The following is a 121,722-nucleotide window of genomic DNA, read 5'->3' as shown; positions in this document are numbered from 1 at the left end:
GCCACCTCAGGCTTCTCATCCCTCAAAAGATCCCTGGGACTAAGGCACTTTGGAGGCGAGTCCCTGATGCGAGCGAGGGCTTTCCCGTTGTGCAGACTGCACTCCTGCCTGCCAGGTCTGACATCCTTCCCCCTTTGCAGGGTTTCTCCTGCTCCCTTTCCTAACCGAGGGAGGAAATCCCAGGCAGAAGTCCCCCACGGCGTCACCTGGGCTGGCTGTCTCTTGGAAGATGCCTGCAGTCTGGAGGCGCGTCATCAGGTGGATCTGGGGCTGGGAGTTCCCGTGGTTTGTCAGGCAGCACCAGTCCCACTGTGTCACCACATTTCCTTCTCAACCTGCACTTTGGACAGAGACCAGTCCTGCAGACACCTCGGCAAGGACGAGCCCTTGATGAGGACGACGACGAGCCGCTTTTGGGTGAGCTCAGAGCTGACTGAAACACAGGCGAAAAGCCCCAGCACAAACCAGGCCGCTTTGCTTTTCTCAAAAGTCACAAAGCTTCGCTCCGGTGGATCTCTTTGCATCGGAAACCCTTGTGCTCCCAGCGCGGTGACCCGCACGGGCGCCAGGTCAGAGCAGTCCGTCACCGCCTGCCTTTGAATTCAAGGTTTGAACCGCGCAGCGTGGCCAGAGAGGGCACATGCTGCGTGAGGTCATGGACCACCATTTCCCTGGCCCTGCGGCTGAGCCAGCGCAGCCTGCTGCTGTGCCGGGAGCGGCGGGGACAGTGCCGCTTCTGTCTCGCAGAAGCATCTGACCCGCTAGTAAGTGCGTATGAGAGAAACGAAGGTAGTTCTAAATTCAACTATGCCAACAAAAAGCCGTTTTTATAGAATCCCTCAGGCTGAAAGGGAACTCAAGGCACTTCACAACAAGAACACTGACCCTCTAGAACGAGTGAACCTTTAACTCTTGTTTCCTGCACCGCGAGTTTACAAGAGTGGATTAGGACGATTTCTCCAGAAAAGTGTGTCTATTTTATCGCTATTTCGCTTCAGAATTAGCCTTTATAAGTACTGCTCTGCAACTGCAAGCACGAAGAATTTAACCCAGTTTTTGTGCCTAAAACAGGTCGTTTTAGCCTAACTTTCACTAGAGGTTTTCACTTTTGTATTTAATGGTTACAGGGGAAACGGGTTCTGAGCTTGGCAATTTGACCAGTAGCCTCCAAAAGACTGACTGAATTTTGCTTTTTACAGTTTAGAAAATTAAGAGCAGGAACCAGATTGTTCTCACCCCACCCACCCACCCACCCACCCACCGCCCTTTCATCCCGTGATACACTGACACGTTGCAGCACTGGACCAACAATTTTGGGAGACCTTTAGTGTTAATCCATCGGGGACAGTGTTGGGCTGCCGGGCAACCCATGCAAATATTAATACACCAAGAGAAATCCTTAGATGGGATTTATTGAGGGTCATTTGTACATACGAGCTACATCTCCAAAACCTACTCTACCAGACAGCTTCCCTACAGTTAGTGAAACCCTTGCCTAGAATGGTTGCTTTACATAACTGATATATTAAAACATGGAATGCTTGTAGAGTTGTGGCACTGTATGACATCTACACGGGACTTACTTCAACAGCTACGACCAGGGAGCCTCCTAGCTTCTCAGCAGTGCAAGCTCGGTTGAGGTCCTCTGGCCCATTTGCTTGGCCTTTATGCCTAAAAAAAGAGGCAAAACACTCAATAATGCGGCATTCCAACATGCTAGTAATCAATCAAACGTACCTGGTAGTAACATTAGAAGAGGCAATCGGGTCACTCAAGCAGGTAAGCCCTGCCTTAGCTTAGGCATTTGGATGGTTTTCCCCGACGGGTGTCAGAGGAGACATCTGGCTACACGCCAAGTAGCAATGTAGAAACACCAGGGAGAACGTTTTCACTACATGCGTGCTCAGACCGTCCCCTTGTCACCGCAGGCTCTCTCAGGAGCGGATCTCTCCTTTCTAGGGCTACCCTGGATACGGCGGGTGAGGAGGCTACACGCAAGCAGGCTCCAATGGCTGACTCTGCTCCCGCTGGCTCTGGAGAGGTGGGTGAAAGAATCAGAGTGAGAATCTGGGCTGTAGAGACCAGAAAGGCTTTGCTGCTCCAAGGCACCAACAATGGATTCTTTTCTTGGAGGGCGGGGAGCCCAACCCAAGCCTGTCTGATGCGGAGAGAAGCTGCATTTTGTCAGGAGTTCTTTCTTTAACTTCCGCATGTGCAGCACAGCCTCCCTGGGTAGTTCCAGTCCACTGGCCAGCTGTCCTGTGAAGGCTGGCACTGCTGCACAACGATGCTGTCTGTCTTGCAGGCTGCAAGATTGTGGCCCAGTGCAGCAGGAGGAAGCGAGGGGGGGGCAGCGCTCTCTGGCTACAAGCCAGGCCGGCTTAGCGTGACATTTCTGAATGCTGCAGCAAGGTGTTGACTCCTTGGTTAGCGGTGTCTGACAGGCTGACTAGAACTTTGCTTCTCCACGTGGAGACGCAGTGCCTTTTCAAATGAGAAATCACAACCACACCTCTAAATCAAGCGCATTGCTAATTACTACCATTGCACAGTATGTTTGAGATCGTGTCTTTCAACAGACACGGGGCTGAACGTCCTCTGCCACAGCAGCAGCTCTGGAAGGAATCTAACGGTTTCCAGCCTGTGTGGTGCAGATGTGCTGCTCTGCATGGCACAGCTATGGTGTCACAGACATTGCAAAACCTGCTCTTGTCCTGAGCACAGTTCTACTGCCTCCAAAATTCAGTCACACCTTGTAAGTTTTAGCCAGAGCTCATCTGAGCTCCGTCACAGGGCATTTCACTTGCGAAGTTCTCATCTCTCACTAGTATCCCAAAAGAAACCCCAACCAAAACCCAAAGCCCAAACCAGCATCCAGCTGCTTTGGGAGGTGGCGGGAGCAGCTGGTGGGGTTGGAGGGCGTTTGCCATCAGTCAGCGATGCCCTTGCCCTAAGCTGGAGCTGCAAATTTTGGCCTAAGTCTGCCACGGTGGCATTGGGAGGTCAGGAGTTCTACTGGTGGTGGCAGTGTGAGGTCAGCAGCTCTGTTGGCGGTGGCAGCAGCAGGTCAGCAGCTCTGTTGGCGATGGCATTGTGAGGTCAGCAGCTCTGTTGGTACCGGCACATTGGGGTTGCCAGGTGAGGAATGCAGGGCGCTCAGTTCCGCCCCGGAACAGCTCCGGGGAGCATTGGTCTGGCCCTAAAGCCAGCAGAAGGACGTGGGTACATGTTCTCTGGACCCTCGCTTCTATTTCCTGCCAGGAAGAGGAAACGCAGCCCTTTTCACCCTGCAGGTTAGGAATAATCCCTCTGCCCGATGGGGACCATCCCAAAGTGATGCTGCGTTGTCAGGAGGGAGGGAGCTGGCACCAGCTGTGCTGGGATGGAGCCGGCTGAGGCCGTTGAAATCGAAACGGCCTGGGCGGACCTGGGGTAGCGATGCCTGTAGTATCAGCTGGGATCCCGAGCGGTGCCCTGGGGTAGGAAGGTGGCCCTGCCGGGGGAGGCTGGTTCCAGCTGGCGTTGGCAGCGTGCCCGCCTGCCAGCTCTCTGCTGCTTCGGCTGGGGTGCTTGGAGAGGCGGGCAGGGAGAGCTGGGCTGCTGGTTGAAACATCCCTCAACAACCCCCCTGGGGGCTGCAGGTGACACTTTCCTTGCACTGTGTCCCCCTGGCTGCACCGGTGCGGATTCGGCTGGGAGTGAGTTTGCCGCTGTCGGCTGTTAGAAAGGGAAAGGCTCTGAGGTCTCTCCCTGCGAGCACCGAGGTTTTGAAAAGGTGCTGATCTCCTTAGTTATAGCCTTAATTTTGCCTCCTCCCTTTGCAGCCCCTCCCTCCCTCCTCAACCTGCAGCCTCTTCAAGAGGAAATTTGAAAATGTTTTCAGTTAGGTGCGGGGTGGGAACTTCTGATAGCCGAGGGCTTGATGCGTTGATCACGAGAAAGCGCAGCCGGGCACCTCCTGGGAAGTGCCCCTGCGCCGATGAACTGCCTGACTGCAGCATCTGGGGGGTTGTGAGCCACGTGGAGGTGATGCCCCCACGGGGGAAACGCGCGAGTGGGACAGCGCGGAAGAGACTGGCTTCCAGACTCGGGACGGGCTTCGGTTAGCGGTTAAGAAGAGTGGAGGCAGCAGCATCTTCCTCCGCGTGGGGCTGCACCCCGCCTGCCAGGTCTCAGACCAGGCAGTACGGTCTCCGCTGCTGCTCCGTGTGTCATGGGTGGAGAACCTGAGCGTGGAGAGGAGGGTGGGAAAGGACCCTGTGCCCGGTTTGCCCGCCAGTTAATGGCAGAGGTGGAAAGAGAAGTGCCACATCCAGCACTCCCTTTGCAAGTCTCGTTTCTTCCTGCGGGCATCTGCCGGGGAGATGAGACGGTTAATGGCCATGCTCTGCTTTTCTTTGGCTTGAACTTAGGCCTTTTCTTGGTGTTTGCATCTCAAGGAGGTGGTAGCATCTTGGTTCTCTGTGTGCTGTCTGTAGCATCATTGCTGGGCTGGTTCTCATCACTGGCCGCTGGGAGCAGCTACCCAGTGGGATGCGGTCACCGCGCATCCTCCCTGCCAGGCTGGGCAGAGGCCAGCAGTGCCGCAGGGCGCGGGTGGCAAAGGGAGGCGGCCAGGGCTGTTGCAAAGCTGGGGAAAGCTCTCCCGTGCATGCTTTCCCCTGCCAGGGGGGTGTTTTATTCCAAAGCTGAGACCCTGGATGCACTTCCACCTGCGCCTGGGTGCAGAGAAAAGGCCAGGTGCCCCAGGGAGAGCCCAGGTCTTGGCCAGACTGCACCAGGCAGTCTGAAAACGGGCTCTCTTACTGCCGCAGGGCTGCAGGTATCGCCCAGGGTCGTGCAAAAGCGTCCCATTGGACATGTCATGGGCACTGTGCTCATGGCTCTCTCTGGTTGCACCCCTGCTTTTTTCTTCCCCCTCTTTGGTTCTTCTGGAGATTGCTGCAGCCAGCACAGGCGGTCCCTGCGGTGCGGATGGAGCACTGTGCGCTGGCTGTGCTGCGCAGGAGCACAAACCTGGGGTGGGGGGATGGGGTGTCGTCAGGTTGCCCTCATTAGAGGTGTGTGAATCCTGAGCACTTTTTGGAGCGTGGTGCCATTTGAAAACACAGATGGACATAGGAGACTCCCTGCTCCCAGAGAGGCCGTTGCACCTCCTTGTTGTCCCCACTAACTGTTGTTCTGGTGTCTTGCAGGCACAGAAGAGTAAGGCATGATGGATGCCTATGACCCTCAGACGCTGGGTGTTATGGTCTTTGGAGGTCTGATGGTGGTATTGGCCATTGGGATCTTCCTGTTCTCCTTCCTGGAGAAGGTCCTCCTTCCTTCTGTGGAAGCCTTGGCCAAGCAAGGCAAATACAATGAAACCGCCCAGCTGAAGAAAAAAGAGAAAAAGCAGAAAGAGGAAGCTGTAGAGAAAAAAGCAAAAGGAAAGAAAATGGAAGAGAAACCTAACGGAAATATCCCAGAGCAGCACCAAAGTGCTCCGGTCGACAGCTCCGTCACTATCAAGAAAACCAGTGCTCTTCCAGCCCATGAGGGGCAGAAGCCTAATGGACCTGTCAAGAAGGCAGGTGCATCCGAGAAGAAACGCGAGCCAGGTAAGGCCAAGTTCCTCTGCGTATATCCCCGTTGAGTAAGCCAGCAGAGGGATAGGAGAAGGGCTGGAGTCATCTCGTTCCCTTAGCAAAGAAAGAGCTGGAACGAACCTGCCTAGTGAAAGGCAGGAGACGACCTTGCTGCTCTGCGCCACCGGCACCGCTGCGTGGAGCGATGTCCCCTAGGGAGGCTGTGTCACGATGGAGTCCAGCTTCTGATGCCCACCATGTCTCTGCTCCCTGGCATTAGCAAAGCGTGCCCAGCTCTGGCTGGAAACGCTCAGTGTGATGGAGGGCGGTGGCAGGGCGGCAGGAGCAGGAGCAGAGCCAGGCAGAGGTGGCAGCTGGCTCAGGGAACGCTTGTCTGTGGTGAGCGCCGTCCCCAGCGCTCGTCACATTGCTTTCGGTTAGAGAGGTATCAAACTTGGCTGTGGACATCTGGGCGGTTGCTGGCGTGAAATGGCACTTACGGGGTTGAAGTCAACTGAGGTGATGCTACTCAGCCCTGCCGTTGGCTCGAGCGCTCCCAACCCCTCCTCTCTCCTCCCCAGCACCTGCGGACTCGGATGGGCCCCTCTACCTGCCCTACAAGACGCTTGTGTCCACGGTCAGCAGCACGGCGTTCAGCGAGGGGGAGGCCCAGCGGCTCATCGAGATCCTGAGGGAGAAAGCGGGCATCGTCCAGGACACCTGGCACACGGTAGGGCTGCCAGCACCGCCGTGGCCGCCAGGGCCGGGCCGAGCCTCGGGGGGTGCGGAGGGGTGAAGGCAGCCCGTTTTCGGGCAGGCTGTCCCCCGAGGGTCAGCCTTAGAGACGGGAGCTGAATTTTCCCTGGGGCAGAGGGCATGATCCTGTGCGTGTGGGGGGGAGGGGTTGGATCGGTCGGTGGCGGTCCCCGCTGATGTGCCACCCTGTGCCGGCAGGCCAAGCAGAAGGGTGGCCCGGTCGCTGTCCTGAAACGCCGGCTGGAGGAGAAGGAGAAGCAGCTCGCCACTGAGCAGGAGGCTGCAGCCGCTGCCAGAAACAAGAGGCGGGAGCTGAGCAAGGTAAGTGCCGCGCAGCCCTCCCGGCACCCCTGGCACGGGCCCTGCCCCTCACGGCATGGGGGCACCTCCGAAAGGGTTACACTTTTTAAAGCCTTCTGAGCTCGGAGGCCACTTGTTTCAAGTCCCCTTAGAGCAGGGAAATTCCTACGCTCAGGACTGACCGGGTGGCTTCTCTTCCTCGAAGGAGCTGGTGGCCGAGCGGGCTAAGGTGACGGCTCTGGAGGGCAAGCTGAAGGAGCAGCTGCTGGCCCGCGAGCAGGAGATGGCAGCGGTGCAGGCACGCACGCAGGCCATCAACCAGGACCATGCCCAGAAAACGCAGCAGCTCCAGGACAAGGTGAGCCCCACGCGGTGCTCTGCAGCTTCCTCCGCTGGCTGCCGGCTGGCCTTCGGTGGCAGGTGCTGGTCTTTTGGAGAAGACCGAGGTGGACGACGGGACCAGAGCCTCAGGGAGGGGCGAGTGCCCCGCAGTGCTCCTGCCCCGTGGTGCTCAAGCTAGAAGAGGGAGGTGGGAGCATCCTCATGGGATGCGGCAGCCCCGGGGCTCTCAGCATCAGCAGACACCTCGCTGTGGCTTCCTTGCCAGTCCCTCTTGCTCATGGGGTGGGCTTCTCAGGAGGGAGCAGAGGGACCGGCGGTGGCGGCATTAACCCCTGTTGGGCTCTCCCTAGATCCGGACCCTGCAGGAGCAGCTGGAGAACAGACCCAACACGCAGCTGGCTCGCCTGCAGCAGGAGAACTCCATGCTGAGGGATGCCCTCTACCAGACCAGCAGCTGGATGGAGAGCAAGTAAGACTGGGGCGGGGGGCAGAGCCTGGGGCCGCCCTCTGGCAAGCCCTGGGGGTGGCTGTCCATCAGGCTTGGCCACCCGCTTTCTGGAGGGTGCTTCTACAGGCACCCAGCTAGCTGGAGGTAGAGGAGGGAGTGAGGAAGAGATTGCCAAATGGCTTTTGGGGGCCTGGCAGGGGAAACAAGGATGTTTTTCCCAAGTGGAAGGGCAGGGGAAACCCTCTCTGCTTTGGGGTCACCTGTGCTGATGCCAGCGGAGGGGGGCAGAGGGGACCAGAAGGCGCTGCAGCATTGATCCCCACTTCGGGGAGCTTGTGCTCACCAACTTCAGAAGAAACGTAGCTGGCTCCTTGATGGGAGCGGTGCTGCAGAGAACCGAGACCTGCCTGGTGCATACAGAACAAACAGGAGCTAGGGGGAAGAATTTGGCGCTCCTTTTGTAGAAAGTCTGAAATGGCTGGTGATTAACAGTGGTCAATTAATTACAGAGCAGACTCCAGCTGCTTAGAGTGCTTTCTCCTGTGTCTGGGAACACAGATCCTTGCGTCTTCTACTTCATGAGAAAGAAATGTCTCCTGTGATGGAAACGGAGCTTTTGAAATTGATGTGTCAGCTCCTTCCACCCCATCCCTGAAGGACCAGGCGTGTCCGAGAAACAGGCCAACACAACCGTTGAGATGTTTCAAGCCCTGTTACCAGGCCCACCAGGAGGATGTGTTCCCCCTGGGTAACGCCAGGGATGCTTGACTGGCCTGCGGGCTGGAATAACGCTGCTTCTGTTGGTGCAGGCAAAACGCTGAGGTGGCCAGGTTACAGGAGTGGTGCGGCAAGCTGATGAACGAGCTGTCTGAGAAGTCAGAGGTGCTGCGGCAAGAGGAGCAGCTGAGGAAGAGCTGGAAGATGAAAGTGGCGGCCTTGGAGAGGCAGATGGAGCAGCTGCAGGTCAGGCAAGCGCCTGCAAACCTGCTCCCCTCAGGGAGATGGGGCGGGTGGCTGAATTGTGTGGGATCCATGGGGTTGGCCATGGGGAGAGCTCGGGGGGGAGATGAACGTCTGCATTTGGAAAGCGAGCTGCCTGGCGGACCTCTTCATCGCCTCCTGCCCCCTGTCAGTTTGTCACATGCAATGAACTCTTCTTGCACATCCCCGGCAAAGCCCAGGGGGCACGCTGCCCTGGTGGGAGCCGTTCTCGCTCACCTGTGAAGCTCACCAGCCGGCTGTGAGGGTGGGGGGAAGCCTAGATGCTGCACCCTGATGAGTGGTAGCCTCAGGTGAGAGAGGAAACCCAGTGGCCCCTGCCAGCGGGTGCTCACGAGGACGTGGGTGCTCCCTCTCGACTCTGAAGCCCTTGGTGCACGAGGTAGAGCTTGTGGCTTGTTTGTTGTCACCGGGGGGTGCCTGGATTTGGGGGTTTAGGGGTGTTTAAAGGACACCTCCCAGGTAGGGCCTCTGAGCACGCCGCTGGAGCAGTGGCGCATCGCTGGCTTGTGGCCACCGCGGCGGCTCAGTGCAGACCTGAGGTGACCCGAGATGTTCTGGAGGGGGGAAGGTCACCAGAGGGCCAAGGGAGGCTCAGGCAGATGCCTTCTTTTGACTCCTATGTAGGAAAAACTGGTAAAAAATATAACAAGGGACCTGGACCAGGAAACAACCAAACTCCAGGAGCTACTGAAGGTTACCAGGACCAACTGGCCAGAGGGGCAGAAACAATAAAGAAGTGAATGAACAGCTTCAGGAAACGGTACTGGTGGTGGCCACAGCCATCCCTCCCCTTGGTGCTGGCGGAGGGCAGGGGGAAGCGCGTGTCAGGCAGTGGTTGAAAACCAGAGACAAGGTGGCACTTGCTGCCAGAAGCCATCTGGGTGGCTTTGGGGAAGCTCGGGGAGCATAGGAGATGGTGGTCATGGTTCTCCCTGCTCAAAAGGCAGGACCTGGCCCACCTGTGAAATGCTTTGATGCTTGAGCTGCCACGAGGATAAGGTTGAGCCCCAGCTGAGTAACCCACCTCTGTTTTCCTTCTCCAGGGGGAAGAGGAAGGTTTGAAGAAAGGGACTTCAGCCTGACCAGTCTATGAGCTAGACCTTACCGCTCCTAAAAATAAAAACATATACTGACTTTACTGTAGATAAAAGTTACAAGCCAGTAGGGACCTAAACCCTAGGTTTGAAACTAGGTTTAGTAACATTTTATTATTACATATTATATAATATATTTATTATTGGAAAATAAAATTGCAGAAAACCCCAACCAGTAAACACTGCAGGCATGTGTTTGTAAGAAAATCTTCATAGTGTTTTGTACAACCAACAGTTTGTTCCCCAGGGAGACGCTCCGGCCACGTCGGGGCAGGCAGAACCCACGCATGTGTGAAAAGGGAAGACTGTGCTTGTACATCAACTGCTGCAATTATTTTTTCCCTTTCTATTGTTTCTATTTTTTTCTTTTTATTTTCCTTTTTTTTTGTTGGTTGGAGTGAAAGAAGTGTGAAAGTGAGAGCCACCACGGAAGGAAGCCTCTCTTTGATGGGTGGCTCTTGGCACGTATCCTTTTGTGTACTTCTGGGTGTCGGTGCAATTATAATGACGTAGTGAAAAGAGCTTATCCTTGCTTCATTTTCCCGGTTATTGTTTGTTAATTTTTATTAAGTTTGCAAGCCAGCCAGGTGTTTGGGGTCACTGAAGAAGGACCCTGCTGTGGCCGGGAGCAGATCCTTTATTCCCCGCCTTGCTCGCTGTGCTGCAAACAGCCATACCTTCTGTTTTTCCTCCAAGACACGCAAAGGAGAGAACCCTTCCCTTCCAGCCACGTGTGTTTTCACGCTGGCGGTGCACCCCGAGGTCCCCTGCCATGGGGTCAGGCTGAGCGTGGGGACAGGGCAGAGCAGCGTGAGCGTGGGGACAGGGCACAGCAGCACAGCCATGCCAGCCCGGCGCAGGCTGCTCCTGCTCGCTTAAGCCTCAGCGCACCCCTGTAATTCTGACCCTGCGGGTGCTGCGTGGTGGTGGTCCTTGGGCACTGCCGGGCTCTCCAGCCTTCTCTCTCCCCTTCTTGTGGCTTTTTTTTTTTTTTTAATTTTTCCTTTTTGTTTTATTTCAAGTTGGTTTCTTAGGGAATGGCAGAGACCATGTCACAACTCGGTGCCTGTCTCCTCACAATAAAGCTGCTGAGCGCAGCGCTGACATCAGCGGCATTTGAGGAGCTGGTGGGGGGAAAAGGCCCCCAAAGTACTTGGTACCTGCTGGGTGTGTGAAGAACCAAGGCCAGGACGGGGATGAAAGCCAGACGCGCCTCCGTTTTGCTCCCAGAGAAGTCAGCATGTGCTCAGCCTCTATATCAGACACAGCAGAGACTCCACGCAGGCAGGACTGGGTAGACACGTGTCCTGTCCCCCCAGCACTGCAGCTTTCTGGGTCATGATGGAGAAGGGATGTGCAAGTCACACTTGGGCTGTGGGGTCTTTGATCAGGCAAGAAGATGGGGTCCTGCTGAATTCAGGCTGAGGGAATGGCAAGCTGAGAGCCCCCACGCAGCCCCCCACTGCCCCCCAGACCTGCCTCCCACCCTTGTCCAGAGGCACCGAGCTAGCTGGGGCTTCGCTGACTGAGCAAGGGCTGCCGCCCCCAGAAGCCGGGGCACCCATCAGTGCTGAGCTCGTCAATGCTCATTGCAGAAATGGGCTGAGCACCTTTGGGGGGTCACGCTGAGCCGCGAGAAGGACCACCCCCGCCTCCCCAGATCCGGTGGGTGGCTCGGTGACACCCCTCCATCACTGCCTGCAGTGCCTCTCAGGATGGGAGGTGATGGAGCGCCGCACCTGGCCAGAGGGCTGTGTGTCCCGGGGAGGTGGTGGCCCCAGCCCCTTGCGCGGCAGCTGAGACCCCACACACTCACTACAAGCCCTGCTGCCGCTGCAACCCCCAGCCCTGTTGTACGTGCATAGGCTGCATACCCGACAAGTACCCCGGGCTCTGGCAGGTCCATCTCCCCGCACCGGAGGGACAAACCCGGTGAGCAGAGCTTTTCCCCGCAGCCACCATTAGCCTTCAGTTTCTCTACCTGGGCTTTGCGGCGCATGGGAAGGACCTCATGAACCAAGGACGGCCAGTGACAGCACTGTCATGTCTGCAGCATGCCTGGCCTGATACCTTTTGCCTTTGAGATCCTCAAAAAGTCAGGGAACGCCTGGATTTTACCAGCATTGCAAACTGGGCTGGAGCAAGCTGTTGAGCGTAGCGGGGTGGCCATCACCCTCGGAGAGCCCCCAGTAGCGAGAGCCCCCCAGCAGCAGGTGCAGCAAAGTGATGCGATCTTTCCGCTTTTCAGCTTTTTCTTTTTTGCTTTTGCAGCAGCGATTCCCTTGATTGTGAGCTCTTGTGCAAAACAGGGCAGATGGTACCCAGGCGTTAACACAGAAGCAGCAACAAAGCCCCCAAACCAGCCAATGCAAGGAGGGCAGCCGGTGTCCCAAGCACACTAAGGGCTCTGATGATGCTCCAGAAACTGTGTGAGAGCAGATTTGGTGTCCCCAGCATGGGGGGACATTGATGCCCTTCCAGGACACGTCGCCGAGCTGGCTCTTTTAGGAGGAAAGATGGGCAGATTCTTGCTAAGCAAAGCTGAAAAACCTCCCATCTCTTTGGGGAAAGAGGTTGAGCTTAATTTCCACACCTGAAGTGGTACTGCTGGGATTTTTTTCTTCCCGCGGCACCTTGGTGGAAGGGGAAGTCCACGCTGAGGGGGTAGGGAAAGCCAAGCCTTGCCCACCAGCACAGGGCTGAGCACTGGCCAGCCCCTGCTCTCCTGGGAGCCCGTGGCGTTTTGCAACATGCCTGCTTTGCTGGGGGCACTCGCGCTGTCGGCTGGGCACCTGTCAGCCTGTGACTCAGGGCAGGCCGATCGGCTGCTGGGATCCGCAGGTAGATGGGCTGCTGGGATCCGCAGGCAGGCACCTAATTGGTAAAGATGAAGCAGCTGCCCAGCCGGGGGGATTTTGGATGGGAATGCTGGATCCTTCTGCCCGATTCCGGCCACGGCGGGAGTTACCTTTCAGCCTGGCTATGTGACGGGCTTATCAAGCCACAGCTTAGACACCCAAGGTCACCTTTGCTGGAGCCGCTAAATTGTGTTTGCAGCACCTGCTGCTCACGCTCAGGCCTCAATTACCAGTCTCCATCTCCCATCCCAATCCTCTCCCCAGGGTCATGGACAAAAATGGCTGTTGGGAAACCCTTGCCCGCACGTGGACTTGAAAGGGTTTCTACCCGCTGTGCTCTTGCTGCAGCCAAGCTGCCCTACCTGGGCTGCAGTCCTGCTGAGCTGGCGTGGCTCTGAGCTGGGTCCGTCACCTGAACCCCTTCGCCTTTTTCTTCTTCGTGTAGTCCTGCCGGGAAGCCGTTTCCTCCTCAGCAAGTGGCCAGGCTACAGCAAGCGTTCCTCATGTTCTCTCTCCCTGCTCGCCTTGCCTTTTCAAAAGGTCTGGGTGACCTGGGAGAAACCGTAACGGAAAGGATTTCAACAGCCACAGGAAGAAACATTTTGCTTGCCACAGAGTCTCCAGCGGCAGCAGGATAAACAGCCTTGGGAGATAATAAAATTGGGCCCACTGACTCCATGGCGGGGACAAGCCTGAAGCATTATAGCTCTGAAGGTTGCCAGCTACTGCCAGCCGTGGCACGCAGGAGTATTCCAGAGGCCAGTACAACACCTGGGCACTTCCTGCGAGTGCCCCAAAGCCCCTTAGCCCAGACTAAGCTGCGGGAGCGCACCTAGCCAAGGCCTGAAGTGCCACCTCAGGCTTCTCATCCCTCAAAAGATCCCTGGGACTAAGGCACTTTGGAGGCGAGTCCCTGATGCGAGCGAGGGCTTTCCCGTTGTGCAGACTGCACTCCTGCCTGCCAGGTCTGACATCCTTCCCCCTTTGCAGGGTTTCTCCTGCTCCCTTTCCTAACCGAGGGAGGAAATCCCAGGCAGAAGTCCCCCACGGCGTCACCTGGGCTGGCTGTCTCTTGGAAGATGCCTGCAGTCTGGAGGCGCGTCATCAGGTGGATCTGGGGCTGGGAGTTCCCGTGGTTTGTCAGGCAGCACCAGTCCCGCTGTGTCACCACATTTCCTTCTCAACCTGGACTTGGGACAGAGACCAGTCCTGCAGACACCTCGGCAAGGAGGAGCCCTTGATGAGGACGACGACGAGCCGCTTTTGGGTGAGCTCAGAGCTGACTGAAACACAAGCGAAAAGCCCCAGCTCAAACCAGGCCGCTTTGCTTTTCTTGGAAGTCACAAAGCTTCGCTCTGGTGGGTCTCTTTGCATCGGAAACCCTTGTGCTCCCAACGCTGTGACCTGTGTGGGTGCCAAGTCAGAGCAGTCCGTCGCCGCCTGCCTTTGAATTCAAGGTTTGAACCGCGCAGCGTGGCCAGAGAGGGCACATGCTGCGTGAGGTCATGGACCACCATTTCCCTGGCCCTGCGGCTGAGCCAGCGCAGCCTGCTGCTGTGCCGGGAGCGGCGGGGACAGTGCCGCTTCTGTCTCGCAGAAGCATCTGACCCGCTAGTAAGTGCGTATGAGAGAAACGAAGGTAGTTCTAAATTCAACTATGCCAACAAAAAGCCGTTTTTATAGAATCCCTCAGGCTGAAAGGGAACTCAAGGCACTTCACAACAAGAACACTGACCCTCTAGAACGAGTGAACCTTTAACTCTTGTTTCCTGCACCGCGAGTTTACAAGAGTGGATTAGGACGATTTCTCCAGAAAAGTGTGTCTATTTTATCGCTATTTCGCTTCAGAATTAGCCTTTATAAGTACTGCTCTGCAACTGCAAGCACGAAGAATTTAACCCAGTTTTTGTGCCAACAGGTCGTTTTAGCCTAACTTTCACTACAGGTTTACAGTTTTGTATTAAATGCTTATAGGGGAAACTGATTTCTGAGTTTGGCAATTTGACCAGTAGCCTCAAAAAGACTGACTGAATTTTGCTTTTTGCAATTTAGAAAATTAAGAATAGGAACCAGATTGTTCTCACCCCCACCCCCCTTTTCATCCCATGATACATTGACACATTGCAGCATTGGACCAACATTTTGGGAGACCTTTAGTGTTAATCCATCAGGGAAAGTACTGGGCTGGACAACCAATGCAAATATTAATACACCAAGATAAATCCTTAGATTTGATTTATTTAGGGTCATTTGTACATACGAGCTACATCTCCAAAACCTACTCTACCAGACAGCTTCCCTACAGTTAGGGAAACCCTTGCCTAGAATGGTTGCTTTACATGACTGATCTATTGAAACATGGAATGCCTGTAGAGTTGTGGCACTCCATGACATCTACACGGGACTTGCTTCAAGAGCTACGACCAGGGAGCCTCCTGGCTTCTCAGCCATGCAAGCTCGGTCAGGTCCTCTGGCCCGTTTGCTTGGCATTCATGCTTTCTGCCTAAAAAAGAGGCAAAACGCACAATAATGCGGCATTCCAACATGCTAGTAATCAATCAAACACACTTGGTAGTAACATTAGAAGAGGCAATCGGGTCACCCAAGCAGGTAAGTCCTGCCTTAGCTTAGGCATTTGGATGGTTTTCCCCGACGGGTGTCAGAGGAGACATCTGGCTACACGCCAAGTAGCAATGTAGAAACACCAGGGAGAACGTTTTCACTACATGCGTGCTCAGACCGTCCCCTTGTCACCGCAGGCTCTCTCAGGAGCGGATCTCTCCTTTCTAGGGCTACCCTGGATACGGCGGGTGAGGAGGCTACACGCAAGCAGGCTCCAATGGCTGACTCTGCTCCCGCTGGCTCTGGAGAGGTGGGTGAAAGAATCAGAGTGAGAATCTGGGCTGTAGAGACCAGAAAGGCTTTGCTGCTCCAAGGCACCAACAATGGATTCTTTTCTTGGAGGGCGGGGAGCCCAACCCAAGCCTGTCTGATGCGGAGAGAAGCTGCATTTTGTCAGGAGTTCTTTCTTTAACTTCCGCATGTGCAGCACAGCCTCCCTGGGTAGTTCCAGTCCACTGGCCAGCTGTCCTGTGAAGGCTGGCACTGCTGCACAACGATGCTGTCTGTCTTGCAGGCTGCAAGATTGTGGCCCAGTGCAGCAGGAGGAAGCGAGGGGGGGGCAGCGCTCTCTGGCTACAAGCCAGGCCGGCTTAGCGTGACATTTCTGAATGCTGCAGCAAGGTGTTGACTCCTTGGTTAGCGGTGTCTGACAGGCTGACTAGAACTTTGCTTCTCCACGTGGAGACGCAGTGCCTTTTCAAATGAGAAATCACAACCACACCTCTAAATCAAGCGCATTGCTAATTACTACCATTGCACAGTATGTTTGAGATCGTGTCTTTCAACAGACACGGGGCTGAACGTCCTCTGCCACAGCAGCAGCTCTGGAAGGAATCTAACGGTTTCCAGCCTGTGTGGTGCAGATGTGCTGCTCTGCATGGCACAGCTATGGTGTCACAGACATTGCAAAACCTGCTCTTGTCCTGAGCACAGTTCTACTGCCTCTAAAATTCAGTCACACCTGGTAGTTTTAGCCAGGGCTCATCTGAGCTCCGTCACAGGGCATTTCACTTGCAAAGTTCTCATCTCTCACTAGTATCTCCAAATGAAACCCAAAAACCCCAACCAAACCCAAAGCCCAAACCAGCATCCAGCTGCTTTGGGAGGTGGCGGGAGCAGCTGGTGGGGTTGGAGGGCGTTTGCCATCAGTCAGCGATGCCCTTGCCCTAAGCTGGAGCTGCAAATTTTGGCCTAAGTCTGCCACGGTGGCATTGGGAGGTCAGGAGTTCTACTGGTGGTGGCAGTGTGAGGTCAGCAGCTCTGTTGGCGGTGGCAGCAGCAGGTCAGCAGCTCTGTTGGCGATGGCATTGTGAGGTCAGCAGCTCTGTTGGTACCGGCACATTGGGGTTGCCAGGTGAGGAATGCAGGGCGCTCAGTTCCGCCCCGGAACAGCTCCGGGGAGCATTGGTCTGGCCCTAAAGCCAGCAGAAGGACGTGGGTACATGTTCTCTGGACCCTCGCTTCTATTTCCTGCCAGGAAGAGGAAACGCAGCCCTTTTCACCTGCAGGTTAGGAATAATCCCTCTGCCCGATGGGGACCATCCCAAAGTGATGCTGCGTTGTCAGGAGGGAGGGAGCTGGCACCAGCTGTGCTGGGATGGAGCCGGCTGAGGCCGTTGAAATCAAAACGGCCTGGGCGGACCTGGGGTAGCGATGCCTGTAGTATCAGCTGGGATCCCGAGCGGTGCCCTGGGGTAGGAAGGTGGCCCTGCCGGGGGAGGCTGGTTCCAGCTGGCGTTGTCAGCGTGCCCGCCTGCCAGCTCTCTGCTGCTTCGGCTGGGGTGCTTGGAGAGGCGGGCAGGGAGAGCTGGGCTGCTGGTTGAAACATCCCTCAACAACCCCCCTGGGGGCTGCAGGTGACACTTTCCTTGCACTGTGTCCCCCTGGCTGCACCGGTGCGGATTCGGCTGGGAGTGAGTTTGCCGCTGTCGGCTGTTAGAAAGGGAAAGGCTCTGAGGTCTCTCCCTGCGAGCACCGAGGTTTTGAAAAGGTGCTGATCTCCTTAGTTATAGCCTTAATTTTGCCTCCTCCCTTTGCAGCCCCTCCCTCCCTCCTCAACCTGCAGTCTCTTCAAGAGGAAATTTGAAAATGTTTTCAGTATAGGCGCGGGGTGGGAACTTCTGATAGCCGAGGGCTTGATGCGTGGATCACGAGAAAGCGCAGCCGGGCACCTCCTGGGAAGTGCCCCTGCGCAGATGAACTGCCTGACTGCAGCATCTGGGGGGTTGTGAGCCACGTGGAGGTGATGCCCCCACGGGGGAAACGCGCGAGTGGGACAGCGCGGAAGAGACTGGCTTCCAGACTCGGGACGGGCTTCGGTTAGCGGTTAAGAAGAGTGGAGGCAGCAGCATCTTCCTCCGCGTGGGGCTGCACCCCGCCTGCCAGGTCTCAGACCAGGCAGTATGGTCTCCGTTGCTGCTCCGTGTGTAATGGGTGAAGAACCTGAGCGTGGAGAGGAGGGTGGGAAAGGACCCTGTGCCCGGTTTGCCAGCCAGTTAATGGCAGAGGTGGAAAGAGAAGTGCCACATCCAGCACTCCCTTTGCAAGTCTCGTTTCTTCCTGCGGGCATCTGCCGGGGAGATGAGACGGTTAATGGCCATGCTCTGCTTTCTTTGGCTTGAACTTAGGCCTTTTCTTGGTGTTTGCATCTCAAGGAGGTGGTAGCATCTTGGTTCTCTGTGTGCTGTCTGTAGCATCATTGCTGGGCTGGTTCTCATCACTGGCCGCTGGGAGCAGCTACCCAGTGGGATGCGGTCACCGCGCATCCTCCCTGCCAGGCTGGGCAGAGGCCAGCAGTGCCGCAGGGCGCGGGTGGCAAAGGGAGGTGGCCAGGGCTGTTGCAAAGCTGGGGAAAGCTCTCCCGTGCATGCTTTCCCCTGCCAGGGGGGTGTTTTATTCCAAAGCTGAGACCCTGGATGCACTTCCACCTGTGCCTGGGTGCAGAGAAAAGGCCAGGTGCCCCAGGGAGAGACCAGGTCTTGGCCAAACTGCACCAGGCAGTCTGAAAACGGGCTCTCTTACTGCCGCAGGGCTGCAGGTATCGCCCAGGGTCGTGCAAAAGCGTCCCATTGGACATGTCATGGGCACTGTGCTCATGGCTCTCTCTGGTTGCACCCCTGTTTTTTTCTTCCCCCCCTTTGGTTCTTCTGGAGATTGCTGCAGCCAGCACAGGTGGTCCCTGCAGTGCAGCTGGAGCACCGTGCGCTGGCTGCGCTGCGCAGGAGCACAAACCTGGGGGTGGGGGTGGGGGTGAGGGGTGTCGACAGGTTGCCCTCACCCAGGGGTGTGTGAATCCTGAGCACTTTTTTGGAGCGTGGTGCCATTTGAAAACACAGATGGACATTGGAGACTCCCTGCTCCCAGAGAGGCCGTTGCACCTCTTTGTTGTACCCACTAACTGTTGTCCTGGTGTCTTGCAGGCACAGAAGAGTACGGCACAATGGATGTCTATGACCCTCAGATGCTGGATGTTGTAGTCTTTGGAGGTCTGATGGTGGTATTGGCCATTGGGATCTTCCTGCTGTTCTCCTTCATGAAGAAGGTCCTCCTTCCTTCTGAGGAAGCCTTGGCCAAGCAAGGCAAATACAATAAGACCACCCAGCAGCAGAAAAAAGAGGCAAAGAAGAAAAAGAAAGCTGTTTGGAAAAAAGGAAAGGGAAAGAAAACAGGAGAGAAACCAAATGGAAAGATCCCAGAGCAGCACCAAAGTGCTCCAACTCTCAGCTCCGTCACCATCAAGATAACAAATGTTCTTCCAACCCACGAGGAGCAGAAGCCTAATGGACCTGTCATGAAGGCAGCTGCATCCAACAAGAGCGAGCCAGGTAAGGCCAAGTTCCTCTGCGTATATCCCCGTTGAGTAAGCCAGCAGAGGGATAGGAGAAGGGCTGGAGTCATCTCGTTCCCTTAGCAAAGAAAGAGCTGGAACGAACCTGCCTAGTGAAAGGCAGGAGATGACCTTGCTGCTCTGCGCCACCGGCACCGCTGCGTGGAGCGATGTCCCCTAGGGAGGCTGTGTCACGATGGAGTCCTGCTTCTGATGCCCACCATGTCTCTGCTCCCTGGCATTAGCAAAGCGTGCCCAGCTCCGGCTGGAAACGCTCAGTGTGATGGAGGGCGGTGGCAGGGCGGCAGGAGCAGGAGCAGAGCCAGGCAGAGGTGGCAGCTGGCTCAGGGAACGCTTGTCTGTGGTGAGCGCCGTCCCCAGCGCTCATCACATTGCTTTCAGTTAGAGAGGTATCAAACTTGGCTGTGGACATCTGGGCGGTTACTGGCGTGAAATGGCACTTACGGGGTTGAAGTCAACTGAGGTGATGCTACTCAGCCCTGCCGTTGGCTCGAGCGCTCCCAACCCCTCCTCTCTCCTCCCCAGCACCTGCGGACTCGGATGGGCCCCTCTACCTGCCCTACAAGACGCTTGTGTCCACGGTCAGCAGCACGGCGTTCAGCGAGGGGGAGGCCCAGCGGCTCATCGAGATCCTGAGGGAGAAAGCGGGCATCGTCCAGGACACCTGGCACACGGTAGGGCTGCCAGCACCGCCGTGGCCGCCAGGGCCGGGCCGAGCCTCGGGGGGTGCGGAGGGGTGAAGGCAGCCCGTTTTCGGGCAGGCTGTCCCCCGAGGGTCAGCCTTAGAGACGGGAGCTGAATTTTCCCTGGGGCAGAGGGCATGATCCTGTGCGTGTGGGGGGGAGGGGTTGGATCGGTCGGTGGCGGTCCCCGCTGATGTGCCACCCTGTGCCGGCAGGCCATGCAGACGGGTTACCTGGTCGCTGTCCTGGAACGCCAGCTGGAGGAGAAGGAGAAGCAGCTCGCCACTGAGCAGGAGGCTGCAGCCGCTGCCAGAAACAAGAGGCGGGAGCTGAGCAAGGTAAGTGCCGCGCAGCCCTCCCGGCACCCCTGGCACGGGCCCTGCCCCTCACGGCATGGGGGCACCTCCGAAAGGGTTACACTTTTTAAAGCCTTCTGAGCTAGGAGGCCACTTGTTTCAAGTCCCCTTAGAGCAGGGAAATTCCTACGCTCAGGACTGACCGGGTGGCTTCTCTCCTCGAAGGAGCTGGTGGCCGAGCGGGCTAAGGTGACGGCTCTGGAGGGCAAGCTGAAGGTGCAGCTGCTGGCCTGCGAACAGGAGTTGGAGCTGAGGGAGGCACGCATGCAGGCCAGCCACCAGCAGCATGTCCAGAAAACGCAGCAGCTCCAGGACAAGGTGAGCCCCACACGGTGCTCTGCAGCTTCCTCCGCTGGCTGCCGGCTGGCCTTCGGTGGCAGGTGCTGGTCTTTTGGAGAAGACCGAGGTGGACAAGGGGACCAGAGCCTCAGGGAGGGGCGAGTGCCCCGCAGTGCTCCTGACCCGTGGTGCTCAAGCTAGAAGAGGGAGGTGGGAGCATCCTCATGGGATGCGGCAGCCCCGGGGCTCTCAGCATCAGCAGACACCTCGCTGTGGCTTCCTTGCCAGTCCCTCTTGCTCATGGGGTGGGCTTCTCAGGAGAGAGCAGAGGGACCGGCGGTGGCGGCATTAACCCCTGTTGGGCTCTCCCTAGATCCGGACCCTGCAGGACCAGCTGGAGAACGGCCCCAACACGCAGCTGGCTCGCCTGCAGCAGGAGAACTCCATGCTGAGGGATGCCCTCTACCAGACCAGCAGCTGGCTGGAGAGCAAGTAAGACTGGGGCGGGGGGCAGAGCCTGGGGCCGCCCTCTGGCAAGCCCTGGGGGTGGCTGTCCATCAGGCTTGGCCACCCGCTTTCTGGAGGGTGCTTCTACAGGCACCCCAGCTAGCTGGAGGTAGAGGAGGGAGTGAGGAAGAGATTGCCAAATGGCTTTTGGGGGCCTGGCAGGGGAAACAAGGATGTTTTTCCCAAGTGGAAGGGCAGGGGAAACCCTCTCTGCTTTGGGGTCACCCGTGCTGATGCCAGCGGAGGGGGGCAGAGGGGACCAGAAGGCGCTGCAGCATTGCTCCCCACTTCGGGGAGCTTGTGCTCACCAACTTCCAAAGAAACGTAGCTGGCTCCTTGATGGGAGCGGTGCTGCAGAGAACCGAGACCTGCCTGGTGCATACAGAACAAACAGGAGCTAGGGAGAAGAATGTCACGCTCCTTTCTATAGAAGGTCTGAAATGGCTGGTGATTAACAGCGCCCAGCTAATTACAGAGCAGACTCCAGCTGCCTAGAGTGCTTTCTGCTGTGTCTGGGAACACAGATCCTTGCGACTTCTCCTTCATGAGAAAGGAATGCCTCCTGTGATGGAAACGCAGCTTTTGAAAAGTGATGTGTCAGCTCTCTGCACCCCGTCCCTGAAGGACCAGGCGTGTCCCAGAAACAGGCGAACGCCACCGCTGAGATGTTTCAAGCCCTGTTACCAGGCCCACAGGGGGATGTGTTCCCCCTGGGTAACGCCAGGGATGCTTGACTGGCCTGCGGGCTGGAATAACGCTGCTTCTCTTGGTGCAGGTATAACCCTGAGCTGGCCAGGTTGCGGGAGGAGTACGCCAAGCTGATGAACGAGCTGCCTGAACAGTCAAAGGTGCTGCAGCGAAAGGAGCAGCAGAGGAAGAGCCTGGAGCTCAAAGCGTCAGCCTTGCAGATGCAGATGGAGCAGCTGCAGGTCAGGCAAGCGCCTGCAAACCTGCTCCCCTCAGAGAGATGGGGCGGGTGGCTGAATTGTGTGGGATCCGTGGGGTTGGCCATGGGGAGAGCTCGGGGGGAGATGAGCGTCCGCATTTGGAAAGTGAGCTGCCTGGCGGACCCCCTGTCAGTTTGTCACATGCCAGGAGCTCTATTGCGCATCGCCGGCAAAGCCCAGGGGGCACGCTGCCCTGGTGGGAGCCGTTCTCGCTCACCTGTGAAGCTCACCAGCCGGCTGTGAGGGTGGGGGGAAGCCTAGATGCTGCACCCTGATGAGTGGTAGCCTCAGGTGAGAGAGGAAACCCAGTGGCCCCTGCCAGCGGGTGCTCACGAGGACGTGGGTGCTCCCTCTCGACTCTGAAGCCCTTGGTGCACGAGGTAGAGCTTGTGGCTTGTTTGTTGTCACCGGGGGGTGCCTGGATTTGGGGGTTTAGGGGTGTTTAAAGGACACCTCCCAGGTAGGGCCTCTGAGCACGCCGCTGGAGCAGTGGCGCATCGCTGGCTTGTGGCCACCGCGGCGGCTCAGTGCAGACCTGAGGTGACCTGAGATGTTCTGGAGGGGGGAAGGTCACCAGAGGGCCAAGGGAAGCTCAGGCAGATGCCTTCTTTTGACTCCCATGTCGGAAGAACTGGTAAAAAAAATAACAAGCGACCTGGACCAGGAAACAACCAAACTCCAGGAGTACTGAAGGTTACCCAGGATCATCTGGCCAAATGGAGTGAAACAGTGAAGAAGTTGAAAGAACAGCTTCAGGAAATGGTCCTTGTGGTGGCCACAGCCATCCCTCCCCTTGGTGCTGGCGGAGGCAGGGGGAAGCGCGTGTCAGGCAGTGGTTGAAAACCAGAGACAAGGTGGCACTTGCTGCCAGAAACCATCTGGGTGGCTTTTGGGAAGCTCGGGGAGCATAGGAGATGGTGGTCATGGTTCTCCCTGCTCAAAAGGCAGGACCTGGCCCACCTGTGAAACGCTTTGATGCTTGAGCTGCCACGAGGATAAGGTTGAGACCCAGCTGAGTAACCCACCTCTGTTTTCCTTCTCCAGGGGGAAGAGGAAAGTTAGAAAGGACTTCCGTCTCACCAGTCTGTGACCTAGACCTTACCATTCCTAAAAATAAAAATAAAAATATATGCTGAATGTACTGTAGAAAAATGTTACAAGCCATTAGTGACCTAAAACCTAGGTTTACAACTAGTTTTAAAAACACTGTTATTATTATATAATCTATAATATATTTCTTACTGAAAAATAATAATACAAAAACCCCAACCAGTAAACACTGCAGGCATATGTTTGTAACAAAATCTTCATACTGTTTTGTACAACCAACCGTTTGCTGCCCAGGGAGCCGCTCCGGCCACGTCGGGGCAGGCAGAACCCACGCATGTGTGAAAAGGGAAGACTGTGCTTGTACATCAACTGCTGCAATTATTTTTTTCCTTTTTCTTTTTTCTATTTTTTCTTTATAGTTTCTTTTGTTTCTTGGTTGGAGTGAAAGAAGTGTGAAAGTGAGAGCCACCATGGAAGGAAGCCTCTCTTTGATGGGTGGCTTTTGTCTATTTCTGGGTGTCGGTGCAATTACAATGACGTAGTGAAAAGAGCTTATCCTTGCTTCATTTGCCCGGTTAATATTTGATCATTTTTTATTAAGTTTGCAAGCCAGCCAGGTGTTTGGGGTCACTGAAGAAGGACCCAGCTGTGGCCGGGAGCAGATCCCCGCCTTGCTCGCTGTGCTGCAAACAGCCATACCTTCTGTTTTTCCTCCAAGACACGCAAAGGAGAGAACCCTTCCCTTCCAGCTACGTGTGTTTTCACGCTGGCGGTGCACCCCGAGGTCCCCTGCCATGGGGTCAGGCTGAGCGTGGGGCAGCTCTGGGGGTGGCTTGCAGCAAGGAGCAAGCCTTTCTGCTTGCCCTAGGAGCAGAGGCCCTCCGTGCCCAGCTGCTCAGCCACTGCCTTAGCTGTTTGGTATCGGTACGGCTGCAGCCTCCGCTTGGTTATGCTCTGTGAGAATCCTTTGAAGGGGGGTCTTACTTTAATCAGATTCTTGTGAAATACAGCGAGTTCTCACATAGTCCTCTTTGGAAAATTTTTTGTGAAACGTCTCAAAACTCAAAACTCAAAACTCAAAACGAGTTCAAAACTCCTGACACTACCAAAGGAATTGTTTCAAAGCAACATTGTCTGATGGATTCCATCGCCACCATTCAGGTACTCATATTCAGCCCAGCTTGTCTCTGCCAGCACAGTTGTATCATGACCAGTGTTCCCATTGCTGGAGCTACAGATGTAGCAGCAATGGCAAGAAATCTGAGAGAATGCAGGCAAAGATATATTTTTCACTCCCTCACGGGGTAGGGGGAGAGTGTCCTATTTTGATTTCTGTATTAAAAAAAAAATAATAAGGCTTAATTGCTTTCTGTTTCTGAACTTCACTCATGTACTTATGTTAAGCAACATTCCTCCAAATAATCCATTGTCATATTTCTGCAAACTTCGCTGCACAGAAGCACTTAAAATAGTTTATCCTACTAACTTTTTAAGTAAATTAAATAAGTTTGTTTTAAACTCCTTCCCCTTCAGCAGGAGTGGCCATTCCTAAAATAGCCTTTACTGGCATTTATTTTATTTAACTTTGCATTAACATCATTTAATCAAGCCTTAAATTAGATTTTGAACCCACTTAGCTAAACTGGTTCAAGCCAGTTTGATTTTCAATTATTCAGGAACTGAAGAGTTTATTACATTTTAAGTTAAATGAAATAAGAGAGTTCATATAGGGATTTTCTACTTATCAAACAACACAGGTTTAAGACAAAGCTACAGTTAAACCACTGTGGCTTTTCACAAACTTGAGGCTTCATTTTTCCTCTTATAAAATGAAAATGTAAGTAAGTTGAAGAAAGAGACAAAGAATTTATTTAATTTATCATGGTGGTTCAAGCATATATCTCAAGTTAAAGAAATAACAGTAACTGGTACCTCTGTGTTGTCTTCTTTATAACTTCCCTCCTCTCTTCCACATCTGACAAGCATCATTTGCTTCAAGAACTTCAAAGGTTAATTATTTTTAAATATTGCATGGTCTTGCACTTTGCTAATGAATCATACTCCTCAGATTTCATTTTTTGTAAGCACAGTTAAGCACGCCTTTTTTCATTCCATTGCCATATTTCACTCACATCACCTTGGTGTTCCCATACAAGTCACAGATGTTTTCACATAACAGTAATGCGGGTTTCCAGAGCAGCAAAGCTTTGCAGGCATTATGGGTGACACTCATGCTTGGTCAAAAACTGTCTTCATGAAACACAGTCATGTGCAGCTCTCACAGATGGCCAGAGTTGACTGGTGGTGGTGGATAAACTATCCATTTCAGCTTGTCTGCATTTTTCATCAAAAAAACATGTAGAGCCTGGAGATCATTTTGTCCAGGGCTGGGCTGAAGTACAGCTGCTATTTAACAGCTCAGATAATGATATACAATAGCCAAGGAGAGAGAAATGAAAGAGAACAGCACATAGATCTGGCACTGTCACGGTGAGGTTAGCCTGGCAGAAAATTATTACTCAATAGAGAATTACGGAGGGGATATCATTTAAATAAATAAAAATCAGAGACATTCATTTGAATACAATCTGTAGGTTTTCCAAAATGCCTGTGGTTTCTGTGGAGATGCATTTGCTTACTCCTAAATCCACATGAGGAACTGGACTTTTATACAAATTGAAACAGTGCGGTCCTGGAGGGAGCACAGGAGGAGGAGGGGGAAACAGCAGAAAGGACAATGCACTGTGATAAGGGCATGTGTTGCACCAGAATTTGGATCAGTGCTCAGTGATGCAGTCTCGCTTCCCTAACACTGGCCATCTGCAAAGCAGCCCTGTGAAAATCTAGGCCTGGGGCAGGCCCGTCTGCTTGGTTTCTGCTTGGTTCAGTCAAGAGCTTTTTCTTACTTTAAATCCTTGGTAAAAGAATACCACCACTCTGTGGAAACTTTGCCTGACAGTCACCAAACAGTTCAATTCCAGCATCTGTGCTGTCACTGAAGGCATCAGCAAGGCAGAGCGTGGGTGTAGTGCTGTCAGAAGAGCTGCAATATACATATCCAAAGGAAAAATTTACAGTTCTGCGTGACATGTAAGGAAGATGCAGTTTCCTCATCTTCCCCATCAAGTCTGATGAGTTTGCTCATACAAATATCAGGAAAAAACAATGCAGCTCCAAGATACCTCCATGTTATTTGTGGATGACTTACAGCTTGTATTCAAATGTGAGTACAAAAGCTGTGGTAAGTAATATCAGAATCAGATATATTATTTAAAAAGAAGAAAGATGCCTTCACTGTAATTTGGAAAAGGAAATGGTAATGGTAACTTTCTGTATGAGCAAGAGTAGCATATAAGAGAACAACATTTCCTACATACTCATTTCAAATGCTGAATTTGAGACACTTTGAGCCTCATTTTTATACATGCTGAGCAGACAATATCCCACACTTTATGAGAGTCATGAGGTTCATGAAAGTCATGGCTTTTATGAAGGAAACCAAAAGGTTTCTTTTTAGACATGCAGAAATAGAAACACAAAAATCGGTGGCCAATGTTGATCTTTACCTCTCCCTACCTTAGTTTTTCCATCTGCATGGGGAAAATGATAATTACCCTGAGTGAGAAGTGGCTTGAGGCAGCCCCTCCAGGAAGGGGGTAGCAAAGTGCTAGGTTGTTCATGAAGATGAGCAATGCCCACTGTACTGCAGACAATGCCAACACTTAGATCATTTCTCACCCACCTCTGCTTTCCTCACTAAACTACATTTCTGTCTCCTGTGTCTTTCTCAGAGCTTTTCACACTCCTCTTTATTTCAACATTTATACAGGAGGTTCCATAACAACATTGGATTCATTTAATTCTTCCGCCCAGTGCAGCTATCTTAAAAGCAAGTTAAATCATTTCACCTCTTAATTTCTTTACTCAGGTAGCCAGTGTGACACTTTTTATAAACTCAAAGCCTACTCTGCTTATTCAGGGAAGATTCGTTGTGAATGCTGAATCGAGTCTAGCCTTCAGATCCTGCCCTGTAGTTAAAACAATCAATGCCACAGCAGATGCACTTCGAAGGTGATGGCAGATGCGTTTTCCTAGGCCTTGGAAAGATGAACTTGTTCCCATTCCCGCTGTAGAGGTTATATCTGAACACAGAACCTCTGTTTGATTCTAATCTCAGAGCTGAGCTAATGTGTCTAAGAGCTTTTCCCCTTGTGCACACTAAGGGAATAAGGAAGCTAGCTCTTCTGATAGTGAGGAGAGGCTTTAACCATTAGAACCAGTTTTGCTGCAGAAAGGAACTGGGAGATTTGAGCAGCAAGAAGAAAAGAGCTTGTGGCTTGAGTACTGTTTTAGGATATTGGTAGTCCAGGCTGGTTTCCTAGTTCCTGCACAAACTTTCTAAATGTTCATACAACACAAAGGATAGAACCTTTCTGAGGCCTAACTTGTTCCTTAGAGAGTAAACTCTTGGGTAGAAAGACTCCTGCTTGTTATATGCATGTGTTTTTCACTAACGTCACTGAAGTTCTGAGTCTTAAGTTTATTTGAATAAATTTTCAGTTTGGTGACTGAGCCAAATAGATCAGAGCTGGGCTGAAATCAGTTTGAACTGATCCATGGTAGAGATATCTGGCATTTATTTGCATTCACAAGAAGAACTGTAAAATGTTGCTCTGAGTTGTGGAACATAAGTTTATTCAGCCCTAAATGAAATCTTTCCTTCCTAAAATACTTAGAGAAAATAAGTAGAAGACTAACATAAAATTGATCATGGTAGTGGCCACCTCTTCTGCAAACACAGACACCCATGTAGGCAGTATAAAGCCCACATTTGAATAACTTGTCTGAGAGGATCAGACCCACATCTCCTGTTTCTCAAAGACATGTCTTCTCTAAGCTGCTTTACATCCACCAGATTTAGTCAAGTGGAACCTTGCCTAATGTTGGGATCTGTTTTGTCTTGTGCTTTGATCTTGTTGTAAAGCTGATAGATTTCTGAAAAGCTGAAATAGTTCCTTTCAATGTTAACAACATTAATGTCATTTTTGGTTCAGCCAAACTGTCTTCTGCAAAGTTGATGTACATCATTCTAAGCATGTGCTGAAAGAGGCCAGTTGTCAGCATCTCTTGCTGTTCTTTGTTGGTTTATCTGAACTCTCCAGTGGACTCCTATAAATAAGATATAATCTACTGAAATCTAAAAAGAGAGTGGAAAAAGTATACAAATGACACCAGCCTCCTGGGGACTTTTCTAGAAGGATTTCTCTCTTCTTGATTATAAAGAAACATGAAATAAAACTTACACTCAAAAGATATACCAAATACTGTGATCTAAATTTTAGCTTATAGTGTTGGGAGGCTTTTCATTGTAAAATATTTCTTGTGTAGTCTGAAACAAGCGTAAGTTGACTCATGGAAGAAAAATTGAATCATAAAGAATAGCTGCTTGAACATACACAGCAATGAAACTAAACACCTCCATTAGTGTCTGCAAATTGTAAAACTTGACTCTAAACACCACCTAAGCTGGCCAGTCCCCACCAAAGGAGAAAGAAGATGTTAAAAAAAAAAAAAAAAAAAGGCAGATGGGGTGAAGAATGGATAATCAAAAAACCTTTTACCTCTGCCTCCTTCAGAACCAACCCTTTTTTGGAGGTCTGCAATCCAACTTGTGCCAGAAGGCCTGACTAGGTCCCTTCTGGCTTCCTTTATTTGTCTGTAGGTTGTCCAGCTGACCAGTGCTGCTAAAAGAAAACAGAAATTGATTCCCAGTGCATCCCCATTTCTTCTGTGGAATAACCCACACTCTGTGGTTTCAGTAGCACTGCTTGTGTAATGGGCTGTCCATGTACTGAGGTGTTGCTCTCAGCTTTCAGCAGTGTCTCAGTGACTGCTTCATAGGATAAACTAAGTAAAGGGCTACCTAAGTAAGTTTTTCAAAAGAAATAAACAGCAGCTATGCATCCCAGCCCTTTCTCGGGTTGGCTTCCTGTACTATTGTTTGATATTTAGCCTTTAGAAACCAAACCAGCAGAACTAACAATGCTTAATCAGGCTTTTAAATTCAACCTTCTCTGCAGGACCGCATGTTTTTCAGAAAAGGAAGGACTGAGCGCCTGTAGGAGTCAGTGATTCTCTTCCCTTCAGCATCTGGATCCAGCCTAGGGAGTTTTGTGAAACACTAGCAGAAGTGTGAGGACAATAAACATGGAGGACAGTAAGTGCAAGGCCAAGAAGCACTGGAAGAGTATGAGCAGAGCTAATAAAAGCTGGGAGTCTGGGCGAGCCAAGCTGAGCCGAGACAGCTGCAGACAAGCTTGTAACTACTACGACAACAGCTAATACATTAACTGTCAAAAAAACAACTACTTGCAGGAAGTAGTACAAGTAATGTACCTGGTGTGTTGGCTTTACTGAAGTTCATCGTGCAAACATAACCATATGAAAACAAGAATGAGGAAAAAGGCTTTCGCTATTATTAGCTATTTAGCTCTGTTCCTCTCTCTAAAGACAGAGCTGTCAGTGCAGTTCCAAGAGCCAGGGATGGTTCTGGCTTGGGCTGGCAGGTAAGAGCCCTTACTGCTCTCTCTGCTACTGCTTCCCTGCATTGTCTTGGGCATCACACTGTCGCTGCTATTGACCTCTGTTTTCTGACTTGTACTGTGGGGATGCTGCCAAATGCTCAGAGCTCTTCTTTTTGTAGCTGCAAAGAGCTACCCTAGTCAATCATCCTGTTTACATCGCATCAGCTTGCTAAAAAGAAAGGCTGTCCAGTATGCTTACCTTAAATGTGGATGGAAAAAATGTATCTACCCAGTGGAAACTGATCTGAATTCAGCAGATTATTTAGTAGCTTAGATGTAAATCCTTGCTTTCAGTTTTTGAATATTACAAGTGAAAACAGGAAATGTGGAAAAAAAGTACTTCCTTGAAGACAGTGCTTAAAGGGATTTTAAACTGAATTCTGGAAGAGAGAACTTGACCAGTTTCTATCCCAGAGACAGCTGAATTTCTAGTTTAGGTGTACAGTATGAGGCCTGCTCCATAACCCACTCGAATCAGTAGGTATTTTTCTTTGGATATAACTGGGTAACATATGCAGACTGTAATTTGTGTTTCCTGTGGAAGAATGGCTGCAGAAGCATGGCCTTAGAATCTCTGAAGATCTGCACAATCCAGGCCTGGTATTAGAAGAGGCCTGTAATCAGAATTGTAGTGAAGTTGCTGTGATGAAGTTAACAAGAAAGGTAGCCTTGAGCTATTCTTGAATCCTGAGACCAAGTAATTATGTTGTGCCAACAGGCCGTGGCTGTAACAAGCTACAGCTGCTGGGAAAGCAGGTGCAGGGCCAAGAAAGATAGGGACCGGTATGGGAAAATAGGGAGTAACAAACTACGAGGCTGAAGCACAGCAACACAATTAGCTACATGGATAGAATGCTTATTTTAGTCATGATAATTAGGGGTGTGAGAACCGCGTGTGTTTAGAGACTACTAACCAATTATATTTCTGCTTTACGAATATGCATGTGTATTGGTTCTATATAAGTAGTGTTAGAAACTAATAAAGTTGAGCAAGATACATAACTCATATTGAGCGTCTTCTTGACTCCGGCGAACCCTTCTTCCAACAGTTTCCAGCTACAGTTGCTGGCCTTTGGGGGATTTTTCAAATATTATCTAAATGCCAGAGAAAGAGGCAAAACTTATTTCAGGTATGACACAATCCACTTCATGGGAGTCTTCCCTGGGTCTGCTCTGGTTTATTATTCTCAAACTATTATCATTATTTAAATGTAACCAAAATTAATTAAAGGCTTTCAAATCCTGTTGATACTCAGAATTGCTGCAATATTTTTGCATTTACTTATAAAAAAGCTTCCATAATTGAAAATGCTTAAGCATATTAGCAGAGAGTATTAGACTGTAATCTCATCCTTCTGTAACAATCTGGAAAATTGAGTACTGTAAGTTATTCTAAATCCATTTGCCTGCAATATAGCTAACATCTCAATTAAAGAAAATCAACCAAAACTCATCACCTTTATGCTCACAGTATGTTATATACACTTTGAAATGTTTGAAAATTAAAATGGAAAATAAACCATCAGAGTTATTCCAAAACCAGTCCATCAAGACTGCCTTTTCAAAGACAGCATTTATTGAGAACACGTTAGACCAGATGTGGGGGTTTTAAGCTGATACATTGCTGGAGACAGAACCTGACAAAAAAACCATAGTTTTTACAGAATGCAAGGCCCCACCTTCCCCTTTTGCAACTTACTGTACCAGGCAAATGCCTCCAATTCACCCGAAACTTGAGAAAAAAAACTCTGAGAACCATTTATGCATTAAGAATGGGAGAACATAGTTTTGACAGAGAAAAATATGAGTATCATTAATCAGGTTTTTAACAGAAAATGAAGTGCAATATTGACTTCAGGCATTACCCATTTCTGGTAAACCTGGGAGATGACCTCTATTAACAACTACCAGGCAAATTTCATCAGTGGTAAAGCATCACGCACCCTTCCTGCAAAGATTGTCATCCTTTTTCAAAAGTGGCCAAAAGCTGAGACATATTTTGTTTCCATGTAAATGCAATTGTAATGCTTGTTCATATTGACAGCTTGCATTTGAGGGAGGGAAACCTCCTTCCATCCATCTTCTGTCTGAAAAGAGAATCTGTCTGATCACCTTGGGACACTGAAGCTGCCCCACGCACTGCTTTTTCTCTGAGGGAAAAGGGATGAACCCCTGTTTTGCTGGGGCTGTAATGACTCCTCTGGTCCTTGCAGTATGTTTTTCTTGAATACACTGCAGCTGTAGCTGCTACTCAGAGTCTTGCCGTGGAAGTTAATTTTTCCATCAGAAAGCAAACAAGCTGGGGAACATGGGAAAACAGAGGCAAGGAGTGTGCCTCTGCGCAGAGACTCAGCTGGCCATCAGCCAGCAAAGCCATCACTACAGTTGTTTAGTTAAATTTAAAAAGAGAGAGAGAGAAATGTAATATTTGATGAGAATTTAATGACAGTCCACGACATCACCTGCTTCCAGCTGCTGATTAATCATGTGAAAGAAATTAATTTGGACATGGATGAATGTGAAACTAACTACTGGGACAAATAACTGCATTCAGAAAGGAAGTAGAAGGGGAGAATTTATTAAGTGTTTGGTCAAATTAAATGATTTATTTTAGAACAGCCCCAACCCCCAATTCTCTGTGTCCCTGTCAGATCCATTACTAAATCCTCATGGCCTGATTGCACTTCTACACAATTCAGTCTTTTGGCCTCCACAGAATTACTACAGGTTTCCTCATGAGCAAAACTGGCCATCCGCTTGATGGAGAGGAGGTGAGAAAAAAACCCTGACAGTTTCAGTGGGGCTGAGCAGTGAAAGATTCCCTGGTATGGGTCTCAAGAACTTTGGGGGACTTCTTAGGGCACTTACCACGTCCAATAGTATGGGTGTTTTGGTGCTCTCATTCTCCCTATCTCAACTTTCAGAAGTATTCCTAAGAGTTCTCAAAACGTGTGTAGACTTGTCACTTCCCATCCAGATCAATTTCTCTGGGAAAGGAAAGAGGATGGGAATGTGACAGTGCAGGTATTTCAGGGCTTTCAAGTCAGGGGTTTAGAAGTATAAGATGCCACTTAAAAAACTCTGCAGGTGAGATCATTGTTTAGATGGTAAATCTGATGGCTGGTATTTTGCTAGAGTTCATCTCCTAGTCTCCAGTGGTCTCAAGTGTGCAAAGGAAACCCTACTGCAGTAAAATGGAAGCTGATTTGTAGAAGAATAGTGTTTCACCTGTTATTCTGAAGTCTCTTCCAGTGTCTCTCCAGTAACAATAGTGGGATGACAGCCAGGGGAGAACTGGGCCCAGCTTGCTGAGCAGGACAGATCTGATGAACTCCTTCTTTGGTTCATCTCTGATGCACCACTTTCTTGATTGCTAAGGCAGCCTCCAACAGTCTTTCTTGGAGGTTTCAAGTCTGAGTATGCTCATGTGATGTTGCCTCCAAAACCAGGGCCCTGCCTAACTCAACAGCCTCATATAGGGTCTGTTCCTGCAAAGAATCCAAATTTCCATTTGTTTAACTTTGTCTGTTCCACCAACTGTAATAAATGTCAGCCTGCTCCATTCTTCTTCCATATCTCTTTTTGACACTGTAAAAATGGTAGGTGATTCCACGATGACCACTGTTGCTGGTGACACAAATGGCACCTGACTTACTGGATCCTGTAAGTCTTGTTCAGCCCCATCCATGGCCTTCACAGGGAAGAAGGGACGTTAAGCAAACTGTTTCTTAATGATAGATAGGGTTGTAAAAAAGAAAAGCATTTCATTGTTTCAACACTTTGTTCCTTTTAGGAAATGTCAGAAATATAAAACAGAAGGAAACAAAGTGATTGGTGGTTGGTTGGTTGTTTTTTTTACATAAAACACACTCACAATCCAGCCCAAAAATGACCCTGATGAGAGTTAAAGAAATCTGGTTGTGCAGCTAAGGAATGAAGTGAGTATCTCTGCCAAGAAACAATGGGTGTTTCCAGGATACTGTCTCTCCTATCAGAAAGGGTCATTCCAAGGCATTTCTCTGGAAGCTTTTATTGATCTCCCCGTCGCTGAGACAGAAGACGAGATGTCAGATGGCTGAGCTCTTGCACCATTCCTGTTCTATTCAGGACAAGGCCGCTCTCAACCAGCAGCAGAGAATGTCAGGGAACTGGCTAACCTCAAACATCTTGTCAGAGAGAGCCACACTTGTAAAGTTAATCCTTAGCACTGTGTCTGTGTGCCCTCTTCCTGCTCCTTATAAAACAGCCCTGAAGAAAAACAGTTTCTGTCTGTTCTTGGTGGAGAGAAGACCACAATGGCTGCCAGCTTTTCCAGTGCCTTCAGCCGGAGGTGCAGGCTGTGTTCCCTCTGCCAGCCTCAAGAGGCCACGGTCTCTGAGGGCAGAGCAGCCCACCTGGCATTGCAGCCAGCAGAGCCTCACCAGCTCTCCAGGTTCTCCCTCCTCCATGCTCTTTTTGCCTGGGCAGGTGTCTCTCTGTCCTGCTCGCCAGGTGAGTCCTGCTCTTCTCAAACAGCAGAAGCCTGTGGGCAGCATGGCAGGACCATGGGTGACCCCCAACAGGGAGCAGCTGTCCCTCCTTGCCATGCCCCTCTGCGGCACCATCTCTGACAGCTCTGCCTGCCTCAGGCCAGCCTGAAGTTCTACGTAACCCGGTCCAGAACGCTACTGTCAGCTGTTGTCGAAGAATCTGGTTCAGACAGCAAAGGCTGCAGGTCTCTAGAGGCGTGTCCAGAAAGGAGGAGAACAAAGAATGGAAAAGGATTGAGGAATGAGTGGGAAGTAAACAGAGATTCTGCTGAGGACCTGCAAGCCCCACACCTCTCCTTTTCTGTCCTTGCTTTTCCATCTCATTAAGTTACTCAGGCAATTAGGTGAATTCCCCTGGGAAGAAGAGAGCAGCCAGCTGGAACTCTGTGGTGTCCTTCCCCAACCAGCAGGAAGCAGGAGCCCATTAGAGCTGCAGTCTAGCTCGTCAGCTCTTATTCAGCAAGCTTGGAAATGGATGGTTAATGTCTCTTCTCTGGGCCAGACATTCACCTTCCCCAGCTGTAATGGCTTTTTAGATATCTAATTTCAAGCAGCTGTTAGTACCTGGCAGACCATGAAATAACTTTCACTTTTCCAAAGGAAAAGAAGAATAAGGAGCCTCCTTCTTGGAGCACCGAGAGTTGTGAAGAGTGGCAAATTTCGTGGTGAGGTAAGGGACTGTCTCAGCTCTTGAAATCTGTCTTATTCAGGCAGTCAGCAGGTTTAAATGCTTCAATTTAGTTACACAGAGGTGAAAACTCCAGCTGTAGGAACTTGCCCAAGGTTAGAGAGCACATGGTAGTAGAGTGGAAAATGTCAATGATCATAAATTTTGCAGTTTGCAGCAGTGGCTTAAAAATCTCAGACATGTGCCCTCTCAGAGACAAATAACCCAGCTGATCCAGGAGCAACCTGGAAATACTTGGGGGGGGGAGGAGGAGGGACAGCACAAGAGGGAGCCTTGTCCTGGGCATACCAGCCAGAAGAGGTGGGAGCACTGCAAGGAGAACTGCTGCGTTGCTGAATTTTCTGCTTAAATCCAGAACTGGTGAGGCAGCTCAGACAGCAGTTCACAGCTCCAGGAGTGGATGTCTCCAGAGCAGGGGCAGGGGGCAGCAGGGAGACAGGGCTCTGACCAGTGCTAGGTGGGGATGGAGAAGCTGCTCTTGGTACTATTAAAATGCACCTTTATTATGCCTGGGCATGCATGCATGCATGTATGTATGGAAACGTGATAGGGCTGAAAATTTTCCTAGGTGGACAGGAATGCTGTTCTTTTCATAAGGACTTTACTTACTTCTAGTTGTTCAGAGGAAAAGCGTGATGCAGCGTGTGGATCTCAACCGGTCTAGGAAAGATGTTCTTGGCTTGAAACAATTTTATGTTCAAGGACTGGTGTTTTCCAGTGACTGCTGTAATACAGTTGCTTTTCAGGGTGAGGGTCTGGTGACCTTTGCACTTTGTTGCATGGCAATGAACAGTGCTACATACAGAAAATAGCACAGATAACACACTGTTGTCTGGCAACATAATTTAGGAATATTTTCATAGCCCTCTTGCTTTACCTATTCAAAATTATGAAGAATCGACCTAGATCTGCCAGTTTATTAAACTCTGCAGCACTCATTCAAAGCTTTTTTCCTTTCGCAGATGTAGGAACAGACAAAGGTAAACATCTGTCCTTCAATAGAAATATTATTGTAAATCCTTAAAATATATTACTATACTACAGGCAAAAATAGTGTCTTGGAGGGAGCCAAAATGCTTTAAATTAAATGCCCACAGCCTGGTATGGGCTTTAAAACTATTAATCATGTCTTCTTCAGTGCCCTCTCCCAGTTTTTCAAAACACAGAGATCACTCATCGCAGAGTGGAAATTTGGACAGCATTTATTGTGACTCCACATTCGTCTCATCCCTAAAAGGTGCAGTGGAATCTTACAGCCCTGGAAGTTAATACCCCTGTCATATACTACCAAACCCAAAACAGTCTACGTGACACACCGCACACTTAAAAAATAGCTTGTCTTTTTCCTGCTGTGATCATAGCTATCTCAAACAAATGCAAAGCTGCCCAATTATGGTTATGTGGTCACAGTCTAGTGGAATAACTGTGACCTATGAATAAGAAAAACCTCTTCAGACAATGAAGCAGTATTTGAATTCTAATTGTTTTATCCCCTTAACCACAGACCTAGGGTACAACTTTTAGTAGCCTCAGGATCCAATGGGGAAGGATTTCCCTTTATAATTTTATTTTTACTGAACCTCAGGAAAACTCAACAATACATATTTCATGTACTCCTACTGCCTCTACTTCGGTCTGTGCAAAAAAAGGAAACATTAATGCTGAATCATGGGTCACTCCCCAAACACGCACATATGTTTGTATTCTTATTATCAGCAAATAGCAACTGTGGGTCAATGTGTTAATGTAAAGCCCTGCTGCAGCGCAGGCGACCACAGCTGTGGCACACACCAAAGGCAGAGCTGGGGTCTTCTCTGACACCAGGAAAAAACAGGAAGGGTGGCACTGAAACTGCTGAGCATATCCAGACATAAAACCAGTGAGCATTCACATCTTCATCCTGGAGATTTTACTAACTGAGGGAAAAATAAAGGTACCACTAGCATATATGCATTGCATCAAGAGGAAATGTAACATCCTGTGCTTGTTCTAGGGTTCCTAAAGTTTCTTGCCTATCATATGTATATATAATTCCTTGTCACAGTAGTTTGCTATGCATATTTTCCATACATACGGTTTACTCTCTTAAACTGTAACAGTTCTCCAAAGTCCTGCTGCAAAACCTGGAGCCTGTGAGCCAAACTGATGTTCTTAGCCCAGCACTACTGCTCTGCATATGTGCACTGTGCATGGATGTATAGGATGTATGCATCCCTTCCTCCAAGGACCCCAAGTGTATGTGAAACTTCAGGCAGCTCACAGCCACAAATACCCTAGGAGGCACAGGATGTCTTAGTATGTACTGCCTGTTTCACAAGCGGGCGAAACAAGTCAGAGAGGCAATAAGCCACATTGCTAACACCCCACAGCACAGCAGGGGCAGGGCCAGGAACAGACCGCCGAGATCTTTGGCTCACTTTCTTGGCTGCACTGAGCCATATGACTTGGTGCAGCACGGGGTGAGGTGCAGGCAGGAATGTGTGGAGGAGGCTCCCAGAGAACAAAACTGGTTCCTTTGTGCTCTAGGTGGATGTACAAGCTCAGGCAGACGTGCGTGCAGTACACAGGCTACCCTAAATTACACTGACTTGCTACAGGTGTCTCTGCAGAGCCATGTGTTCTTGATCCCTGAACAGGACCTGGCACCAAAAATATTAACCAGTCACTGCTTAATTCTGCCATTATGTGTGTTCCTGTGGGATAGTGGGAGAGGAGCAAATGACCAGATAAGCCAGCTTGGAGTCACTGGGAGCTGGGAAATACAGCATCTTTATTTGACCTGCTTTACCACTGAAGCAATGTGAAATGGCTGGTGCAAGATAAACATCCAGAGCCCTCTTCTCAGGCCTCTGTTTCCCCTGCCAGCCCAGAAGTGTGCCATGCCTATGACAGTCACCTGCCTGAACACAGACAGTTCGCAGCACATAATTCAGTGTTGTGTTTCCTCTTGAGTCTTCAGTGTTCTTTTTCTTGTAAAATATTAGCCAGGTTTATTCTCCGTCATGCTGGCATAAACATGAAGTAAATCTGCTGACTATAGAACTACTCTGTGTTTATCCATTTATTTCTGTATTTTACATGATTGTAAGATTCAACTCACTGGTGAGGAAATGCCATAAAATACTGACTTCCACTGCAATGATGTTGATGGTCCTTCTAATGCTAAGCTAGATGAACGGTGACAGTTTGGACAACTCATCTTTGAAACACAGTGAAGGCTGTCTTGTCCAACCAGTCCAAAACATGACAGAGAATAACAATTTTTAAAATGAATCTTATAATAAAGGAAGAATCGAAGGAGGAGGGTACTTTACGATTGCAGTTGTTTTATGCTTAAATTGTTACGATTTTTTCAGTTTTGTTTTTACAATTGGATTGATATTAAGTAGATTGTGATTCTGTCCTGTTCTAGCTTCATAATGCAGCTCACACCATACTGAGTACCTCTAAGGATTTAAGTCAATAGGATGACCAGTAGCTATCATGCAGCTGTTCTCCCCTCTCCATGAAAGGAGGTATTTCTGCAGTACAGGACCTTGTTTGGTTGTTGGGGGGTTTTTTTGCCTGTTATTGTGGCTTGGATTGGGGATGGCGTACTTTTTCAACCAGTACATGTCTCTGGGTTTTCCCTAAGGAAAGCAGGTCAGGGGAAGGCATAGAGTGGAAAGTGCTGAGACTTGCAACACATCTCAGTTACACACTTGGGGAGTCTATTGCCAAGCCTCAGGCCCTCACAATGATGTGAGCATCACTGTGCCAGAGGCCAGGGTCACCATCTTCATCTTCATGCTCTGGCAATCTTTTCAATACTATCCCAGGGCTCATCATGGTAAGCCTCGAGATGTGGACCATGACCTTGACTCCAGAGGAAGAGGATTTATAAAGTAGCAAAGGACAATTCTGCACGTGCTTGAGAGGGTCACCAGCACCATACTGGTCTGCCAGAGCTCCCCTTGCCCTAGAGGGCTATACATGGGAGCAGGCTTTAGCAGCAAAGCAAAACATTAGCTAGGATCATGGCAGAGGCTGAAAGGAGTAAAACAGCCTCGTCTGTACTGTCCACTTTTCCTCTCCAGGATTTGCTTCCTGTGCAGTTGATCTCCTCTCCTGCCCAAAGAGGCCTCTCATCTGACTCCAGTGGGGCACAAACACTCCTGCTGCAAGAGCCACCGCTCCCACCAGCAGCCCACAGCCAGACGTCCTCTTCCCCACCCCCCCCCCCATTCCTGCACAGCAGGGCCCGTCCTGCTGCCCCTGCAAACTGCCCACCACCACCACCCTGCGGCACTCAGCAGCCCTGGACCCAGGGGTGCAGCAGCCATAGCCCAGCTGAGCCACACACGCTGCTCATGGGGCAGAGTGAGCACATCTGGGACGACTATTTTTAAATGAGACACAATAATTAATGTGTCTCCCTTCAGGTACACAGAGGTGCTGGGAAGCCATTAACTTTGACAGCTGTGATGTTTCTTTCCCCAAAGGCTTAGAGCCAATGTGTCAGTTGGAGATGTTAAAGTTAGGACAGTTCCATGTCCTTCTGTAAGTGTCTGTCCTTGCTTTATTTCAGGACTAAATACATCTTGCAGTGGATATATGCCCTTCCTAAGTGGCAGATCCTGTTTATTTTAATAGCCCCACTCTCTTGAATAAGGAAAAGTTGCCCACACAAAAGTCAGCCACATCAACTGTTTGCCCTAACCCAGCCTGCTTCGGTATCCAATGAAGAACATGACTTAAGCAGGAGCAAAATCTTTTAAGACCCAACATTGGACTTTTACTCAAGGAATGATGTACACTGAGCTTGTAAGCAAGTTGGAGTGGCACCATCTCTTTGTTCTCTTTGTACAGCACCTAATGCAATGGTGCCGAAGCCACAGAGAAGGCTCCTTGGCAGCATCAAGCAGCTACAGCAGTGCTGGTGCCTGGAGACATCCGTCTGTCTCCGAAAGAAATTTTTCTCCTTTCTTGCCTTCATCCTTGTTCCTGGATTAGACTAGCAACCTGTTTCAGTTCGTGCTTTCCATTTAGGCTAACCTCAGACGCTTGGTTTCCACTTCATTGGAAACAAGTGTGCTGAAAGCTGTCTGCTCTTTCTTCACTATACAGTGTGGACTGCTGCCTGGTTCCAGTCTGGAAACAATTATTTCCCTCCTGTACCTACCCATTCTGAAAAGTCACAGATTTATCTCTAGACTTTTTTTTGCTCTTCCCACTTTTATTAGCTACTTCCTTCATAAAGAAAAGCTCGTCATTGTATATAATGCACACGGAACAGCTCGACTTCTAGCTCTGGACATCACATGTTTCTGTTACATGACAAAAATGAGTTTTATATCAGTAAATGTGTGCAGCAGTGAATTTAGTGAATTTGTCCTGCTCTGTTAGGATGAATATCTGATGGTGTTTGAATTCATGGAACTTTAAGACAGGGCTTTAAGCACCCGTTGTGGTTATGCTGGTGTAAATACTCTTAAACACCACCACAGAATGGTCAAAACATCCACACACAGATGTGCAGTAGTGCCTGCGAGTACATGCAGATGCTATTAACATGGCACAGTGCAGCTGTTTTAAAAAAGAAGATAACCTGCTTGTCTGCATGTATTCCTGGATTTATTGTTTTTTTCAAACATTCCTACTTTTTGATGCATGTGCGTAGACGACGTAAGGGAACGGGAACAACAGACAACCAGAATCTGCAGATATTTGCACACCAGGGGAAGGTTATGCCCATGAATAGTGCTGTTATATGCAGGAGGCTCACTTCTCTGAGAAAGATTGATCACAGAGTTTATTTCACGAAAGACCAGTTCCTGGCTGAGCACAGGCACTGAGGAGACAGATTGGAGTGGAAAGAGTCTAAAAATCTCTTTTCCTGCCCAGAATTCAAAATAGCATTTCTCTTACTGGAAAAAAAAAACATAAGCTCATTTTGGGTGTCTCTGCCTGCCTGCGTGTGGGACTGGCAATCCACACCTTCTGCAGATTCAGAGACCTCTCTGCCCCTGTTTATGCTCGAGGTTATGTCTTAATTACAAAAAGCTGATGTGCTGTGACATCAATTTGCTTTTCCAGGGGAAATTTCTAGCTGTGAAATCCTAGCAGAGACAAATCGCTGTTCTTTTTTCTTTTTTTTTTTTTCCCACCCCCTTGGTCAGCCCAGACCAACCCCAAAACTGCTACCTGGGTTTGACCTTGACTACTACTTTGAGAGCAAATCGCAGAGCCTGCTCTCCCGAAGTGCTGACATACGGACAACTATTTCCAATGAGTTATCTTGATACAGAAATCACGCTGTACCACAGCCAAGAGCCTGCTCCCTCTGCCAAGCAGGACCCGTGCCTTGGGGACCGCAGGAGCTGGGGAACTGCTGCCCGTGGCCTACCCTGAAGCAAAAAGGACGGGCAGTGTCCTGGACGTGTTAGCTACAGCCCTGCCTCGACCCGGGGCAACGCTGCAGCCAGGGGCTGTGCTGGTGTTTGGCGTCTGGGGGTGTGGGGGTCATCTGCCCCCCAGGGATGCGCTCACCCGACGCCGCAGGGGGCCGTGCGCCCCTTGCTCAGGCGTGGATGAGCACGGCTGAGGACTGAGCCGTCGCGCCCGGGGGAAAGGGGCCGCCGTGCAAAATGGCCGGGGCGGCCGCTGCCCCCACGCCGGGCGCATGGGGACGCGGGGGGCCTTTAGCTCCGCGCTCCCGGGGTGCAGGCACCCCCCGCCGCGGCCGCCTGGCCCGGGGTGGCAGGCGGAGGGGCGGGGATGCGGGGGGTGTCCCCCCGCCCCGGGCGCCCGCGGCTTTGGCAGCGGTGCCGGGGCTCGGCGCGGAGCTGCTCGGGGGTGGAAAATGGCTCGTGTATCTTTAACCCACAGCGGCCAAAACGCGGCGGTGGTGGGTTTTTTTTTTCTTAGTTAACAATGGAAACTTTTTTTTTTCTTCAGTATTTCCCTCCAGCCGAGCAGCGCCGAGCAAGAAAAAAAAAAAAAAAAAAAAAAAAAGAAACTTGTTCCGCTGAGTTCAACCCCAGACAGGCTCACAACTTCCTTCCTGCTCTCCTACCCCCTCCCTCCGCTCTCCTCCTCCTCGCCGCTCCTCTCCCTCTCCTCCTCCGCCGCCTCCTCCTCCTCCTCTCTCCGCCTTTCCAGCCGCACGGGGAGCGGGCGCCGGGGCCGCGGCGCGGAGCTGCCCGGTGTCCGAAGCGCGGAGCCGCCCGCGCAGCCTCGGCCGCTGAAGCGCGGAGGGGCAGCGCTCGGCGCCCCCCGCTCCACCGCGGGGCGAGGAACCCGCGGGAGCCCGCGCAGCGAGCGGGGCTCCCGGCCGCAGCGCGCCCGCCGAGATGGTTTCTGCAGCGCCCTGCGGCCGCCGGCGCCGGCGGGCACAGCCGGGCAGCGCGCACTGAGGGCGGCGCGGATCCTGCTCCCAGGTAAGCGGCGGCGGGTGGGGGGACGCGGCCGCCCCCTCCGCCGGGGTCCCCCCCGAGCAGCCGCGCCGGGGGCCGCGGCTGGCGGTGCGCGGGGCCGGCGGGGCCCTGCGGCGGGGAAGAGGCGAGGTGGGGGCAGGCAAAGGGGCAGGGTGCTGCCGCGGCGCCCAGCGGGCCGCCCCGCAGCCTGCCCCGGCCCCCAGCCCGCACCTGCCCCGGCCCCCAGCGGGCCGCCCCGCAGCCTGCCCCGGCCCCCAGCCCGCACCTGCCCCGGCCCCCAGCGGGCCGTCCCGCAGCCTGCCCCGGCCCCCACCCCGCGCCTGCCCCGGCCCCAGCGGGCCGTCCCGCACCCAAAATCTGGCCAAGCACCTCGTGCCGGTGCCGTGGTCGGACCCGAGCCAGAGCGCTGGGAGCCGGGGGTCCCTGCAAAGGGTGGGTGCCTGCTACACCCGGGCTCAGCTGAGCCTCATGGTGCCTCCAAGCAGTGCCTGAAGGGATGGGGAGCCTTTTCTTCACGAAGTCGCTGGGGACTGTGCTTAGAGCTGTGGCCATTTGCCAGCCAGGAGTCTCACAGGGAGGGGAGACACATAAGACTATCACTGACAGCATCGCACACAGATGCTTCCAAAGACATGTACACCCGTAGCCAGGGTTAGCACACACGTGCATAAACAACCCTGCACACTCATGTAGGCAGTGTGTTTGCGCAGGTTCCCATGCCCCAGCATGGCATGGGGATTGCAGCTCCAGTGGCACACGGAGCAAACTGACATGAAGGAAAGCACACTGAAGTACAGAGGGGCGCAGCCACCGACAAAAGCAGTCTCTCTCACACACATACACACACACACACACCCCAGGGCAAACACCACCACACATCTCTATGTGGGATCTGGGCAGTGACTTGGAGGCAATTGCAGTGTTCAGTGCCCCAGAAGGCAGATGCTACACGGGGGAGGCACATTTAGGCAGGGCACGTGTGAAGATGTGCAAAGCCTTTGTTGCGCATGGTAAGTTAGGGGAGTGGTGGAGACGTGGTCCCATACCATACAAACCTGCAGGCAGCGAGCCTTCATGTTTATCACGGAACAGAAATCTATGCCTGAGACTAGATCTCAGTCATAGGTGACAAACTGGAAGGTGGCAAATTCAAGCCGTTTAGAGCTTTTTCCTTCCTTCAGAAAATGACAGCTTTTGGGGCCAAAACTTGAAAGCTGCCGACTTTCAGCTCACACTAGTTGACGATAACTCCGCAGTTCTGCTGCAGGAACAGTTGCTGACTGTGTGTCCTCTCGGACACTGCCGTTGTGGCTGCATCAACAGGCAACCCGGAGAGGGGGCAGGGAAGGCAGGAAAGAGGGGAAACGGCCCCAAACCTGATTTCCCCTTGGCTCAGACCCTTCTGACGACTAGGCTTGGCCATGTCCCCAGGGGTGGCATGCTGGGGATGCATGCAGGTGTGTGTAGGGACTGGTGGGGGGGCACACGGGAAGGGGAGAGCCAGCCAGCTGTGTGCACAGCCGCAGGGTGAGCTTAGGCAGGACACAGAGCTACTCTCACCACTTGTCCTTCTCTCTCTCCCCAGCTGTCCCATTTTATGGAGCTGCGGTCCGGGGCCAGCCCAGCTCCCCTGCTGCCTCCTGGCGATGCTGCTGGTCCCAGCCTGGAGAGACTCTCGGCAGCCCCGCGGAGCCTGAGCGCTGAGGCGGCAGCGGTGGCGGCCCCACTGTGCGCCCCGGCTGACTACTATGGCCGTGTACTGCTATGCGCTCAATAGCTTGGTGATGATGAATAGCAACAGCGAGGTGACAAGCGGCAGGAGCAAGACGCCGCCTTCTCCCGGACAAGTGCTGCCCAGGGGCCCAGAGACACCCGGCAGCTGCTGCCCGCTCCCTGTCTTCAGCCCAGCCCCTGTGCCGCCCCGCTCCCCACGCCATGGCTCCGCTTTCCTCTTCCCACCGCTTGAGGAGCCTCTGCGGCCACCGGGCAGCCCTAGGGGACGGCGGGGCAGCCGGGGTGAAGAGGGGCAGCCAGGACTCCCCATGGCACGGCAACTTCAGCGGGAACTGCACAATGTCCAGGTGAACCAAAAAGTGGGGCTCTTCGAGGCACACATCCAGGCGCACAGCTCTGCCATCCAGCCGCCGCGGAGCCCCCGGCCATCCCGGCCCCGTCCTGTGAGCCCCACGGCGCCAGCGGTGGGACTTGGAACTGGACCCTGGCTGCGAGACTACAGGGAAAGTGAGGCCCCTGATGCTGGCGGGGTGCAGGTCTGGCCGAGCACTGCAGAGCCCTCGGGGACACCAGTGGTGATGGTGGTCCCAGCTGTGATGCTGGCAGAGGGCAGCAGCCCCCTGGAGCCATCAGGACCTGCACCACTGCGAGGCGAGGTGGTGGTGGCCCCCGCAGGACTTGAGGGCCAGTGCCCAGCTGTTGGCGGGAGCATCCCCGCTGTCATCGTCACGGACCTGGGGGGCCCAGAGGAGGAGGCGGGTGCCGTGCCCCCCGGCAGCTTGCCTGTCCGGAAGCTGTCTTCATCCTCAGCCTCTTCCACTGGCTTCTCCTCATCCTGGGAGGAGTCCGAGGAGGACATCTCCAGCGACCCCGAGCGCACGCTGGACCAGACACCAGCCTTCCTGCAGACTCTCGACCAGCAGAAGCCCCGAGTGGTAAGTCTTGCACCAGCCCTGGGGAGGTGGGGCGAGGGCTGGCAGCATCCCCACTCCAAGGCACAGCTGCAGCGGAAGGGCAGAGGTCTGTCGCAGCAGAGGTCTGCAGAGAAACTTTCCATTTACTTGGCAGTCCTTGCTTTTCCTTGCATGAAAAACTTATCCCCGTTCCTAGTCTGAAAATGCCCTACTGGCAGGAGAGAGCAGCAGTACCCATCCCGCTGTTCACAGTCCTTGCGGAACTTCCCTGGGGCTGCAAGCTGCCCACCAGCATGCTTAACACGTACCATGGTCTGCAGTCTTCTGCCGACATGTGGTTATGAGCCTCAGCTTTCCCTCAACATAGCTCCCCTGGGTGCTGGAGGTTTCCCATGATTTACATGAGCCTAAGGGAGAATTTATTTCCTCCTTGGGGTCGAAACCACGTGGGCCAACTGTCTTGTTAAAATTTATACTGATGCCCATTACCATAGCGTCTGCGCCTTTCCCATGGAAGCAAAAATCTCTAGAACTTCTGGTAATTCCCCTTTTGAATAAAACTCCTTGCTTGTGGGGTATCCTGTATTTTAAATAAGCATATTTTTATTAGGTATTTATATTAAGTTCATTTGTTTCTGGATCTTTGTTTGTGGCGGGACTGGTTAGGAGGCTTCAGGTGAGAGAAAGCATCAGTGTCGCCTGCCCTTAGAGCAGAAAGATCTCGAAGAGGAGGGCTTTGAGGCACTCTCCAAAATCAGGCACTCACGGGATTTCTTGCGTCACTTGGGGAGTTCGTTACATGTCTGAATGCTCCACACAGAGCATGCTTTGCTCTGAGCTGTCACACCATTTATTCAGAGGGCTTTAAACTACTTTACCCCAGTGCAGCACGCCCATCAGGATGTTCTCTGACCACACAGGCTCTCCCATCCTCTGGCTGTGAAACATTACATTGATTTGAGCCTCACACTGACAAACCCTGAAAAATGCAGGGCAAGCCAGTGGCTCCTTAATTTTAAAGAGTTTGGTAAAGGCCCATCAACTTTCAGTGATGTGGTTCACTGTGTTTAACTTTCCGTAGACACATTAAACTTTTGCTAAGCTCAATGACATGAGGAAGACCAGTGCAGGGAAACATCTAAGTAAAGTGAAGGTATAAAACTTATGAAGAGTGACAGACCGTGGTTTGTAAAACACTCAGCAGGCTGAAATAACTCTCTTTGCTTGCTTTGATACTTGTTTTGTCCTGTTTGAAGAACTCAGGTTCTGTCCTGCTCAGGATGGAGAAGCAGTTGAGCAAAAGCACAATTAATGAAGTTAACGAGTCTGTGGCTCAACATATTTGCAGACAGTTTTGTATTTTGGGGCTCTCGACTGATGAATCAACTTGCTCCCTTTGGGAGCTGCTGCAGTCCCTCTGCTGATTAAATTCTGCTAGTTTTATGTGCATGAGCTGTAGTAATCTCTGCTCTATTCTCTGTACTAATCACTGTTCCTAGTGCCAGATCCCGCTGATTTGCTGCTGAAAAACGGTTCGCTGATGGGCAAAATCATGCCTGATGCCTTTGTGGAAGGCTTCCTGGAGCCTCAAGCTGACTGTGCACAGCCTCCCGTGGCCTCTGGCGAGCTCAGCCAGGCCAGTGGCTCAGCAGCAAACAGGCAAGGCTCGTCTGTATTGCCAAAAAGGCCTGGATCAGAGCGAGCTCAGATCAGGGCTAAGATCAGAGTAACTGCTGGGCTCAGTGGGACTACTTCAAGCTGAACGACATGAAGAGCTGGTCCAAAACGCATCAGGCAGCCTGAGAGGTGCAACTTGATTTTGTGTTTCAGTGCTGGAGTTGCCTCAGCAGGAGCGGCTGGGCTAATTTACAGTGATACTTTCCACTGGGCTCCATGGGTCCCGTGCAGGGCTGATCACTGGCTTTGGCAGGTTATAGTCAACTTCTCAGCAGGATTGTGCGCAAATGCCCAGTAATTCAAAGCTGATTCATACAAAAAACACCCAACTTTGTGTACCAGTTGGCAACATCTTTTAAATCCACAATGACAGCAGAAGGCAGCTACTGAAGCAGTCTCAGGTTGCACACTCATTTGTTTTCATGGACTCACTATTTCCTTTTAACAACGCACACGTTCTGGAAATTAGTTTATGTAATGAGGGAGAATGTGTGAGAAGCTCTCTCCACCACTCGTGCTGTTCCGTCAAAATAAATCCTGGGAGACCTTGGCTGACAGAAACCAACATCATGTCTCTGGGTTGAGCTGGTAAATGCGGGGCAGGCAGAGAGCCCTGCCTGTCTGTGCCGGGTGCTGCTGCTGCAGGGGAGGGCTGTTGTACCTGGAGGAGAGGTAATGATGAGCAACAGGAAAGCAGTTCTTGCCGCAGACGCGGTCTGCACTGTACGTCTCGCATAGCATGTTTACAGATTTGATAAAGAGCAGGCGTGCTTCTGCCCTTCCTTTCTGGAGGCTGTCTGGCTTAGCGAATCTGTTGGGGATGTCCGGCTGTCTATTGTAGTTCCTCCCGGTGTCCCCTGGAATCGGGCAGATCCCTCCAGCTGGCAAGGACTGGTCCTCCCATTTGTACTGCAGGTAGGAAATTTCATTTGTGGTTGGGCCTACAAATTAGCCAGTAAGAAAATGATGTTGCCTAGTGAAAGGGAGGAAGGTATTGTGGCCACATTTTTGGACACCGTGACCTGGAGCAGCTCCGTGGTTGATAAGGGCTCTGCCTTTGTTTATTGAAACAGTTTACTCAGTGCATTGCCTGTCCCTGGAGTGCTCTGGTGCCCAGTGGGCTGTGCAGGACTGGGAAACAGTGACGCTGCCATGATTATAGCAGACTTGTGAAGCGCAGTGACAGTAAAAGCAACCTGACATTTTGCCACTGCAATTGCAAGTCCACTTAAGGTCTGATTAAACCTCCACATAAGGGCTTTTGCAGCTGTGGCTTCCCCGGGCTGTGAGCTGCTGCTGAAGAAACCCCACACTTGTTTATTGATGCTTACAAGGTTTCAAAGACACTTGAGTGATTACCCTTCTTGGGCTGTGTGGGAGGGACAGCCTGTCCAGGCAGCATGTTGGGATGGGGACACTGCAGTCTGACAATGCCGCAGGGCAGTGCTCGCTGCACGCCCTCCGTGACAGTGACACGGGCAGTTTGGGGAAGGAATCTCCGCTCACCCACTGCCCAAGCCAGGGGGATGCAGCGGCGTTGGAAGGCGCCTGTCTCCATCACGGTGTGTCTCATGTTGAGGGAGGATTTCTCCCCTCCTGGCTAATCACACAGGCTGGGTGTGTAGGGGAGTGAGAAGGTGCTCCGTGGCACAGGTAGCCCAAGACAGTGGCCTGGCTCCTAAAAGGGATTTCACACCCAAAATAAGCCCTGTTCTAGCTGTGACTCCCATTGACTTCAGTGGGAAAATACGAGTCTGAATTTTACTGTTCCTGGGGGACTCTGTTTGCTCTTCCCAAGGCAGAGCTGGTAGACCAAGGTGTACTCAGCAGCAGGAGGCTTGGCCTCAGTCTTGGGTGCTGGCTGCGCCCCTTAACAGGACGATATTCCAATGCTGGTCACTACAGTGAGTCATCATCATTGGCCTAAATCCCCTAGTTTGTCAATTCCTCCACAACTAGAGACAAAGCAACAGACAAGTAGGGGGAAAGGCAGAAATTGTGCAAGTAGGTACTACAGAAAATGACTTGTCAAGGGGAAAACCCCCACACTCCTGGAAAAGCAGTGCAAGGCACTGCAGTGTTCCTCTTCCTGGCTTCCCCACAGCCACTGTGGAAACGCAAGGACACAGGGCAGAACGGTCACCAAGCGGCTCTCGGTGCATTGTGAGACCTCGGCTCCTTTCAGCAGGCAGAGCAGCTTGCTCGGAGTAAGAGACTTCCATTAACCTGTGCAAAATGGCAAGAGCCTTTGGAAAAAGCTAAGGACATTGCTGCTGACAGGCGATTTTTAAATTCATTTATTTGTTTGACTCACAATGGCTGTAATGCGTTTCTGAAAGGAGCCAAGTTTAGATAGGGTTAGTGTCAGCCAAGGGCCTGTGGGACCCTTGCTTATTTCTCTTAGAGATGTTCCAAGGCACAAGCTGACAGCAGTGCTCCTGATTTGTTCCTATAAAAATCAATCAAATTAAATACGCTTTCATTCCCTTTTCTAGCTGTCACTGTGATCAGGAAGTCTCCATGTAACACAAACCATGACCGCACGGCTATGGTGATGCATGCAAGCCCCGTGAATGTGTGTCTTTATGCTGACTGTGTTTATGTATTTCACTCCTTCCCCCCACCACGCTTGTCTTAAAAGCTTCTAAGCTTATGAGCTTGTGTGTGGTATCACTGATTTCGTATCAATACGGTGTCTAGCGTGTTGGAGCCCTGCTTGTTTGCTCTGAACAGCGGCTGTTTTCTAGTAACGCATATCACTGACCAGGGAAGGTGCTTAGCACACCGCGTAAGCTGCCAGAGCATGGAGCCTCCTTCAGCCTTGCTGTGGGAAGACTAGGAGGAAGAGGAGAATGAGGTGGACAGCTCTGTGTTTCTGTTCTCAGAACACCATGCACAGCACGCCTGGCAGCACAGTGTGCCTTGTCTGCTGGGGTGAGACCAGGACCCCCAGCTGCCCGGTGGGCTGGGCAGAGCTTCAGGTTCTTTGTGGATGGAAGCTGTGCACTCCAGCACTCCCTATTCTGTAGCTTATCTTCTACCTACTCATGTGGCCTTCTCGAGGAATAAGTAGCTTTTTTATGGTCTCCCACCCACGGAGGCTGAGTGGAGATGCTGCCATAACCTGATGAGAGACAAATGGTGCTATTTCGAGTCCATTTTTATCAGCACTTTTAAGCTCATTGGGAAGGTTTTCTTCTTTGCTCACATTCTACATGATTGACAGCGTAGGAATTACATGGCATGTAGCAGATCCTTTTCATAGAGGGACATAGTTGCTAGCACAGCTGCTGTCTCTTGCATATTTTGCTTCTCAAACAATTTCACACTGAAAGCATTCATAAAACATGGAAAAAACCCCAAAGCATTTCTGAGATGCAGGAAGAACAAACATTAGGCCCATCATACTTAGGCTCCTCAGCTCTGGAAACAGCCAGGTTTCCTCCCCTTCTGATGGGAATCGCGGGATGCCAGGACCCTTGGCTGGTTGGACCCTTGGGCTGTTACGCTGAATGTCTGCAGAGTGAAGTTCCCAGATCGGCGGAAACTTTACGGTTTTGTCTTTACCTTTTTAGAGCCTTGCAATGACAAAACCCAATCAAACCATAGTCAGCACCTGTCTCATGTTTTCCATATTATTTCTATAATGTGTTAGGACAGATTTGCATGTGAAGAAAGTATTAGCACAGTGCTGAGCTCTCGCATGCCGTGCGACGACTGAAAGACAGTGCCGAGCTACTGTTTTCTTTACATGTAAATCTGTTCTAACTCATTAGAGAAATAATGGCATCTGTGTATGATGTGGAATGTCACTTCAGCTAAGATTAGTCTTCTGTAATCGTTAAGAGATTATTTTGTTTATACCAGTAAATAAATTTGTGCAGTAAATTTGACCAATTTTCTTCCAATGAAGCCCAGCCAAGCTTTCCAAGACAGATATGTTAATATTTAACAGACAGCAAAAACTAAATGTTAACACTTTCAAATCACAGAGTAACTTCACAGCCCAATCCCTAGTCTCAAATGTGACTTCTCAGGGAAGGTGGGCTTCCATACTTACTGGGTTGCTTGAGAGGACCCTTCTATGGAATAAAAGGGATAAATCTTCTAAGGTACCTTTCTTCTCTGTTGACTCTGATGGGATCTTGAGGATGAGCCTAGGAGTGTGCTTAAGACAAAGGAATCTGTTTCTAAAGTACTCACAAATGTCTTCTATAAATTTTATTGGAACTTCATTCTTATTCATACACATAAAAAGCCAGACCGTGCATAGCCTGCACAACGGCTGCAAGCAGGTCAGGAAGCTGCTCCAGTCTGAGGTGTACCAGCTTCAAAAGCAAGTGCCTCTGATTTGGCTTTTAAATCAGTGTTCAGGCAGCAAAATGTGTGATGTGCTCTGTAACAGGGGTCATCACCGAGCAGTGCCTCTCAGCGTGTGATTTGGCATGGGTATGTTCAGGAGCTCAGGGTCTGCAGCTGCAGGTTTCAGTCTGGGTGTATGTGGCACAAATGTGCTCAGAATTGGTGAAAGCTTTTTGGAAAACATAGATAGCAGCTTCTTCTTTCCCAGCCACGGTGGGAGTTCACCACCACGGAGCTGCTGTCACGGCTGTGTGCCTGTGGAGATCCTCACTGCTGTAGTCAGCCGCGGGTTGCATGGACTGAGTGTTGGCGGTTTCTGAGCTTAGTTTCTCAAAGACAGGTAATATTGGAGTCTGAAACTGCTTCAAGCTGCTAAGACCCATATTAGCCTTTTCCCTCTCACAATATTTATTTCAGTGTTATCATACATTTCACTATAAGAAGAAAGAAGTGAGTTTTTTATAGTAAAGAACATTCTTTTCATTAACGATGTGGAAAAAGAGACAGCCTAGTAGAAGGAATTCAGTTCTTCCTTTCAGATCTAAGATTTATTGCTAGCCAAAGCACAAGGATTGCTTTTGGAGGGAGAACTAGGGGGTAAAACAACAAGGGCTTAGCATTTACAAGTTCTTGTAAGCAGTACAGTGTATTATCTGATCAGCAGTACACAACAGGAACTGCATTAGCATTCAGCACTGTTGCGGTTTTAAGTAATAGTAAAGCATCCCTCTTTCTCCCTGAAAGACGTATATGGGCTCTGGAGCGACATTCTGGCAGACATTTTAATGAGTTTGAGTCAAAGGACAGGATTCGGTTGTCTCATCGCTCTTTGCTTCACACATTTGATTTGCGGAGAGGTCGGCACCTGGGGTTGCTGTCATGTGGACTTTGCCAAATTGATGAGAGTTTTGCCTAGGGTTTCATCCTTGGCTTCTGGGCTGTCATCCTTGACTTTAAGTCTTGTAGTTGGAGATTCTGGAAAATAGGTTTGGACTGTGTGAAGCAAAGGGAGGTCTCAGCCTGCAGCCTTCACTGTTACAAAACTCCCTTCAACCTGAATGCTTTGGGCTTTGCCTGAATTAAGACCAATATATCAACACCAGGAACAGCCAGCACAGAGTCCTGGTGGGATGGCTATGCCAGGGAGCAGGTCCAGCCCTCTCCCACCATCAGCGTTTGCAGAAGGGGTGTCAGAAACCTGGCACGGAGTGGAAGTTAGCAGAGGGCTAAACAAGGCAGCACCTACCTTCAGCATCACCTCCTTCTCCTCCCCCTTCGCTTCCTGTCCCTTTGCCCTTGCTTGGGCAATTGTCTGCAGCAAGATAGAATCAAAGAACCCTCTTCCTTTGCTAAACAATTCGCTCCTTTTGTTAGGGTCAGATAAAATGCTGATAAAAGCTGTTGTATCTCCGCTGAAGCCAGCAGGAGCATGCTGCAGTTTTGGTCCTTGATCGTTTTTTGCCTTGCTCTCCCCTACATGTATCCAGTTACATCTTGTAAATCCAACCGTTAAACTGAATTAATGAACCAGAGATGCGGTCGCCACAGGGGTTTTGCCTGTTGATAGGTACAGTGCTTCAGAGCCTTTGGGGACAGGAATTTTATAAATGGAAGCATCTGCAGGGTGACTTTTCGGAAAGTGCATTTTAGGGTTGGGTGTTTTTTTCTCGTTCCTCGCTAAACAATCTCCAGACCCTGCTGCTCAGGAAAAGGGCAGGAGCGGAGCCTGGCCGTCAGCTCACCGCTGAGTCTTGTTGGTTGCAGCCCTACTTCGAAGGCATTCTGGGGAGGCGTGGGAATAGCTTTTATCCCATTGAGTTAAACGCATTCAGAACATTTTCGTTAAATGGGTAGTTAAATACAATGGTTGAGTGAGCCCGTGTGCACCCCTCAAAAGAGAGAAGACCAGGGTGCCAAGGAGGGGCAGGGCGAGGGGGGGGTGAGCAGGCTCCTGACCATGCGGACCGTAGGAATTGCTCTGCTGGCAGCCACAAGCCCCGTTAGATATCCAGGGGCATCCTCCCACTGCAAGCGAGGTACAGAGCAGCTGGGGGAGAGTTAGCAGCACGTCCAAATGTAATCTGGTTGCTATTATGGGTAATATATATTTAACACTCTGCAGGGACCATTCAAACCTGCATCTGTAGGAAGGGGAGAAAAGTCAGGTTTGCTTTTTTGGCAGACTGCAGATCAGAGAGTCCAATCTGCAATCTCTCTTGGTATGTTTTATGTGGGTGGGTTTTGTTAAGTTACAGGCAAAGTTATTGCACCCCTAGGCTTCTCACATTAAATGTTTCTCCAGTTTTAGCAGCATTCTTTCCAGGCTCAGCTACATTTGTTTTTATCTTCTCTATGGCAATTGATGATCTAAGTCTAAAATGTATAACCCTGCAGGATCTCCTGTTATATATTTCTTCCACAGCTGTAGCTGAATCAGGACAGTATAATCCAATGACATGTTGTAATACCTAATGCTTTCTTTAATACATTCCAGATTAAAGGAGTCAGCAAAGTTTACACATCCAAATTAATAAATTTAAACAATAATAACGACAAATCCCAATTCGTGATTATATCTTGAAAGTGCTAGGGGTTTTTTTTCCTCCTGTCTTCTCTGTTCTGGCTAAAGTCTGTTTGTAGGAAACTCAGCAAGACAGATAAAAGATGATGAGACAAACAACTTAATCCCTTAATAATGTCAAGTGGAAAATCCAACAACAGATTGGCAAGGAGCTCAAGTAAGGACTGCGAAGTGGCCCTTACTGAGGACTACAGAACTAGTTTAAAAGGCTGAGCCTGAGATATAATTAGCGATGAGCCTGAACCAGTGCCCATAAGTTCAAACATTTCTTTGAACCCTGAAATGGAGCCCAATTCATTTTTTTAATCCATAGCATCAGCGTAGATCCATCAAGGCCAGTTCAACATCACCCAGTACCTGGTGCTGCCCTCAGTACCCACACAAAGTGACCATGAAAGGCCCCAGGGTGGTATTGCCACCTCTGGGTGCTGTTGCAGATGGGAACACGGGGTAGCAGCAGGTGTGTGCTGCTCAGGTAGATGCCTGTCATGGCAGCACAAGGAGGAGAGCTGGACACTGCTTGCTGGCACTGTGCTGGCCTCCCACGTCCCACCGTCTCATCCTGCTCTTGCCAGGGACTGATACACAGCTGCACCTCCATGCAGCAGCCCCCATTCCTGCTGCTTAGGGCAGCCTCCGGCTGCCGTTTATAGATACACCTTGAAAGCAAGGCGTGTGGTCACAGAAGTAGGAGGCATTTAGAAACGTAATTGCCAAGCGGCTTTGGAAAGAGCATGTTAACTATTATTCCCTCAGAGCCATATTTACTTAGAGCTGACAGCCCTTCACCCTGGGGTTTTGTGGTAAGAATGTCTTACTGGGGTGGAGACCAGGGCGTCCAGAAAGGAAACAAAGGAAAGAGATTTTAGAACTCTGTCTTATCTCTATCCACCTGAATTACTGTTGTATTTTAAAAGAATATGTGAAGGCCATTGTTTGAAAAAACCCAGACAAGTGTGCTCTCCCAGCTCCATTGTTGTAACATTCTCCTAGGAATTTGTATATAATATGTTCCCGATCCAGTTTATCTATCTCTGCTTGACAAATCCTGTGTTTCCCTTCCGTACTTGTAGCAGAGTGGGAACTAACCTTGATCTTTCTGCAAAGCAAACAGAATTGCCTTGTCGGATGTCACATTCCCACCTTCACACACAAACAGTGTGTGTCGCAGTATTTGAGCAAGATGTACCACCACTGAAAAAAAAAAAATCTGTGTAAAGCTCATACATTCAAGATAAATTTTTGGAAAAGCAGCTCTGATATGAACCAGACCCATTCTCAGAGGAGGGAGCAGCTAATGTCATCTGGCTCTTGTAGAAGCCCCCTTGCACAGCTGGTTAAAACAAATGGTCTGAAGCCAGGACTGTCGCTCGGCTCCTCCACCATTAGCAGCCCCTGATCTGTGTCTCTTCCTGAGGAGAAAAGACTTGGCCTCTCTTCTCTGTTTTCTCATGTTACCCTTCATGGCTAGAATGGCTTTTTCAAGCCAAGGAAGGCAGCGTGGGAGTCCAGGTGGTCACAAGTGACTGTCACGTTGTGGGCTGGTAGTGAGAGGGATGCAGAGGTAGCACGATTGTCTGTTCTTGTCTGTCCCTGTATTGTACAGCCTGACCAGCTCTGATATTTGGTCTTTGAGCTTTTCGGCAGCTTAAAAGCAGTTCCAGATCTCAGGTTTGTTCATGTGGATGGGAACCCTTCCCAGAAGGGAGAAAGCTCAGAGGAGCCTGTTTAATATAGTCTGATCTCATGCTTGAGCGTACGCAGGAGTTGACCTTTCAGCACTGAAATAAGAAGTGATGGGAACAGAATAAATCACAGCCTTGAAAGAAAAGCCAAGTAGCTTAGACTTGCACCTCAGGAGGAGGAGTCAAGGTGGGGAGGCTGAGAGAGCTGCAGGGGATGGGGGGGGGTGGGCAAACAACAGATGTGAAAAACTATCTTTGAGTAATGGGTTTGGTGGATCTTTGCTGAGGAAGGGCTATTGAGATGTAAATTGAGATATAAGGTGATGAGCCCTGGAGGTGAATTGTAGTCAGGTAGGTAGGTTGGAAAGACTCTGTTAGGGATGTTATTCTGAAAATATCTGCAAGGCTTACAGATAGGTTGGACGTGAAGACTGAGGGAAAGAGATCCAAGTTTTCCACATGCTAAAAGTTTCAGGCTAGGAGCGAAACACTCACAAATGAGAGCAGTAACATTTACACTCGCGTTGCAAAGGCATAAATTGTTCTATAAATTGGCAGGCTGCGAAGAATCAAGCCTCTATATTGCACTGCAAGCCTCAGATCTGTCATGTTCCCATTGAGGCCAAAGCCAAAATTTCTGAAAACTTGATAGGAGGCAGCTCTGAGCCCCCATGGTACGCCCCCCTTAACCTTCCGGGGCCTGGCATTGAATGCAAGATTTTTCCAAGAGAACCAAAACTCGAAGCGTTCCCCTGATAATCTGGAAGCTGCAGCCCAGTGAGGAGCTGTATGTATGGTGGCTTCTGTCAGAGCCCGACTCCCCGTTTGGTCTCGGGAGAGGGTGGCTCGGGCCTTTTTCAGGGCAGCCACAGTGAAGGGTTGGGCTGCTCTGTGCCGCAGAGCCCGTCGCTGCCCAGAGAGATGCTGGGGTTTGCCCTCCTGGTCCGCTCTTCCTCTGGACCGTCTCTGCTTTGTCCCCAAGGCAGTCAGACCCCCAGCCCCATCCAAACAAAGCCTGGCAGGACAGAAGATTGTAGGAGCTTGGCTGGAGCTGGAAGAACAGTTTTTTGGCAGAGAGTAGGTTTTCCAGCAAATGTCAAGGGGGAGGGGGAGTCAAAATGATTCACAAATTCAGACACATTTTCTGAATAGTTTTGGCCTAGAAAAAAATACAGAGGTGGGGGAAGAGGGAGGGATGTTAAAAATAGCAATGCATGTCATTCTGACACTTTGAGAATGAACTGTTTCATTTTGGGAATGGTTTGTTTATGTTTTGCAAGCATTTGAAATGTAGATTTGATTCAGAATGGCGTTTTTCACTTAAAAGTTGACCTCACCGCTAAAACACATTGAAAGAAGAAAAGAGAAAAGGTTTTTTAGAGCTTACATAACCTGAAATGAAACACCTCCTTTTGCTTTGGCTCCAGATGAGACATTTTGAGTTTTCCTTCCACAGCCCCACGATTTTAGCTGTGTCCAGCCCAACCTGAACATCTCCTCTCCCCTAGTTTGTTGGTTGAGCTCTGGTGTAAAAAAAGCCATGCTCCATCCAGCTCCCGTGCTGGCCACCCTTTAAGTCTAATGCCATGGAGCAAGTATTTTAGTTTAATCTGAGGTCAACCACACATTGCTGTGATTCAAACTGAAACCTGTGGTATCAAATGAATAAGAGCTGTAGGTTTTGTAGATAACTGGCAGCTTCTCCGGAAGATGCAACGTCGAACCTCATTTAGAAAAATAACCCAAACTCCTGGGGCCCTGAAATCTGATCTAGAAATCTTCAGAGAAGTCAAGAGTTTGCAGACAGCTGAATGGCAGACTTTCACTCCCCTGACACTCACGCTAGTCTCATTCAACTGATTCATTAAAGGGAAACGAGCAAACAGCTAGTAATTACTTTACTGTAGCCAAAACATGCTGCAGTTTCCCAGGGCAGAGGGGAAGGAATAGGCACATCTATTATACGATGAGCCATCGATGAGTTTACTGTTCCCTGCTGTGTTTCCTGCCTGCTTGGGACGTGATGTGCCATTTCCTCCGCTGAATCCATCCCTTGGCATCTGGAGCAGAGCCTCCTTTGCTGAGATCTACCTTGGCTGGCTGCTGAGCCCCTTCCCTCTGTGCCTTGGGAGGGTTTGGGCACAAAAGAAGGAGAACAAAGATGCTGTGATGTCGGACGGCAAACTTTTTTGCAGCAGCCCCTCTTGGGCAGAGGCCATAGGAAAGACCTTTTCCATTTGTGGGAAGGTCTTGGGTTTTACCTGCAGTAGGAAGGTTTGTAAACGTTCTTCTGGTCCACTGTAATCTTGGTAGCACTGGAGGGTGGATCTTATGCTGTGGACAGGATATGGAATTTTTTATCATCGAGGTGCGTAGAGGCAAGAGGCTGGCAGTGGCTGAGCAATGGAGCTGGCTGTGCCCTGGCAGTGATGGGAGCCGGGACAGCTCTGCCGCTCTCTGCAGTGACTCTGCATCCCCCTGCAGTGGGGGATGTTTAGTGCCTGCAGCGGGACGAGGCACTGAGGCCAGCATGCTCTGCAGCACCCTTGACCATGATTTACTGTTAAAACACTGCCAACTCAAGCTCTCCCCAAAACAGTGAGGATTGCTTTAAGAACCACCAAATGTTTCAGAGGTTTTTTGGAAGTGCGGGGTTGGTTTGCTTGTTTTCCTAGTTGCCTTTAACTCATGCTCAGGACAATTTTTCAGTCTTTTCTCTGCAAGCCCGAAGGCTAGAAATGTACTTTCTTTTTAAAATGAAAGCTCAGAGTCTCAGCCACCTGACTGCAAGATCTGGGGCCTGTGAGAACAAGGCAGAGCTCATGCTAAAGCTTCAGGAGTGAGCAAACAGACTATTGAAATAGCTGGTTCTCTCCGTTGAGAAATGGGCTGAATGGAAAGAAAGGCCAGAAGGGCAGAGCTTGTAAGCTGATTCGGCTTTCCTGTAACAAACAGAGAATGCCAGCCCTCCTTCCCTGCCCCAGCCAAAAAAAAAGCCCGTACACAACTGAAGTGAAATCTCGTGAGGCCTGGGACAGCCAGTGGCATTCGACTCTCCACCGAAATTCAAACCCGTCTCCCAGGCAAAATCTGGAGGTGGGGACGCAGGTAGAGACACAGGCAGTCACCGGAGAACAAGGACCACACGAACTGCAGACAGAGGCTCACGCTGCTTCCCTGTCAATTTTTTTATGTAGAACACAATTTGAGAACTAATCCCTTTTTCGACAGATAGAGGTGATTCAGAGATCTTTGACACAGGCAGCTGCCAGGAGGTGGGAAAACGGCTCTGACTATGGTGACCTTGAAGTGGGGAGGCAGCACAGAGCCTCCTGGCCAGCACTTTAGTGCAGATCGTAAGATTTTAGCAAAAATGTCAACTTCCCAACTGAACAATTGCATTTGGACAATGTCCTGTGGAAGTTCGTACACATCTTTTGAAAAGGAATCTTAGGCTCTGACAGTGCTTGTAAAATGCCAGGCAGGGCTGTTGAACTGTCCTAAACCACCTTGTCATTGAATGGTGCAGAGGTGCTGTGTGAAGTGATGCTAAGTGTTCTCTAGTGGCTCTAAAGGTATTTGGATTTCAGTTTACTCTCATCGGATCCACTGGCATGTTCTCCAGTTTGCCTCTTGAATTAGAGATCCTGCAGTGTTCACTTTTCTCCTTTCCAGCTCATAGGGATGTATCTTTGCTTCCCCAAGGGGAAGGAGGCAAAGATACTCTTTTTTTAGCGTGTCCTTACAGCTATTACATGTTTAAAGCGAATTAATCCCCAAAGCAAAGGCAGGGGTGTTGGGTGTATCCCATTCCCAGTTGGTGGGCTGCATGCTTTCCTCAGGTGCTCCATCTCAGCTGTAATCGCACCCGGAGGGCAGTTTTCCAAATCGTATACAATATGCAGATGGTCTTCTGGAGAGCGGCTGCCTTTGGAAAACTAGCTAAAACTACTGTTGGTGTAACAAACAGAATTACAGTATTTCCAGGGTATAAAATTAAGGGAGGAAAGCAGCTTTACTGGCTATTGTCAGAAAACAGAGGCTTGCATAACACCAACATTTTCCATATACTATGCAATTAAGTTACTTGCTCGGGAATTAAATTGCAAGTCAGTAGAGACAGTGTGGCCAGCTGTAACGTAACACATTACAACACACATACTGAATGTTATTACTTGGTGTCGGAGTTTACTGAATGGAGTGGGGATTTGAGAAACAAGCTTTGGCCCAGGAAGCACTAACAATGTGATGGCACTTAACGTCTGTAAAGCAGCACAGCTAGTGTTAGAATTTTTGAGAATAAATTCTCCAAAGATCAAATACTTCAGAAAATACCTGCTAATCCCTTCAAATCCCTAAGACATAATTTTCATAGTGGGTAATGAAAAACCACAGATTTCACCATTAATCTTGACACTGTCCTGCGGTTTTTGGAAAAGCAGCGGAGACTCCAGGTGTAGGTTCAGTGGCTGATTTTGCAGCAGCAGTTCCAGCTGATCTCACTGGAAAGTGTTTATTTGCTGCTGTCTGCTGGTCCCTTGCTGTCTTCTTTTGCTACTGCAGGAACCAGAGCCAGCAAACAGTGCTCGCTGGCTCCTTGAACTACGCTTCCCTCTCATTTTTATGAAGAATCAGCGCTCTAGAACTTCGCATCATTTCAGTTGTAAGACTGGAATGAGACTGGGCCAAATCAACTCTGTCTGGTGGGCTTGCACGATGGATAAATCTGATCCAGAGTAAGAATAACACAAAACACACATGGGCTGGGTTAGTGCATTGTTTACATAAATGGCTAGACCATGGAGAGCTGCCCGCATTGCAAAATCCCCCTCCCAGCTGGCTCCGTCCGGGATCCTTTGGAAAGCATAGCACCGGCAGACCAGCAATAACGTGGCACAGCGACTGAATTTCCCCTCTCTTCCTACAGCAGGTCTCTTCTGCTCAGAGCTGAGGATCATGCTGGCAGCAGTGCATGGGCTCAGCTCGCCAACCGTGCTGAACCAGCATCTCAGGGAAAGGGACAGGTCAGATTGCCATGCCCTCCAATGGGAGAAAAGTTACAAATACATTTTTGGAACAAGAATAGGAACCATCCACCAGAGCTATTTCTGATGGCCTCAAAATAAAGTCAGAATTTGGGGTTTTTTTCTCTGTTTCTTAGCAGGGCTGCTGAGCTCTCCCACAGAACAGGAAGTAGGCTGAGGAGCTGTTTGAGTAACCAGAGTCGTCAGATCAATGGAAAAAGTGGTTTGAGTACATTTTGTGAAAGTGCAGTCAACAATTTTGAAATTACTGCAGTTTCTCTTCCTAGATCAGGGCTGTTGTTCATGCCAAGGGGACTTAATATCTACCACTGCTGTGTCTGTAAGCAAACAGAACATTTCTTTTTGATGATGTACGTGATGTGCACCAGGGGGTCAGAAGTCTTGCCCTTGGTGACCTTGGATCAGATTCCAGATGAGTTAATCTCTCGACATGATCAGGACCCTATGTAATTTTGAAATGCCTAGCATGCCATTTAGAAGAAAAATAAACTTGCTTTTATGGGGAGGTCGGGGTAGGTGAGGAGGGAGGGAGGGAGGGAGAAGATAAGACACCGTTTTGCTGTTGAGGAGGAAGATGCACAGTTCTCAGTCTCAGAACTAAGGCTGGTCCTACATCTTGGTGACACTTGCAGCTTCTTTCATGTTTTGCAAGCTCATCCGAGAAGTGAATGCATGCCAGATTGATCTTTCAAGGGAAGCGGAGCTGGGTTGAAAATATCTCCAGCAGAGATAATTCAAAGGAAGTGCAACTTTTAAAAAAGCATGCGAAATGCCTCTAAGAATCTACCTGGTTTTTCCTGTTTTCTTTTTTTCCTTTTTCTCTTTCCTCTTCTTAGTCCCACATTTTCCCTCTTTGCTGTCTCATCATGTCACCATTTCCTTTTTTTCCTTTAGCTGTTCTCACAGAGGCATACAAAGGGTTTTCGATCCCGTCACATGTTCCAGCTGGAACTAGAGCACGACTTTTCTGACTGTATTTTCTCCAGGATTTTGTCAAGTTCAGCTGCAGACGCTCCCCAGCTTTTTGCTGATTGTCTTTTCAGCTGTCCTCCGCTTGCGACACTCACGTTGCAGCTGGGCAAAGGCCGGTTCAAACTACAAAGTGGAGATGATGCCGTGAGTGTGGGGAGGGCAAGGGGCTGCATGGGTGCCCGTGGGGAGCGGGATGGGGCGGCTGTGGGGAGGGAGCGGCATGGCGTGGGAGAGCAGGGTCAGGAGAGAGAGATAAGACGGACAGGAAGGGAGCAAAGGGGAAAGGCAGGTGGGAAAAGGAAATGACCCGGAGGCCAGGAAGACTAAAGAGAATACAAGGGAAGCTGCGAAGCCATCTGGGAATCTGCTTTAGCCACGTGTAAATCGCACACGTCCCTGCGGCTTCTCTCTCTGCACAGAGCAAAGCAGCGCCCAGAAGAGGCCAGGCAGAGCCGGGATGGCGGCGTGCAGCTGCATGGGGTGAGCCTGCGTGGGTGTGGGGCTGGGGCGGCACGGGACGGGGGGGACGCGGGGACCTGCCCAGTGCAGGTGTGGGGACAGCCCCGTGCAGGTGTGGGGCAGCCCCACGCAGGTGTGGGGGCACAGTGGTGGTGGGGGTGGAGGTGAGGGGAAGCGAGTGGGTGCCCCGAAGTGGGGCACAGGAGCGGGCAGAGCTGGGGCAGAGCTGGGTCCCGCGAGGACGGATGCGGAGGTTGATGGAGCCGCTGCTGTGTCGGCTTGTGGGTGACAGCAGGGCCTGAGCAGGAGGAGGTGCTGTGGGGTGGAGGCAGAATGGGAAGTCCAGGAGGAACTGTGGGCAAAAGCTGATCAGCGGGTGGAAAAGGAGGAAACTGGAGGGAGGAATTGTGTGAAAAGTTGCAGGTAGTGGAAAAAAGCATCATGGAAGGCTAACATAGAAAGGCAGGGGAAAGTGAGGAGAGCTCGGGTAAGAAGATTTTAAAGGCACTTAGTGATGCCTGGGGTGGGATTTGTGGCAAATAGCTAAATCTGAGCCAGCCTCCCTTTGTGGGGAGAAGCGGGCCCCTGCAGAGCACAGCGTATGTGACCTGCCTGCACAGCACGAGAAGAGCTGTGGCCGAGCAGCGCCGTGACTGTAAATGGAGTGAACTAGTATAGATGCAGTCATCTACACTGAACATGTCTAAAAATAGGTGAGATGAATTGCAGTCCCGAGGACAAAATGTTATAGTAAATGAATACAAACAATCTCATATTATCTAGCTGGGTGCATTCATGCTTCATCCGTGCATGTGCATGCTGGAGGTATGCACCCAGGCACAGGGCTTGTGCACATTAGGTGCACGTGTGGACACCAGCACATACCTGGCTGGGATGTTCATGTCTCATACCTTCTGCACGAAATTCCTCTGCACCTCAAACCCTGAAAAATTGGGCCATGATGCTGGAGCAGGCTGTAGTTCCTTAGATGTCTCCAGTTTGTATCATAAATCATTCTCAAGAGTCTTAAGGAAGAGCAAGGAGATGTGATGCAGTTTCAGGGGGCTGCCCCATTCATGCTGCTGACCCCATCCTCTCTGCTTCACTATGGAAGGGGCTGCAGGGTTAATCCAGACCCTCACCTGATAGTAACTCTGCTCTGCAGGCTGCCTTCACCAGGATGGGACTCCGGGCTGCCTGTGCCAGTGGTGTGGGGCTTACTTTGCTTTAACACGCACTGGGAGGCATCAGCATGGCAGGGAAGAGAGGTCCCCAGTCCCTGATGGTGCCCTTTGTCCCATACCACCTTGCCAGCTGTCCTGAAGGAGAGATGATTTCTCTTCCCCAGTGAGAGAACCAGTTAGGAAAGAATAACACAGCATCTCTGTAAGGACACCCATGGGACATGCCAAGGGAAAGCCAGGCGCACGCAGTTATTTCATGGGATCCCTCACACATGGACTGGGCTGGTGTGGATGGTCTGAGCAGGGCATGGATCTGGAGCGCGTCTGCATTGGGGGTGTCCTTTGGCCGCCCCAGCTGGCTCGCTGCAGCCCTACTCTCCTTCCCTGTCCCAGTCCCCGAGCTCATCCCCGTCTCCAAAATTAGGTCTGCAGGTCCCTTGCCTCATCTTTAAAACTCTCTGTGCAATTAACGTGCACAGCCACGTCCTTGGCAGAAAGCATCCCCAAAGGATGGGCAGCAGGAGCAGGCACACGGTTTGACTGTGGCTGGGTCTTGTGGTTATTTGCAGGAAAAGTTGTGAATGTGTCTCTCTGCAGCAAGAAGTGGCAGTTTGCTCATGGAGGTTGTGAGTCCCTGGTGCTACCTGAGCTTGCTCAGCGGTCTCCACTGTGGAAGAGAACAGTTTTAATCTAGTGAGAGTGACAATGGGCAGACGCTCTCAGTGCTTGCATCTGGTTAGTCGTAACTGAACTCTTTCACTGAGTCCTTTACTGCAGGCTGCTCATTCTCATGCTGCGCATTTCCTCTGCCTGCAAAAGCACTTAGGGAAGCTTGGATCCCCAAGTCACATATTCTCAATATTTATGCTCCCTGGATGATTTTCCAGGGAAGCTCTTAATCTTACAAGTCAAGAAAAGACATGTATTTGTCAAAACTAATACTAGCAAGGTGCAGGGTTCTTCTCAGGTGGCAGATGGGTTAGAAAGCCTTATTTTTGAGCAGTTCATTTTGAAAGAGCTCCCTCCCTTCCTCTATGCTTTCATTTGCTTCTGTGTCCTGAGGTGTCAGAAGACAAGGGTTTCTAAGGGCTGATGTCCATCTTGAGATCACTTGCTGGCCATGCTCACAGGAGCAGCACAGAGGCAGCTGTCCCTGGATTTCCACATTTGTGTTAGCTGTTGAAACATGTTTCTCACAAGACCCACAAGGCACAAGGTATCACCCCACTAAGTTCTTTAAACCCGTTTGGAGGGGATTAGTAGAAACCCCATAAACCCATTTCTGATTACTGTAATAGTTTCAGATTATTTTGTTTAGAAGCCTGTGTGAAACATTACTTCATGCTTTCCTTTGTCAGCCCTCAGGCTGAAAGTGAAAAGGTCCTGGTAAATCAAGACAGAGGTCAGGAGATACATGTTTATACGTGGAGAAAGTTTATACATGGGATTATTTAGCCTGCAAACTAATGGGCTTCAAGTGAAATATTTAAGATCATTGCGAAAACTCTTCCATTCCTTCCTTTCTACTTACTCTGTCTGGTAATAAGATGTATGGTTTGCATAACAAAATTGCAAGGATGTGCACACAGACCTGGAGAAGAAATTACTTGTCGGCTCTTCCCAAAGCCACCCTGGGGAACTCTGCTGTAAGATTCTCCAAGCCCACCCATGCCAGGGGGAGAAGGGGCCAGGGGAGCGCCTGAGCCACCTCCTCGCAGCTTTGCAGGTTGAGATACACAGCCACATGTGGGATTTCAGCAGCAGCCATAAGCTGATCATGTGGAAGGAACAGGACGGGATTTCTGCACTGTGTGGGTGGCATTGCACAACAATCTCCGTGGCTGATGGGCTGGGGCTGTCTTTGCAGCAAAGCTCCTCTCCATGCTCTGCTTGCTGATGGGGAGGGGGCTGCAGAGGCACTGTGTGGCCCGTAGCAAAGGCCTGCAGCTTTCCGCGATGATGAAAGGCTGTGGTCCAAATGAGAAGGCAGCTCCTCATGCTGCTTCATCTGCTTCATCTTCCTGTGGAACAGGGACACAGCTGAGAGCAAACACACCAAATGGCGTTTGCTCCAACCTAGGCCACATAAACCATACTGCTCTCATGGCTGAAACTCTTGACTAAGAGCATTTGCCCAGTTTGCTATTAAGTACAGCACCTGACAAAGTGAAAGCCTTAGGTTTTGTGACTCGTTAGACCTAACATCACAAATGATGAACCCCAGGTGCATCACGCAGACTAGCATTAGCCCCACGCAGCATCAGGTACTTTAGGAGCAGGACCCAAAAGGGTGCGTTTTTCCCCCCAAGTTGGTATGAGCTCCAGCCCTTGCTGTGCAAGGCCTGCAGCAATGCTGGGTGGCTGCTGTCAGGAGGGTGCATCAGCAGTGCACCTCGGAGCATCCTGCACTGATGGGCTTGGGGGGCAAAACCTTCCCTGATGTGAAGTCCCTACGCTTGAGCCCAGCTCCCCCATTTACACCAGCTGAGGATCTGGCTGCCATCTCAAAGGATTACATAAATAACGCACAGCTTGAGCTATGTTAGAAAGCCCCACCCTTTTCCTGCTGCTTTAGTTAAGAGGGGCAGTGCTGCTTGTGATGCTTTTTTGTAACAGAAAATGAAGAGAAATATGGAAAAACAATGTAATAGGAGATTTGTTTTAAGGTATGTAGCTGGGCTTTTTGTCTAGGGGGGGGAAGAAGGTACACTTCCTTCAGTAGGGGTGTTCATGTTGTGTTTGTTTAAGCAAGGAAGAGTGAAGTAGACCCAGAAATTATTATATATAACCTTAACTCTGGCTGTATCTAAGGAAGAATTTAATTGGAAGAGATTGTGTGTGGTATCTGAATATTGCCTCGTTCCTGTATGGCATATTCAAATCAAAATGATTTTGTATGTAGGTGGCAGCTGACTAGCTGGTAGCCTGATGTTTTGGTAGGGCTGGTCCTCGCACAGCCTCCTGGCTGAGGTGCGTTCTTTAGCGTCCAGAGTGGTTCAGCTTCCGGGGAGTGAGGGAGCACAGCTGGACTGATGTGGTGAGGCCAGGTGGTGGGTTGTAAGGCTGGAGCAAGAAGAGCCATGGGGATCATGTGGACCCTATGTGGGTAACCACAGCAGCCATGCTTGGTGCCCTCTCAAGCCAAGAGATCTCAGGACCTCTGTCAGAAGCCGTGCAGCGTGATGGCCAAGGTGGCCTTCCCCTTTGGAACTTCACATTGACTGGCTCTCCATCCACTCCTCTTAAATGTGTTTTTTGTCTTTGAATTTTTTAATCCATCTATTTCTTCTCTCGAGCTTCTGTACTTTTTCCAGTTACGTCAAACACTGCTATGGCAAAGCCTTTAAAAGCGTGTTTAGGACTATAGGTTCCCCAGGTTTCTGCATACGATGTGGGCATACTGAGCAGCGCTAGTCCTGGGTCCTCAGGTGGTTTGTGTATGGCAGCGTGTTGCCCTCTCAGCACAGGGATTTCGGTCCTGCTCTGTATGAGGAGGGAAACTGTGCTGGAACTTCACCAACTGACCCAGAGATTGCTATGAAGTCTTTACAGAAATTCAGTTGAACCTGGCTGCTGGGAACGTCTCAGGACTGAAATGAGAGTTCTGTGGGATAGGTCTGAAGCACATCAGCGGGGCTTTTGAGCAGTAGTTAGTCCGTCATATGCCCTCACACGGGAGCTGTGCCCCAGCTTCCAGTCCACAGGCCTGCATGCTTCATGTGTCTGGCCTGGAAAAAGCAGGATTTGCCAGTGCAGTTGGATGATGGGTAGGTATTGGTGCAGGAGATGTTTTGAAGGGTGAAACTGATGTGCCAGCACCAGAACAAGGAGCTGATGGGCTGGAGATAGCGGGCGGCACAGCCAGTGTGCAGCCCCAGGTGGTCTTGGGGACCAACACGCATCATTATTTATCAGGGAAAGGCTTTACTGGGACCTCACTGCCTGTGTTCTGACACCCGTGTGTTCACTGTTGTTCCTTAACGTTTTTTCTCATGATTAGGGTAGCCCACGCAGCCCTGTTGGATGCTGCTGTGTGTTGTGTACCACTGGGCTTCGTGGCCCTGTGGGAAGGGATGTACTCCCCACCCTCAGCCTCTTCTCTGTCGGAGCTCAGGCAAGCAGTTGTCTTTTGCTTCCTTAGTCCAGCAAAACATGTTCCTCCCAGGTGGGCTCTCTGACCTTGCTGGCTGACCGCCCTGGTGTTTCTGTCTGTGCCAGGAGTTCCACAGGAATTCCCCGCTCTTCCTGTACTGGGATTTTCTCCTCCAACAGGCAGGACTGGCTCTTTTCAGCATCCCATCAGTTCCATTGCCCGCACATAGCCAGCACAGGATGACTGGCTGTTTGCTGCTGGGATAGGCAGCCCCAGGCTCTGCTCTGGAGAGAAGCAGCATTTCTAATCCTGCAAGAGTTTCATCCCTTTCAATCAAGGGTCTGTACAGCTCCTTGCAGTGATTAGCTCTGTGAATGACAATAATGTGTAATTTGGCTAGTGCTGGGTCTTCTCTTTCAAGGATCCCCTCCTGCAGTAGCTGCTGAAGGAGCAAATAGGTGAGGTCAGACATAAAAGCAGATGTTGTAGGAGTGCATGACCACAGAGATGTGCATTGCCTTGCGCTGTGCAAGGGGAGTCCTTAACCTCTCATGCAAGGAGAGAGAAGCAGTAAGTTTCCTTCTTCTGGTGGCAGCTTGCCAAGGTGAGCAGGTTAGTACTGATAAAAACATCTTTCTGTCTGCAACCCACAAACTGGGGCAGATGGGTTTCCTCTTCAGATTTGCATTTCTCTTGCAGCCCCTTTCAGCTGGCCTGGGGTGCAGTAATGTGCAGGGGGAAGAGCCCTTGCAAGGTTAACTGTGAGTGACTTGGGGAGGAGCAGGAGCGTGAGTGCGCACAGCCAGGCGCACACGCAAAACGCAGAAGCCTCACCTTCTGTGACAGAAGGCGAGCAGTGTTTCTTGGCATGGCGTTGCTCTCTCCGCACAGCTGCTAAGTGTGCTGCAGCCACAGGGGGTGGCAGGAATAGGCTCGCCAACATGTATGGCACACGTGTGATGCAGCACACACGGGCAGCACATCTGCACATGCAGTGGCCACTGTTGTAGCTAGTGACTGGACCTTCAGAGCCAAAAATGTGAGCGTTTTGTTTGGGATGAAGAATATGATTTGAGAAGGGGTTTATGTGTCCTTTGTGCTGTGGTGCGAGGTGTGGATGGGGCCAAGAGCTTTTGCATCCAAGTGAGCAGACTCCTCCCCTGTCAGCTCCTGCTCTATGGCACGAGTGCTTCCACACACATGTTGGCAGTGCCAGTGTTGTATTTACACCATGTGGACACAATTAAAAACTTCTTTCAGTTTTCCCTCTTGTCCTTACTGGAAAGCAAAACTCTTACCAAAATTTAAATGAAGTTTTTTTCCAAAAAAGGACTATTTAAAAAAAAAAGAGGTCTTTAGGATTTGGTCCACTATGAAGGTTGCTTTTGCTTTTAGTCTCACAGAAATTACAAACATCCCTAGTTGCTCTAATAGTTGAGGTCAGAATAGAAACAAGCTGTTTATGGGGTGGGGGGAGTGAGAAAGAGCTGGTGAATCTTTAAACCCCGCAGCACCTCTGTGGCTCTCGCCAACAAAACCTGACACAAAAAGCCTGCTCATTAAGATGGCTAGTCATGTACCAGCCTTGCAGAGGCGTGGGTGGCATTCATTACAAACCCTGAAGCTAGGCAGTGTGTCCTGCGTCGTGTCTCATGGCAGCCTGGGTAACGCTGGTGTGCTGGGTACACGGGGATGCTCTGCTGCAGGGACCCGTCTGGGGGGGCTCAGGCCGTTAGGCTGGGAGGTACGGTACCCCCATGGGTGCGGGATGTCCCGCACCGCGAGCATCTGCCCGGTTAGCAGTAAGAAGTCTCCATCTAGGCTTTCCGGATGGTTTGCTCTCAAAGCTGGGATTACAGCCTGATGTTTCAACGGGTCTTGTTTTCTCAGAAGGGCTGGTAGGAGCCGTCAGGTGTCTACAAATGTGCTGTGGCACTGAAGGCAGCCTGGGATGGGAATTGTTTCATCCTTTGGAGGATGCTCAGTGCCAAACCCACAGCCTGCGGCAGGTCTGCATCTCCATAGCCTTCTCCCTTTGCTGTTCTCCCTGTTCCTGTGGCATTTCCAGCACCAGAGTTGCGGCAGCCTGACTGTGACCTCTGCGGCCCCGTGCCCACCCCTGGGGAAGCATCGGACGCAGCCCTGGGTGGTGGGTGGCTGGGGATGGAAGTAGCCAGGCACAGGGGTCCTACAGCAGCTGCACTGGAGGTGGGGCTTTGCTCTGAAGAGCCACAGTGTGAAGCTGGTCTGGCTAGCTTCACCTGCTGCACCGTCACCAGAAGGGATGGCCGTGCCACCCTCCCAGTGCCTCTGTCCCATCCATGATGCCAAAGAGAAGGAAACTGCCCCAGGGGCAGATGTGTTGGGGCTTGGCTGTTGAGTGTGGTTGCTACTACCAGGGGCCTAGCATTGCTTCGCTGGATTTGGATTTTTTTCCTAAATATTGCGCTAGTCCTTATTGTCCTTTTCCCTTCTCTAATCTTCTGTAATTGCTCTCATTGCCCTCTCTCCCCGGCAGGTCAATGCCATTAAATCCAGAGGGGCACTGGCAATGAGGGGCTCCGCAACCTCCTTAGGAAACTCCGGTCCTTTGGTGGAAGCAATTTCACTGCTTTTGTCAGTCGCTTCTGCCTGCAGCCGTCAGAGGTGACTTGCGTCTCAGGGCTCAGTTTCTTTGCCTGCAAAATGCAGACGGCTTTATTAGATGTTGCGCATTTATACTATGTTTTGGTGGTAATAGATCATCTTTTCATCTCTTTTATTGTACAGGATGTACCACAAACAGGCCCCGATTCCTGTTTACTTTAAACGTTATCGCAGCATTACTACACGTGCTTTCCTGATTATTTCTCCTCCTCTGCCACAGGCCTTCCAGGCTTTTAAATATTTCTTATTTATACATCACACAAGTCCAAGATTAGATTATAAAATCAATATGGTAAGGAGAACTGAAATACAAACCTTTCCAACAGAAAAGAGCTTGTTGTAATTTTTTTGTCCAGATAAGTGAGGAGGTGGGTATGGCCCCACCATGACTGCAAGCACTGGAGAAGCTGCCCTCCTCTTTGGGAGCCCCTGGGGGGGGAAAGTAGAGCTTCCCAGCACCTTCTCCTGGCTGATTTGGGCCCCTCCCCTCTGTATTTTTGTTTAAATGAGACCCACCAGGCTCTCAGCACTCCTTTTTGTGCATGTGTTTGTGGCTGTGACAAGTGTCTGGGGCAGGTGTGAGAGTTCTTTTGAGTTGTGGGGTGCAGCCCCCCAGCTGAGGATAGCGAACACTTTCTCACTTCCAGGGCTCACGGCTCTGTGGGAGTAGTCATGCCCAGGCATCCTTGACAGCATCCCTGCTGGGCAATCAAAGCGCACCCCATTTTAGAAATTATGAAGGCTTGGCGGAGAGGTCAGCATTTCCTTAAGCACCCATTTACTTTGGATATCTCTGTTTTGTAACCCCTTTTGAGACTGGCAGGGCTGAAGAGCAGCTATTGATTTGGACAGTGCTTGGTGCTCACAAACACTGCCTGATGGGTCTGAGCCTTCCACACTCCAGTGTAGTGACCCTGAGGGGAAAAATGCTTGCTTCGGTGAGTGTATCCAGTGCCTGCGATCGGTTTGAGTACTGTTCAGAGCTCCCCTTTGCTCACTTCTCAGCCCCCAGACTACGCCACAGTCTCCCAGGCACACATGGCTCTCCGTCAGGCAGCCTTTAACATGACTAACTCATTTTCAGTCTTTGTTTTATTTATGACTGTAAAGTATGTTTCTTCCAGTCCAGCAGAAAACAAGTCGATGTAGAAAACAATATGCGATTCAGTTTGCAGTGGTGCATCTAATTTACAGGAACCGGCTCCTCCGTACAGTACATGCTGTGAAATAGCCTTGGCGCTGGCTGGACAAACAGAGGTGACTAAGCAATCGGATTGATTTATGGCAATAGCCTTCACAGAAGATCCGGGAAACCTCTGGGAAATCTGCGTATAGCTTAAGGAATTGCCACCTGCAAATTATAAAGCCTCCTGGGCACAGCAGAGACCTGCCATCAGAGCCTGAGGAGCGAAACATGAGGCAGGAGAGCACCTAGTTACTCTGGGACTGCTTCTCCTGGAGTTCACCCTGTGTTTGGCTGCCAGCGGGTGAGGGAAGAGCCTTTCCTGGCAGGATTGCGATGCAGGGGCACCTGAGGCGAGCCAGTGACAATGGGCTGTTGTGGGAATTCCTGTCACAGGTAGGGTTGTTGGGGTGGACGGGGAGGAGTGATTGATTGGTGCTTGGAAATCACTTGAAAAGATCACTTTAGGATTTGGTCCACTATGAAATCACACAAAAAAAAAAAATTGGTGGTTGAGGCATGGCTGATTCTCTGTGGCAGAGAGATGGGAGAAGAGGGAGGTTTGGATGGATGGAGTGCATGAGTGCCACAGAGCAGGGTGGTGGGGGAGGACAGAGGGCTGGTTTCAGGGGTGCCAAGTGCCTGCGTTCCTTGGAAATGAGTGGGACTTGAAGATGCTCATGCCTGTGGCAGTGCAATATTTTGTGGTAGGCAAACTGTGGGCTGCTGGCTATAGGCAGGTGCAGAGAATAAGGAGGCAAAGTCATTTTGATTTGACTTACTCTCATGATAAAAAGGCCATTGATCAGAAAAGGAAATATTTGTGCAGTCTCTGAACACGAGCTGTGGTGTCTCTGTGGCTGCCATCAGACTTCAGGTTTGGTTTTCCTTTTGCCTAACCCACTTGCGTCCTCAGAAGGGCGTCCCACAGCCCCACCACCCCACAATTACGGTTTTACTGGCTCGAGCTGCAGAGAGATTTCTTGTTCTCAGTGGCAGTCGAGATTCATTGAGCCAATGTTGTGAGAAGCTGTTTTGCCAGTGCAAGGTTTTTTGGGGGTTAAGCGGATGGGGAAGAAGCTCGGTACGAAAGAAGTGGCTGTTTGAGGACATTAACGGGGGGTGGGCTGGATGCACTCAGCTCTGCAGCCCAGCGGGCAAGGGCTGCTCTGCCCTTCCCTCCTCCTCTTCCTCACATCCCACCACTGCTGGTCCTTTTCCCTCATCTCTTGTCAACCTGCATTGGAGCACACAGGCCCTTTGTTGCCCTGCTTTCATGGTTCCTTGCGCTGCCTGTTTGGCATGCCTTGGCCACCCCCAGCGGTACGGGTGGTGGTGAGGGAAACATGCTTGTCTACATCGCCACGCTTGGGGTGTCCATGCCTGCGGGACAGCCCATTGGAAAACACCCTGATATTGCCACTTGCTGTGAAAGACTGTGTTTTCCCTGCCCACCGCTCTGCTCCAGTGGTGGCAGAGCCCGCGGACCTTTGCCCCCTCAATGGATGCATGACTGTCCCACAAGGATGGAGAAGCAGATGTCCCACGTCATCAGGGAGATCCAGGGTTGACAAATACTGAGTGCAGTCATCTTTTCAGAGGTAATGGGAAAGCAAAGGGATCAATGCTTGCCACATTTCCTAGGAAAACAGGAGCGACCTGGTGGGATGGGTGGCTTGTCTCCCAGCTGCCATAGCCTATGAAATGGAGGGGGTCTTTTTGGAGATGCAGCGCTGTGTCCTTTTGCACAAGGGGCCTCAGCTTTAATGAGCATGTCTGGGGAGAAATGGTTCAGAAAGGACAAACAAAGTTACAAATGAAAAGTTCACAGCTTGGACGTGCAAGTCTGAGTGCGTGGGGTGTGAAATACAGGATTTACTGGTGGCGGAGAGTGGAGAGCAGAAGGCAGATGCCCTGCCTGTTGATCCAGGCACAGGTGCTGTGGTATGTAAAGTACCTCTGAATCGCTCATGGAGCAGAGGAGGAAGGAGTTTGGCAGCATACCATGGAAATTAGTGCCTCTCTCTGAAAGGGGTTGATTAATGAGATCAGGTAGGGGCAAGGCTTGCCAGGTTATAATGACTTTACAACACCTTTCCAGTTTCTTTTGGGGCACCACCCAGAAAGACAGATCGAAAATCCGCCTGGGGGTTGCATTGGATGTGTGTCCTTGTTGCACATCTCCACCCCTTAGGTCCAGGGTCTCTGTGCCGGCTGTCACAGCTGTCTCAACCATGAGGGATTCCTACACATGGGCTGCTCTGCCAGAGCAAAATGGGGGCAGAGGGAGGAGGCAGGGGTCAGCAGCCGCCTTGCAAATCAGGATTGCCTCCTTCCATGTGGGCTGCAGCACTCGGGTCTGGCTCACAGTCATACCCATGTGCCCTCCCCTACAACCAGGGGTTGGGATGGAGGTTGGGGTCCCTGTAGGTACCCGCTTGTTTGTGTCCTACAGACCAGAGAAGATCAGTAGAAACCTGATGGCCAAACATAGCAGTGTAAAGGCACTGCATAGGTTTATAAACTTCTGAAACTACTACTAGTGTGTAATAAACTGTGGAAAGAAACACTTGTGTGCCTCTGAAAAACCTGGTACAAAGGCTTTAATGCTTATGTAGTTACTCTTCTCTCGAACGACAATTCCTCAGCATGTAAACCCCCAGTATCTTATAAAAAAATCTAAGATGAACCTCAAGGAAGCTGTGCAATAGGGGAAACTCATCATGTGGGAATGGCATTCACGAGCTTCTTCTCTGGGAAGCTGTAACATTCTTTTCTGTGCATTTATCTGCTGATAGCTCAGCTGTCAACTGAACTGCTTTCCTTGAAAACGTCCTTTGTTGCCAGACCCCAGGTGCTGCAAGCCTGCATTTGTAACTGGCTGGGGGACACTGAGGCACTGGGAACGGGGAGACCAGGGCTTTCCAAGCAAGCCAGTGACTTCCTTCTTGCTCATGACTGATTTGAGGGTGGATGGCTTTGCTTTGCTTTTTTTAAAGTAATGGTAGAGTTGAATCAATCTAGGGGCTTGGCTTTTGGCCTGCTGCATATTTTTTGAAAAAATGTCGCTTGTGTGAAATCCTAATTTCAAACTAGAGCTCTTGAGGTATTGGGGCCTCTGCCTTTCATGCTCTTCTGCAAGTGTGTGTTGAAAGGAGCTTGATTTAATATGGTTGCCCTGTAGTTTAGAAATGTGTTTGCGCTAAATGACTGTGTGCTAGATTGCTCTTGCAAAGTTTCCTCTGGATCCCATAGAAATAGCAGATGTTAATGCTCAACAGTGAAAAGAAAAGCTTAAAGTTCAAAGGAAGCTTTGCATCACACTGGAAGGGTGAAGCCAGATCTTGACATTTCCTTGTCAGAGCTTTGCGTTTGGTAGTAAATCTGGATAATGCATGTGGTGTGGATACGCAGATCATGATGCAGCTGTAGCAAAAAATGCACATTCTCTTGTCTTCCCATTTACCATCTATAGCCAGAGCAAGTGTGTCCCCAGAAAAGAAAACAAACTTACTTTTGATTCAGGCTCAGGCACTTCAAGTATGTGCTTTAGGTGGTGGCAGTCCTGGGATGTGAAAGATGTGGGCTCACTTTCTTCTGCTGCAGCATATTAGTTCCTAGGAAGCAATTTGTAAATGAGTTGGGGCTGTTGACCTCATTTTCAGTAAATTGCAAGGGGAGGTACTTGCTGATTTTTCTGCAAAGACGTCCCGATTAAGCTGCAGAGTAAACAATAGCCACAAATATTTCAGAAGGACCTTTCCCTTGGGGTTTGTTCCCACTGAGTCAGTCCCTGTGACATCAACAAACAGTGCCACTTCAGCAGCTGCAGGAGTCAAGAGGCCCGAGTGGAAACAGCCACACGTTGGGCTGATTCCTCCTTTCCCTTCAGCTGGGTTATCACCGTGGCTTTCGGTTTCCAGCCTGCTGCGGTACCAGTGTGAGTACACATCGCAGCCTGGCCTTGAATTCAGAAAGTGGTGATGGATCGTGGTTGTCCAACCCAGTCCTGCATCAAGGAACTCTTTGTGGACACGTCCTGTGAAAGTTTTTGCTCTACATAATCCTCTTCAAGACGAGCACTGGGGTAAGCGGTGTGCTCCAGTGAGGCTGCCTGCCCACAGCGAGCTTATGCTCAAGTCAGCGCCTTGTGCTGTTGTCAGGGCGCCAGTGTCAGGGCAGCAGGGCTCCTGCCCTCCCCCTGCCTCTCCAGCTCACTTCTGCAATTGAGTTTTTGCTCAGCCCCGAGCAGGGAGATCCTCCCCAGTGCTGAGAGCATGCATCCGCTGCGGGCTCTTTGTGCAAGGATTCATTCATGGGTTTGAAGGGGGTTTTTTGGGTGGCCTGGCTGCCTGAGAACTGCTGCGCCTGCTGCTTAATGGTTATTGAATGTGGGCACTGGTATTAGAAACCAGGACTGCTGTACGCGCGGCCCGTGCAGGGCTGGGATGGTGCCTGGTGTATGTCAGGAGCACGTAGGCATTTGGCTGTTGGCTAGGGCTGGGATGCCCCTGCTTTTGGAAAGCTCTGTGCCAGCTTCCAGTCCTGGAAGGCTCCTCTCTTCCATGGGAAGAGGGACCGTTCCCCTTTGCGTGGTATGAGTACTCCACTGGTCTGGCAGGTCTTCAGCCTGGGACCTCCGTGTCTCTGGGGATGAGCTGGGAGTGCTTGGCATGAAGGAGCAGTTTGATAGCCCTTGAGCTATGCTGACTTGTCTTCCCTGGTCACGCAGAGCAAGGGCTGACCTACTGAGATAGCCGCTCTGTTCACCACTGCCAAAATCGCCCGATGGGATCAGAACAAACAGTTTGCCAGCCAGATCTGGGGGAACTACCTGGTGTGAAGATCCTGCCCGTCCGCCGGGAACGGGCTGCACGCCGGGAGCACAGCACAACTGGAAGCTGTCATCCCAGCCACACAGCCCTGACAGCTGCTTTCCGTAGGGAGCAAGCTGTCAAGTGGGAACGCCGGAGCTGGCTGTCGCTGGCTCCCACCAGGCAGCCGCAGCATGTTGCAACACGTTAAGGGCCTCTAGAGCAGAGGATCCAGCTGAGCCAGCAGCCCCCGGATCCACAGGAAATGGGATTATTAACGGTTTTCCAGCCAAACGCCTCCATGTCTACACTGTTACCGGGAATAAGATAGGGGCAGAACTTTTTGCACGTACATGGGCAGCCCCAGTATAGGGGCTGGAAATGTCCCATTGCTTAGCGAGAAGATCACAAGGTGTTGGGTTCTGTCTGCTGTCAGCAGTCCACGGTGGAGGCACCTTTGCAGCTGACAGCAGGAGCTCTGGTTTAAGAGAAGCAGAGCCACCGCAGATCTGCTCACCTGGACAGTTTATGTCGCATTTTCCCCACACGTAGATCCAAGGTTATTGGGACAATGTGCTCTGTCGGAAAACATCCAGAAAAGCTTACCAAAGAGGGAAGAGAGGGAAGAGAAGGAGCACAAGTGGGGATGCAGTAATAATGGCATCAATGAAAATTATTTTTCAGCAAGCAAAATGCAGGCTCAGGACAGTGCCAGTCCTGCAGACTGCGGAGTCAGCGTCTTGTGCTGTTGTCTTTTTGCCCTTGAACCTCCTACCCTGCCTTCCTCCCTGGAAAGGGGAAAGGGCACAGTCTGCATTTGCTAACTTCTTCAAGTGCTTCGGGTGGATTCCAAGTGTTTCAGAGCTTGCAAAGCTCTGTGCAGGGTGAAGAAGCCCAGGGGAAGCACAATAGCTGCAGGGGCAGCCTGGCACGGGTTCAGGGGCAGCAGGTTTCTGACTGGTTGGTGCTGGGCTCGGAATTGCCTCTAAACATCGCTGGAAAATACTTTGGTCTAATAACACCTTTCCCCCAGCTCCCCGTTTTCCCTAAGCTCACATTCTTTTTCTCTGGCGTTTTGGCTGACTGCCGAATGGATTTATTGCTCTAATAGCAGAAAATGACCATCAGCAAATCCCTGTGGTCTCGCTGCCTCTAAGGCAAACGGCTTGTTGTTTCTCCATCTTCCAGAGCACAGATATCTCGTGTGGTGATTGTGTAGCCTCTGTCCTCAGGCTGGCTGTGGGGGCCAGGCTCCTCCAGTGGCAGAGTTCCTGTACCTGCGTTCCAGTGTCCTGCTGAGGGTGACTTCCACGGCAGCAGTTCAGGGAGAGGCATTTGGGGGCTGTGGGAAGTGGAGGGGAAGAGCCAGGGTAGGCAGCTGGCTCCAATGGTCGTTGTCCCCGATACGTGACATGTACTGGGGAATCCACTTCAGCTAGGGGTCAGATTTGGCCTTCATGTGGAAGGATGGGATGTTTCTGGTGCACTTCCTTCCATGCACTGGTGGAAGTGCGTTTCCAGGGCAGAACTTTTTCCTGTATCAAGTTTCCTACACCCATATGGCTCCAACAGCTTGAGCCGTTTTGGGTATACATGCTGGATGCAGCTGTGCTCATGTGACTTCCTCAGCTAAACTTTGTTACAGGGGAAAAAGCAAAGTCTTTGTTTACCCGTCTCAATGGAAAAGTTTAGTTCTGGCCTGTCCTGCCAAGGAAGGAGTGTGCCAAAGTGATAGTACAGCAAATTCTGGCGGACCGGGGATGGAGCTGGCTGCCGGGCATGCTGTAGGCATCACGCCCCAGCTATGCAGGGCAGCCCTGGGGCACAGGGCTCTGGATTGCAGTGTCTGGCTCTTTCTTGGCACTCTCCTTTGTGAGAGATGGCCACAGCGAGGTGCTGAGTGAGTCCTGGTGTCCAGCAGAAAATGAGGACGGGGGGAAGCAAGCGCTTTGTATGCAGGATAGGAGTGGGTCCGGGAGGGAAATATCTTTGGCCACGTATGCACAGAGCATGTAGCACAGCGCATGGTGCACCCCTGCTTGGGTTTGAAATACCATTTTAATTTGAGTAATCCCAGTTTTAGGATCAACTCAGTGTGTGCAGCTGAGAAAGTGTGCAGCAAATGGATGCAGCAGCTGTTCTCCGCAGCCACGCAAAGGGCAAAGCTCAAACCCAGAGCTTTAGGACATACTTCCAGTTCAGGCTTTTTATTCCATTTGGTTTTGTCCTCCTTCCCCTTATTCAGGTGTTAATGGTTCCTGAGCGTGGGATGCTCGGCTTGCATGGGATGCTCAGCTGTCAGGGCTGAAAGGCACAAGTTGCCTCTGTGTCTTTCATTTACATGGCTTGAAACTATTACAAAGTTAAATTGCAGCTGGGCAACGCACCTCAGCGCAGGCATGTTATGTAGCTCCAGAAAGTGGTTCAAACAGGGCTCTGCAAAGGTGAACTCATCCAGGGGTGACTTCACCCTGTGCTTTCAAAGCGTGAGCTGCTCTCCTGTGCCCAGCTGCAGCAGCATGGTTCCCCCAAACAGCAGCCTTCCCCTCATGGCCCAAGCGCAGCACGGGAGCAGCAAAGGGCCCTCTGTGACCTGAATGGGATCTCTGAGAGAGAGGTGGGTTGTGGGGTTGGGTTTTTTATCCCATATTTTCCAATGGGACCGGGAGACTCAACAAGACCTGGGACTGACTCACTAAATCCAGCTCTCGAGACCTTCCCTCATCATAGGTAACTTTTTATATTGTCCTCTTCTCAGTCTAAGGAAGTGATGGTGCTGTGGAGCGAAGCAGCGTGCCCTGTGTGTGCGTTAGCTGTCCCCCTGCATCTAAAGCTTTCTGCTTGAAGCCAAGAGCTCATGCGGTGAGCTCTGCTGCCAGTCCCAAACCACAGAACTGACTGCTGTGCAGCTGAAACACGGCTGCAGCATCCCTCCTGATTTTGTCCAGATCCTTGGTTCTGCGAGTACTTCTGCTTCTTTCCTTTGAAGCTGCTTGAACTCAAATTAACAACCCTTTAATGGGACTACATCTTTCTAGTGAGACTTAGCTCTTTGCTGTAGCTATTGTTTTCTCATTTTCCAGATGCTTTCAATGACTTTTTTTTTTTTTTAACTACATCTCTCTACAGAAAATGAAAATCTCCCCTTCCCACCCTCCCCTAATCTGGCCACTGCCCAGGATGTGCCAGTCACTGACTTGTGAGTTCTTTGTTGTCTGGCATGTCGGCGGGTGTCACAAATAATCACCTCATCAACATGTTTTTATTAGTACCTCTAACACCCTGACTATTAAAAACACCTTAGTTCATTAGCGAGACACTGTTTCCAGCATATAAACTTTTCCATTCCAGGGTAAGTGACTGTAACACCCTAAAAAGCTTACAGTTTTTTATAAGCTAAATGAAACAAGACACCTTCCATCTGCTTGTGCCATGTCCCCCCCCATGACTACGTGAGGGACAGACCTGTGCTGCTGTTTCCATAGGCCTGTGTTGGCCAAGAAAAACTTATTTATGGATTTGGGGTTCTTACGCTGCATCTGTAGTACCACTGCCTGTGCAACCCCTCGCAGATTAAGGTCTTGTGAGGTTTTATATCTGCCCTAGTGAGCTGGAGCTTCAGCTGATGCTTGTGGCGCTGCTGGGTGCTGAGGTTCCCTGCCTTCCCATTGCCCAGGGGTGAGCGGGCTGCGGCACGGGGCCAGGCGCTCGCTAGCTGGGTGCCCCATCTTTGCATAGACAATTACATTTGCGATTAGGAACAGAGAGGATTTAGCCATGATATTTGCATAGCTCCTGTGCAGAGCCCTGCAAGTGCTGGTGTACAGTTGATAGCTAACCCCGGGGTGGCAGCTGCGCTCCCGGCGCAGGGCCCATGCACAGGAAGAGTGCTGGTCGCAGTTTTGCTTGGCCAGCTTGGAGATGCCAGCTCAGGAGAAATGAATCCTCCTCCCTGGTGGACACGTCCCTAGTCATCTGTGCATCCTAGCAGTGTAGTGCCAGCATAGCACTGGCAAGGAGGTGTGAGCCTCCTCCACTGATGGTGCTGTCGCTGGGACTCTGTCTTGTGGTGGCCAAGAGCTGAAGAGCTTTGCCTGCTGTAAGAGGGAGCACGTGAAGCCTTTTCAGTAATACCCGTAGCTGTAGCGTTGGGAATGCCACTTTCTCACCTGGAGCTTTCTGACTTGTTTGTCATGCAGAGAGCCTTGGTGTTTGTGCAGGTGAAGGAACAGTGAATCCAAAGTGATCTTAAGCAAAAAATGCAAATATTGCTTTTAATAGCAGCTTGCCATGGACAGGGAGAGTACATTTGCAAAGCAGTACAGCTTACTTTCTGCAAATCTCTCCTCCTCATTCCTTGTAAGGCCAGGGAGCCTCTAACGTTACATCCCTGAGAGGCCCTGGCAGCCATATGCTATTGCATAGTTGTCACTTTGCAGTGAAAAATTAGGTCTTACCCTTCACAGGTCAAATAGTAGCTCCAAACTGTGCTAACCAGTCAGCGGATGAGCCTGGCAAAGTCACCAAAAAAACAACTAGCTCCCAGCTGAAGTACTGAAAGGTAACTTGTGATTTCTAGTTGATCATGGTACGGCTCAGAGACTGTGGAGGTCTCGGCACTTTTCTGCGGAGAGCTGGACTGACTTGTTTTTTAGACAGGAAACCTCCAAGGGAGGTACGGGGAGCTTCTAGAGATCATCCTGTAGGTGTAACTGCCTTGTGGGAGCTTCTGTCCATTCCTAACCAACAGCAGGAGCAACTCGAGAGCTCGGAAATGCCTGGTTTGTTGTTTTCTTGGGGTTTTTTTGTTTGTTTTGTTTGGTTGGTTTTTTTCCTTCAGGAAGGGAAGGTTTTATAAGCCATGATTTGGTACCACTGAACTAATACTTTAGTTCTACGCCTGTCTGCCAGTCCCTGACTGAGGACAGGATTGCCGTGCTGCAAGGCAGCGTGCTGTTAAGTGGGGCAGCTTTGCAGTAGCAGCTGCAGCCTCTCGGTACTTGCACGGTACCATGAAATCGTAGCAGGATTAACCCTGCAGGGCAGGAGATGCCTGCATGGGAACAAGATGCTGAGATTTCTACTTCTGCCCACAGCAGGGAGGCACAAATACAGTTGCGGACACAGTGCAATAACTGAACCAAAGAGGAAACATTAACCCTATAAATGTTAATCCTGAATTGTGACGATGAAATTACACCATAAGGAGATGTGTAAAGCAGTCTAACAGTTAGCTGGACTTCTAGGGAGCATCCTCTATCCTCCAAAACGTTCAAGTTGTACTTGGAATGCATATGCCCAAAAACTGTCTTGATGATCCCCAGTTGCCCATCTCTGAGGCTCTGGAGATGTTAAAAACTGCATAAATTGCTGTGTCTGGTGGCTTTTAATAGCTCACAAGTCTGGCCTGCAGCTTTGAGCTGCCATGGGAGACACAGGCTGTGATCAGAGGTGTCACATAGTGCTGGCTTTCTGCAGAAGCTGGGCAGGCTGCTGTCCTGAGCTGCTGCTTGAGGGACCATCCCCATGGCTGCCAGCACCTAGCAGTGGGAGAGGAGCCTCGTTGCTGGGGGTGGATTAAAATCAGTCCATGAACTAAGATGAACATCTGGAGAGACCTGATACTTAGAGCCACCAAAGTGCAGGGCTGGGAGAAGACCTTATGGCAAATGGCTGCTCTTGGGATGGGGGGGTCATACTTCTGCTCAGGCTGGGGCTGGATAGGCGCTGCTTGCTGCTCTCCGTCCACGCTGCGAGCGCAGGTCTGCCCTGAACGTGCGCAGGGCTGGCTAAGCCCCCTTAAACTGCACTGGAAGCCATGGCACAGCAGTGGGGGGGATGGGCATCCCTGCGGGTGGGACCCCAGTAAAGGAACTGGCAGTGCCGGTGCAGTCACATTGCCCTGCTCCCAGCATGTCCGGGTACAGCATGTAACGCTGGAGGGAGGACTGTGCCAGCGCATCCTCCCCCGGGAGTCACTGCTATGCTCCCCTGGGAAAGACACCAGGAATTTTTGGTTTTCCACCCACACCTTGCTCTGCTTGGGACCTCGGCTTTTCTATACTCACGCTCTGAGAAGTGTAGTAGTAGGTGTGCCCTTTTTTTCAAGCCAGGTCTGAAAACATGCACATGTTTACGCTGAACAAGGCAGATTCCTGGCTCTGTCGTACACTCCTTTATTTAAACGTCGTCTAAGTAGCACACAGCATGCCCTGCAGGATCCTGCCGTCTCTCGCAGATCTCTCAATAGCTTGCTCAAGAAAGCTACCTCCTGCTCTGCAAGCTTCAACACCGTGTAATGGAAAAATAGAGAAGTGGGGCCCGGCTGTGCGTCAGCGGGTGTCCTGGCAACCTCCGCCTGCGCTCAGCTCGGTGATAGGCGTGCGGGACTGTCCATCTGCATGGGGTTGAAATGTAGCATAAGCATCTTCCCCTCCCTTATGAGGGAGAAGAGGGAAATACCAGGGTTTGCTGGTGTCGCTGGAGCTTGCGGGTGCTAACAAAGCAGTAATTTATGAGTGTTGCAAAGAATTTCATCGGTCTTCAAAGCGGGACAGAGGCATTTGGCACTCGGCCACTATGTTTGTATCAGTACAGGAAAAACACTGAATTTCTTCAAAGCTGCCACAGCATTTCCTATTTTTAGGTTAACAATGCATGTTTTGCTGTGCGGCACCAAAAGCCAACAAAGAATGAAGACCTATTTATGTTGCTTTGTCGTAAAGCTGAAGTAACAGGAAGCCGTGAGCCATCTGGGTGCCTTCTGGAGCCCTCCAAAAACCCCATCCCGAGTCAATTGTAAAAATGCACTGGGTTACTGCCACACCGGCCGGGTTGCTCTCTGCTGGGGGAAGATGGGTCTGGGGGATTGACACCTTGTCCTCAGACCCTTTGAGATGCTGTGTGGAGGAGAGAAACCAAATGCCTGGCTCTCGTTTGTGCTTGCATTCAGAGGCTCTTTGTTTCTTGCTGTCGTTCGTACTCTCCCTTTTGAGGAAGCATGTTGGCAGCAGCATGCATCTTGGTCCAGGTACATGTGCTGGTGCCTGCATTTCACAGGCAAAGGGGCAGGCACTCCCTGTAGGAAGGGATGATGCCAAGGGCCCTGTGCTCTCCTGAGGGTGACAGGAGTCTGGAAGGGCACCAGCTGTCCTGAGTTTTCCTATGGCACTGTGGGAGCAAGCCAGTTTCAGCAAAAGTTTCTAACCTTGAGGACTCTAATGTGAGAGTGATGGTTGCTGGCTTACTAGAATCGGCCCCGAAGGAATTGCTGAGGATGGAGGACATCCAAGCTGAACATGTGGTTTAGATGGTAAGGTTCCCCTTGCCTTGCTGCAAGGAAACGCTTGGAGTGTGAGCAGTGTGTTATAACACTGCAAATGATGTTACTGCGAGGGCAGGTAACAACTGCCTGTAGGGGAGCATGAAGCAGATCTCAGCTCCGGAGGCAGCAGGGGATGCTTTGCACCTTGCCTTGCTGAAGCAGCTCGTCGAGCTGTCACTGAGTGAGAGGAAGTGGCAGTGCCTGCCCTCTCTCCTCCTGTGCTCTGCAAACGCTCTCCTGGGTGTCTGCAGCAGCCGGCTGAGCTGTGGGGTGAGGTCCTGGCCGGTCACTGCTCACTCCCTGAGCCTCCTCCACTAGGTGCTTAATTTGGGAAGGAACCTCCTTTTTCTCTTTTTATTTTGATTTGGAAAAACAAAATTAGAAAAAGCCTGTCGGAGACCAAGTGACTAAGCGCTTCATGTGCTGCTGAAGTAAATGAACAGCAAAATGTCTGAGGGAAGAAGATGACTAAGTTTTCCTACCTCCTCTTCTGCTTCCCTCACCCTCTAAGAGGAGCTAAACATAGTCGCCTGCAGCAGGAGGACTTCAGCAACCAGCTGCTGCCCACAGACACAGCCTCGGAGATCGTGGGCTCGTGCCTTGCTGAAAACCCCAGTCATTTGGAGAACCAGGCGTCTTCCCTACATTCATTTCTCTTCTCCCTTGCTCTTCCCCCAAGACAAAATATATTTAGAAACGCTGAGACACAATGAGCTAAACTCTGCCTTTGCTACACCCATGTTTATAATGGGTTCATTGTATCCCTTCTGCCAGTGTCCTCGCGATTATATGGCTAGATATAACTACCCTTCATCTTCTTGTCCTTTTTTGGCTTGAGCATCCCCTTCAACCATAACAGCGCAGTTCCAAGAAAGGCTATCTGGATTTTAATACAAAACTCGTGATCTCTGCTTCTTCAAAGGACATTGCAGTCTTTTGCAGCTCATCAGCGAGGAGCTCCTCCTGGCTAAATCAGTACCTGGGGGCTGGCACTGAGGTTATGTCCATAAACATCGTGTCATGCTGCTCACCTTAAAAATAGCCTCTTTCAAGAGAAATAGTTAGTTTAGAAACAATTTCACTTAAAAACCCCAACAACCAAAACCAAAACAGAAATAGAAGCAATCAGATCTCTCCTTATAAATGATGAACCTGAACTGCCTGGGTCACCCTTGTGTGTATGCAGCTGTGTGCGCCCAGTGTGTTACCAGCATTGCTGTGGTACTCGGACCCTCTGTTCCTGCCTTTAGGGAGGGGGATGCCAGCGTTTGGGGAGGTTTCCTTAGGGTGCTCTGTCTCTGCCATTGCCCTGGCTGAGCAGATTCCCCCTGCCCCCAAGCCCGAGCATCCTCCCCTTCGTGCCTGTGCCAGCATCAGCCCCCCCAGGGTTACCTAGGGTCCCAAGTGAGCCTACAGCAAGGCAAGGTGTTTCTCCCCAGGCATCCCTTCCCCCCGCTGCATGCCCAGGGGTTCAACACAGCCATTACAGAGGCGATTTTCCATTATTACTGCTCAAAAGAAAGTTCCATTTTCCTGTTTAAGACGAGCATTTCCCTTTGGGGTTAGAGAAACCTCTTCCTCCCCAGCACCCTGTGGAAGGCTGTAAACATGTGCCGAAGCAGCAGATTGCTTTGCTGGCCTCTACATTCCTTTTTCCACCAAAAACCCATCAGCCCCCCAGCTGGCACCTCTGCAGCATTGCATGCACCAGCTCCTGGGAGACAGGGGCTGTTTATAAAGAAGCAGAGCATGCTTTTTCCTCAATTTCTTAGGAGTTAACAGCTGAAATCCTCTTTTTCTTCTGCTGCCCCACCCCTGCATGTCAGCGCACGGTTGGGTTGGAAAATCCAACCCCGCGTGCCGCACCAGGATATAGGGTTGGGTAATTCTCGCCGAGGATGCCGTCCCTTTCCCTAAGGGCTCAGGGGCGTGCCGGGGTGCAGCGGGGCTCTCAGGCTCTGCGCGCAAGCTTCAAAGGCAGCATAAAAGAAGCTGCATAGGAAACCCCCGTGGGTCACCACTAGCAAGAAACCTCCTTGCCTGATGCTGTGACGGCTTCTTCCCCCACTGCCCCAGTGCAGGGCTGCCCAGCCGGCACCAGCACACTCGTCGGATGCTCTCGAACCAGGCAGGCGTGGCAGGACGTTTGCTTTGGCGGCAGAGGTATGTACCCTGCAGAAGCTGAGCATTGCTAAAGTTGGCATTTTTCGATGACTCATAACTAAAATGGCTAAGGGGCATGCGTAGGGCTTTAACTCTGAAAATGAAGCCGAGGATAAGATTACTGCTGGTGATGTGCTGAGGTCTGCTCGCTGTCAGACCTTACACTGCGGCGGGCTGGGGGGCAGCAGAAGTGTGCTGTTAACGTGAATTCCTCCTCCTGCCCTGTTCTCCAAGGTCACTCATACCTGCAAGGCACAGCAGCCGTGCACAGCCAGTGCTCTTGCTCTGCCGAGCTTGTGCCACCCCATGTCCTCGCCGGGCTGGGTGAGCCCGCTCCTGGGTGCGGCGGTGGCAGGCACCCTGCCTGAGGGAGCCTGGCCGCAGCAGGCTCTGGGTCTGCAGGGACAGGGAGTGGGATAATGTGGTTGGAGTCGATGGGCATACACTCTGTTCACAGCCTGATGCTGCTGTGCAGGGAATCAGGAGTGAGCAGCTGAGCATGAGATGCTCTGTGTTGGAAAGTGTTTGAAACCCTGTAGTTTGCTTGGCCTTGCCATGATCCTGGGAGCCCCTGGCTTCAGCTCAGCCTCTAGTTGGTGTGTACGGCAAGGAAGGAGTCTTTGCGAGCAGCTTCTCCTGAAGTGCAAGGTTTGTGCTTCCTATACCTGTTCGGGGCAGTGAAGTGGAAAGTTACTGAAGGAGAAAGTCTCCGGGGTGCCCGTGAGGTGGTCTCAGCAGCAGTCTGTGGCAAGTGAGCTTATGTCTGTCTCATTTGTGTGGAAAGAAGCACCGTATCTGCCCACAAGCCCTGGTGCCTGTAGTAACCAATGCTGAGAGCTGTAAAAGCTGACCTGCACTGCCCTTGCTGGTGCATCACCTTGCAGCACAAGGGGAGACTGGTCTGCAGGTGACCAGTGGCTGTAACAAGCCTCTCTCCGCATTCAGGTTGAGACTACTGTTGTTTTCAGTAGCACTTGGGGTCAGTGCTGTCTTAAGACCAGAGCCTGTGGGACACAGAGCCAGGCCTCCTGCTCAAGAGAAGCCCCTTGGCTGCTGTGTGAAGTCACCCTGGGCACCGCACAGTGCATATGCAGCAGGTCTGCAGCTGCGGCAAGGGAGGTGTGTGCTGCCCCGGCATGCACCTGCGGCATGCTGGCTGCTTGCAGTGCTGCTCTCTGGGCAAAGAGGTTTCCTAAAGCCGCTGTCCTTCTGATCTGCTCCTTCTGTAAGGATCTGAAACCAGGAGTATCAAACTGCATTTCGTCTCTTGGAGGAATTTCTCCTGATGGCTGATTATATTTAGGAGCTGCCTAGGAAAAGGGGCCCATCCCATGTTGGGGGTGCCGGGAGCTGCGGCTGAGGCAGGCTGGTGCTCCCAGTGGCTGCTGTGCAAACAGAAACTCTTCCAGCCACTTAGCAGAGGATCTGTGGTCCCAGATCCGAAGCAGGAGAGACAATAAAACTCCAGTACTTTAAATCATCAAAGTGCTATCCAAACATGCGGGACTCAAAACACAAATGCAAGCGCTAAACTGATTTAAAGGGGAATTAAAAGGTCACGCCTGTTGAACATTCAGCTTTAGAGTTTAGTCATGTTTATGAAACTTATAACTGCTCTTCTAAATCAGCTTTTTTACACTTGATATACCCAGTAGATGTGGGTATGTTCAGGGCTTATGACTAATTTTAAAAATTTTCTATTCTAAACAAATTACCACAACCATAGCCTGGCCTTTTTTTTCTTCCCTTCCATCTCTGCCTTCCCACTCCAGCCAAAGGCACTTAATACACATCCGAACATTTCACTTGCTCATGGAAGAGATGCATTTCTCACTCACATATTCCACAAAGTGAAGTTCAGTTATGGTCAAATAGCAGAAGAGCGGTAAGCTAACTCCATGAGTGGGCAGAGCAGGGGAACAGCGATGGAAATGTTTTCTGTGTCCAAGACCAGCGTGAGCTGCTGGGGGTTTCAGCTACAGGAAAGCTCAAGTCTGAAAGCCAGACCTTCCTCATTCAGCTTTCTCCTGCAGATTGCTTCACATTGCATGACTTGGCATTGCTTTTGCATAACCTTGCTATTGCATCGTCAGTGCCTTGTAGGCATTTTGTTCCGAGGGTGTTATATTTACAGCATCCGTATCGATGGCCTCTGTGCTAATGCCAGAGAAGACACTTCAGATGGCTACAACAGCACTGGAAGTCAGTGGCTGCGCTGTCTGGCCCATGTCCACCCGGCCTGGTAATAAGTCAGGCTGAACAGATGAGTGATGTAGCATCACACCATAGCAAGTGCCTGCCGTGAGCCTCAAGGGGGGAGGAAATCTGCCTGCATCCAGCCCTTCTTTGGGGGCTGGAGCTCAGGGCATTTCAGCTCACGTCATGGCCCATGTTGGAGAGCAGACTAGTGCAGTCCCAAGATTTCTGGGTTGCCTCCTGAAGCAGAGAGAAAGAAATCAGACTCAAAACCCCAAGTACTAGAAGCTGCTTTGTTTCACTCATTGACATTACTTCTGCGTTTGGTGTCTGTGACCCAAAATGCCTCGAAGCAGACTGTAAACGTAGTGTCCTGGTTTAAATCCCTAAAGATTTGCCTTCAAATTGTAGAAGAGGGTGTGCAGCATCCTGGGTCCTGTGAGCACCTCTATCTACCAGTCTAAATAAGCCACACTGGAAATAACTGGGACTTTACTATCTCCTGCTGGTCTGAGCACCTGTGTTGCTTCCCACCATGCCCTGTGGCAGGGACCCCCCTTCCCAAAGGACCCAGGGGTGCAGAACATCTCTCAGGAGGACCTGGCAAAGCCTACAGCTCCCGTCTCACCTTCCCGGCATGTAAGAGCACGGCTCTTGTGTGAAGGTTGTGTCTTGCAGGAAGGCTGCGCCCTACCAAGCCGCTGCCCAGCGGGGTGCTCTGTCGGGGGTCTTGGCATCTCTGCCCTATCCTAAACTGCATCTCTGGCATTCAGGCTGCTGAGCTGGGCTTCAAATCAAGTGACCAGAGACTGGTGCAGTTGTTTGGTGTCAAGAAGGGCACATCTTCTGGTTTCAGAGGGCATGTAGGAGCTAGCAGCAGTTTGGCATTTGCAGGAGCAGCGTTGGGAAGGCTGGAGGGGGTCCTTCCTCAACAGCAGCACAAGAAGGAGAAGCGCTAGAGCCAGCACAGGCTCGGGAGCCCACATCCCCAACTTGTGCTGGAGGAGCCAAGGAGCAGAAATGACGTGCTGGACCAGAAAGACGGTGGTGAATACTCTGGAACTGGGAAAGGGATCAAACGCAAGTCTCCAGATGGAAATGGAGCAGTTTCCATCAAAGCTGATGACAAGTTCCCTGATATGGGGTCAGATCCTTGGACAGCACATAGCGTTTCTCAGCTGGATGCCTGATCTGGCTGCCTACAGCCCTGTGCACCAGTGTGTTGCACAGATGGGCTGCAGCGCTCCGGCACTCTCCTCACAAATCAGTTCACCGAGGCCCGCTTTTGGCTACCAGCAAGTGTTTTTATAACCTGCTGGCTTTTAAAAGCCAGTTGTTGAGGAAGAAGCACTGTATGGCTTAAGTAGCAGTCCACCAAAAGCGATTAGCTGTTTCTGAATTACTCACTTTACCTTCTCCAAGCTGAAAATTGCTTAACAAACCTTATTTGTATGTACTTAATGAATAACAAATGCAATTCCAGAGATCTGGATCAGTTCCCGCTCAGGAAAGTAGGCTGAACATGTCTAGTGCTGGCAGTTAGTAATTCAACCAGCTTTACGGGAAAGTCGGTTGTGGCTGATCTGCATTAGGAGGTTTTCAGCTTTACTGCAGTAAAGGCTCTGCATCAGGAAGAAGAAATGCCTCATGGAGGCAACCACAGCTTTGAGGCTCGGTTACTCTGAGCTCCAGCGCAGGCATTGCCTTTGCGCTCACTTGGGCTTTTTCAGCTTCTTTCCTTCTTTGCCAGGTTGGACCGGGAGGTGTAACGCTGCCTCTCCCCTCCGCAGCGATTAACCCTGAGCATGGCTCTGACGTGGATCCCACGCCGCTGCTGCGCTCTGCTTGTGCTTTGGGGGTGAGGACATTGCCAATGTCCTTCTCCGCGCTGGGTGACTTCTGTGCAGCTGGCTCCCACAGCCACTCCGTTTCCTTTCATTGTGAGAGGGGAGGTCAAGCCGCAGGACTGCTGCTCGCTCATCTGCCTTCACCACTTCCAGTTCTCCTCGCCTCCATCACAGGCAGGAAGAAGGAGCCTGCAGCAAGCTCCTGGTTTTTTTTCCAATACACTGGAATATTTTTTCGATGATCCCAGCAGATGTTCCTGGCTTTCAGGCGTTTTTACCGAGGCCTCTCTATCGCACATGCTGATCTCTTGCAGACGGCAGAGAAGGCAGTAGCTTTATCTCTGTGACCCTCTACCCCACATCTTTGGTATTGGCGGAGCTGCTCCCTGGTCCCACTGGAGAAAAGGGCATTCCCCACAACACCAGAGGGGAGTGGCTTCTCTCCTGCAAGAGGCAAAATCCTTGCTGGCTAAAATGAGGCTGTTCTGAAAAACAAAGCATCTGAATTAAAAGAAATAATGCACATATTAGTGTATTTTTTTTTCTGTCTGTCTAAATGAGATGGAGACCTTGGAAAATGGCAGAAGCTTCTACACCCCAGCCATCAAAACGATTTATCTAATGGGCCTTGGGGGTTTGGGCTAGAATTGCTAGGCACTCAGAAGCGCCTTTCAGTCATCAGACTATTTCCTTATATTAACTTGAGTAAAGTCAGCTGTTCGGCCTCACTTTATCTTTTCTCAACAACAGCCACGGGAGCCTGAGTGGCATTGCTGCTACCAGGTTTTGGGGAGCTGCTGAAATTTTTATTAAATGCCTTGTGTGACCAAACCAAGTAATGCCCTCTGATCCAAAGCCTTCCTATCACAAGCTGCTCCTCTGGCCAAAACAAGGCTATTTAGCCGTTGTGCAGTACAGAAGCAAATGCGTCGGCAAGGGGACTTTGCATAGGAGGAAGATGATGTAAAATATGGCCTGTCACTAGCTGCCAGCATTAGGGTCAGTGGTCACAGCCTGGTGCACGCTGAGGCAGTCACTGAGCTCTTCTTATTGCCGCCTGGGTGGAGGCAGAGGTTCAAGGGGCTGAGAGATGGCGAAGCTGAGCAGAGCATAACCCCAGCTCTGCAGCACGTTAGTGATTGCGCTCCAGAGCATGTCATGGGGGATTTTTCTGCCGGGATCCTGCATTTTGGTTGCCCACATGCCAGGATGCGGCGGGAGGAGGCATTCCGTGGTACCAGCCAGCTCTGCCGCGCTGCCCTCGGCGCCCAGCACAATGAACAAAGCTGGCCTCCTTGCCGCGGCTGGAGTGACAAGGTTTTTCCCAGTCAAGGGAAACAATCATCACTAGGGAAACCTTAACTACTTTTTAAAGACCAAAAGAAAACACATTCATTCTTTTAAACATGGAAAACTAAATGGCCTCTTTTTCCTTGGCTGCGTGTGCAAGGCCGCGGAGCAGGCTGACATGGAGTGAACTCTGTGGGCCAACGCTCCCCCTGCTTATTTAGTTATTAAAGGAGAGAGCTCTCCGGCGCAACGTCTGCCCTGCTCAACTGCTCGCCACATTGTTTTTTAAACAGCAAGGCTGTGGACATGAGGAGTGACTCCGCGACCCTCCTACTTGTGAGCAAAAATTCCCGGAGCCCTTCTGAGCTGTGCCAAAAGCCCCTTCCCGCGGGGGCCCTGGCAGCACGGCCGCACTTCTCCTTTTGGAAGAGCTGGAAGTGAAAGCACAGAGCGGAGCAGCCCGCTGCACCTCCCACCCACGCTAGCCCCATGGGAGGCGGTCTGGGGAGTCACCCTGGCACCCCAGGAGCGAGCGAGGGTGCTGGGCGCGGGGCAATGCTGGCGCGGTGCTGGTCCTGAGCCGCTGCGCTTGGCGAGGGGTGGGCAGCCGGGGATGTGCCGGTGGGGCTGCCCGGGCAGCCGGGTGTTTCAGTTCTGCAAGGAGCGCCCAGGGTGGTTGGATGTCGGCGTGCTACAGGAGCGGGGCTTTCTCCGAAGTGAGGGGAAAGCCAGGGTGGCACTTACGCAAACCCCTTGGCTGCAGCCACCCTACTGCAGTCAGGAAGCGGGCGGACGTCGGTGACACCTCACAGTTTTCCTCCATCTCTTCTGATCTTAGGCTATTTCGGGATCTTCCTGGGAGAAAGGGGCTCAAGTTCTTTTCAGAACCAGGAAAATTGTTACTTTAATATTGCTCCCACTCTTTCCCATCCCCTGCCCCAACTGTGTAATCTTGCCTCTAACAGTGCGCGCTCTACTTAATAAAAAGCACTGAAATACAGGTCCAGGTCCCACTATTTCCAGGAATTTTTGGTCCCATAAAACCATAGGAAACCATAATTTCAGCAAATTAAATCAGTTACTGCATATCTCTCTGGCTGAATGCATGGAAAGGGAAGAGCACCCCACTGGCTCCCTGCACGGGGAGTAACACCGGTCACATTCCACCAGCGTCCATGCTGGGAAAGGGAGGCAGCAGGCAGTCCCAGAAAGGCACATCTCCAAGGCAGACTTGAAAGGAATGCCATGTGCTGTAGGGAAAATGTACAGTGAGCGCTCATCAGTCACTTTTTGTTTAATCTAATTAAACACAATATATCCTCTGACCTTCTGGGTTGGCACCAAGTTCTCCTATGTTGTTCTTTCCATATGAAGCTCTATTGACAGATGGGGAAACCCTAGAGTTTGCTTTAAGCTTCAGATAAGTTAAGTTAAACATGCAACAGATAAAATTGTTTTCCCAGCACTCCTCTCCCACTAACCAGTTGTGGGTGGTCGCTGGGAGGGCTTAACTCCTCTGGCCCATATCCCACTCCTGGCTGGGGGCACCACGCTCCGTGGTGAGCAAAAGCAGTAAGAGGGCAGAGGCAGAAGCAGAGTGCTGCAGAAATCCTTGAAAGTTCATTTTTAGAGCTGGTTCTGACAGTTGCTCAGCTTCATTTCCAAGTGACCCACAATTAGAGAAAACAGTGCTGCTCCTCACTAAATATATTTTCAGAGTTGCTAAATATTTTGCTACCTAACAGCTAATCAGTTGGCATTTGCTGATGCTGAAACAGGTTTTAAATCAAAAGTGTTGAGTTGCATCAGGCACCTCATGTGTATTCCCTGCTTATTCAGGCTACGTGCTGTTGCTGTGCGTGCAAGGGCACAGTGGGTCAGCACGGCTTCGTGAGTTTTCTGGGGGGGAAAGCAACCACAGAGCTGGGTTGTGGGGGAGAGCAGGGTGCCAGGGTGCCACAAGCAGGCACTGGCTTTGATCATGCAAAAAAGTTGAAAGCATGCTCAGCTTTCATCGTGACAATCTGCGTGCTCACTTCCTTGCAGGCAAATGAGAAGAGCACGTATCTGCCCTTCACCAGCATCACTTGGTAACGCCACCTGAAAAGCTATTTTTTCCAGTATGGTGAAAAATCCTTTAGTCTGAGGCTGGGGAGCAGTTGCAGGTAACTCTTCCATGTGCTTTACAGCTGTGCCTGTGCTCCTGGACTAAATAACTTCTTAAAATACAAAGCCAAAGTTTCAGAGGAGCCTGGAGGCAATGCCCTTACGGTTCCTGACAGGCTGGGTTAAAGATTTCTTTCCTGTAAATAGCTGTAATACTCCCTTTGATATTCCTAGTGCCGGGCAGGGCGGGAGGCAGCAGCCAGCCAAGTGCAGAGGGGCTATTCCCTGCGCGTGGCCGGGGAGTCAGACTGGAGTGGTGTCAGCCTCGTGGCTCTTGTTTTCCGTGGCCAGCTGCAGAAGCCCGACACAGGGGTTGGCACAACTGGGATGCCAAGCCGTCAGCTTTGAAATGTCTGAACGCATGCTGGTGTTTGAATAAATGCAGCTCTCTTGCTGGAAGCTCTCAGCCATCCCCAGTGGCTGTGAAGGACCCTACCGATGGGTCACAGCCACGTAACATCTCTCTTGAAGCTGTAGGGAAAAGTACAAAGGATGACCTTTTGGAGCAATTCCTTTCCTGGGGAGAATTTTATCTTCAGGCAACGGGGGTGGCAGGATCGCTGGGGGCATCGACCAGTGTTGCTCCTCCATGCTCCAGCCTCCCTCTCTCCTCTGCAGCAGGTTGGCAGCCCCAGAGAGCCGGCAGGTGAAGTCTTGCAGCTCCTGGTTTACTAGGGGAGCTGCCCCTTGCAAAACTCACCGCCTTTTGAGCACTCCCACAGCAGAGCAACAGGGTACTTTGTATAGATAGGTACACCACCCAAAAAGTTGGTTCCAGCAGGCTGCTCTGCAAAATGAGCTGGGCAGTAACACCCGATGGGCTGAGGGCATGGGAGAGCTCCCTTTTGATGCAGCAAACTTTTCCTCCTAACGATGGGAGGGGCTCAGGCATAAAACAAAAATCCAACAACTCCTGAAGGAACTGCAGATGGGATGGTCTCTCCTCTCTCCTGCAAGCGCCCCCATGAAGCTGGTGGGGAAGGGGCTGCATGAAACAGAATTGCTGGTGATCCCTGTGGTGGCAGCAACTTGCCTCGCTATTTCCAGTACGTTGAGGGTGACTTGAGATGGATGAAGCCGCCTAAAACCTCTCCATTAAACAAGTCCTTAAAACATGTCCTTAAAATGTGGGTTGGCAATGCCTGGCCAAAGGTGTGCCTGAACCCAGGTGGTGCCTGGATGAAAGAGTTTCCCTAAGGGGATGGGGACGTGCTGCCTGTTCCTCGTGCAGGTGTGCTCAGTGACCAGCTTTCTGTCTTGTGCAGCTCAGCAGAAGGCTTGCTGTGGTGTTTCGTGTCTCTGGAGGACTCAGGGCCGTTACCCTGCGCCGGGGGCAGTGCCAGAGCAGGGGGAAGCCGGGGTGGCTTGCCCTGCTTTGGGGGCCGCTTGCCTTCATTCTGCCTGTGCTTTGAAGTACCTCAAGGTTTTAGCCATAAAGCTCTAACCACCGAAAAACAAAATCTTGGCTTGGGAAGGCGCGTTGCCTTGGCGTGTTTCCTGGGACTGAGTGACTTATGATGCTGTGCCGTAAGTGGGGGGAGGACTTCTCCTACTTGCTTTAGAGGACGTGGGTCACACTCATCTGGAGTCCAAACTCCCTCGGAGACTTTTTCTTCCCCCTTTTTTTCATGACATCAGCTAGGACTTGGATGTTACTATTTTAAAAACAAAAGGAGGGGACACCCACCCCCCCTCTTCCCTCCTGCTCTCTGCCAAAAGGAGAACAAAGAACAGCTAAAGCACACAAGTTCTGGCACTCTGTTTGGAAATAAAAACATTCATCCTCATGTCAGGTAGGGAACTGCCCGACCCCCCTGCCAAAGCAAGCAAGCCGAGCGGCAGAGCAAACCCATGGCACAGAGGAGCCTGGGCGAAGGGGATGCCCGGTGTCACCCCGTGCTTGGGCAGCTGCTTGCCAAACTCCTGCGCTGCTGTACCAGTGCCAGGGCACGCCAGGACACTGCCGGCCATGGGCAGTCATCCAGGGAAGGGCCACCCTGCTGCTCTTCGGAACGACAGGTGGGGAAGGACCTTTCTCCTTCCCCTTCCCACCCACGGTGGGCAACACGTGGGCAGCCCCTGCATCTCCATGCGATGTGTCCCCGCTCCCCAGCGAGGCTGGTGTGTGGCACAGGGGTAACTTGATGTAATTTCCGTGCTTTAGACACTAACATCTTTGTCTGGCTTCTTCCTTGCCATTTAAACATGTCAGCAGTTCCCAGCACGGATTCCTGTGCCGTGAGTTCACCCCCGACAAGCATCCAAACTGCAAGTCGGGGCCGCTGGCTCTTCCCCGCCTGTCTGCAAAGCATTACTGAAACAGGGGCCGGTTCTCCAAGCACGAGGAAGAGATTACTTGGGCTTTCTGGAAGGCTCCCTCCTGTGCCTTTAGAACGGAGCAAATGAGGATAATTTATCTGTGGGCCTGCAGCTGAACCCAGTAGCTCAGAGCAGCCAGGACTACACTGTCTGTTTGTCCCAGCTCCTGCAAGAAGGCATTTTTCCATTGTCGCTGTTGTATATTGTTTGCCTGATTAGTTTGCACCGTTGCCTTCTGGGGCTGAGATAAGAGGTTGTCCTCTGCCTTTTACTAGCGGCATGTTCCCCCAGAACAATCTAGGGGAAAACTCTCTCAGGAAAGAGCCTTCGAACAAGGCTTTCATATGTCCGATGCAGCCCTCATTACAGTCGTGTAAATAGTTTTGCGCAATCTGTCTGGTGAGAAACACAACATGTCAGAAGGGAATTGTTCTCTGAAATGTAGTTATGGATGGGCCAAAGCAGGCGGATCAGCCGCACGTGGGTTGCCAGCTTAATGGACAAAGCAGCTACCCTTCAATGGGAACAAAAGCCAGGCGGCGAGCCAATGTGCGCTTTGCGAGCCTCTCTTGTTCCCTGTGGGAGCTGGAGTTGAGTTTTGTGGCCAGGTAGAAATCCTGGGCTCCCGGCCCCGCTCCATCTGCTGTGGTGCAGTGCAGTACCCAGGGATGGGTTAATGTTCCTGCTGCTTCTGCAGAGGGATGCAGGGAGCAGAGCAAGGCGATGCAGATGGCTGGGCTCTCTGCAGCAGAAGGAACCAACTGGAACAACACTGTGAGGCCATCCACTTTAGGGAAGTTGCTTGTGATTTTTGAATGTAGAGTTGAGGTCCAGCGGCTCCAGCTTGGCACAGGGCAATGGGAAAGGAGCAGATTCTCTGTTCGCTTCCATCCTCTGCTGGCTCCGGTGCCTCGTCCCCTGTCCAAAACAGCTGTGTGCTGCCTGAAGTGGCTTTATGGACAGTAACAGCTTAAAACACTGCATTCACCTTCATGATTTTTTTTTTCCCTTAGAGCAAGTCATGGCGGAAGATCAAGAATATGGTGCACTGGTCCCCATTTGTGATGTCTTTCAAGAAGAAGTACCCTTGGATCCAGCTAGCAGGACACGCAGGTACAGAGCATGGGGAGGGGCAGAGCGGTTGAAAGGCTCTTCGTTATCTCACATTAATGGGCTTTGTTGGCCACGATTGCTTCTGACTGCTGCATGTATGTCACAGATTTCAGCTCCCACATCTCTAGCCCAGGAGAGTAACTTACCTAAATGCTAGGGAGGATGCTGTGAAGGTGCAGTGCTCTGTGCTTTCAGTCTCCCAGGACCAGCAGGTATTGCTGCTGCTTTTTTCTCGAGCAGCAGAAAGCCGAGTCCTTTGTGTGAGACCCATGCCTTCTTGCTTCTTGCTGATCCACAGCAAAGCAGGTGATGCTGCCCAGCTCAAAGATGCCCCATGCATGAGCCTAGAGACAAAAGTGTGAACCTACCATGAAGCACGCAGAGGCTGTGAAGCAAACGTGTTGGGTGCTGCAGGGCAGGTCTCTGCCACGTTTAAGGTGTGACATTGCCTGCCATAAACCTCTGACACTACGTGTGAATCTGGTAGTCTGGGCAATAAGTCCCAGCCTGTGGGGACTCTCTTGGGTATAGGTGTAAATGGAAATGCTTCCAAGGTTCTTGTTTGGGGAAGGCACAGCATCATCCCCTGTCCAAAGCAAGTGTCACATTGTCCCTTGTCACCCTCAGGTAGTTTCAAGGCAGCGGCCAACGGCAGGATACTGAAGAAGCACTGTGAATCAGAGCAGCGCTGCCTCGACCGCCTTATGAATGATGTCCTGAAGCCCTATGTTCCTGCCTACCATGGCGATGTTGTGAAGGACGGGGAGCGATACAACCAGATGGAAGATCTGCTGGCTGAGTTTGACTCCCCCTGCGTTATGGACTGCAAGATGGGGGTCAGGTGAGTGGCCTTGGGGGCATTGTTTGAGTTTTTAAGACGGGATACTCAAAGCAAAGGCATCTCCTGGGTAAAACCCTCTGAAACATGCAAGGAGGAACACCAGACTCACCTGTCTTCAGGAACAGCTAAGCCAACAGCGTGAGGAGCAAGCCGTGGGGGAGCCCAGGTATGGGAAGGACACACCAGGCTCTTCCCCTCTCTGTTTGTTAACTGTTCTGAGTGCTGGGAAAGTGGTTTGGTGCAGCGGAGGGGACAGCACTCTGTTTGGGTTTGGGTACACCAGAACAGCGCAGTAGCTTTTAGGAGGATGGCAACCCGCCCCTGCCTGTGGTAGGAGTACAGAGCCAAGGGGTAGGGAGCAAAACGTGGGAGATCCTGCCCAGCGCGCCAGGGGAGAGAAATCAAGACACTTGAATAGCACAGCTTTGGTGACCGAGAAACTTGCCCTGTGCTCACGCTTTGCTCTTGTGCACACTTCAGAGATAAAATGTGTGTGCTAAGTGGTTTAGTGCCTCTCACGTAAAGTTCTTGAAACATTTCCTAACAGATGAGCAACACTACCCATGTCCTCCTTGAGAACCATCTACAGATACGCCAAGATCCCCGGCTGCAGCCACTTGGCCAGCAGCAGGTTTTGAGCTAGTGATGCCACAGATGACAAGGGCATCCCAGAGCAAACGTGAGCAGGGCTGGTGACTATAGGCATCTGCCAGTTTTGGAGCGGCCTCAGGCCACTGCTTGGCCCTGGGTCTGCTGCAGGCTGGCAGCGGGGCAGGTTGAGACCCCCCTCGCTGGCTAAGGCGCAGCCCAGACGCAGTGGAGACGCTTGCGCTGCTGGAAAAGCTGATGGTTTCTGTGGGAGGAAGGAATCTCTTTTTTTCCCCTCCTGAACTCCCGATGTGAAACTCGAACTGGCGGGTTGGGCTGTCGGCAGGGAAGAGGCGAGGAATACTTTCCACCGGAGGGGTGGAGAGAAGGGCAGGGGGCCCCAGCGCAGCCACGTGGCCCCGGCTGGCACACACTATGCTGCTGCGGGAAGGAGACAGGACCCATTCTGGACCCATATATGACAGCCACCAGAAGAAAACTTGCTGGTCACGCTGTCTGGGTGCTCCTGCAGCTGTCTCTGGGAGGAGGAAAGCCTCCTGCGCAAAAATCACAGGTCTGGTGATTTGTGCAACTTGAGTTTTTGGAGTTAAGACAGGCAGAGCAGGCAAGGGGGCAAATGTGCTGGGTATCATCATCATTAAATAAGATGGTGCTGTGGGAGGAGCTGGTGAGGGAAGGTGATTTGGGCTGATGCTGGGGAGTGGGCCATTCCAGTGGCCAGGAAGGAGAGGCTCTGGCAAATAAACTAAACCTCAGGACTATTAAACCTGACCTCTGAGCCAGCAGCTTGCCGCCAGGCAGATACAGGTTTGGTTTTTTCATGGCAACCTAGCTTTGGGATGCGGCAGCCTCCCCCAGTCATCCCTAAACAGAGCTGTCTTTCTTAAGCCCTGGTGATGATGGTTCAAGCCTGGAGCAACGCAGGGGGACCAAACCACAGACATAGATGATCTGTCATTCTCATCAAAAGGAAATGTAGCTTTCTGAGCGGTGTGAGCAGCACTTCTGAGCACACCGCTGCTTTATTTTGCTATTTTATTCCGTCTGCCCCAAAATCACGGGTTTGGTGATCTCACCTCAAGCCTGTCATTGCTTTTATCTGCAGTGTTTTTCAAAGGGGCTGATGCCCTGGGGATGTCTGCTCAGTGATCATATGCCTGCTCTGAGAAAAGACACCGGTTTGCCTTGCTAAGCCTGTGGGAAACACAGGAACACCATCCCACATAGTCTGCCTAGCATGCTCCTTGTGCGTTGTGCTTGGTTCTGGAGGTGAGCCACATGCACAGTGCTGGGATTTTGGCACAAGGGACACGGCACCTCTGCAGAGCTAGGCATGGCTACTGGGAGGTGTAGAGCAGTTTGGGTTTGGGGGGAAGGAGGTGGTCGATAGGGTCATTCCTGTGTCGTTTCACTGGGACATCTCACCCAGCCTGGTAAGTTGTTTAGAGAGAGCCTGAGCACTTGCCAGGTTGAGCTGCAGCAGGTTTGGGAGCCACAAGAGGAGTTATGTAGTGGCTTATCACTGCTGCAGGAAGTATACTTTGTGGATGATTGTTTTCTGCATGCCAGAGTGCAGAAGTTCTCCATCGGTGTGCTCTGGCAGAGAGTGGTGCTCCCCTGAAGGATGCATAAAACTAAGGTCTTTACACACTCCTCTGTACCTTCCATCCTCCCTTCTTCATTCTGGCCGCACCTTGTGGTCCTGGGGGGATGGTAAACACCTGGTCAAGGCTGCATCCCTTCCTCTGCTCCATCCTGTACAGGAAGCTTTTGCTAGATTAAAGCAGACCTATATAAAGCAAAACCAGCAGCAGAGAAACAGCCCTGTGTAAAACACCCCTGTTCAGCAGCTGGTGAGGCACAGCCCTCGTGGTGCACAGGGTGAGGCGATGGGAAAGCGTAGGAGAGGCACAGGAGCAGCTTTGGCAGCAGCCACCCACGTTGGCCAAACCTCGGAGGGAGCAGCAGCTAACACCGAGGGCTCAGAGGCAGCAGCCTCCCTCTTGCCTTCAGCTCAGCCGGACCCCAGAGCATGCGGGCAGTTTCCTGGGCACATCTGGAAAGCCATCTTCAGCTTGCAAGAGCCACTAAGTCACTGCTCAGCTTTGCCGGGTGCTGGGGGACAGACCCCCAGGACCAAGGAGTGGCCGTAGGAGGCACCTGTGAGAAATAATCTCCCTTGTTACTGCCAAACTGGTTGTGGTTCCTTGATGAACTGAAAAGACATCAGGTGCTAATGGAATCAGGATCAATTCACCTGCAGTGCGGTTTGCTCTATTATTTCCTATGCTGCCCTGCTCCATAGGGATCAGCTGTCTTGGATAGAGCTGATTTCTGTGGCCAGGGCTGTCTGTGGACATGCAGCACCTGGTGTGGTAGCCCTACAGCCCTGCTAACATTCCCTCCCTCACTCCCTGCAGGACATACTTGGAGGAGGAGCTGATAAAAGCCCGAAAGAAGCCGAGCCTGAGGAAGGACATGTACCAGAAGATGATTGAGGTGGACCCTGATGCCCCCACTGAGGAGGAGAACGTGCTGCGGGCAGTAACCAAGCCCCGCTACATGCAGTGGAGGGAGACGATCAGCTCCACAGCCACACTGGGCTTCAGGATCGAGGGGATAAAGGTGAGGCTGCTCCAGGTGTGCAGAGCAGGGGGAACAGCTGCTGGGAGCATTTGGTAATCAGACTCACTCACAGAGGTACGCACACAGCAGGCTGGTGGCAAGACCGTGCCACATCAGGGCATCACCAGTCCCTGCAGCTGAACCACCCTCATCAGGGAGCTGGCCCACAGCAGCACCGCTCTTCTGAGAGCACAGCTGAGCTCAGGGCATCAGTGCAAGAGGACAGTTTTAGCTATAATCTCATTAAATCAGCCACTTGGTTGATTTCCCTGACTGCACAGCGCCATCCTCCAGCTTGAAGACTCAAATTAGTTGCTTGCTTTTGATAACTGCTGTGCGGCTAGGCTGAGCCATTAATCCAAATTCCAGCTTGAACGTGTGCCGATCCGTGGTTGGAGCTGTGAGTTTAGCCACAGTTGGTAAGGAGGCTGTATTTATATCCCTGCCTGGAAAAAATCAGCAACGGAGCCCTATGAAATGGGGCAGCCACAAGCAGCAGCACTTTCTGCCGGCACTTGCGTGCCTGTAACCTGCTGACTGCGCTTGCTTCCAGCACTGCTCGTGTTTTTGGAGATACCTGCTGGGATGCTTTTGTGTCCCCATGAGATCAGCCAGCCCAGGAGCTTTTTTCCTGGCAAGCAGGCTTTGTGGCGAGGGAGATGTCCAGCATGGCACTTGAACAGAGTTAGGTCTGTGAACATTAGCAATGGCATATGCTTTTTGATAGCCAGTCAACATGAATTAAACATAATATCACGCTTGAGCTAAGGATTTCATCACATGCCTGGACATGGTGTTGGCTTGGCAGCCGAGGGGAGCTCAGCCAAGTTGTTCCCGCAGGAATTCAGGTGTGGGGCAGTGCTGGGGGGCCATGCGGTAGCTCAGGGCAGCCACTTGCTCTTAGTGGAAATGATGACTTGATTTCTACATGTCTCTTGGTTGGAGGAGTTTCTTTCTTTTGATCACAGATGTTTTTTCTCCTGAGTTGGGTGGGATTCTCCCCGAATGCCCATTTCAGTCTCCGGCCTTAAACTTCTGCACCTCTGCTGACTGGAGGTAGCAGTGTCAAAATGATACAATTAAAACAAATGAAGCCATTCCCTGAAAAAGCCTTTGCACCAGACTTTGTAGACTTTCCTGGTAGTGTTCCCCTTCACCTCACCAGTCAAACGGCAAACAAATGCAGATGTTAGACCATGGCTTTAAAAGGTGATCAGCACGAGTGGGTCGCTCAGAGCTGCTGCTTCTGATTACCCACATACCAGATCGCTGGTGGGAAGGGACAAAGTGTGTGGGGTGAAGCCCAGCAGAGCGTGTTGCACACAGGGGGGAGGGTACCTTCTTCGTTCAGCTGTTTCATGGCCAGAAGAGGACAGTGCATTTATCTCTAACTCGACTCTCAGAAACCCAAGGAGCAGCCCTTAGGTTGAACCCCTTCAAGGGTTTTCTGGCAGGCAACGCGAGGCACCCCTGCCCATCCCATGCCCCTGCCTGGGATGCTGTGGGTCATGCTGCCCTGCAACAGCTTTTTGTGGTGCCTGCACTGGGTCAGGACACTTGCCTGCTCATGCAGCTCTTCCCTGGTCTCCCCAGCTCTCCCAAAGACCCTTTGCTGCCCTGGGTGCCACACGCACGCTGTGAGCTGCTCCGGCTCGGGACAACCCTTTGCCTAGTTCCCATTGCTGCTGTTTTGCATTCCCATTACTGCTATTTTGCTGGTGCTTATTATAAAACTGAGGCTATATAAAAAAAGGAGTGGGCCAGTTGGGACCAAAGCTCCCATGTGCTGTTTCTTCTCCCTGCTTTCTTGCTATAATCAGGAATGTTTTTCTATTTATAGTCCAACATGATATATCCTTGGCCTCCAGCGGTGCTTCTCAGCCTGTGATCTGCGGATGTTTAGGGGGCTTTATGGCAAAAGCAGGTCGTATGTGACCCACTTAAAATGAAAAATAAATAAATAAAAAAAAACCCCAAACAAAAAAAAAACCCAAAACCAAAAAAAACCAGTCCAAATCGTATTCCCACACAGGCCAGAAAACACTGTGGAGGGAAATGAAATCTGTAAAGGAGTGGTGAGAGTGGCACCTGTTTTAGCCAGCCAGGAGCAAACTGCTGTGTGATGCGAGCAGTGGATTTTTTCAAAGAAGTGAGGCAGCCCTTTAACTGAAAAATGTTGAGAAGTGCTGGCCTCCAGGAGTAATTATGCTGCTGCTGCTAGGGGCTGACTAATTTGATCAAGGCTCTAATTACTGTAATTCTCCTTAAATCCCTCAGCTTCTGGATTATTTTTCCCTAAGCTAAAGCATTAACAGTTCACGCTGGTTCCCACCTGGCTTTTTTCCTAGTAGGGCTGAAGAACTGGTCGTGCTGTGCCGTATCCCTGTATTTGCCCTATTTCTGGGGTTGAGCCTCCACATTAGGGAAAGCACCTTTGGTGCCCTGAGCTGCTACTGAGTCCTCGGAGGAAATTTCAGGAAAATATTATTTAATGACAAATCTCCCCATGCTTTCTTTCCTGCTGCGGATGCTTCCCTGGAAAGAGCAGGGGTGAATCTGCTCTGCCCCTCGCTCGTGGCCAGAGGCTGATACAGGACAGCACCTTGCCACGTGGGGGAAGGGCAGGATTTGGCCCGGGGTGGGTGGGCTGGAAGGGGGCACAGGGAAGGAGAGGAGCAGCACCAGCCTCTGGGGCGGCGTGGGCAGCTGAGGCAAACAGGCCGCTCAGGGTTGCCAGTGAGGATGGGGACCCTTTCCTGGCTGAGCTCTCGCTTTCCCAGGTGGCCTTGAGCATCTGGTTCTTCCTCTTTAAAATGGAAATATTCCCCTGCAAAAGGAGGTAATGACACTCATCTAACTTTCTGCAGTAGCTTGAAACTGTTAGAAAAGTAGCTATTAATAAAACTGGCACGCTGAAAGTAATACAGGTAATCCCTGGTGACCCAGTTGAGGCTTACTAGAGCTCATTGCAAGAAGTGTCGCCCCAGAGCTCCTGCTCTGGTCTGGGTCACTCCCCATTGCCTGCAGCAAGACCATGGTGGGACGGTATTCCAGGGTCCCAGAACCAGCCCTAAAAACCCTCACCTGACTTTCCCGAGATGGGCAGCTGGTGAGCCCCATCCGAGGCCGGACACAGTGCTGGAGGGAGAGCTGGCTGACCTGAACCCTGCCCCAGTGACGCCAGTGCAAACTGGAATGGCTGGTGGGGCGGAGGTTGCGATATGCCTTATCAGCCCCCCTCACATTTCTGCTGTGTGGAAGCCAGCCCCCTCGGGGCTCAGACACCTGTAAATGTCATGGCAGTTGTCAGCCCCACGGCAGCAACGTCTGGCTGGGCAAGGAAACAGCGGGAGGCGGGTAACGGTGGGAGCAGCGCTGCGGGTAGGCTGCTTGGCTTTCCTGAAGCCTAGATTGCCTTATCTGAAAGGCCATCTGTGATTTTCATTTATTTTTAGGAGCACTTAGAAGTCCATCTCCTTTCTTGGATGCTTTGTGGAAAGTTGTGCTCTTTACATGTGGAATCAGTGCTGTGGCACTTCTCCAAATTGATATCTATCATCCCCCGGGGAGAGGGTGGGTTGAATTCTGAACTACCGCGTCAGGGCTCACGTGACAAGATGTATAGCAGCGTAATGCTCTTCCCCTATACATCGCGCGTATGCCACCAGAGCATCCTCAGTAAGGCCTCCTGCCTGCGCTGCTGCAGCCTGCTGCCTCGTGAGACACAGCCACAAGCAGAGAGCCTGGCTCTGCTGGGTCCACCGGCAGGACGGCTGCTACGGCAGGGAGGTCTCCAGCGAGAAGGTAGTCCCTCGCCCCTACCAACACGTGCTCTGCCAGCTGTTAGCCTTCCTCTTGCATCCTGTGGCAGCACGGTCGGTGCTCAGGCTGGGTCCAGGGTGGTTTGAAGCTGGGTGCATTGGTTGAACCCTGTGCAAACAAAGATTTTCCTGGAGACTAAGACCTTTCACACATTGCTTTTGTTATTGCCTTTGTTAACACTTGCACAAAACACAAGCTGGAACTTGGAAGCGCACTGTGTGATTCGTCCTAAACTGTACCTCAGCTGTGGGTTGGATGCTGGGCTCACCTTGCCCAGCTCTCTGTAGTCTAAGCGCTCAGCCTTCCCCCAAGCTGATCTGGCCACCATGCCCACAGCCAGCCCTCTGTCCAGGGGGATGCACATGGCCCCATCCCAGGACACTTCCCTGGATGGGTCCTAAAGTCCCGCCAGGGCACATAAATCTCTGGGGCAGGTGATTTCATTGTGCTGTCTTCTTTCCTCCACTTTTGCGCTGCTGTTTCATCCTTACTTCATCTTCTCCAGCCCACAGGATGTCTTTATGGCCTCTATCCTATTGCTTTGTTGTGTGCAAATGAGCTGTCTGGAGCAGCAGGATGAAGCTCTGCAAGCGGAGCTGTGAGCAGGAGCACATGTGGTTTAAAATAGCCCCTGTATCCAGGAAGCGAGCTCTGCCTGCCCAGCCTGCAGCCGCTCCAGACAATGGACATGCTGATCCGAAAATCAGAGCCCCAGCAGGACCAGGGAAATGGGGAGCGACCTACAAAACTGCCAGAGGTTCAGCCAGGAGCCTCTGGGTCAGGGCTGCATGCTGTCCCTGCAGATGGCCAAGCTGTGGCATCCCAGTGGCAAGCCAAGTACAGATGTGCCTCTGGGAAGAGGTGGAGGAGAGCACAAGGCTGCTCCCTGCATCTCGGTGCCAGGCTGCTGCCTTTGGGGGTTTGCTGTCCAAGGGCTAGCAAAAGGACTAGTGAGGCAAGACAGCTGTGGGGCTTGCTCCTTGCCTTCATCTCCTTGCTGCAGTGGCTCATGGAGAGGGTTTTTTTGTGTGTTCCTGAGATGCTGTCTCCATCTACACTCAGTTTTGTCCTGCTATGGTCAAGTGTGCCACCCAGGCAGGGGTGCAGCCTGTGCTCAGCCCCAGCAGCGATAGGAGGCCGTTTGGGCACAGTGTGGCCAGAAATGGGTCGTCTCCAGCCTCTTGACAGCGAACACCAGGTCCATGACAGGTAGCTTGCCAGTGACCTTGGCGAGCATGTGATGGTGGAGACTTGCCATTTGCACTGGGGGGCAATGCAGCAGAGCTGTGGGATGATTTGGGATGTGCAAGGCAGAGAGCTGCTGCCCCTGCTCACCCCTCCTCCATAGACGAGTCCTTTAGCTGCCAAAAAGGCTGGTCGCATCCTACTCAGGGGCATGCGTGGCTGCTGAAACACCGGTCCTGCCCTGGCTCCCTCCCTCCCCATCCCACTCACTGCTCTCCCTTCTTTTCAAGAAAGAGGACGGCACTGTGAACCGGGACTTCAAGAAGACACGGACAAAGGAACAAGTCATGGAGGCCTTCAGGGAGTTCACCAGAGGAAACCGCAACGTTCTGGTGAGTGGGGGATGCTGGGGGGGCTCCCTGCTCTTGAGGGGCTGCAGCGTGAGCAATCTCTCTTTAAAAAGCATTAAAAATGGCAAAGAGAAGCTTCGTCCTGGCGCAGGGGTAAGGGGAGAGCAGTGGAGGGCTGGGAGAGGACATGGTTGTTGCAGCAGCACTGCTTGAGCCAGGTCCACGTCTGATGAGGATGCTCAGGGGTTGGCCCCAAAACCCACTGCAGAGGCATAGCCATGTTCTGCCCCCTCGTCCCTGGGGCTGACAGCAGCGTCTGAGCTGCTCTTTCCCACAGTATGCAATGTGGGGGGCTCCCGTCCTGGCAGAGCGGGCTGCCCTGCGCTCAGTCTCGCAGGAAGGGTGGCCAGGGCATCCCCCTGCCTGCACCAGGCACCCTTCGCATGGGCAAGCCACAGCTGGCATTTCCCAAGTTTCTCTGTGTTGCCAGGAGAATAAGAGATGTAGCTGTAAACAATTTACACCAGCTGTGTCAAATATCCTATTTGAAAAAACGCTCCCATTGTCCGGCTTTAAGCTTCACTCCATGAAGCCTACAAACGCAGGGCTCCAGCTGGAGTGGCCCTTGGCACTGTCTCCGTTAAACCAGCCATGCTCGCTTGGACAAGAGTTGCCCAGGCATTACTCCTGGATCTGAAAGTGAAGTCGCCTGGCTGCATTTTATCCCCAAAGATCTTTGAGCACACTCACACCATCATGCCCTGGCTCTGGACAGGGCTTCTTGGCCAAACCATTGCAATACAGTGACCCCCCCCTCATCTCCCCACACAGTCAAAGTGTGAAAATTTAGGTGTTGTAGCGGCTAGATACCTGCTGTGTGTGCTCCTGTGCAGATTACCAAAGGGGCCCCTGAGAACCTTTAGTGCCTTCCAGCAGTTTGCAGGGATGCTCGAACTGGCGCGTCGGTCTTGACCTGCATGCTGACTAGTGTGAAAGCCCTTCCACCTACGGTACCGACTTTGCAGAAGTGGTGGTACAGAGTTACAGGAGTGTCTCACAATGCTTAACTAAGTGACGAGATGAAGAGTTGACCTATTAGAAAGAGTGCGGGTGAGAGAAAAAAGCAGCTTGGCTGCACGTGCCCAGCAGCAGCCGCTGAATTAGCTGTTCCCTCCATGGGAGCACCACGGATGCGGTGGGGAAAGTCTGTAGAAAGCACTGCTTCAGCAAAAGCAAATGTTCTTACTAAGTTTTGGAAGCCACAGGAACTCACAGGATGCTGTAGAGGCCAAAAGGATAAGTGAATCCCAAAAGAGGGGACACTCTCCCAGGGACATGTCTGTGGGAGGATGCTGAGAGCAGGGTGGCCGAGGGACACCCTCAGCATCTCTCCACACAAACATGGTGTCATGGATGCAGTGCTGGGAGGGGTGACCTCCCTGCCCGCCCCCCGCAGCACTGACGGCTTGGGTTTGTTTGTCTTTTTTGTAATTCCAGAACAGTTACCTTAACCGGTTGAAGGGTATCCGTGCAACCCTGGAGACATCCCCGTTCTTCAAGTGCCATGAGGTAATACTCGTGTTTAGATAAATCTGCAAGGAAATGCAAACATTTTAATCTGAGCTTGTCCAAAGAAAGAAGAGAAGTCAAAGTCAGAGGCTGTACATTTCTACAATTTTGAGTTTATTTTCACATTTTTATACCCCTGTTTATCAAATACTCGTGGAAATACAGCTGATGACTGAAGTAATGTTCATGCGTCTGACATGGGCTCAAATATACTGAAAACCAATGTTCATACAGATTAAAAGTGATCTAGGAGGAATTCAGTCTGCTTAGGGGTTTATATGACTGGGGAAGATCCCTAGTGTACCAGCACAGTGTGGGTTTCTGGAGAGAAACGCCTGTCTGAATGCACATGGGGTATCATTTGGCTGCCAGTTGCTCCCTGTGATCAAACAAGGCTTCAATGTAGCCATGAATTACAGATATCCCAAAACCGCCTTTGCTGAGCTGGTTGGGGCACCACAGTGAGGACTCTTCCCTTGGAAGGACTTCGCTCCAGAAATGAGTGTCCATGAAATCAACATTTTCTACAGTGAAAATTCAGTTCTGGTGGGAAAACAAAGAGGAAACGCTACATTTTTCAGCTGTTTCAACAGGAATTGGAACGCTCCAGGATTTAATGAAATCATTTTATTGATTTAGCGTTGGCAAAGAGTGTTTGCTATTGCATCTACCTAACAAAACATGAGAGCACGTGTATTGGCATTTGTTGTCTGTGGGCAAAAGAGCCTCGTAGGAACCCTCGGCTCAGAGGGAGCAGGAGCCCCAGCTCCAAGAGCCCACTGTCCCTCAGCCAGAGCCACGTGAGCCACTCCAGCCCCCGCTGCACATGGGGGGTCCTGCCAGGAGCCGGAGGCAGAGGGGGCCGTGCCTCCCGATGGCAGCGCCTGTAAGGCGGTTGGAAGGGAAATGCTGAAACCGACGGTTTCAGGTCAGTTCAATGTGGGAAACAAAATGCTCCCTGAAACCAAGTGCCAGGGTTTTGTTTGAAAACACAGAAACAAAGCAGCCTTTCAAGGAGTTTTTGAAAGGAGTTTCCACTCCTTAAAAATTAAAAAGCAGCAGCTTTGACTTTCCATCCCACTTCGAGACCAAGTGCAGCTGCAGGTCTGCCAAGCTCGGCGTGTCCCTCTGTGGGGCCCTTGCTGGGCAGGGCTCCTCCGAGGAGCTGCAGGAAAATTCGGCGACCCAGGACAGGCGAGCGAAGAACGTCAGCAAAAGGCTTTTCCTTCAAGCTAAAACACTCCATCCTGGCCAAGAGAGGGCTTTAAGAGCTTAGAAGAAGAGCTAAAAGATAAGCATTTCTGGGAAATAACACATATCTCTGGACCCTGGACATTTTCCCAATGCACTGGAGGAGGAAGTCTCCTCAAAAATGTAAATTCATAATAGCTTTTGCAAACAGTACGTGCTTCCCATTCAAAACCCTCATCTAAAGGCAAACCTCAAACTAAATCCTGCTGATAGCATGGATGTGGGAGTCCCCAGTAACATCTAGTGCTGCTGTTTTGGAGGCTGACACCAGCAGGATGCCCCTGGAGCTGTGCTCCACGTACCGGCACAGCTTGTGGGGCACTCCTGGCTCTCAGCACGCTGGGTCCTGTCTGCTAGCAGCTGTTGCGCTCTGGTCACCAAGGTCCCCGTTTGTGATACAAGGGCAAGTGAGCTCATAATCCACCAATTCATGCACGTCGGACTTTGGAAAGCAATGATTATTTGGGCCAGCTCTGAAGTGTACCCATTGGTGCTTTTCTGTACTACTGTCTGCTAAAATCTTCTGACTGGAGGAGCAGATTCAGCAGAATCGTTCACGATGATGAATGGCCTGACAGCGATATGTGTTCCCCAAGCACCGGGAAGCCACAGCGGAGCTGCTGCTGGGCTGGGGCTGTGAACTGGGATGGGCTGGGGTCTGAGCTGGGAGTACCCATCTGCTGAGCATCTCTCTGCTCCATGGGTGGTGAGCACCAGGCTTGTGGGATCTTGTCCCACTGCAACAGGCCTTGAGAATTCCACTGTCAGAGGTGTTTGATGTGCTTCACCTTGCCAAATGCACCCATGGCCTTTCCCCAGGCTTGTTCAGACCAATACTTGCTGCAGGATTTTCCCAAAGGCTGATCAGGACATGAGAGACCCCTTCAAAGCAGATGGGAAAGGAAATTCATGTACACGCACCTCTGTAACTTGCCTCCCCAGAGCGCTGTGAGGATTTTCTGGGGGGAATCTGGGTGCAATTGCGCAGCGTTTCAGGGAAGAGACAGCATATTGCAAGCAACTTGTAGTTGGAATGTACCTATCCCTGTGGTGACATCTGCATAGCTGCTGAGTGTGAGTAGCACAAGCTCGTCACAAAGAACTGGCCTTGGAAAAAATCCCCATCTGAGGGCTGAGACGATTCATCTCATTTCTTCCACGGGGACCTCGACTCAGTTTCCAAAATGACATCTCTGTCTTTCATGCCCATGTTTCTCTGATCCTCTCCTTCTGCCAAGAGCTGGGATTTGTATGAGTAAATCAGCTTGTCTCAATACCTAATTTGCATGTGCAAACACAGCCAGCAGCACACAGAGCTTGCTTTCGCTTGTGCAAGACCGCAGTGTCACCTCTTGCAAATGCAGCCTGAGATAAAGTGTCTGAAAGCCCCAGAGCTGCTGAGAATGAGCCATGGGAACACCACTAACTGGTCTCTCCTCTCTGCAGGTGATCGGGAGCTCCCTCCTCTTCATTCACGACAAGAAGGAACAGGCCAAAGTCTGGATGATCGACTTCGGGAAAACCACCCCGCTGCCAGAGGGACAAGTTCTCCAGCACAACGTGCCCTGGGTGGAAGGGAACAGAGAGGACGGCTACCTCTGGGGGCTGGACAACCTCATTCAGATCCTGACAGAGCTGTCCCAGAGCGAAGACTTGCATTAAAGCCGCGCGTCCGACTCTGCCACTACCCTCAACCTGCCCCTGACTGACTCTTCTGAACTGCACTACAAGACACTTTCCAGCCCTTGCCCTTCCCATTTGAAAGCTATACTCTCCCTATTTAATGTGTTTTTATTGTGGTTTTTTTTAGGTTGCCTTGGTTTGTTGGTGTTTTTTTTTCCCTCTCCTTGTAAATAGAGAGCTAACCTGCCAGAACAAAAGCTGAACTTGAAACCTTGGCTTCACAGAGTCAGTGGGAGCACGTGGCCGTGCCAGCCGGGAGCAGCTGGGGGGTTGCCTAGGCAAGTGCATGCTTTGCCTGTCTGCTTTTGTTGCTTGCACAGCCTGATTTTAAGAGGGATGGCAGAGGAAGGACCCTCTCCCTGTGCTGAGATTGGTAGCTTCATCTCAAAAACACTCAGTGGCCGTGCCCAGGACCCTCTGGCAGCTAGGGTGCATGAGCAAGGCCTGGAGACAGTGAAAGGTACAGGGTGGGAGCCCTTTAGTTGTCTTTGCCAGCACCTTTCAGCCTAGGGAACTGGCTGTGCTGAGTCCTTAAGAGATGCTAGAAGGGCAGATCGGGGTGTTTCTTTGTCTTGAAGACATCCTGTAGAGGTTGCGCAGTTATTTTCGGGTGGCACTGGAGGGTAAGGGGTTTCCTCCTGCTTGCAGGGCCATGTGGTTGGGCACAGGTATTTACCATGGCTGGGTGCTTCCCACCCACGTCCCCCACGCTGGGTGCACTGGTGGGGTGTGCAACACTTCAGGATCCTCTCTAGAGACCCAGCTACCCTGCTGGGAGCTGCTTCCAGCCCTCCTTTGCTGGCATCTCCAGCCCCCCATGGGGAATAAATACATTGGGCAGGGTTGGGGGAGAGAAAAATAGCTTATAAGGGACTACTGTGAGACCTAAAGTAGCCATCCGGGTTGATCAGTCTTTTTCAGCAGCAGCTGAGCACGTGTGTAGAGGTAGCACCACCGATGCCCACCCGGCCCCGGGCAACCCTCCCACCTGGAGCATCTCTGCAGTTTTTATCAACAGCAGGCAAAGGATTACAGCAGCAGAGCAGCTCTTGGGGTTGCTCGTCTTTGGCAAAGCAAAGCTGAAGTTGGGCACCCCCCGGCCTTTCCTTTTTTTCCCCTCAGAGCTGGCTGACTGCTGCTGCTCTCCGACGCTGGCTTCCCAGCCTGCTGGGGCTGTGTGGACGGCCGCTACGCTCCCGCTCCTGCAAAAACACCCCGTTCCCTATTTAGGGCGGAGGCTATTTTTTAACTTCCTGGAACATTTGAACTAAGCGCTTGCCGGAGGCAGAGCTGGTGAGCTAAAGGTCAGCCATCGAGGGAAGCGCCAGGGCAAGCCGGGGGGTCCCCCATGTCGAGGGCAGGAGTGTGCAGCGCAGGCGGCGGTGCAGGAGCTTGTGCAGCTGTGAATCCATGAAGCCCTCACCTGCTCCGTCCTCCAACCCACCATCTCATCTCGCTCCCCCGGAGCGGTGCTCCAGAGCCCCTATGCCATCGTTGTAGGTCCAGCAGCCTCAGTGGGGGAGGTCTTCTCCTGGCAGCAATAAGGGGGAGGAGTTGGCCATTGGGCCATCCAGCCTCTTTCCTGAGGACTGAAGTCTCCTAAGGTTTTTCACAGTGAATATCTCACCGGACAGATGTCCTTAGTTCATCTGACGCCGTTGTAAATGGTTGCACTGTTTTAGCTCCTTGCCAGGCTTTCTAGAATAGCCCATGTGGAAGTGCCTTATAGACTTGCCTCTGTTCCATTAGTGTCATGGAAAAGGTTGGGGTTTTTTTAAGTTATATTTATTTTCTTCCATTTTAATTGCACAAAACACTAAAACTTAATGCATGGAATCCCTCTTTTTTTTTTTTTTTTAACTGTGTTTTTAGTTTTTAAACCATCCCTTTTCCAGCTTTGGAGAAAGGGTGTGAACAGATATGCATAGATACGTACCACTTACCGCTGTACTTTAGCTTGGAACTGTTCTTATGTATGTATATTATTTTTTAAGCCTGTTTATAAACCAGATTCCTTGCTTCGTGGCTTCGAAAGAAGCAGATTGTTCTTCTCAGATGTCTCATGCCTTCCTGGAGGCTGGAAGGGTTGCTGTGAGGGATTTTCCCTGCTCCCACCACCCCTCTCGGTCATTGAGTAATACAGAAAAAAAATATGAACCGGTCTGAAACACCAACGCACCGTGCCTGTAAAAAAAATCCTGTAACTTTGCAAATAAAGGCATATGGGAAGCATTCACCTGGTGTACAGCCTGCGTCCGCCTCGCGCAGCTTGCAGCAGCCTGAGAACAAGGCAGGAGCCAGCTTTCATGTCCGTGGTGATTTTGGGGGGAATCGGGCTCCAGCTTTGGCTACCCCAGCATGTGCCGGGAGTAGTGCTGCGTAAAAGCAAGAGCAGGGAAAGATCCCGTGCCGGGGACAGATCCTGGCAAACGGGCACTGGCTTTGCAGGGTGAGAGCAGAGTGGGGGCTGGGGGGGGTCCAGGCTGGGTGAGGGGCACCCTTGGGAAAGGCCTGAGTTCCTCCATCCCCCTTCTGCAGGAAAGCCCACCAAAGGCAGCTCCACACCAGGAATTTTTTCAATCTTCGTGTTTTTCGGTGGCGCTGTGTTCTGGCTCCTGTTGAGCAGTTCCCGAGTGCCACCCTGTGATTTCTGTGCTCAAGAGTATCAACACACCCAGGGGCATCAGAGCTGCCTGGCACAGCCACACACTTCCCCTGCTCCTCTCCCTCTCAGCCACACCATGGGCAGCGCCAGAGGGAGTGCTTGGGACCAAAGGCTGCCAAAAAACCTCCAGATGAAGGAGAAATCAAGTTGTAGAGCCTGAAAGCAGCTCCAGTCTCTCCTGGTTTCCGTTGCAAGCCCAGGGCAGCAGGAGTCTGTCCTGGGACAGACGTGACGGAGGGGTGCAGGTGGGGTGCCCCGTAGGAAACTCAGATTTAATGACCAAGCCCCCAGAAGCAGCCCAGCATGGGGACCGGTCCCTGTAGCATCACTGCCGCTTGCCATGGAGCCTCTGAAACAAACCGCAGGAGAAGCCCAGCGTGGACTTTGATAAAGACAAGATACCTCTTGGTACGAGAAGGAGCTGGTGGTATTACAGGTAGGAGGCTGTCGTACGGGCACCTGGCAAGCCCCTTGTGGGCTGTGAAGAAGGCGTACGTGTTTCCTATCTGGCTGGCTTGTGCACCACTGCAGCATCCTTACCAACAGCTGATGTTTTACTTACAGCTTGAGGGCCACCAAGAGCTTCATCGGTAGGTGACGACTCTTCCTACCTGTGGAGGAAAGCAAAAGCCTCCCAAACTTATTCAGCTGCACCCTGAAATGCAAAACCAGAAGGTAAAGAGTAAGACCCTCAACCTTGTTCTGCAAAAAAACATCCTTGAGAGTTAAAGAAACACCACGACGTGGTGGTGGAGAGAGGAAGGGAATAAGTCAGGGAAAGAAATGCCTCATGACTGAGCACTGGCATCTGCTGACCCCCAGGCTGATGCACAGGGTTGGGAAGGAGCAGGCTCTGTGCCAAGAGGGGGCTGCCAGCACAGCACGGCACACACCACAGCAAGAGCCCCACTTGCCCCCCACCTGGCTTTGCTGCACCCCCAAAGCGAAGCCCCAGGCTCCCGGTCACTTCAGGGATTAATAAACTAAATGATTAATAAACAATACAGAGAAGGGAGGCCAGCACTTACGTTAATGCAACAAAAAAAACTTTGAGATGTTGCTGAGGTTTCTACCAGTACAGCACAGAGCATCCCAGCACCTCCAGCAGCCTGCTCAAGCTGTAGGTGGGGAAGGGGCACGTAATTTTCTTCCTAATTATCTAGTTAGGTACTACTTGCAAGACTGAACCTCCCATAAACAAGAGGGTGCTGCGGCTGAGCTGGGAGTCACAAACTCTGAAAATGTAAGATTTTGCTGCGGTGGTTGATAGGGGTCTGAGGCTTGTGCGTTGTTAGCAACACAGGCTGGTGGGGTTTGGGGGGTCTCTGGGAAGCACCTCAGGAGGCGTTTTGCACGTGCCGTGGATGATGCAGGGCAGTGCTACTGCCTGGACCCCCATAGCCAGACCCCTTGCACATAGAAAGGGCTGGAAGAGGTTGCACTGCCTGAGCAATGAGACCCCAAACGGAGGGGTTTAAGTGCTTAAATAAATTACTTAAGTCATTGCTACTGAACTACTGCTGGCCGTAGATGAAGGTGTGGGGAGGTGGAAAGGGAAGCCAGGCTGCGCCAAGGAGGGTTTTCTTAAGCTGAGGTGTGGAGTGATGAAATGCTGCAGTTTTGGGGCTGGTGCTGCCAGTGATGGGCTTTTCCCCCTGGAGAGCCCTCAGCTGAGGTGTGTCCAGCAGCTCAGAAGAGCCCCTTTGGTTTTCGCCCAGGGCCCCGGCCCCCTGCCCACCGCAGCTCTGCCCTGGGTGCTGGGGGCGGGGAGGTAAGCAGGGGCAAGGGGGAGCTGCCAGGGTGGGAAAGCACCTGCCTCTGCATCTTACCCCAGGGGTGCGTGGCAGGGGGCAATGTGGGGGCACCATGGCAGGGGTGGCTTTGCAACGGCGTGCCACGATGGCCAAAGAGCATCTGGGGGGCGGGGGGGGCTTAGTAGCCTGGGGATGCTCGCTCTGGTGTGGGGGGATGTGCCTGGCAGCTCCAGGCTCCTGCTGGTTTGGAGGTGATGCATGTGCATGGTGCCCTGCCGGGGAGGCTGGCTGTGCCCCCCACCCCCCAGGTGTCGGGAGGGCTCGTGTTGGGGTGTAACCCCCAAATGGGGCTGTGCTCAGGCTGCCGGGAGCCCATCGCGGCGGTCCCGGGGGCTGTGCAGTGGGCTCGGGGGGTGCAGTGGGCCCCCGACACGGCTGGGGCCGCCCGGCGCTTCCCCCGCAGGCCGGCAGGTGGCAGCGCTCCCCAGGCTGCCGGGGGGGGGCGCTCCCCGCCCCTGCCTGGTCCCCGGCCGCCGCTGCGTTGGGACGTGCCTCCCACCCCCAGGCAGCTTTCGGACTTGGCGCCTGGTTGATGCTCATGTCGGGAGCCAGGGGGTCGTTAAAATGAATGAAACACCTCCCCGCCCGGCGGCTCCATACCAGACCCGCCCCCCCCCCCCCCCCTACTCCAGAGCATCTCTGGTGGGCGAAGAGCTTCCTCCTGCCCGCATCCCGTTTCTGGGTGTAGGTTCCTGTTTCTAGGAGGGAGAGACTGGGGGAAACACATCCCCCCTCACTGTGTATGTCCGGGGAGGGCAGCCAGCCCCAGCACCGTGCCACCCCAGGGGGCCAGCACCCTGCCACCCTGGGGACCAGCACCCTGCCACCGCAGGGGCCAGCTTTCCAGCTTTGAGTCCCTGGTCTTCTTTGGGTCTGCACTTTGTTCTCTCCCCTGACCCTAAAAAATACAAATTTGTTCTTGTTACTGTGAAATGTAAAAATTACAATTTTTTAAAGCCCTGCAAACGGGGAAGGTAAGCAGGACACCACAGTCACATCTGTCAGTTTGGTTTGTGTTTTTCCCACATGGTTTTAAGTGGATGGAAATGTTCACACTCTGCTCCTCCCAGCAGCATGAGATGCCTACCCTGGGTGGCCAGGGATGAGCCCTGTCATGCCCACGAGTGCACGTCACCCACCCCCATAGTGGGACTGGGGCCGTGGGTCTGCCATCCCCTGCCCTGACCCACAGCAAGATGCTCCCCAGAGAGGCATTGGAGCTTGGCAGGAAAGCGCTGCCCTTTCGGGGGGGGGGGGGGGCTGCTCCTCTGAGAAATGCTCGAGAGGCCAGTGTTGCTTTTATACTGGCAGGTTTTCTCTGTCCACCCCTACCTCCCTCCCCATCTTTTGGGGACCTGTCTCACATGGCTCCTGCTTCTCTCCAGAGAAAAACTGTGCTTCCAGCCTGAAGCAGCCAGAGAGCACAGGAGAGCTGCTGCTGGTGCCACTTTGAAGACAAGCCTGTGGAGGAGGCTCCCCAGTAAATCCCACCCGGGACAGCGATGGAGGAAACTGCAGAAGATGCAGCTCTTGGGCCCCATCAGCTCAGCCCACTGCCTGCACCAGCCCGCCACCTGCTCGGGGCTGGGGCTTCTGCTGCTGGGGCCGCTAATAACGTTAGTCCTGCAAAAGCTCCTTCCTCTCCCCATTGCCTATTGCCAGGGTGCTCAAACACACTTTCCCTAATGGGAAAAATCTTACATTTGAAACCACCTGGATACAGAAGCACAAAGGGAAATCCAGGCACAAACTTATTTACTCAAACAGCTGACTAGAGCCAGAAAACAAAAAGCAAATACTTTCATTTCTAGCTACTGACCTCCCTGTCAGAAGGTGCTTTTGCTCTGAGATGTTTTATATGCTGCTTTCCATGACTGGAATCCATGGATTTCTCCTGCAGGGATGGACACACACACACACACACACACACACAGAGCTACTTCTCTTGCGGAAGCAGGGTTTGGCTCAGATAAGGGAATGTGAGAAGAAAAAGCAACAGGAGTCTGTAGCACCAAGATAGAGGTGCACAGATAAGGTCCCGCCTTTGTAAAGGATCTCTGGCTAAAAAACGTTCCCCGCTGGCCATGCAGTACCTTTTGCTAGTGCTAAATTCACACTCTTTTTATGCCCCCCAAAAAGCAAGGGGAGAAGGCAGTATCTGCAGGATGGGCTCTGCAGGGTGGTAACACCATGCGAAGGCAGGCAGCCCCTCGTGATGGTTTGCAGGTACAGCATCCTCCTGCATGCTCTGCTGGAAATCTGCGCCGGAAAAATCCCTCCTTGGCTGCCCAGAGGAGCAGCAGGATGCAGGGACACTTCCTGTGACTGGGTGACATCCATGAGGGTGGAGAGGGGCACCACGCTGCCTGGGTGCTGTGGGCAAGGCTTGGCTCGGCTCCCACCAGCAGCCCCGCAGCTGGGCTGGGCGGCCGGTGTAGGGGACAGTGGGTGGGTGGCAGTGGTGGGTCTGAGGTTTGCTGTGAGCTGGAGGGAAACATCCGGTGGAGATAAGCCAAGTCCCAGTGGGGAGAGACAGGTCAGGGCATCTTGAAGGTGGGGAAGGCCCCGGGGTGACTCCCATCTCCAGTCCCACCTCCCCGGCCTTGGTGGCACATGCCCTGCAGAGCTGTGGTGACTCCTGTGACATTCCCCTATGTGACCCGCTGGGCACAGCATAAATGTGGCAAAGAGCTGAAGTGGCAAAGCACGCAAGGCTCTGCGGGGGCTATTTGCGGCCGAGGGGATGGGATGGGAGGCTGCAGTCAACCACCCCTCTCTATCATTTCTGTTTGGACTGAATCGCAGCAAAACAGTGGCAGTTCTGAAAAACAAAGTGGGTTTTGCTGCTGAGCGAAGATCCGTGCCTTGCTGTGGCTGGACGTCCTTCATAGGAAAAGGTCACCTTGAATGCACAATTACAGGTTTGGTTTTATCTTGTGTCCCCCTTCCCAGCTGGATGTGGGGCTAGTGCACCCAAAATCCCCACTGTTGCACCCAAAATCCCCATTGGTGCATCCAAAATCCCCACTGGTGCCTGCCTCTCTGCAGGAGGCTCATCCTCTCAGCTGTGCTCCTGCGCCCATGACTTGGCCACCTTGGCCCCACCAGCAGCAGGGTTTCCCCAGTCCCAGGGATGCCACTACACTGGTTTGGCTTCATTTTAGCCCTACCATAATCAAACACACGGGAATGTTCACCCCCTAAAAAGCATCTTTTGGGTCACATGCGAGCACAGGGCTGTGGCACCTTCAATGGGCCCCAGTGCCACAGGCTCTCCCAAGTCCTTTTTTCTTGCAGGGGCAACGCACTCAAGTGCCCCACAGCACTGGGTGCCCCACCACCGGTGTGCTGCTACTGCCCACAGCCAGCTGGGTGCACTAAAAGCCGCATCAAAGATGGCAGCATGAGGGCATGAGCTGAAATGCATTGTGTCCCTGGGACAAGTGGGGGAAAGCCAGGCCGTTTCTGCAAAGGCGGTGTGCATATGAAGTCACAAAAAGCCTTACCTTACCTGTCCCCTCCAGCAACCAACCTGCACCACCCGAAAGCATCCAGCAGCCAAGCCCCCACCACAACGCCCAGGGCGGTTATTTTGAGCAGGGTGCTGTGCAAGGACGCATGGGGACAGCTGTGCCACTGCTGCAATAGCACCCGCAGCACAGCACTGGCTCGGCCAGGAAGCACTGGTGGGGAAAACAGGCTCAGCCACTGCCACAGCCTGTCCCTGACCTGTGGGCGGTGGCACTGCAAAGCCCTTCCAGGGCTGGAGGACATGTCATCCCCACCACGCTTCATCTCATGGGGTATAAAACGCCACATACTTCCTCCCACCATTCATCATCCCCAAGCAGATGCTTCAGACGTGCCCTGATGCGACTGCACCGTCTTGCATGTGCCCAACTGCTTTTCCCACGGGACACAGCTTTGCAGGGAGGCTCCCAGTCTCCGTGGCTTACAGGGAGGTCATTAAGGGCTGGAAAGGATGTCTCGTGAGCATTGCGTGCCGGTGTGGTCTGGCCCACGGTGCTGCCGCACAGCGAGCACCCGCAGGGCAGGTTGGTGCCATCCTGTCCTTTGCACCCAAGAGCAAAGCGTGCCTGGGGCTGTGCTGGCCACGGGTGGGACAGGCAGTGACAGCAGCTGCTTCTCTCATCGTCTTCTGCAAAGGAGCCCTGCCTGGTGGGGATTGCGCGTGCGGCCCCACGGCCACAGGAACAGCCTTGTCCTTGGGGGGAGGCCAGCAGGTGCATGGGGGGCAGGCAGAGGTTTTGGCAGGGCAGGTTACGGTGTGCTGCATGGGAGCCTGCCAGGGCACTTGCACGATGTCTCTGCAGGGACAGTGGCTGTCCCTGCTGGCTCCTGTCCCCTGCTCTGCCCAGGCTGCTGCTCAGCAGTGGGCAGGCCTCTGGATAAACAGAATTTAAGCCTGGAATTTGGCATTCATCTGGCTGGCCTGAAACCAAGGCTCATCTCTTAGAAACCTGCAAACCTTTTTTCACGTCACTAGCAGTGACGTGCCCATTTGCACTCACTACCCACGAGCCCACACCTGCTGTGGATAACCTGTCCTGGTGGGTTTGGGAGCGGGGAGAGGGGAGCAAGGGGGGCAGGCTGGGCAAGGCAGTGAGGCACAGCAGCCAGGGCCAGCAGAAACAGCCTTTTTCTAAAATTAGACCTCCAGGAAATTAGTTTCCTAGAATGAACCTTTTCCATTTGGGGAAGAAACAGAAGGGGCCTTGGAGTCAGCCTTAGCTTTTAATTCCGCGTTGTCCTGAGCCGGAGCGGCTTGGCGGGGCTGGAGGCAGCTGATGGTGCATCAGCACCCAGCAGCATTGCACCTGCACCCCGGGACGGCTCCAGGCTCCAGACGGGTGGCATGGCCCCACACAGCCTGGTGCCCAGGCATGGGCAGGAGGAGCATCACACCTGGCACAAGTGTGAGCAAGGCACTTCCACGCCGAGCCCCACTGAGCCCAAATTTCAAGCTGGTAAGATCTTGGTGGAAGGCATGTCTCCAACACTAAGTGTCTTACAGTCTCAGAGTGACACAGGCACCTTGGAGGGGCAGCCAGCAAAGCCAGGCTGGCTGCATCCCTCCTGGCACACAAACACCCGGTGGTTTAAAATATTAATATTTGAAATAACATCTGGTGGCAAAAAAGAGCCAGCCCGTCTTGGTGCTTCTGTGTGTTTGCATGCACATGAAGGGGGCCGCAGAAGCCACTGCAGGCAGCAAACCTCCCCACGACGGCAGCTGCCCCGTGTCAACCAGCCGCTGCCACCGCCCCAGCCAAGGTCCCCACGCTGAGGCCACCAGCGCTGCTACGGGATCCTGCTGTGGGGGGTAGCATTCTGGCTTTCCCCAGAGGGTTCAGCCTGGGGACAGTTTTGTCCCCCCACCCTGCCCACATCTGCAGACAGGACTGAGCAGGAAAGGGGAGCGGACTGAACAAGTGTGTCAACACAAGCCTTAGTCCAGAGTTACTTAGGGACGTGGGACGTGATACCATTTTTTAGTGCACGGATGCTCTGGCTGCCACATCTTTGTTTCCTCTGGGGACACAGTTAATGCACCCCAGACACGAGTGTCCCCACCTCTAAGCTTGCAGCTCACGTCCTCTTCCACAGGGCTGTGATTTTCCTTTGCAAACAAGCTCTGAAGTAGCCTATAATTGTAATATTAGCTCCTAGGATCAGGTGCTACCTTCTCATAGCTGCAGTCAGACCTGAACGTATATTTGGACTGCATGGCCTGGAGATATTGAACTAGTACATGTACACCTTGCAATAATTCTCCTTTGCATGGATGTTCTTTTCAAATGGTCACTCAGGCGAGTTTGAACAGAATATAATTGAAATTACGCTTTTTCTAAATATACATCTCTAAATGATACAATATCCAGGTGATGTATTTCCATGTCTCTGCATTGCCGCCAGCGAGAGCTGCCTGCACAGCCAGCTGCAAGCCAGGACTGACCGCAGCCCTCCTGCCCGAGAGGCTTTTTGCCCCACAGGTGTAACAGCAGGCAGCAGCCTGAAATCTCCCAGATGGCCTCATGCAAAGCACACCTGGTTACACTGATTGCTCTGGGTCACCTATAAAGTCTCAGCTGCCCTCTTTCAGTGTGAGGGTGTTGTGGGTTGTAGTTTTGTGTGGCTTCCAGCAAGAGTTGCTGCAGGGGTGGCTGTGTCCTGGTGGTGTCTGGCAGCCCTGTGAAGGTGAGCTTGGTTTGGGGAGGGGAGCTGTGTTCCTGGGGAGGTGGAACAAGCCCAGCTTGGAGCGGTTGCATGTGCAATGGGAGGGGAATTTTCTCTGTTGTGTGGTGGTTGCTGGAAAGGGGGTTTCCTTGGCCCCATTGTTGTGTGCTGTGCCGAGTGGGTGCATAGAGGGGGTACAGTTAGAGCTGCAGCTGTGCTGTGGGGGTGTCTGGGCAGGCTTTGCTCTTGGGTTGGGGGGCAGGGGGAGTCAGTATGAGATATCTGTGATGACCATGTGCCCCCCTGGGGCTGCATGGTGTGGGGGGTCTGCCCAGGGATGTGGTGTGGGGCTTGGGGCAGGGCAGCTGTGGGCTCTGGCTGTGTGCTGGGGCTTGGGGGTCTGAGGAGCTCTGGTTTGGTCTCTGCATGCCCGTGGGATGCTGGAGAAGAGCAGGGCTGCATTGGGCGCTTCTAGTTCTTCAAGGCCTGGAGGTTTGTTGGCTGCTGTTCCCTGGCAAGGGCAAACATATTACGGGGTAAGTAGCCCAGGAACCTGCTGGTCACCCTGTCCCTGTGTTTCTGGCTGGTGGTGCTGTCTGGCTTCAAGGCTGCTCTCAGAATGGGGATTTGGTGCCTGCTCCAGCAGAGATGGTGCTGCTGCTTGTTTAAGGAGCTGGCAGAAGTCACAGGCTGTGCTCATCACCTTGTTCCTCTCTGCCTCTTAATCCCCTGAAAACCTCCTGGGTTTCTACCTGCTGAAGCCAGGGTGCTCCCTGACAAGGATGTTATATATAACCTTGTTATAAGACAAGCGTGTTAGTAGCCCACAGGGCTGAAAAACTGCTGGAGACAATTGTTCCTCCAGGTGGGGGAAAGACCTGGTCTCATGATGGTGCTCAGACAAGGGTAAGGCATGGAGGTTTTCCCCGTGGCTTAACTGTCTTCACTAAGCTCCAGTTTTTGACTTTCCATTTGTGTGATTTTCCCCCCCCCTTCCCCTGCTGAAATGGTTGTGTTAGCAAGGCTTTAAAGAAGTCTTTTCAAGATAATTATCCCAGATCTCTCTAGTGGATTTGCCATGTGATGGTGTGTCTGCATGGGTGTATTAATAGTATCATAATATTATAGATCAGTTTTCATCCCAAAGTGCGTCATGTGCTGAGGGGCAAAACCTAAACAGAAAGATGTGGCAAGTGAAACGGAGCTTTCTGCCTCGCCCACCAGATCCCTCAAGGCCATGGAGTGCACAAAGAGCCTTCTCACTGGTCTTGCACCAAATCTGAGTTTGGCCCCCTGAGTGCCACTGAAGGCCCCCAGGCTGGACCTGCTGCCCGGTTCACCGTGCCCTGCAGCTGGGCAGGGTTCACTCTGCACTGCTCCGGTGCCAGGGCTGGTCCTCGCTGGGCTCCCTGCCTCTGATGCTCTTGCTGCAGCTGCATCCTTCCCCCCTTCCCTCTTCCCATTCAAGA

At 51.7% G+C, this 121,722-nt stretch overlaps 2 protein-coding genes across 2 annotated transcripts; both read left to right on the top strand.

The window, feature by feature from the left end:
- Positions 1-5,215: 5,215 nt before the first annotated feature.
- On the top strand, positions 5,216-8,779 carry LOC119156260 (ribosome-binding protein 1-like). Its single transcript, XM_037405852.1, has 7 exons — positions 5,216-5,351; positions 5,469-5,600; positions 6,149-6,297; positions 6,522-6,644; positions 6,829-6,981; positions 7,316-7,434; positions 8,223-8,779. The coding sequence occupies exons 1-7, from the start codon at positions 5,216-5,218 to the stop codon at positions 8,635-8,637; spliced, it is 1,227 nt and encodes a 408-aa protein (XP_037261749.1). The 3' UTR covers positions 8,638-8,779.
- Positions 8,780-41,273: 32,494 nt separating this feature from the next.
- On the top strand, positions 41,274-111,812 carry ITPKB (inositol-trisphosphate 3-kinase B). The gene is made up of 8 exons (XM_037405050.1): positions 41,274-41,877; positions 43,460-44,543; positions 95,542-95,641; positions 96,269-96,482; positions 99,512-99,716; positions 105,014-105,115; positions 106,571-106,642; positions 109,340-111,812. The coding sequence occupies exons 2-8, from the start codon at positions 43,623-43,625 to the stop codon at positions 109,553-109,555; spliced, it is 1,830 nt and encodes a 609-aa protein (XP_037260947.1). The 5' UTR covers positions 41,274-41,877; positions 43,460-43,622; the 3' UTR covers positions 109,556-111,812.
- Positions 111,813-121,722: the final 9,910 nt, after the last annotated feature.

The sequence above is a fragment of the Falco rusticolus genome, chromosome 12 (genome assembly GCF_015220075.1).
Source record: "Falco rusticolus isolate bFalRus1 chromosome 12, bFalRus1.pri, whole genome shotgun sequence".
NCBI lineage: Eukaryota > Metazoa > Chordata > Aves > Falconiformes > Falconidae > Falco > Falco rusticolus.
Note: the sequence above shows the minus strand (reverse complement) of the source record. Positions and strands in the feature narration are given on the sequence as shown.

What these genes read in the sequence shown, in the direction of transcription:
- LOC119156260 (XM_037405852.1), top strand. Translation starts at nt 5,216, where the DNA reads ATGGATGCCTATGACCCTCAGACGCTGGGTGTTATGGTCTTTGGAGGT. An exon ending in AGAGGCGGGAGCTGAGCAAG is followed by an intron (nt 6,645 to 6,828) that starts GTAAGTGCCGCG and finishes TCTTCCTCGAAG; the next exon opens with GAGCTGGTGGCCGAGCGGGC. An exon ending in CGCAGCAGCTCCAGGACAAG is followed by an intron (nt 6,982 to 7,315) that starts GTGAGCCCCACG and finishes GGCTCTCCCTAG; the next exon opens with ATCCGGACCCTGCAGGAGCA.
- ITPKB (XM_037405050.1), top strand. Translation starts at nt 43,623, where the DNA reads ATGGCCGTGTACTGCTATGCGCTCAATAGCTTGGTGATGATGAATAGC. An exon ending in GAGGAAACCGCAACGTTCTG is followed by an intron (nt 105,116 to 106,570) that starts GTGAGTGGGGGA and finishes TTGTAATTCCAG; the next exon opens with AACAGTTACCTTAACCGGTT. An exon ending in CGTTCTTCAAGTGCCATGAG is followed by an intron (nt 106,643 to 109,339) that starts GTAATACTCGTG and finishes TCCTCTCTGCAG; the next exon opens with GTGATCGGGAGCTCCCTCCT.